General features: G+C 42.3%; 1 protein-coding gene across 6 annotated transcripts; it reads left to right on the plus strand.

Annotated features, from left to right (window-relative positions):
• Positions 1 to 18,669: 18,669 nt before the first annotated feature.
• Positions 18,670 to 97,293, plus strand: LOC115265604 (protein Wnt-6). Of its 6 annotated transcripts, none has more exons than XM_062849763.1 (5): positions 18,670 to 19,697; positions 26,158 to 26,842; positions 70,517 to 70,758; positions 95,668 to 96,245; positions 96,312 to 97,293. In XM_062849763.1, exons 2-5 carry the CDS (start codon positions 26,781 to 26,783, stop codon positions 96,771 to 96,773), a joined length of 1,344 nt encoding a protein of 447 aa, XP_062705747.1. In that variant the 5' UTR covers positions 18,670 to 19,697; positions 26,158 to 26,780; the 3' UTR covers positions 96,774 to 97,293. The 6 variants fall into 6 exon arrangements, with proteins under 6 accessions (XP_062705747.1, XP_062705746.1, XP_062705748.1 ...); XM_062849762.1 differs by having other exon boundaries at positions 26,179 to 26,842; XM_062849764.1 differs by having other exon boundaries at positions 26,183 to 26,842.
• Positions 97,294 to 144,179: the final 46,886 nt, after the last annotated feature.

Genomic DNA, 144,179 nt, shown 5'->3' on the forward strand with positions numbered 1-144,179 from the left:
GGCATATTGCGATGTGATATGTGATAACATTGAAGGAGGTGCTGTTGGTGTGCCAAAAGGCTACATACATACATACATACATACATACATACATACATACATACATACATACATACATACATACATACATACATACATACGTACATACGTACATATGTATGTATATATGTATGCCAAAAGGCTACAAGAAAGTGAAAAGTCATCATTATGGTTACAAAACAAGTTATAGTCATCTTTTTTGTTTTGTTGACCTGATAATTAACAATGGGTGGTGCTAGCAAGGGAAATCACGCTACGTCATTTTGAGTTCCAGATACTTGCCGAACACGTACAGCGCACGGAAACCAAATGCATTCCAACAAACACTGAGGTAAGTTAGAATGTCATGACAATTAATCAGTGTGTTTCATAAGTAATGTTTGGTGTTAACTGTGAAGTTTTATTAATATTATTAAGTCGCATAAGATGCTAGATTACGTCGCAACAGTGCATACCGTGCATCGCTTAAGATATCGCTTCAAGTCATAGAGCACTATTATTTTTCCGTCAATGCACGCATAACCGCATAAAAGTACGTACAACATGGACATTGGCCTGGGACACGGTTTATATTGGAAAATAGAAAAAATGCAAAAAACTTTAGCTCCTGTATACTTTTTAAGTTCCATTTTGGTCCCATATCATCTGTGCAAAATTTCAGATCGATCGAGAAAACTATATTTTAGCGCCAGCCATTCTTAGTTTTCCATACGATTTACAATGGGGAAACTTTACTTCTTCAAAGAAAAATCGCTTGGAGTCACCCCTTGATCCCTAAAAATAAGTCGATGGATGATTTCTGCAGACAAGTTCACTAGGAATCAGACCCCCAAAGACCGCAAAGCGATTCGACGTTCGTGGAAAAAGTTATTAAGCTTTACCCGATCGATGAAATGACGAGATTTTATTATTTATTGTTATTCCTTACATGTTAAACAGCGTTTCCGTGCTTTTCGCATTTCAGTGAATAACTTTTTCCACATGCCTGGTATCGTTTTGCGGTCTTCGAAGGGGTGGTTCCTCGTAATATTTCCAAATGATACCTATCGATTTATTTTTAGAGGTTAAGAAAGTGACCAGATGATCAGAGCTCCAACGCGGGACATTAATTTGGAAAGATGCATAGTAAGGTGAAATCATAATCTTTTTTTTTTTGATAACGAATACGTAACGATTTTTTTTTTGTTCGTAGAATACGAAGCACTCATTTCTTCTAACAAGCATATCTTTCTACGTTGTGAGCTTCGCAGAAGTGGGACAAACTCATAAACATTTTTTTACAGTCTTCAAAAGAAACCTGATAATTTAAATCTAGCTGCCAAAAAAGGTTTTAATATTTCAACTCTCAATTGCTTTCACCCTGGTTAACCCATATATGGCCGACAGGGTACCCGGGTACCCAAAACCCATTTAAAAAGCACGGTGTAGAAAAAAGCAAAAAAAAATGTCGGACACATAACGGTTAAGGTGGTTCAAACTTCGTACACAACTGAAACAAAAATCGTTTATTACAGCATTTTGCCTGACAAGCATTTTTTTGAGGTTATTATTACCCCCAAAGTTTCTGAAAGTTTTAACCAATCTAGCTTCTGCTTGTCCAATTTTGTCATTTGCGTACTATTTCCTTAAGTAGCTCGGATGCTTTTCTGTCAACATTGATTAACTTATTTATTGGATAAATTTAATTTACGAGCGTACTCGTTTGAACTGCCAGTAAATGAAGGTTTTAATATTCACCCATTTGAAAAAAAAAATAACACAGTCAAAATAAATTTCCAAAGAAAGTTTACTATACAGGGCTTGGAAACATTTTAACTTCAGGCAACGATTTCCCTCCAGATTTTTCATCTGACAGTGCATAGTGCGCACTTACATAGTAATAAAAGTAGTTTTCTACCCTGAAGTTTGAACTTGAGACGGTTTCGTCTACTACTTTTGTAATTGTACTCTTGCTACTTTCTATTTTCATCACCGAACTGACTGTGCATAAAAATCGACCAAATATTTGTTTTTATTTCTTCAAAAAATAAAAAAAAATGCTGGGACTGCTATCGCTCGATAAAAAAAAAAGCTTTCAACAGTTCAAACTTTACTGTAATCCAGAATCCTTATGTACTTTCTCGCAAAAATCTTTCAGTTTTTGAACTCTGATGTTGAAAGCTCCGTTAATATGTTTGATGTGATTTGTGCTTTGTACCAAACCGGTTTGACTATTTTGGCTTTGAAGTTACCACAATATTTTGAATGCTTGTTTATTTTTTTTCACACGCGGGACATTTTTACGATTTAAGACGAACGCGGGACATTTCGCGGGACATAATTTGCCGCGGGACATTTGGTCAAAATGCGGGACTGTCCCGCGAAACGCGGGACGTCTGGTCACTTTAGGTTAAGTGGCAATCTGTGGCGATTTTTCTTTGAATAAGTGATTTCCCCTATAGTAAATCGTATGAAAACTTAAAACGGCTGGCGCTAACATATAGTTTCTCTGATCGAGCTGAAATTTTGCACAGCTGATATGGGTCCCAAATGGAGTTCAAAAAGTGTACAGGAGTAAAATGTCTTTTTGTGTCCCACACTAATGGACATAAACTTCATTATACGTTCAAATAGGTTGTCTGGGTAGTGTCGCCCCCCTTGAATAAAATGTGTTTTGAGAATATACAAATGCTTGTCACAATAATAACAAAAATATCAATAAACTTCATTATTTTTCTAATTATTATTTCTTAAATTTTCACAATAGAATAATAGCATGGAACGAGCTCACCAATTTATTCGTATCTATCCTTCCAGTTGTTGTTGTACACAGCTTTTACTCGCGTAACGCTTTGACTTTGCATTCTATCCAAGATGTTTACATTTTCATTGTTCACTAGTGGCTGCTTTCGTAGAACACCGTTTGCGCGCGAACTAAAAAAAACACACTTACACTCCCGATCAAAAGCATGTCATTTTTTAGGCCCATATCTCCGCTAATTTGCGTCCGATTTCAAAACCCTAGGTCTCATTCAAAAGATAATAAGTCAAAGAAACTTTGAACATGATTTAAAAGAAACTTTTTCAAAAAAAAAATTGTATGTAAACCTAACCCAAAGTTGCCAAAATTTCTAAAAAAATAATATAAACTTACGGCAGTGTCGCTGGAAATTGGGTCGACCAAATTAAAAGATGAGAGCGGTAATATAACCCATTTTCTATTAGCTTTCAACTGCTTTTTACAGAACTTAGCTAAAAAATCTAAAAAAAACGTTATTAAGTAAATTAATCCTTGATGTCATCGGCCAAAAGTTTGGGGTCACTATCGTAAAACATGGAAAAGTAATTTGTTGATATCTTTGTCATCTCTCATTAAATTTTATTTCTTCTTGGCTTATTTGAAACAAAAAGAATGATACTTACTGCATAGACATTGAACCACACATATTTTTGAAATTTACATACTAAACTTTAACGTAAAGTTGTCTCATTTTTTGAAGTGTGGTGAAATGTGTTAACTTTAAATAACATTTTTATATACAAAAATCGTTAAATACGTTAAGTTTAAGACATCAAACGTAAATTTAGTTAATTATCTTTGAAATGAGCCAAAAAGAATAAAAATTGAACTAGAGATGACGAAGATATCACCAAATCACTTTTCCATGTTTTACGAAAGTGACCCCAAACTTTTGGCTGATACATCATACTGAGGGGTGACCCCAAACTTTTGGTCGATGACATGAAGAGTTAATTTACTTAATAACTTTTTTCTAGATTTTTTAGCTAAGTTCTGTAAAAAGCAGTTGAATGCTAATAGAAAATGGGTCATATTACCGCTCTCATCTTAAAATTTGGTCGGCCCAATTTCCAGCGACACTGGTAAGTTCATATTAATTTTTAAGAAAATTTGGCAACTTTGGGTTAAGTCTACACACATTTTTTTTTGAAAAAGTTTCTTTTAAATCATGTCAATTTCTTGATTTTGCTTTGGCTAACCAAGCCATGTGGGAAATTACACTGTTGAAGTTGCTTTGACATCCATGTGCACAACAGAACATGTGCTCGATGAACAATTTGAGATTTGAATTATGAAATTGTAGAGACGAATGCCCCTTCAGGGTAAAGTCTCTATAAACAAAAAAAAATTATGAAAAGAAATCCACGTACTTCGATGAGACTCGAACTCATGACTCCCAATTCGCTAGACGGATGCTTCTATTCCTTCAAGCTACGAAGTCACACGACTATCTCCGTCGCCAGCAGGCCTAGAACTGAACTCGATTCCACAGTCGCACATGGTTATCTTCTTTTCACAATCCAAACCTCCTTCGGATGGGATTAGATGAATATCTAACACATACACTGTTGTGCACATGTATGTCAAAGCGGGAGAGGAAGTTATTTTTAATTGTCGAGAGCTTCGGGCACTGCCTCCCAATCACTTATTGGTATGACAATTGGGTTTTTAAATTAAGAAAAATGTATTGATATTTTGATTTTATACGAAAGAGCACCTTTTTCTGAACCACTATGATTTTTTTTTCAGATTTTTAGAACTTTATTTTGGTACCTAAAATCGATTTCGAAGAGATTTTCCGAAATCACCTTTTGACAGCTGGGCAACTGCTTGACAGCTCCGCCCAGTACAAAATGCGACGAGGGGTGATTCGATAAATCGCTCCCATACAAACTTCAAATTGATTTTTAAATAGGTTCCCGGGCACCAAAATTCATGAAAATTTGGATTTCGGCTCAGTTTTGCATGCAGATTCAGAATATGGAATTATCTCAACTGCCGTGTGCAGCATAGTTGTCCCATGTTCTATGGGAATCCCTATTAACATGGGACAACTATGCTGCACACGGCAGTCAACACCGCTAAAGAAGCCAATTAGTGTGCAGTCGGACTCTCGACGGGTCGGTCCTCGGCCGACCGATTACGGTAAGGTTGACCGTAGCACCTTACAAATGTCAATTTCTTGATCTTGCTTTGGCTAACCAAGCCATGTAGGAAATTAAACTGTTGAAGTTGGATTGAACATAAAATCTCTTTTCATGTGAAAAATCTCAAAAACCGCTTCCTTTTTCTTGATTTGAAAAGCGATGAAAAACATTAAAAAAGAAAAATTGAAAAGGAACACACCTAGAGAAAAGCACCGACTTCGGTATTGTTTTACCGAAATCTAAATCGTTAAATTTGCTTTACAGGAAAAATCGATAAGGTTAGCAACATTTACCAAACTGTGTTAATAGATAAACGATAACATTTTACCGAAATTTGGTATTTTTTTACAGAATTGTATTAAAAACCCGTTACCGAACGCTCAGCTGTTGAGATTTTGGTAAAAAAATACCGAATGCGACTAGCTGTGAAGCAAAAAAAGAAAAATAAATTTAAAAGCATTTGATCATCCTAGGCTACTTGGCAAATTTTAAGGCTGGAAGTCATATTTCTAAAAACGAAAATATTGCGCATTTACCACCCCACTGGAACCCATTCGCAGTTAGTATAAGTGCGGAATCGTGAATAAAACTGTGATTTTGCATCAAATCGTGTCGGTGTCGTCTGCGCACTTATGCATTACAAGGTGCTGAATAAGTGCGCAGAAGACACCGAAACGATTTGATGCAAAATCGCAGTTTTGTTCACGATCGCGCACTTATACTAACTGCGAAAGGGGTCCAGTGGGGTGGGAAATGCGTAATATTCACTTCAAAAGTGTCCTAAAGCTAGTCCGAAATAGGACACTGGTTGAATACGGATTAACATAATTGATGGCAGTTAAGCGGAGTAGCCTCCCACACTAGATGAGACCTTTGGGAAGCTGAAAGACAGAATGTACCAGGTACCGGTCGAACTTCTTAAGCTCTTAAGTGATCAGCTACATAAACTAATCTACCAGATTTTTATAAAAATACTAACTGTCCCGGCAAACGCCGTACTGCCTGCCTACTGTATTTTTGACAGACAGCTCCAAAGGAACGCCCCCCACAAAGTATGTGACTATGGGATACCCCCCTTTCCAAAGATCGGAGGAGTCTCACACTATGCTAAGAACCTTCCCTGGTCCTAAAAGTACCCACATGCAAAGTTTCACGCCGATCGGTTCAGTAGTTACCCAATCCATAAGAAAGGGCATAAACTAGAGAGTTCCTATTAAAATGGAATTCCTCTCTAAACCTTTATACATCACGTTGGGAACAGCTCGCTGACGTAGTGTACGGTTTGGGTCAAAAAATGACCCTGTTCATCAGACTCTTGACCCTGTTCATCAGACTCTTGACTATTCACTCGATGGCGAATACTAGGCCGGTTTTTGTAAGGGCTGATCAATAATGTTTGACCTGTGCATGATCCTAGACAAATTTCTGGAGTATAACTTGCAGACTCACCATCTATTCGTTGATTTTAGCGGAGCATACGATCAGTCAAAAGAACATTCAACATTGCACTCAAAGTCGTGATTAGGAGATCTGACGTGACACTTTGGCATTATCAGCACTAGGTTGTACTTGCTCCTTGGCATTGCAGACGACCTCATTGTCACCGATCGTAGGGCAGTGGAGGAAGCTTGTACTCCTTTGAAGAGGGAGACATAGGGAGGAGGATAGGCTTAAAGATTAGCTCGAACAAGATGAAGTACATGAAAGCGGGTAGAGAAAGAGAACAGCCTAGTCGTGTTAGTACTGATGTAGTGATTAATGGGGATGTGTTTGAAACTGATGAAGAATTTGTTTGTCTTGGAACACTTATGACATGTTATGCTGATTTCATGTATTTTGCTCTTGAAGAAGTCATGAGGAGAGCGGCGTGCAAAGAAGAGTTGGATCGATAGTGATATCTAATAGAAGTTCACAGACGAAGACAAAAATCGCGTTGTAAAAGATATGTACCGATTTTTTGGTAGCTTTATGTGGTCCCGACCGTAGAGCGTTTGGTGTTTTTAACGTAGGGTAACCAGAGGTAGTTCGCATCCCCGGGGCAAAACGCCTTCACGCTATTTCTTTATACATTATAAGTGAACTTCCATCCGATGCAAGCAAACTAAACGAAAAATTGAGTCGAACAAGCCCAAGAATGCAAAGAATATTCGAATGAAAATCGTGGAAAACTATGATTTTCCACATTTGGAAAGATTGTCTAATTTGAAGCTCAAGCAATTCAGGAAATTGCGCGCTGATTATATGGAATCAACCTATTAACTACAATCCGCCTCCTACACCTTCCATTTGCTGCCCTAAATAGTAAGATGGAGCCGCCTGGTATTTCAATAGAATTCAAAGCGGAAAATGGCAGAGGTCGTATTGCCCCACCTCAAGGTGCGTTTTGCCCCCAACAGTTTTTCAGCACCCAAAACGTAACACATTTTTGATTGTTAATTTGATACGGTAAAATTGATACCTCGCGAACCAAAAGTTGTCGTCTCTTACTCGAATAAGTGAACTAAGATTCAAAACGCAAAACACCCATAAAATCATCTTAATCTTAGTTATAGGACCACTTTTGCTTAGGATGTGCATATTACCCCACCTTCCCCTAAGGTGCTGCGAACAATATTTGGCGATAGAGAAAAACGACATCAGGTGGTATCCCATGAATCATGATTAAGATCAAGTGTATAAAAAGATAGATATTATGAAACTAATTCAATACGTGAGGCGAAGATAATTTTCTGTTGAAAAAAGTCTTCTTTGTGGCGTAACGTCCCCAGTGGGACAAAGCCTGCTCCTCAGTGTTCTATTCCACCGTTTAAAAACTAAGAACTTCCTCAGCCAACGACCATTTTGCATGTTTATATCGTGTGGTAGGCAAACTGATACTCTATGCCCAACTATGTCAATTTATATATATATTTATTTCACCGCCTTGAAATAAAAGTCAATTCTACAGACTGGCTTATATTATATTTTTTAACACACTTTTTGAAACACTAAAGTCGAACAGATCACTCACACCATTAAACAAACATGTAAATAATGCGTTATTTAATCCATAAATAGTACGGTAATGGGTTCGAGGAAATTTATTTTACGAAAAGTTCCTAGACCGACCGGAAATCAAACCCGTCACCCTCAGCATGGTCATACTGGATACCCACACCTTTATATCTGTTGATATGTGGGCCCAAATTAGTAAGTATGAAGTTCTAATATCGTGGTGTAGAAATCCGTTAAATGTGTCATTTAATTATGAAACTCATTTATTACTTTTATGTTTGCTTTTCTTTGTGATTTAGCTTGAATAAAATCTACGCTGTCTACCTATTTACTTATTTACGTATGAGCTCGCCCACGTCAGAATCCCAATTCATTTTCACACAGGGCTTAAAGTGGATCACCTCCCATATGGCCGTATACCGCACATAAAAAACGGCCATTTGCCAAAAAAGCTGCCCATTCTCGTGCAAATTCGCATGCGCTTAGCTCCGTTTGCGGGGGATGCCCAACCTCATCATCACCATAATAATAATCATCGCAGCGCACCGTCATTGTGCCATCATTACCATCATTCGCACTCGCCGTATAGCAGAGCAACAGTAACAACAACAACAACAGCATCAATGGTAGAAGTAGCAAAGCCCCCAAAAAAGGGAGCATGGCAATAAAGTTGCTTAGTGGTGCGGGCAGATGCGCGAAGAACTGCGCTGCTGCTGTTGCAACCCGAATCGAGACCGGGCCACTCTAGTAGTGTTTGAAGATTCGCCGCCGCCGCCACCGCCAGTGTTGCGCGTTGCTTACAGTAGTGATCAGAAATAAACTGACAAGCAAGCCGTTAGGCCGTTGTGTAATAAATTTAAATGCATTCTCCGGACTAGTACCATGAGAGAGGATAGTAATGTCATGTGTAGTGTACATACTTACCTTACCGGTCAGATTGAGGTCTGAGTGTCATCTGCTGTACGTATGAGTCGTCTCTACTTTGTTCATGGCTGTGTGTCTATAGTTCCGCACACTGCGAAGGGTCCGCAATTCGTCCTCCACCTGATCGACACATCTGGCTTGCTGCGCACCACGTCATCTTGTACCGGTCGAATGACTCTCGAGAACCATTTTAATCGGGTTGCTATCCGACATCTTGATGACGTGACCCGCCCACCGTAGCCTCCCGATTGTCGCGGTGTGGACGATGGTTGGTTCTCTCAGCAGCTGAAGCAGCTCGTGGTTCATTCGCCATCTCCAAGTCCTGTCTTCCATCTGCACTCCGCCGTAGATGGTACGCAACACCTTCCGTTCGAATACTCCAAGGGCACGTTGGTCCTCTGCACGTAGAGTCTATATTTCGGGCCCATAGAGGACTACCGAGCGTTTTGAAGAGAGTTAACTTCGTGTGACGGCGAACTTCCTTTGATCGTAGAGTTCAAAGTAAGCTGGATTTCCTGCCACAATAATGCGTCTCTGAATTTATCTGCTGGTTTCGTTGTCACCTGTGCATAATCTGCCATAACTGGTCTCGATCGCCTGTGTCATACGCCGATTTAAAATCGATGAACAAGTGATGTGTGCGCATGTTGTATTCGCGGCATTTCTGCAACACCTGGCGGATGGTGAACATCTGGTCCGTTGTAGCGTGCTCACCCATGAATCCAAGTTGATATTGCCCCACGAACTCTCTTGCGCAATTGGTGTTAGACGGCGGCATAATATTTGAGAGAGTATCTTGAAGGTAGCGTTAAGTAGTGTGATCGCGCGATAGTTCCCGCAATCCAACTTGTCGCCCTTTTTGTAGATGGGACTCACGATACCTTCCATCCATTCCTCCGGTAATACTTCCTCCTCCCAAATCTTGGTAATGACCTAGTGTAGTGCTCTCACCAGTACTTTTCCACCGTATTTAAAAGCTCGCTTGGTAGTTGAATCTGCTCCAGCTGCCTTGTGGTTTTTCAACCGGCCAACCTCCACCTCCATCTCTTGGAGGTTAGGGGCTGGAAATCTTTCGTCCCGCGCACGTATTCCTAGATCTGTTACCACGTCACCTTCGGTGCTTGCAACATCACCATTGAGGTGTTTATGGTAATGCTGCAGCCACCTCTCGACCACCTCACGCTCGCTCGTGAGAAGGTTCCCGCGATTGTCTCGGCACATGTCGGCTTGTGGCACAAAGCCTCTGCGCGAGCGGTTCAGCTTCTCGTAGAGCTTCTGTGTGTCTTTGACACGGTATAGCTTTTTCATCGCTTTACGATCACGTTCTTCCTGCTGGCGCTTCTTCCTCCGGAAGACTGAGCTATGTCTATTCTGCGCCTGTGTGTAACTTGCCTTATTCGCCATCGTACGGTGTTGCAGCATTCTCGCCCATGCTGCATTCTTCTCGTTTTTCAACTGTTCACACTCGCCATCGTACCAGTCGTTTCTGTGATTCGGAGTCGCGAAGCCTAGTGCTGTAGCCAAGGTACCACCTATGGCTGATCGAATGTCCCTCCAGCCATCTTCAAGTGCAGCTGCACCAAGCTGCTCTTCCGTTGGTAGGGCCACTGCTAACTGCTGCGCGTAGTCTTGAGCCACTTCTACGTTACGCAGCTGCTCGATGTTGAGTCGCGGCGTTCGACCTCGATGCGTGGTGATAAGTAATGATCCGAATCTATATTCGCACTGCGGTATGTGCGGACATTGGTTATATCCGAGAATTATATTCCGTCGATTAGAACGTGGTCGATTTGATCTCGGGTGGCTTTGTGGATATCTTTGCGGGGAAGAAGGTGCTTCGGATTTCTATACCACGGGAGGCTGCAAAGTTTACGTATCGCTGGCCGTTATCATTCGATACGGCGTGCAGGCTGTTTCACCCGATTATCGGTCTGTACATTTCCTCCCTTCCTACCTGCGCGTTCATGTCGCCGACAACGTTTCACGTCACGCGGCGAGCAACCATCGTATGTTTGCTCTTACTACGCGTAGAACGCTTCTTTCTCGTCATCAGGTCTCCCTTCTTGTGGGCAGTGCACGTTGATGATGCTGTAGTTGAAGAAACGGCCCATAACTCTCAACATGCACATCCTTGCGTTGATCGGTTGCCACCCGCATCTTGCCCAACACTATACTGCCCATATTCGCATAACAGTCCCATGTTTGCTGGGTTTCCTATTCACATGGGACTGTTGTGCGAATGGGGGCAGTATAAATCCTGTTACCAGTTCATTGGTGGTGCCACAGCTTTGGTAGAAGGTAGCCGCTCGATGTCCGCTTCTCCACACTTTCTGTCCAGTCCAACAAAGTTCCTGCAACGCCACGATGTAGAAGTTGCGGGGATGTAGTTCGTCGTAGATTATCCTGTCACATCCTGCGGAACCTAGTGACTTGCAATGCCATGTTCCAAGTTTCCAATCGTAGTCCTTATTTCGTAGCGTGGGTCTTTGCCGATTGCATCGAGTTTATTTTCTCCTATGCTATTCGCAATGGGGATTTTTACGGGTGGCTTATTGGGCCTACGCCAACACTCCTGTCTCGCAGGAGGGCCATCGTGTCAGTTCTGTTTAACGTCCCAACCAACACTAGGACGACCACGCTGATGGGGCTACCACCTTGGATCTAGCTGGGCGTGATACAGCATTTCTTACTCAGCCGCTGGATGCCAGAATAGACGCTGTTTGAGCCGCACATCCTTGGTGAAGAGACGCTCGGGTCGTACCTCCTGAATCAAGCTGAAGTCAGAAGGACAACAGTGCCCAGGCTGCACTACCAGCTAAGCACACTACTCTTAGCTGGCGGTCTTTGTCATCGTTTGACCTACAACGAACTATAACGAAGAAGACCCCGTTTACTTTGGTGACCACGAAGCCCTCGTAAGTAGTAGACACCAACTCCTGGACGGGGTACTTACCCGTTATTCATAACGCCGCTATTTTTCCGGACCCATTCGCGACCCACTTGCCGACGGTTACTCGATATAAATTCGCTATGATGGCGATATTCGTCCCTCGCTCAGACACTGCCCGACAAAGCAGTTGCTAGGCTGTGTCACAGTGATTCTCAGGTTCAGCTGCGTTACTTGCACTGTGATTCATCAGCTGTGACGCTTCTGAAGGCCAGGCAGTATGGACCTTCCGTTGGGGGCTTGCTGTTCGTGGATTTCCTGAAACAAATGAAACACATCAAACACGGCTTGCTCCTGTAAGGGCCTTTGCCGTTCCATGACTTGTGTCCTGGTTCCAGAAACCTGAAGCAAACCTCTGGTGGCTTGCGCAAGGTCACTTTTCATACTGACCAGGCCACCGTGAGCTTCCCTACTTCAATGGACTTGTTAGCGTCCGCCTTGCATCTCGAACAGATCACCGTGTTGTAATAGCCTCTTCCGCCAAACTTTTGTAGACGGCGCCCTTGAGCTCGAGGGTCATTTCATCTGTACGAGTACGTCTAATACTGTGCACGGACTAGTGAAGAATTAACTCATGTTAAAATACACGATAATAAAAAAATGTGCACGTCGGCTCCCAGATCCACGGGCTTGGCGTCGCTTTTTATCGCTTTCGAGTACTTAGGGCCTTAAGTCTTAGGCTGTTTACTGTTCAGTCTTGTTGGCAAGTGTGTCGCCCTTGTTGCCGAGGACCAAACAGTGGTTGCAATCCCCTGTTTCCTTAGATTCACTTTTCAGGCCCACCCTTCCCGTATTTTCGGGACGCCTGGCTGGGGCTTGACTTTCCGGTTTTATTATTGAGCTTCTGGGTTAACAGCCGCCTAGCCATTCGTGTGTCGTCTGGTTACTGCGTTCTGGTTCTGCAATTGCTTGTCATTAGCATCCGCCACACTTTAATTTTCCTTGTGCATTAGGGTCATTTTTTACCCAAACCGTACACTGCATTAGCGACTGTTCCCAACGTGATGCATTAGGTAGGTTAATGGCTGCCCGTGTCTCCTCTATAATGGCTCACATCGCTTTAGTGGGACTAAGAAGAACGCTACGATGCCCGTGAAAGAAACGTCTGGACAGCTTTTGTCCAAACCGGCTGGTCAGTTCAAGCGCTAGTTCGAGCACTATGCAAACCTTTTCCAAGAGGTCAACGCATTACACGTGTCAACACCGAAGCTCCATCATTGCAGGAGATAGTTAAACAGCCAATCATAGCATGATATCGAACAGGGACCCGGGGGTCGATCGCATATCAGCCGATATGCTCAAAGCAGACCCCGTAGTATCTGCACGAATGCTGCATCAAATATTCTGCAACATATAGGATACCGCTACAAAGTCCTTTGCAAAATGATCCTTAACCGGATATTGGAGAAGATTGATGCAACTCTTCGGCGGCAGTAAGCAGAATTCCGTACTGGACTATCATGTGTGGAGCATATTGTCATGCTCCGTATAATCTTGCAGCAAATCAATGAATTCTACCGAAGAGCCTCTCTTCCTGGTGTTCAATGATTACGAAAAAGCTTTTGACCGCCTCAATCACGAAACTATGTGGATAGCCCTTAGGGTGTCCCTGAGAAAATCATCGGACGCATTGAAACACAGTAATAGGGCCTTTCCGTGCATAACTGTATACTGCACAACGGTGTCTTGTTCGATCCCACCCTGGACGTTGCTGGTGTGAGGCAAGCTGCTACTGTTCCTCATCGTATTCGATGAATTCTGGTAGGTGCGATTATTCGTCAACCAAATCGTGGGTTGCTGTGGCCAGCCCATTACCATGGAGCACCTAAATGGCTTCGAACTGGCTGCAGAAATTGTTCTCCTTGCTCAACGGCGCTCTGATTTGAAGAGTAAGCTCGATGATTTTGCCGATAGCTCTTCGGCGGCAGGTCTTACCATCAACGTCAACAAGACCAAATCATTGGATGTGAACACGGTCAACTGTTCACACGGTAGCTGGGCAAGCAGTGGAGAATGTTGAAAGCTTCCAATATCTTGCAGCCAAATGGCGGCTGATAGTGGCACCAAGATCGACATAGGTGCACGGATCAAGAAAGCGAGGGCTGCTTTTGTGAGTTCAAGAAATGTATGGAAAATCAATCAGATTAGTCGACGCACCGAAGTTCGAATTTTCAACCCGAACGTGAAATTTGTGCTGCTGTACGCCAATTAAACTTGGTGTGTATCAGTGGAGAACACTCAACGCCAGGTCTTCATCAATAGATGCGTGCTGTATATAATTGAAACCGACTCGTGAGAGGTTTCATAGACATCCCTAGTTTATTTGTAATGTGCGCCTACAAAGTAGGCAACCGTTAAGTAAGTGCTCGAATCAGGGGTGTTATTAGTTAAATGAGGAGAATGTGATATGTGTAAAAAGGAGGAGCTAGTAAATCGATCTGGTAAGCAAAGGAAAATTTTGGAAAGAGAAATATTTTCAAGATAATAGAAACCGGAAATTAAAAGAAAATTAGGAAAGTATAGGGGTCTAGGGTCTGACGGAGCGATAGCTCGATCTTTCCCATACAGACTGCCGAACAGTAAAGTTGGAAGAAATTTTAAAGTGAAAGATTACCAGTGAGTTTGAATCCTAATTAAAAGTAGTAAAAAGTAATATAAAAGTAAAGTAAATACAAGTGAAATGAAATTAATTCCTATTTTAAAGCTATTTTCACAGTGGATTTGGTCCTAAAAGTAAATTAAAAGCCGTGAGTTGCGCGGTTTGAAGCTAGTAGAAAAAGTAAGAAATCATCATAGAAAATGTGTATCGTAATTTAATGAGGTTTTTTTTAAAGCTAGGAAAGTGAATGTGAGTCAAGCAAAACGGAAAAAGATTATAAAGAAACCGAAGAAAATCACGTGAGGTAAATTTTGGGAAAATGTGTTTGTGGTGCTATTGGGTGCTAATTGGTTTTTATTCCAGTCACCGACAGTGACCGCGTGCCCAGTTTGGGGCTATAGGGCTACATCGCCGTAGTGCTAGATTCGTATAGTGGTGGTTTAGTGGAGGTCCGAGAATCGCGACACAGAAGCCAATCAGTGTACGTGTGCTACCGATCAGACTGCGGGCGATCCCCTGGATAGGTTCTTCGCCTAGTGGCTGCGCGCCACTAAGAGCCTGTTCAGAGTGCGTGGTCATCGAATGAAGGATTCGGCCTCGTTGGCACCACCCGTCCCACATGTGGTTGCAGAATTCAGCGAGTGATCTGTAGGGGGAAAGTTTCCCACTGCCAGTGCGTATCGCCCAGACTCACGCCCCGGGAGGAAAATCCATGGTACTCGAGTAGTCCTGATTGCACCCCACTCCCACCCCACCGAAGCGTCGGTCGCAGAAGACGAGTATCACATCGGAGCACGTGGAGGGCGCCCCGCACGAATCGTAACCTCGATTCGCCGTCGTCCTCTCTCCGGCGCACAGCACGACGCCCAAACGTCGTCCGATCGTGCCAGAAGTTTTAGCGAACACCTTCAGGATTGCGTCGCCGCCGGCGCAGCCGGCTCTCCGTCGTCGTCTCTGTCGTCTACCATTGTTGAGCAACGCCCGACGTCGGCATCCGACCGGCGACCCTGTGCTGGTGTTGAAGGTAACCACGAACCAATAGCTGAAACTGTAAGTACCCACCACTGTTTTACCGCACCAACACCAACAGGCACTACCACCACCAGAAGAAGAAAGAAGAATGTACGTGAACAAACAATATTAGCATGCAAATTACTCACAAAAAGTACATATAACACAGATAAACAGAGTGACGTCACACTTAGGGAAGATCTTTACTAGAAAGTTAGTTTGCAGTCAGACTGCCATGATGAAGGGTGGATGAAGGAGATTTTGGCCAAGAATTACAAAATTCCATGAAAATAGCTTTTTAAGCGAAAATATAAATAGTTCTTTTTATCAAATTTTAATCAATAAAGATTGTTACTTTTAACAGGTTTCTAAACACTGCTAAAATTATCATTTTCTTTTGGAATAAACTTTAAGAATAAAATCTAAACTTTTTTTGAATTTGGTCATTTTGGGAGACGAATACCTGCTTGGGAAGGAAATTTGGGAAGTTGTTAGGGATGTTATTTGAAGGTGGATTTTCGTGAAGGGTTGGGGACACGAGCTAGCAGGGCAAACCGATCTGGAATTCTGGCAGACGACAACGGTCGTCTGGCGCAAAAGTCAGAATTTTGAGGCCCTTCCAGGATCCCCCTTACATAATTCGTGCATGGTGGCCTCACAATTGGATCTCCAATGTGGAGCTCTATCGCCGATGTCATCAAAAGCCGATAGCTACAGAAATTCTGGAGCGATAGTGGAGGTGGGTCGGCCACATTCTACGCAGGGGCAGGAACGGAATCTGCAAACAAGCGTTCGATTGGATTCCAGAAGGGCATCACAGCAGAGGCAGACCCAAAGGCCCATGGCGGCGCAGCCTTAACAACGAAATCAAGCAAGTCGACAGAAATTTGGCCTGGCCACAGGTCAAGGCGATGGTGCGCAATAGCCCAGAATGGAGCTCTTTCAATTCGGTCCTCTGCTCCACCATGGGTGCTCAGGACTGGAACAACACACAACACCGCGAAAGCAAAAGCCTCCGCCTTGGTAGACTTCGGAACCTTTGACTTCACAGATTCTGCCGCTGCCACAGTTACCACTAATTACTCATGCTCTTGCCTAGCCACCATCATTGACTTACAAAGTCTAATAAGTCTATATTAAGAAATCAGACAATTATGGGCTCTCGGCTTCCAGAAGGATCGATCGACGGTGGACGCTATTGGAGCTGTAACCAAAACGGGTAAGATCAAGGTAAGATAGTGTTTCAAAAGAAGCGCGCTGTTGCGCGATCGTCACGTTGGACGTGAAGAACGCGTTCAACAGCATCAGATAGGCGTCATTCACCGCCTAGAACTCTAAGAGTCCCGAATAGCCTAAGCCGGATACTGGAGAGCTTTTACCAGAACAGGGTGCTAATCTATGACACCGAGGAGGGCGACAGAAGCTACATCACTGAGGGGGTACCTCAAAGGTGGTTTATTGAGGCTCACACTTCCACCGGGTGTAAAGCTGCTTGACAAATAGCTCGGAAATAGTCTCGTATGAGCGTCTCAAAAGACGCGGTATGTTTGATAGCAGGCAAGATGACCATGACACTAGTGGATCTCGAGAAAATCAGCCGCTGACGAACTATTTCTGAAGTAGTCTCAATGGGTTAAACAGAATGTGCGACAGTAGCTTGTAAGCCGAGTTAGAAAGAGTACCCGAGCAGAGGAGAATAGCAAATTGATAACAACAGAATCATATAGCCTGTTTTTATATCTTAATTTGTTATTGTTAACTTATCAAAATATATCTTTTTAATAACATGTTTTGTTGGGCAATCTTATTTTGTTATATTCAAATTTTTGGGATATATCCACAAGATAACATTTCAATAATATATTTTGTTGTAGAACATGTTTAGTTATTATTCTTCTATACACGCTAAGAAAAAGTTACCCTAAATTGAGTAAGATTCACACAAAACTGAGCTAAACTGGAACAGCTCAAAAAATGAGTAATTTAATTTCCAGCGATAGCACTGGCCCAAGTGCAAAAATCCAAACAGTTTAAACCGTATAATATTCTTCACATCGGCAAGAATATTATACAACCTAAACTGATGAGATTTTCGCACTTGGGCCAGCGCTATCGCTGGAAATAAAATTTACTCATTTTTGAGTTGTCCCACTTTAGCTCCAAAATGAGTGAATTTTCTGACCGTGTAGAGAATGTACAAATATGTGATGAAGAATAACACAACAGTAACAAGTTCACAAATTTCCTGTTATTAAGTTGTAATTGATCTAACAAAACATGCTATTGAATTATTCTTCTAGGAACATTTTTTTGTTATGATATTTGTTATTTTGCCGCTTATGACAGACAAGTTTTTAACATAATATGTTATGCTTATAACATAAAAATTACTTTTTTGTAATTGCGTTGCGTTTTCCCCTACTTTTCACTCGCGGTTACTATGATAAAACGGCTTACGTTTCTACACTAAAACAAAAGTGCCGAAAAGTACTACTTTTCGGCACTCTTAAGAATGCTGAAAAGTAGCACTTTTCGGCACCTTTGCCAGAACCCACTTTTCGATAATTGCCGCGGCTACCGTAGATACAGCTGCTGCTTCTACATCCTCTTAGCTGGTCGGATCCGATTTAGGACTATTCACTATTCAGATTCTAATTAGGACTGCAGCAGATCGGGCGTAGAAACAGCAGCAGAAACTACTTTTGCTCTTGCCCATGCTGTGGTATGAGGGCGACGACGGGAGCTTGCAAATTTCTGACACCAACCCACTAACCCTATCATAGCCTACCTGATCGAACAAAAGCACCACGTTGACGCGTATGAGTGCTGACACGTGGTTCCTCTTGTTACATGTTCGTGTAGCCAGAAAAAGTGATACTTATTCGGTATTTATTGCAATTACAAAAAACTTTGTATGCAACTCGTTGCAAAACTCGATTTTTTCAGCACTCGTCGTATCTATCCAACTCGGCAAGCCTCGTTGTACGACTCGTGCTGAAAAAATCATCATTTGCAACTTGTTGCATAAATAACTAATTCCATTATACAGTTATTAGGCCAAAATAACATATTTTATTATGCTGTTGATATTTTCTTCTGCTCGGGTAAACCTCCTGTGATTGGCCCATTTTAAGCTTAGGAGGAACTGAAACGACTTAAGCAAGAAAAAATTTCAATCAAAAATCCGATTTGTCAAAAATAGCATGGTCACTACTGTAACGCCACCATCCGCCGCACATCACTGCCAATGAAGACTCCTCGCAACCGCAGCCGTCGGTCGGTCGGTCGGTCGGTCGATCTACCAGAAGGAAAAACCTCCGCGCACATGCGGCGGGGTCTGTTTTGGTGGATTCTCCTGCTGCCGTGGCTGGCTGGATTCATCAGTGCGGAGGCAGTATGTGAGAGTGTTTGCCGTTCGTTTCCTGAGAGCGCAGTTTTTAACTCCACCGCGCAGGCCCCGGTTGCGCGCCCGAATGAAAATAAGCCGCGCAGTCAGATAAAATCCGAAAGATAATTAGTATTTAGTTCGGGAAGTGTGCTTGGCCCGGCCAAATGTACTACCGCGGTATTGCTCGGGAAACGGCGCGTGCAGTGTGGCTCGGTTAGTGTAGTGGTGGTGATCTTGGCGCGTCCCCGGTGGAGCTCTAAGTAGGCGCGCCGCGTGAAAGTTTTTCCGCCGCGCCCCGTTTCGGGGTCAAGTGAAATCCTCCCGTGTGTGTCGATCAGTCGATCGGGTTGCCCAGGTGGTCCCTCTTTTTCCGTTTGTGCAAATGGTGGTGGTCCACCGTGGTTGGTGCTGCGTGGTGAACTGGTTGTGCTGCTGCTGAGAACCTCGGTGGGCTGTGGGCTCGAGGGGGGAACCGACGGCGGAGGCGAAGGCGACGGAAACTCCCCCCTGGTTCGGTGGTTTCACACGCAAGTGTCCGGGTCAACCCTTTTCGAAAGCTACTCGTCGTCGTCCCGCACGGCCAGGCCAGCCAGCGCTGGAAATTAATGTCTTCCTTTTCACCGAAAATGACTTCCAAAGTGAATAATTACTCATTGACACAGAGGAGCGATTGGTGCTGCTGGTGGGCTGCAATCATAATTAAGGCCAACAGCAACGACGACGACGACGTCAACTACGACATCAACGGTGGCCAAGTCCGGGATCTGTTGAGATTGTGGGTGCAGGAGCAAGAAGAAGTGCGTAACGTTGACAACGAGAGCGGGGACAGTTAGTCCTGAACACGAACAGAGCAGTTCCACGCGAAATAGGTAAGCTGGCAATAGTGGTTCAAAAGCGCTTCTTAAGTTGGATGAAAGTTTGCACAGAAATGTTAAACAGTGAGTTTATACGTCTTCGGTAATGCGCTGATTTGTCTCTTGCATTTATGATTGTCTCACATAAGCTCACAGTTATGAGTACTGACAACACTGGGTAATTCTCGCTGAGACCGGCCCACTATTTACACCTTATCTTCAAAAATGTTTAAGGTGCCGATTTTCTGAAAGAACTCGCCTAAAAAGTAGGAAAAATGCATTTGGTTACTCAAATTGATGGACCCCCCGTTAGTTAGAGCCACAACAATTTTTGCAGACCCCTCGATTTGTGTCAAATTGTGGCTCACTTAAACCGTTATAACTCGAAAGTTTCTCCAACAACCACCTCAAAACGAATTGTTATTGAAAAGAGAAAAGATAGAACTACTATTAACAATAATAAAAAGTTGGGTCGGCCATATTGATTTTGGCCGCCATCTTGGATTTTTATACCAAAACATTTTTTTCACCATGAGGGCAACCACCGATTTTCAAAATTTTGCATCAATTCAAAGCTGGGACATCTATACATAACATATCAAAAAATTAGAGATGTCTTTTTCTTCTTTCAAAAGTTATCTGCAGTTTTGTAAATTAAGCCACGTTTTCTCCATACATTTCCATGCGCACCGGCAACGACATGCAACAGCATCCGAGTTTACGCCTGCATGTATACACAAAGGCGCGTGCCGCAAAATTTGGCCCAATTGGAGGTTCGTTTCCATTTTGACTGTTTCTCAATAATGCGGGCATTGGTTTTATAACTTTTTTAGTGTTTTGAAAAGCTTAAACCTTCAGCTTTCCATTAGCTGGTTCAGAATTCAAATTCGTGTTCGTAAACACTGTGAAATAACGCTGCATTTATGTAAACGGCCGGCACCGGGCCCAGTACAACGGGTTTAATCAGTGCCCTGAAAAGGATACTGTAAAACGCATAAGCGTAAAGAGAGCCTCCCAAGCAGCACCTGCAACATCATCCAAAATGTGGTTTTCTATGCTTTGGTCTAAAAGAGTTGCAATAAAAGCGCACGCAACTTCCATCTTGTCAGTTGAGTTGCATTTAAACTCCGAATATCGTTAAGTTGCAGCTTTGATTCATGGGAATTACAAATAACATCGTATTTAACATCTATTTATGGAGGCGGAGCTTACATATTCCTCACAAGTGGCAATACAGTCAGCTTGCATTAAATGTGCTATGTAACACACATGAAACATCTTACTCTGGTTTGTTTGTTCAGATTAGGTTCCAAATGTGTTGCGGAGAACTTGCGCGTCTTTTCATTTTAATTGACAGCTTTCTAGCTTGTGGCAAAGACAGTACAATGAAGTAACGCGTAGCTTCAGTAGCTTTTATGGTGCATTGAGCAGCAAATCTTATACAGAGCTTCTGGTGTAGAATGTAAGGTGAGTGGTTAATACTCCTGGTGTCCATGGTTCGAGTCTGAATATATTTTTTTTCATTTTTTATCATTCCCCCTAGCTCAAGTTGCATAACGATTTAAAATTTGCGCTTTTTGCGTTTCAAAGAAGAAGCAATTGTGTTATGTTGTCCTTAATTTGAACAGTGAATAAATTGCACTGATGTTGCTGGTACTGGCTTTGAAACAAGTCGTGTTGCTTGGGCTATAGCTCATTGGAGGTAGCTTGTGACGTCATTTGATTTTCAATATGACATTGAAAGGTACGTCATGGAAAGCATCCTCAATATTCAAGAAATCACCAGAGCAAAACCTACGTTGAAGCGAGTCTTTTCTTGAAAACGTATACAACTTTGTGTAAAAGAGTCACAGTAGAAACATCCCAAATTAGGAGGCATGTGAGTTCACATAAATAGACATGTTAGCCAGACGAACATCACAGATGTAGTAATCGACAATGCGTTTCAAGCATTTCAGAAAGAACGAGGTAACCAGATGAATCTGGAACTCATTCCTTCTTTATACAACGCACGCACCCTTTAGATATAAAACTATGGAGTAATTTCACGCCATTAAAATACCCAATAGAAAAGAACATGTGTTCAAAACATGTTTGAAATACTCAAATCCCTCTGGAGAAAAATAGGTCAAAACCCCATTTGAGATTTGAAGTAAGCAGAGCTTTTTAGTGCCCACTACTTAAATCGAATCGGTTCTATAGCTACAACCCAATTAACCAAACGTTCAGATAAAAGGGTACTATTTATATAAACTGAGCAGCTTGTTGGAGATTGCTCATTAGCAGGGCCGGATTAAGGATTGTGGGGGCCCGGGGCCAGAGCGTATGTGGAGGCCCCTCGGAGATACAAATGCCATGAACAAACAAGTTTTTTTTTTGTTTTTGTTAATGTTTGGCATGCAAAAAGGTTTTTGTGGGGGCCCCTAAAATGTGGGGACCCGAGGCCCACCGCCTTAGATCCGGCCCTGCTCATTAGCCTTCTAAGCAGCTTCATTTTTAAGTAATTTTGGAACTTGAAAGTTCACATAAGCACGCTGGATAGCCTTCTAAGCAGCTTCTGACAGAACTTTGACAAAATTCATGAAGAAACAAAAATGTGTTTTTCAGAATCACAACCCTGTTGGTGGGTTTGTGATTCAACGTCTAGAAATTGCTTCTGAAAATAATATTTTCACATATGTCGCTGCCATGTAGATTTGAACTGGATCCTCCTACGTGAAAGCCTGCCGACTTACCGCTGCGCTGCTGAAAACACTTGACAAAGTCAAGCTAACTTCACTTCTGTACAAATGTGCAAAACTAGTTGCCGACAGAAAATCGATTCAAGTCAGACTTTACCTGCTGTCCACTCAATCGCAGTCGTAGTACTGTGGTAGCGCATAGGGTGTTCACGCATCGACGATCGGTTCGGCTTTTTTTTTTGCTCAAGCCTAGTTCATTGATTTGATAAATTCATATTTGTCTTTTATTCGTGAAAACAGTTGTTTTCTATAAAAGAAAGAAATTTCATCTTCATTGAAACACAATGCTACTGAACTGAACTTCTATGAACTTGAAAATTCCGACAAAGTTCTGAGTAGCATCTTAAGCAGCTTTAAAGTTCCGCGAAGTTCAGATTAAGTTCCGAATGGAACTTTCTGGCTGCTTAAGAGGCTAACAATGAGCCTTGCCGGAACTTGTGACCGAAGTTCCAGCAAGGCTCATCGTTAGCCTCTTGAGCAGCCAGAAAGTTCCATGTGGAACTTTATTTGAAATTCGCGGAACATAAAAGTGCATTTTGTCATGGGAAGTGGACTTTTGGTTACTTGGGAATCCTCGAGACAGAAACTAGAGATTTGTAGACTGGTTTATCCGAAGATATTTTGAACTTGAACAAATCAGAGTTCCATTCCTCTAGTATCCCGCACAGACCGCAGAGGACAAGCTTCTTTCAAAGCAATAGTTATGGTACACTACAATGTAGTAACAGAACCATAATAAAACTCTCTTGGAGTAGCTATGGAAGTGAGTGATTCATAAAACGTGGTCGCAATCAATTAGTACAGGTTCTCTAGTTTGTTGAGCAAGGACGCCTGAATACGCAAAGTTTGCAAAGGAACAGTAAAAAGTGAAAAGAAGGCAAATGAAGACTCCTTATCTGACACATGCCAATCAGTCAACTCTTGACAAATTCTGTTCATGCAGAGGTGGGTTAGGTGCAATGCAATGTTAAGTTATCTATAAACTGTACTACCTAAGTATTCCATCAAACTGAAGCATCTCAGATTATGTTTGAGCTACTTAAGATTATATATATTCGTAGCAATACTGCCAAATATCAGTGAAAATATGCTGAAAACTGCTGCTGCAATTCATTTATAATGAAAGATGCAAAACTGGATTCACAAGGTAACCTATACAGAAATTACCCTACGAAAATGAACTTTTGGAAGTAGAACCACTTGGGCTACCCACGCTTTTTACGCTGAAAATTGATCTAAGGTTTCCTAGCCGTAGCCACTACCCAAACTAGACAGGATTATACTCTTCATAATCACAACACAAAAAGGAAACATCAACGAGAAACCAAATCGGTGTCAATTGAAGAACTTCAATGGAGAAAACGCATTAGGCCAACCCATAAACACTCCCGATCAAAAGTTTGGGGTCACCCCCTCAAAAACATGTCATTTTTTTAGGTCAATATCTTCGCCAATTTGCGTCTGACTTCAAAACCCTACACAGATAAAAATAATGAGAATTACACGTCATGTAAACTTCATTTAGTCATGTAAACTTAGTGTTATGATGGTTTACATGATATATCATGTAAATTTGTGTAATATGTCATGTAAAAACTCAGAGTCATGAAGAATTACATGACATATAATGGAAGTTTATATGATATTTTAAGACTTTTACATGATATCATGTAAACTTCTGTGATGTCCCACGCTCCAAACATGTGCATCATATATCTCAGAATTTAACACTCTTTTTTCGATCTGTGTAGGTCTCTTTCAAAAGATAATAAGTCAAAGAAACTTTAAACACGATTTAAAAGAAACTTTTTCAAAAAAAATTATATGTAAACATAACCCAAAGTTGCCAAATTTTCTTAAAAATGAATATAAACTTACGGCAGTGTCGCTGGAAATATGGTCGACCAAATTTTAAGATGAGAGCGGTAATATAACCCATTTTCTATTAGCTTTCAACTGCTTTTTGCAGAACTTAGCTAAAAAATCTAGGAAAAAAGTTATTAAGTAAATTAACTCTTCATGTCATCGGCCAAAAGTTTGGGGTCACTATCGTAAAACATGGAAAAGTGATTTGTTGATATCTTTGACATCTTTTATTCAATTTTGATTCTTCTTGGCTTATTTGAAACAAAATGAATGATACTTACTGCATAGACATTGAACCACACATATTTGTTGAAATTTACATACTATAACCACAGACAAGAAGACGTAACACCTTGAACGATTTTCATGGAAATCCATCGCCCAGTTCACACTACCATCACCTGGTGGAAAAGTTGCACGAATCACTGTGTTGTGCAATATCGTCAACAGAAGGCGCTAGTGTGAAACGTCAACGGCATAGAAAAACTAGCAGCTAGTTTTCACATATCTCAGATGCCAATCTTCGTTCCTGTATTCTTTGCAAAAACTGGAATACTGGTTGGATCAGATGTTTTTTGTTTACCAAAATAAATGACAGTTCGACGCCTTTTATAAAAGATATAACAGTTTTGCGTGCTGGAAAAAGGATACAACTTTTTTCTTCGCTCTGACTATGAAGTTCCACTTATGTTATGTGAGGATGGTTCACATGAAGAGTCACGTTGGCCAGATGAACATTGCGGATGTGATGATCCACAATGCATTCTAAGCATTTCAGAAAAAACGAGTCCAAACTGATAGGTCTGAAACTCTTTGCTTCTTTATACGACTCCGCGTCGAAGCCAGAGAATCCAAAGCACAGGAAAATATATCAGGTCCATCCGAAGATGTAATATTCACAAATCCGGGGGAGTGTGTGCTGAATAAACATTCCAGAGCTTCTTTATCAGAGGAAGTGAAATCGCCGATCACTTGGAATGTCAATAGATGGTGAGTATCCATGAAATTTGACCGCAACCAAATCAGTAAAGGGATTCCAGTTTGTTTACCGGGGTTTCTCTCAACGCAATGTTTGCGAAGTATCATTTATGTGTTCAAAAAAGATGTAGCGATGGTCAGATAAGGATTCTTCATCTGACACATGCCAATTGGTCAGCTCGTGGCTAATTCTACTAAAGCAAAGCGTTATATCTGACACTTCCTCTCTAGCAGATACAATGAAGGTTGGGCGAATTCCTATGTGAAGTAATCCAAGATCTGTACTACTTAAATATTCCATCAAACTGGAGCCTCTCAAGTTAATGTCTGAGCTGCCCCAGATGATATGATGAGCATGATCATCACTGCCAACATCTACCGGAAGGCTTTTGAAAGGCCGTATGCGATGACTTGTTTGAAAACATCCGTAGGGGATGGTTCATGATGCGATAAATGAAACGAACAATAGACGTATTTCCTGTTGAGGTTTCCAACGGATACATCAATTGTGACAGCTCGTACATCTGTGGTGGTTAGTTCAGAGATGAGTGTAGCAACAATTGCGCTGTTGACAAGCGCACATACTCGAGGCATGACACGCGAGTTTGCCATTTAATTTTTGCTAAAAATAGCAAACACCGGATGCACAATTAGGTTTCCTAGATAGAAATCCTCCGTGATAGAAAGGTTTCCTACAAAGAAATTACTGGTTTTACGGCTCAACAGATGATAAAAACTTCTTTGAATTTAAGTTTTGTTTAAAAACATTGGAATAGTTATCTACCATATTTTTTATTTTTATATTAAAGATGTAACAATTTACGTTACAATTAAAAAAAATATAGAAACTGTGCAATCTTTCATCCAAACTAAGAAACTATCAATGTCAGTGCCTTTAAAATGTTTCCCAGCCAGATTTCACCTGGAACTGCTCGACGTGCTTCGAAAAAATTAACCCTACCACCATCAGAAGCAGTGCGTGTGATATTAGCCCGAGGGCGCGAATTAACCGAAGAGCAAGAAAAGCAGCGTGGTTGGTCGTGTTTTTTTTTTGGTTTTCTGTGTCCGAACCCGGCACTTGCCATAATTGATGACTTGAACGGAGAGTGACGCTTTTGAACAAAACGAAACGCGAGTCCGCCGCATATTACAAGGCAAGCAGGAGGAAAAAAAGTTCTTGAAAAAAACGCAGACCCTCGATTGGATCACGACTTAATTAAAATTCAATAAAAATCTGTGTACAGGAAAGAAAAAGTGCCCGTTGCCGGTGAAAATCGCAGGTGCCCCAGTGAAGCAGTGTAGTGGAAGGGACTGTGTAGCGCGGTGAGAGGAACTCTCGAGGTATAATCGCTTTTAACGGGCTGTGATAGTTTGTTGCGTTTATGACGACGAGGGGTGACCAGAGAGGGTGAGGATCAATAAGTGACAGCCTCAGCCCAGCCAGCAGCGTCTACCTACAGCAGCGGATTGGTCGTCGAGAAGCGGAACTGCCGTGCACCTAGCAAGTGGCAACATGCGTTTTGTGCTGATTGCAATTTATTTGATATTAATTATGCCCATCACTGGATCTTGGTGGTAAGTACTGTCGATTTACCTATATATTATGCGGGAAAGGCTGTTTTATGGGCTTTCAAGAAAGTTGGTTTCGTTGGAGGTCGAAATTTGCAAAGTATGTGATAAATTAATTATTATGTTCTCTTCTCGTTGTTCCGGGTAAGAAATTGAACCAATGAGTTTTCCTGTTTTGGCAACATTACTTTATTGGCTAGAAGTTTCCTAATATTTGGGTCCGTGCGTTTTAGATAATATCTACAGTGGTGTCATCGAGGTAACTCCAAGTTACTCACTGAGTAACCACCTCTTGCCCGTATAGTTGCCGGCTTAGAATAGCACTACGGACCCCCTGTTCCGGGGGTAAAAGTCCACCAAACAGGGGACCCCAATCCAAGGTGTCAGGCGACCCGTGCTGAGGTTGAGGGGGTTTAGAACATGCTCGATTTTTAACGGAGGCCGTAACGTGCACAGATCGAAAAAAGAGTGTAAAATTCTGTGACATATGATGCACATAATTGGAGCGTGAGATATCACAGAAGTTTACATGACATATCATGTAAAAGTCATAAAATTACATGATACTTCCATTATATGTCATGTAATTCGGCATGACTCTGAGAGTTTACATAACATATAACACAAATTTACATGATGTATCATGTAAACCATCATAACAAAAAGTTTACATGACTAAAATGAAGTTTACATGACGTGTAAATATCATTATTTTTATCTGTGTGGGTACCGTATGCGTGATAGTGTTTGCACCATCGTACAAATATGGTACCCATATCACCTGTACACACAATGTCTTGGTTTTAATTGCATGCACGTAAACTCTAACTCATATCACAGTAGGTTGCGAGTAAAAAAAATCCGATTTTTTAAGTTTAAAATTTGCACCATGAAGGGGTAGCAGCGGTAGTCGGGACTTGTCCACGCGCAAATGTTAAAAAAGACGTTTCAGGAGTGTTCAGGAGAACCGTAAAACAGTCTTAGACCGAAAAAAAGCAAGGGCAACTATTTCCGAAGGTGTCCACTGGTCATCCAAGGTTAACATGGATTAAGAAAGCTATGGCTGCCACCAAAAATAAGATTTGGGTGAACTATATGCGCTCAATGAGAAAAATGGCAAAGAAACGCGAAATCAGCGACTTAACAGCATGGCATATCGAAAAGAAAAATTACGGTGGCCTTTATGATCCTTCGATCATAGAAATAGTAGTTTACGCAACAAGGTGCAGAATGACGATTTTTACAGCACGAGTCGTACATTTATCCAACGAGGCTTGCCGAGTTGGATAATTACGACGAGTGCTGGAAAAATCGAGTTCTGCACCGAGTTGCGTACAACGTTTTTTGCAATTCCATAAATTATCCTTGAGGATAATTTTTAACAAACCTTTTTATCAAATTGCACACCGATGTTCATAGCCATGTTTAAGAAATTCTGAACATAACAGGTTATACGGGATGCTAACATAAGGCTGAATTTCAGAAGGCTGAATGCACAAAAGGCTGAACACAAAAGGCTGAAAGTAACATAAGGCTGAATTTCAAAAGGCTGAATGAACAAAAGGCTGAATTTGCGAAAATGCTGAAGAGGAGTTATAGAACTTCTTCTTTTTAATGGCGTAACGTCCCATCTGAGACAAAGCCTGTTTCTTAGCTTCAATACGCATTTCTACAGTTATTGATTGAGAGCCTTCTCTGCCAATGACCACTTTGCATTTGTATATCGTGTGACAGGCAAGAAGATACTTTATGCCCGCGGTAGTCAAGCAATTTTCCATTACAACAAGTTCCTGGTCCGAGCGAGAATCGAACCGGTTACTCTCAGCATGACTACCCGTTCGCTTGCCACATCGGCTACATATATGGGCCCTAGTCATAGGCTGTGCTTAGTGAAGAGGCTAATGATGTATACCAACGAACATAAAAAATGACTGATGATATTTCAATCGGAGATTTTTCCTTCTTTGAATATGAGCTATTCTTTCGAGTCATGCTGTTGAGATTGGTTGCCATGACATCTGCCAAAAATGTCATCAGAGATTTTCCCTTCTTTTAAACATATGCTATTCTTTGGAGAAATACTATCATAAGTCCTGTTCAACGACGCAGGTTGAACTTGCTCGAAGTTGCTGCATCTCGCTTTTATCCATTTGTCGTTGAACAGGACTATAGTTACGTAGGCGATCACTAATGTATAGCATGGGATTGTTGGCGTGGACAAACAGTCCTAACGCTTCCCGTTGTAAAACATAGTAACGGAAGCATGTTCACCTAATGACAAAAAAAAATGAGTTTGGCCAACCATTAACCAATGAGCGGTAGTGTGCGTCAAATGTCAAGCTCAAGCAAACCAATACAAGTGCCAGGGCTGGTCGGCCAACTAGCAAATTTTCAAAAAGACAGTGTACGATATGAATAATAGCGTGGGACACAAAAAGACATTTTACTCCTGTACACTTTTTGAGTTCCATTTTGGCCCCATATTGTATAATTGTGCAAAATTTCAGATCGATCGGAGAAACTATATTTTAGCGCCAGCCATTTTAAATTTTCATACGATTTAGTATGAGGAAAATCACTTTTTCAAAGAAAAATCGCCACAGGTTGCCCCTTAACCCCTAAAAATAAATCGATGAATGATTTCTGTTGGAAATTTTACGAGGAACCAACCCTTCGAAAACCGCAAAGCGATCTAAGGCATGTGGAAAAAGATATTGACTGAAAACCGAATGGCATGCAAACGCTGTTTAACATGTAAGGAATAACAATAAATGATAAAATCTCGTTATTTTATCGATCGGGGGGAGCCTAATAACTTTTTCCACGAATGTCGCATCGGTTTGCGGTCTTCGGAGGTCTGATTCCTAGTGAAGTTTTCTACAGAAATCATTCATCGACTTATTTTTAGGAATCTAGGGGTGACTTCCAGCGATTTTTCCTTGCAGGAGTAAAATTACCCCATAATAAATCGTATGAAAAACTAAGAATGGCGGGCGCTAAAACATAGTTTTTCCGATCGATCTGAAATTTTGTACAGTTGATATGGGACCAAACTGGAACTCAAAAAGTATACAGGAGCATGAGTTTTTCCATTTTTTGAATTTTCCCATATAAACCGTGTACCAGGCTAATGAATCATAAGAGTGTTATGTCTGTTTTTCTGTGATGTTAGTGTTGGGCTGGTCTTCAGCATGACTGCTTATGGGCTCGGCGCTTGAGAACTAGTCGAATTATTATTTCAGCCTTTTGTTTTTTCAGCCTTTTGATATTTTCAGCCTTTCTTTATTCAGCCTTTTGTAATTCAGCCTTTTGTGCGTAACCCGGTTATACTGTGCAGTTGTCACAATTCTTCAAAACTGCGCCCAGAAAGCATCAAGAAGTGTGTGTGTGTGTGATCCAACTAACCCCCACTGTCCGGCAGTGGTATTATGGAAGAAAGTTTTCTGCAATATCATTTTGATGTTATTGCAAAAAGCTTTAGTTCGGGAGTTAGAAGGTGATAGCTCTATTGCAGATTCAGAGACCCATTTCAGAATGGCTGGAGAGACACGTCCATTCAGAAGTCACTTTCACTTACAATAAGCCCCGCATGTGTACATTACCGTTATCATTTGGATAATGATAATGCAAACACACTTCCTGATTCAAAGAAAATCTTTGAAACTGGCACGTATTTAGTTCATTTTGTTGTAGTAAAAGTAATCAGAACATTCTCACCGGAATCAATGCAATCCAAGGTAGCGCTGCCATCACCATGGCAACGTCTTCATTGTGCAGTCAGGCCTCCTCCTCCTCGTCTCGCCGCCGTTGCGCTTGCAGTCAGTCATCATTTGAACACACGTCACTTTAGCTCCCACGAAATTATGAATGTTAAGCCACACGGGATGATTCTGTAATCCCTCGCGAATCACTGATGGTATGGCGGTAGCTTAATATTTAATAAGCACATGTTCTGTTGTGCACATGGATGTCAAAGCATTTTTCAACAGTGTAATTTCCCACATGGCTTGGTCAGCCAAAGCAAAATCAAGAAATTGACATCGGTAGCTTAATAGCCTCATCACGTAAAAAAACACGAAACAAAACTGCATTCATAGTGGCTTCACAAAAACTTTACAATGGAAAGCTACTGGAAGGCATAGCGCCATTGCACCGTAGCGCCGTGAAAACGCGAAATAAACAGCACATTCTCTCGAAACGCGAAATAAACAGCACTCTCTCGAAACGAATTTTAGCACCGTTTCCTAACCCGAACTAGCGGCATCGTGAGCGGCATTCAAACACACACAATCTTTAAAAACCCCCGCTATCGCACAATTCATTTGGTAATTATTATTTTTTTTCGAATTCCATCAATTCATTCCTCACTATTTTTTTTTTTTTTTTTTTTTTTTTTTTTTTTTTTTTTTTTTTTTTTTTTTTCTTTAAGAGGTTTTACCGCAATGCGGCATTCGCCTCTATGGCTTTATTTGAAATAATAGTAGTTCTTAAATCTTATTATACAATCCTATGTTTTTGAGGTATTTCAAGACTTGCACTTCAGTTTTTCTATCATTTTTTAACAATTCTTCTAGTGTATTGGGCATATTCAGTTCTTGCCGGTGCATTTTAAAGAGATGGCATCCGATGAGAATGTGGTGAACTGTCTGGTTTCGTCCGCAGTGGTGGCAGAACTCTGGTGATTTTTTCTCGAAGATGTGGTGTTTTGTGAACCAAGTGTGTCCCAAACGCAGTCTGGTCAAAATAATTTGGTCCTTTCTTTTCGGCTGGTCATACCATTTTCCAACTTCCGGTTTCGCTATTCTCGTAGTTTTTCGTTCCGATGCTTCCCATGTTGCTTGATGGGTTTTCCACATTTCCCCCCGGCTCCACCGTGCAATATCCTGGGCTGGGACAAACTTTGTGGCTCTTTCTGCATGTCTGTTGCTATTCGCCAAGCGGTCTGCTAACTCGTTCCCAGGTATTCCCGAGTGCCCCGGGATCCAACAAAAACTTACTTCTTTTCCTTCTGCTTCCCTTTCAATAGCTTGAATATAAGGATGTGCCGAATTACCTGCTTCTAGCGCTTGAAGACAGCTGGCAGAATCGCTGAATATTACGGATTTGCTAGTAATTTCTCTCGTAGCTTGGGCTAAGGCTGCAGCTTCCGCTGAAAACACTGAACACTGTATGGGAAGGCTCGCTCCACTTCTTGAAGCAGGCCCGACAACCCCAAATCCAACTTGTCCACTTGCAAAGGATCCATCGGTAAACCATTTTTGATGTTTCTTATACTTGTCCTGAACGTGTTCGCGGAAGGTGTTAATTACAAGCTGAGGACACTGTCCAGCTTTAACCTTAGCTTTAATTGTCCAATCGATTTTTGGGCTTTTCTTGAACCATGGTCTTTTGTCATTTGTAATTCGTTTGCAGACCTGTGGCAAAGTTCTACCTGTCAAACTTTCGAAAAATCTATTTGCTTTTACCCAAAGGAAAATCGGTTCTTGCCGCGTTTTTTCTAGAACCGAACACGCTTTCTTCACTAGTGTTAAGGACAAGGTATTTGGAGTACATAGCTCAAAATTTCTAGAGCACCGTTTTTTAGAACCTTTGATCGGATTTGGATGAAAATGCATCACGCGAATTGTTCAGTGGTTGTCAACAGCGTGATGCATTTTCATCCAAATCCGTTCAACGTTTCTAAAAAACGGTGCTCTAGAAATTTTGAGCTATGTACTCCAAATACCTTGTCCTTAAAACGGCGATATATTCGAAAGGTAAACACCCAGACTCAACAACTAGGGACAAAACCGGACTAGTTTTTAGTGCACCTGAGGCAGTCCTGATGATTTGATTGTAGATTGGAGCTAGCACTTCAATGTTTTCCTTTCTTAATATTTCTATACCATACATAAGTTTTGATGTAATAGTGGCATTCCCTATGTATAGCAAGGTTTTCCTATCCGCCATCCTCGAAATGGCTTTCAGTAGGTTCAGTCGACTCCTACAATCGTCCTTCAATTGCTTCACGTGTTGATTGAATTTGCACTTTCTGTCGAAGACAATTCCCAATATTCTAGTTGTTTTAACTTGAGGTATTTCGACGCCATCCAATATAATCTTCCCTCCTTCCAAGTGCCAGTTTTTATGTCGTTGAACTTTACAGCAGTGCATTGTTGTAGATTTTGTGGGTGACATTTGGAAACCTCTATTTTTGGACCAATCCTCGATTGCTGTTACCGTTTTCTGCAGTCTTTTTCGAAGAAATCCGACTCGTTTCCCTGTTGCAAGTATTACAATGTCGTCGGCATACACGAAGACTTTCACATTTTTTGGTATGACCTCAAATAGGGAATTCATGGCCAGTAGAAATAGGGTGACTGAAATAACTGAGCCCTGAGGAACACCGTTTTCTTGTTCAAAACTTTGGGATAACTGCCCGCCGAAGCTGACTCTGGCTGAACGCTGCTGCAGAAAGCTTGCAATGAATTTGTTCATTTGGGTGCCTAGTTTATTGTCTATAACTGCCTCCATTATGTTTCTGTGCCACACTCTGTCGTACGCCTTCTTGATGTCCAGTGTCACAATTTCACAATGCTCTCCGTTCACAGCGGCCTTTGAAATTATATCATCGAATTCTGCTAAGTAATTGGTAATCCCTCTCCCCTTTCGAAATGCGAACTGTCGAGGATGCAGGCTTCCTTGCTTTTCCAATTCAGTTATGAGGCGGTGATTGACCATTCTCTCCATAGTTTTGCATATGCAGCTTGTGAGGGATATTGGCCGAAAACTGCTGGCTTCATTAGGCTGGCCTCCTCCTTTTTGGATAGGTATAATGATGCTTTCCTTCCAGTTTTTGGGAATGACACCGCTGTGCCAAACACGATTGAACGCTGATAACATTTTTTCCTTGCAGTAGAAAGGAAGCCTTTTGAGCATAGGATATCCTATTTGATCTGGCCCTTCTGATGTTCCATTTGAGTGATCTAATGCTTGAAACAGTTCATGGATGGTAAAGTCCTGGTTTAGAATAGAGTCCTCTGTAGTTTCCAGATTCAGTTCGGTTTCCTCGTAATGCTCCTTGTTCGCCAGAAAGCTTTCAGGATAACCTGCTGTCGCTGATGATTTCGCAAAGAAATCCGCAAGATGATTCGCTATGGTCATGGGATCACTGCTATGTACGTTATCAATGATAAGTCCACGTCCTTTGGCTTTCCTTCTCCCACTCAGTCTATTGTAGTTCTGCCATAGTTCATAGGTGGAAGAGCTGTTTGTAAACAGTTGTTGAAATTTTTCCCAGGATTCTGCTTTGGCTGCATCTACAGCTTTTCTTGCTTCGTGCTTTAATGTGTTGAATTCCTGCTTAGCTGCCTGCTTATTAGGATTATCGTCTTTCATTTTTCGCAACTTCCGTAGAGCTTTTCTTCGTTGTTTTATTTTAACACTGACACTTTGGTTCCACCACAGTTGTTTCTTTCTTCCGGTTATGCCTTTTGTTCATGGAATTGATTCCAAGGCAGCATCAAATATACCTTTGGTTATGTCTTCGATGGAAATCTCGGAGTCAACTGGAATCTTTTGGGCTACAACTTCCTCAAATTTGGCCCAGTCAGCATCCTTATACAGCCATCTTTTTCTTGAGAGGATGGTTGGGAGCACGTTCTGGGACCTTATGTGTATTGGGAAATGATCGCTTCCGTGAAGATCATCCTCGCAGACCCAATTGAACTTGGAAGCGAGAGAGAGTGAGGCGAAGGAGATATCTATAGCAGTGAACGAGCCTGATGTGCTGTGGTAATGAGTAGGAGATCCATCGTTCAGCGCGACTATGTTGTTATTGACTGCCCATTCCAGTAGTAGCTGACCTCGTAGATTTGATTTACTGCTTCCCCAAGCCTCATGCGAAGCGTTGAAGTCGCCACAAAGTAAATATGGCGGTTGAAGGGTTAGTACTAGATCGTTTAACTTACCAATGAGTTCCCGATTGCTAAGTGAGTGTGGGACGTATATGGAGATTACTGTAACGTTCCATGGCATACCAACTCGGATAATGCAGGCGTGTAAACCAGAGTTGTTCGGTAGCGCTTGAAACGGGACGTCTTTGCGAACACCTATACCAGCGATGCCATTGCCTAAACTTTCTGGGCGGCTAGTTATGAACCACTTATAGTTGTTGAGGAGCTTTTCCGTTCTGCATGTCATCATCTCTTGCAGGCATATTACAATAGGTTGTCTGTCATCCACAATTTTTCGAAACTCACTGTAGTTTTGCCAAACGCTACGGACATTCCATTGGATAGCGAATGTTTCATTGTTGTTCAGAGATGAAGCTTCAGACGCCGAGCTTTCAGAATCTGATTGTTGGATGTGATCTGGGGAGAAATTTGACGAGGCGGAAGTGGGATGTTCATTTTGATAATGGTTTCTACTTGCCTTAGAGGCAAGCTTTCCCGCACCAGCTGCCGCTATAGGAATGGGTTCGTCTATAGTCAGGGCTGGTGCGAGAGCTTGCGAGGGGTTTACGGACCCCACTCCGTTTCGCTGACAATTTGCTGCGGGATGTGGGTACAGATGGCTAGATGATGGTTGATCGGTCTGTGAAGGTCGTGCCTGGTTCATAGCGGTGTTTTCTTCGTTGGAATCAATTCTTCGAGTTGAGGTGCAATTAACCGTGGTAGATACAGTGATTGTACCGTCTTCTGACGATTGAGAGTTGCTAGTGTTGGGATATATACTGGGTAAAGGATTTTGTTGGGGTTTTTGTAGGATAGGGGAGGGATAGCGTATATTCGAGGGTAAATTCGGATTGTTCTGTGATGGCAGACCGGCCGCAGAGATGGGTACACCGTCAACAGGTTGGGGTAGTGCGTCCTGGATAGCTTCCCCAATCAGCTGCGCTTCTCTTAGAAGTGAGGGTGGTACTTCACTTTCCCACTCCTCAAACCGGTCTTGAATGTTGCTTTGGTGCGAGGTGTGCTTGGTCGTGGAATTGCGAGTAAAGTTGGACATGCTATTGTTGTCATTGTGATCCAGGATTGTGGTTGCGAAATCGTTTATCGTTCCCTATTTCAGAGTCTGATAAAACCACAACCTGAGCCGTAGCTTGGCTTGTCATTTTTCTCGTTTGAATCGGACTTCTTTTGCTCGTTGTTGCTTTTTTGGGTGGTGGTGACATCCTGGTCTGTTGCTGTTGTTGATTGGTGGTTCTTTTCGATTTTCTTCGGCTTTCTTCTGCTCCTGGTTCGCTATGCAACGATTCGGATCGTTTTCGATCACTATCGAACAGTTTTTTCAGGTTTTCAACTTGGGTCTCCAGCTTTGCAATTGTTTCGTCTCTTTCTCGAATCCGTCCTAACAATTCGTTGATCGTTTCTTCCTTGCGATTGTTCTGCTCGATGATCCTGCTTAGTTGGTCCTCAATTGACTCCTTCTTTGAAAGTTCCTTCTCTAATCTTTCGATTTGATCCTGTTTCGCTTGCATTTGGTTTGCCAGCGCATTGAATCTTGCTTGGTCGAGTCTGGGTTGGGCTGCTACCTGTGCGTAGCTTCCGTTACCGGCTGCAACCCTTTTTCGTGCATCATCGTATGAGAGGTTGAAATCAATTCTGGTGCGAATCACGTCAGCTTCCGTTTTGTAAACCTCGCACTGCCGACTGGTGGGTCGATGTGGTCCTTCACAGTTGCGACAAAACGGTTCATCATTGCATTCTTGCATGTCTTCGTGGGTTTTTGAGCAGATGTAACACAGTTTCGGGTTTGGACAGTTTGTTCGCGAATGACCGTATTGGAAGCATTGGAAGCATAACAAGGGGTTGGGGTAGTAGGGTCGTGTTTCTACTCTTAGCAATCCAACTTTGACTGTTTCGGGGAAAATCGGACGGTTGAAGGTAAGAATTATTGCTCGAGTAGGTTCCTTGTTCGTCTTCAGTATTCGTCGTGCCGCAGTAACACCTTGAGGATGTAGTTGTTCTACGATGTGCTCCTCGCTTTTCTTCATCAGATCTAGAGATATGATAACACAACGACTCGAATTAAGGGTTGGATGAAGCTTGATCTCTATTTCCGTACCATCACAGAGTTTGGACATCTTCAGCAGTTTTTCCACCTGAAGCGGTTTTCTCGTACGTAGCACATAACGACTACATTGCGCTTCGCTTTTAGCTGACTCGATTGGTCCAACAAGGTCTTCGATGCTCTTGCCGATAATGAAAGGCTCGGTTGGTAGGCTTACTCCATTCTTTCCTGTCAAGAGCAGCGTGGTAATAGCTCCGAATTCATTTCGTGGGTCAAGATACGCGGGAAACGTTCTACCGATTGACCCTCCTGGGTCTCCCCCACTTGTGGAGGCCATATGCCGCTGTGCTATCTCAGTGCACTTTGGTCATGTGGCTGGTCACCCTAAACGCTATTGATAACCGCGTGTTGTGGCAGCAGTCACCTGCTGCCTACCCCGGGTGCGGTGGGAGAGGGGGTTAGGAATGGATACTGGCTTGATTTAATTTCTGGATTATTTCACTGAGTGAATGGAGACGCACGGTTTTTCACTTCACCACTGAACTTATCACTGTTTTTTCAAAATACAGGGTTCGTCACTTGCGCACTGAAGTCTTTTTACTTTTACACCGTCAGATGGGGACGCACTATTACGCACCACGTACGGAATCGCAATTCTTCAGTATGTTACCCTGGTATCGGGCTCACTTCGAGACGCGATAATTTCGTAACTTCACGGTAACGTCACACGTGTAACACGGGTTCTGCCGCCGCGGGGCGTAGCGCTAGAGAGACTCTTGCCGGAAGGCGTAGCTCTACTTTTACTAGAGAAATTCAAAAAACTTCCAGACACAGAGAGGTACAACAGTACGACCGTTATCTTCGGCTGCTCAACGTGAACTGACTCACTATTAAAATTCTCACAAAATAAGCACTCTTTCACACGCGGAAGCTATCCGGATGGCGTAGCACCGGCCAAACCGTCAGCAGAATCACAAAAAAAAATAAAATTGGCGAACGCGAAAGAAACGCGACGAGCAAAACAAAACACGTCTGCACGCGGCTACGCCTACTGCGATCTCTCGCGCCCAGAAAGCATCAAGAAGTTGACCAAAACTGAAAACAATGCTGTAATGGTTCATTACGTAACGCAAATTAGTGCTGTAATGTACCATTACAGCACTGTTAATTTGGTGTGGGAAAGTAGGCCTTTTCCTGTCAGATTTGCGTGAGGTAAAACAGCCTATTACGATGAGAAATTGCAAAAAAAAAAACTTACATTGTTACCAATGGCATCCAGGAGCTACGAGTAGCGCCATATAAGAAAGTCTTGAATTTGCCCGAACGCAACCTCCGTTTTTTTCGATTTCCGAAAAACTATCGATCCGTACCAAATTCCAGAATCAATAGTTATTATAACTTTTTTTTTGTGTGTCAATGTCTACACCATTAGGTAATGTCAAAATAAAAAAATAAATTCAAAAATTGTTAATCTTGACTTTGACACTACCACGGATACTTTTCGACATTTGCGCGTGGACAAATCACGAGCTAGGTTGCCACTTAGTCATTATGCAAGTGTTAAACTAAGAAAATCAACACTTTTTATTCACAACCAACTATAATATGAGTTATAGCTTAAATGCCTGCAAATAAAACCAATAATTGTCTTCACAAGTAAAACTGGAATTTTATTTAACGATGGTGCAAACATTATCACGCATACGGTAGATCTGCCTTTTGGGTTGCGTTACGGAGTAAGATCTACCAAACTGAACCCTGGTGACATTCAACTTGTTAAGCTAGGGTAATGCGTTTTGGTAAAAAGGATTCATGGTAGAAAGCCGTTGTTACTAGTGACAGTTTCTAAAATTGCATTTATTCTGCCTTATGGATAGTTAAAGACTCGGTTTGTCCTCGCCAAGACTACACTTGATGTAAGGAAAACAAATATGCTTTGTGCACAGACAAACAGACGTAACTTTTAGAGGAAATTCATCGAAATGTTTTGACCGGTGTCTTGTTTATGAGCACACTGCCACCTGCTGGTATAACCGCGCGAGACACTGTCGGCCATGATGGATTTCGATTTGACGTTTGCTAACACGCACACTACTAAACTAATCGCCTGTAATTTTCGTTTGCATCGTTCAGCAACGTGTACACTAGCAAACGTCAAAGCTAGTTCAGAGATTCCTGCACGAGATCATACACAAGATCTCCTCCATATGATCCTCAATGTATTTCGCCAGCAATTTATCCGGCATTTCCTCTAACGGTAACTCTAACAAATAGACACGGAAACGTTTAATGGTTCCAGTGAGCTATTCGCTCGTTGAAGGAAGCACGACACTAGACAACGGACTAGCATGCAACGCCCAGTGGCACAGCCGAAAACTTTTCCTGACAGCTGCGGTGGGAATCGAATCCACGCCCCTCAGCAATTTTCCTGAGATTTCTTCAGGTATTGCTTGAGACATTCATTTAAAAGTGCTTTCATAGATTTTTACAGAGATTCTACTGAAGACTTCTTCAGAAATAGGGGGTCGGTCATGCATTCCCTTTAGGATTCCTTCTGAAATTCCTTTAAAAAGTTTTTTTTATCTTCTTATGAGTTTCAGTAATGGATTTCTCTAAAAGTTCTTCCATGAGGTTTTTAAGAAATACACCCAAAAAATTATTTACAAATTCCGCTATAATTTCTTCGGAAGAAATCTTTAAGAAATTCCTTTAGCGACTCCTGCAGAAATTCTTACACTTTTTGTTTTTTTTTTAGAAATTGCTCCTGCGGTTCCATCAGAAATATTTCCTGAAATGTGTTTATTGATTCCTGCAGAATTTTTCAGATATTCTATCAGGGAAGTTTCAGAAGTTCTTCGAGAAATTACACAAAAATTGCTGTAGAATTCTTTCAGGACTACATGTCAGAATACTAAACAATTTTCTAGAGAATTGTCTCAAGAAATTCCTTGAAAAACTCCTGGATTGGCTTTTGAGTAATCCAAGAAAAAATTCTTGAAAAAAATCAGGAGGAATTCGTTGAAAAAGAAAACCAAAAACAACTTCTAAAGTTATCTTCGGAGCACTTCCTGGATGAATGTCTAGGATAGTATCTAAGAAAATACCAGAAGAAACATTTTGAGGTACCCATTTTCATTCTCAGCGAGACTTCTGGAGGAACAATGCAATAAGTTCCAAGGAGAACATGTTTGAGAAATTTATGAAGGAAATACTGCAGAAACAAAAAAATCATGGAGGAATTCTATGGAAATTCACTGGAAAAAATAGAAAAAAATAACAAAAGTAAAGAAATCTTTCAACAACTGGAAAACACTCAGTACGAATCCAATGAATAGATTCTGGAGCAAATTCTGTAGGAATTGTCAAGAGAATCTTTGGAAAAAAATCTGGAAAAATATCTGAGGGAAGATCTGAAGAAATTCAAAGCAATGTCTGGAGAAGAAATTCGTGCAACTAAAAGAAAAGCCCCTGGAGAAATTCTTGAGAATTTTCTAGAGGAATTTTCAAGTAATTGTCCAAAAAATATCTCTGAATAAATAGAGTAATATCTGAAGGAACCTCTGGCAAAAATCAAGCAAGATTTTTTTTTTTTAAATGCATATGAAAAATTTCTGAATTTTTGAGAATCTCCGAATATGTGTGAACAAAATCTTTTGAAAATGCATCTTCTGAAGAAACGTTCGAAGGAATTCATAAAAAGGCTATGTAGTAAAGCCTAGAAAATAAAATCTGAGAAATTTCTAGAGCAATTTTTGGAGAATTTTCTGAAGAACTTCTTGAGAAGAATCTTAGAATAATTCTGGAGGAATTCCAGAAATGATTAAAAAAAATTACCAAAGGAGAAAAAGCATAAACTTATGTACTGCCCATAACTGCATATTTGTAACATTTGCAATTTTTGTCAAAATTGAGTTAATACCGGGGTTCATCTCTAAATCATCAGTACTTTCATCTATCCAAATGAACTTTACAAGTTTGTTCCAAAAAATGTGAAAAAAATACCAAGTCGTTTTGTCTCATTAACAAATATTAACGAATGTAACCGCATAACAGTCCCACTGGAAAAACATAACGCCGCATAATGTACAACCAATCATATTCTGCTCTAATATTTTTTTGAACTATTCGCCCAGCATACAAGAAGAGCTGTTGAAGATTTCATTGCAAAGTAATTAACTTTGAATTATTGCCAAATTTTTGAAATTTAGATCCTTTTCCATACTAGTGCAAGTTGCAAACTTTGAGCTCAATTTTCTCCAATGCCTACTTTTGTCGAATGTGACTGTTATGCAGTTATGGGCAGTGTAGCAATCTTGAAGGAATTCCATATATAAACACTTATGAAATCCCAGGGTTAATTCCAGAAGGAATTTTTAAGGAAACCCGTGGACCAATTTCAAGATGAATCTTATGAGAAATTTCTTGAGAAACTCCTGAAAAAATCCCAACAAAAATTTCTGAGGGAATTCTTGAAACAATCTGTTAAGGATTTCCTGGATAAATATTCAAAAAAATAGGATGGACTGGAAGTGATACTAAAAGGGATCAACAGAAAAAAAAAATGTGAAAAATTAAACTTAAAAACCCTGCGAAAATGTTTTCTCTGGAAACATTCAAGTATTTTTTTGATAAATCTTTTAAGAATCCCCAAAGGAATCAGTGTCCCTGGAGATAATCATTAGGAATTTTTTTAGATATTTAAGAAGAAATACATATTGCTAAACATATTAAAGGAAACAGAATAACTTTTATTGATAAAAACCTTAATAATCAAAACAATTGTATTCATATCTCAAATCGAAAAGCAAGCTGTTCACTACCTACAGTTTACGACACTACTGGATGATAGAGCTGTTATCGTAATGCACCATTATCATTATTGTAACAGTACTTCATTGGCTGCGACATTCTTCGCTACCGTCGTCGTATTCATCTCCATCCCAAGTCATATTGTAATTACATACTGTATAATGATGATGTGTTGATAAACGTCTATCACCTGGGACTGCACAGCATCTACCTACGGAGGCTCCCTCTCTCGAGAATTAAGTAAACAAGACCGACTTTTCCCCTTATCACTTGTAGTACGTCACAACTCAACGACGACAGCGCAACATTCAGGGCATCACCACGCAGCAGCCATCAGCTAATGATATAACCATCTCTCTCGAGATTGTGATCCACCCGTCTTTGGTTGTTTTTGCTGAGTAGCTAGCTGGTAAGCAGTTTGTAATACTTATAATCGCGTTTAAAAGCGTAAATGCAATTAAGGATGCCTATTAATGACTGCCACCAGCACCACCATCTCCACCCAGATTACCATGCTGCTGGCTGGTTTTGCACATGTGCTGATGAGATGAGCTGGTCCACTCAAGGAACATCTCAGTGGCAACAGCAAGTCGTATGTCTTTTTATCACACCAGCTACAGAGCTTACTCGAGTGTGACTTAGAGTAGGGTGGGGCAGCATTAGCTTACCAGTTCAACTAAACGTGTCTGCGTGACCTTGACCAGATATTCTTGCACATATGTTATTTTTAATAATTTCAATGAATTCTCGAACCCTCTGAGAATTTATCTAGAATTTCTCCAGCGATAATCCCAGTTGAATTGTGTCCTGTGAAACAGGAATTCCTTCACATAAACAATCTCTGACCCCACAACAACTTTTACTTTCGCTCCACCATACACTACGGTACAGCACAAGCAAGGTGCATGTGCAACACTGTATGTCCGAACATCTCAAACTAGACTCAAGCTGAATGGTCGCGCGAGATGAGATAGACTAATGATTGGCTTCTGATGCTGCAGTCGGTCAGTCAGTGGCAATGCAATTTCACAGCCATAAAGCGGTTAATTATGAAATTATTAAGATAAAGTGTTGGATTTATTAGTCCTCGGTGAGCACTGCCGAAGCACTGAGTATCTTCGAGTGAGTCTGGTCGGAGAAGGTACCTCTCTCGCGGGAAGTTGGTGAGTTTTAATGAATCATAAGCGAGCGCGAGAAGGAGGCAGTCCCCGTGATGAACGGTGGCCCGGACGTTATCAATGGGGCTGGTTGCTGCTGAAGGGGGATGCGATTCGCGCGCAAAGACCACTGCGAGTGTACAGATTGCTGATGACGAAAAGCTAAAAGCATTTTGCTGTTTTATAACTGATTTACTTCGCTTGCGAGCAGGTACTGGCTGCCTGGGAAAGTGGTTGACTCATTTGCGGAGACGTTGGACTCATTAGCCATGGGAAAAACTGCGTCATAGGGTATCCGTTCCCGTTTTTATCCTACTCAATTCAAATGATTTGAATGCTTCTTCTTCTTCTTGACAAAAAGTATCAACTGGAACAGAGCCTGTTTCTCAGGTTGGTTTTCTATGAGCTTAATTACCTTAGAGGTCAGACTAAGGCCTTAGTGACCTCTGCTGTACATAGTAGCCGTCTCCATTCTACTTGGTCCATGGTTGTGTGTCTCCAGTTCCGTACTCTGCGAAGGGTCCGCAGATCGTCCTCCACTTGATCGACCCACCGAACTCGCTGAGCATCACGTCTTCTTGTATCGGTTGGATGGCTCTCGAGAACCATTTAAATCGGGTTGTTTTCCGACATCCTGATGATGTGACCCGCCCGTCGTAGGCTCCCAATGTTTGCGGGGGTGGACAATGATAGTTGATTCTCTCAGCAGCTGATGCAGTTCATGGTTCATTCGCCTTCTCCAATTCCTGTCTTCCGTCCTGACTCCGCTGTAGATAGGACTCAGCACCTTCCGTTCGAAAATTCCAATGGCGCTTTAGTCCGCTGCACGTAGAGTCCATGCTTGGTACCCATAGAAGACTACCGGTCTAATCAGTGTTTTGTAGATAATTAGCTTCGTGTGACGGCGATCGTAGAGTTCTTCGGTGTCCAAAGTAAGCTTGATTTCCTGCCACAATGCGTCTCTGAATTTATCTGCTGGAGTCGTTGTCGGTGGTCACCAGTGAGCCTAAGTACACGAATTTTTCAACCGCCTCGATTTCATCACCGTCGATAAAAAATTGGGGGTGGCGGGCGCGGTGATTCTACCCTGAAGTTTTTGCCATCAAGAACCTTGTCTTCAACACATTAATGACTAATCGATTCGTCTGGCTTTAATCTTCAGACGGATGATCGTTTTCGCTATCGTCTCGAATTTGCGAGCTATAATCTCATTATCATCAGCGAATCAAAGCAGCAGTGCGGACTTCGTGAAAATTGTTCCACTCGTGTTAGTCCCTCTTGAAAGTAGAAACTAACACCGTGCTTGAACTAAGAACAACTTATATTTAGGTCTTCACAGAACGGAGGATGAACAGAGAATGAACAGAAATTTTCACTCGTCAGCAACCAGGTTTTTAGGGTAATGTGTTGATCGGGTAACTAGGATAGCGTACGGGGTACTTGATTTCTTCGATCTTCAACACCCCCTCTCAATCAGTCGATCCCTTGCTACGTCAGTTTCCGATGCTTTGGCCGGACCACTTGCTTCGACTGTCGTGGTTCGATATCAGGCGGGTGCATCTTCACCTTCCAAACGCCGTTCGAATTCGTCATCATTCATGGTGCTTAATCAGGGTGACCAGCAATCGTATCGAATGGTATTGGCACATCTCGCGGATGGAACTGCGATCCTGAACGTCTCGCAACAGTACTGTTTGCACCGATCAGCACGTGCTTGGTTCGTGGTATCCCCGAATATCGATCTACGGGGAATGTGTATGCTGTAAAAGAGTCCATATCGAGGTATTGACCACGTTCAAGTTGCGAAGGGGGCGCGTCCGGAATGTCTTGAGCATCGTCTAAAATTTCTCCATCGTCACAGAAGCTTTCTTGACCATTGCTGTCCTCATCTAGCCTCTCCCCCAGTTGCTCAAGTCTTCCAGTAGCAGGTTGATTCATCTTTTCCGAAGGTCCTTCAATGCCTTGAGCTTGATCGCACAAATTTGCAGTCGCCTGTTCCTGGTAGATATCCAGCTGGTAGAAATTGCCTCTCATAGGATACACACCAATGATATCACCGTCATATTTCATCTCAGCTGCCAATGCCCCGAACGAAACGTTCACTCCAGCTTCGGTCATCTTCTTCAAGGAAAGCAGATTTGCTCTTACATCAGGCACATACAGAACGTCGTCTATGAGGCATTCAACTCCTTGGCTATTGATTCCCACAATTTGTCCTTTGTGTCACCCGGTAATCGATTCGTCGTTCTTCGCCACAGCAATGTTGACTGGATGCTTCAGTTTCTTCAAGCGAACGAAATACTCCTTCCGATTCACAAGATGATTGCTAGCACCGGAGTCCGGCTTGAAGGTATTTTTTCTCCGGCTGCAGTTCTCCTTGAACTCTCCACTCATGAACACAACTACCTTTCTGCCGCTCGCTGTGTTCGCTTCTGCTCCATCTTCATCTGGATCGTTCCTGCAGTCCTTCGTCTTGTGCCCCGCTGATATCGATGACATTTCCCTTGGAACTTCCATGACTCCTTCCGTTGTTCATTCCACGGCTCCCGAATGTTCCCAGCAAACGCTAATGGATCATCTTTGTGCACATCGGTCATGCGGTCGCTCTTCTTCATATCTTCTGTCAACAGCCTTTCTCTTACGGCATCCAGAGTCAGTTTGTCTTCGTCCAGGTTTTCTAAAGCTGTCACTAACGGATCGTAGGATTCCGGAAGAGTGACGAACAGCTGCGAAACCAAATCGCCTTCTTCAAGTTTTGCTCCCGCTGACTTGAGTTTCCATATGAGCTCATCGAACGTCTTCAGATGGTCCCTGATCGACGAATCTTCCGCCATCTTGAGCTTCTCGAGCTGCTTGCGTATGAGCGTTTGCGACGAAACCGACTTCTTGACGTAGACACCTTCCAACGTCGCCCATATGTCCTTGGCCGTTTCCTTCTCCCGGATCAAATCCAACAAATCATCGTGAATGAAGGAAATGATCAGATTCACTGCTTTCCCATCCATCTCTTGAAATTTCGATAATTCGGCTGCAACGGTTGGCGCATCTCTCTTGACCGCGTCCAGCAATCCGGCCGACTTCAGCAGTTTCTCGACTCTAAACTTCCAGTTCTCGAATACAGCTTCGGTGAACTGCAAAATTCCATGCACCACTTGTGTCGCCCATAACCTCTTGAAAGTAGAAACTAACGCACTGGTTGAATTAAGTACAACTTATATTTAGGTCTTCACAGGACGGAGGTTGTATTGATCGGGTAACTAGGATAGCGTACGAAGTACTTGATTACTTCGATTTTCAACAGTCCCCGCTCTCCTAATTACACCCTTTAAAGCAATGTTGAACAGCAAGCACGAAAGACCATCAGCTTGCCGTAACCCTCAGCGAGACTCGAAGGGACTCGAGAGTATCCCTGATACTCGAACTACGCACATTACTCGATCCATCATCGCCTTGATCAATTGTATCAGTTTATCCGGGAATCCTCACTCGTGCATAATCTGCCAAAGCAGGTCTCGATCGATTGTATCGTACGCCGATCTGAAATCAATGTACAAGTGATCTGCCCATATTCGCATAGTCGATGTAACCACCACTGGCAATGCCATCGTACAAAAGCTAATATATATCGAGTGTGCATATTTGTGACCAGTTTTATTCAATAGATCACAACATCTAACCCTTAGTTAGATGTCAACGTGGTAAATATCTTGAAATTTATATTTATTCATTGTTAAAATTCCAAAAGCGAGTTGAAAAGTACAGTGGCGCTTACATCGACTATGCGAATATGGGCAGTGATGTATGGGCACGTTGTATTCGCGGCGTTTCTGCAACACCTGGCGGCTTGCAAACATCTGATCCGTTGTAGCGCGTTCACCCATGAATCCAACCTGATATAGTCCCACGAGCTCTTTTGCAATTGGTGGTAGACGGCAGTATAATATTTGAGAGAGTATCTTGTAGGCAGCGCGCAGTAGTTTGATCACGTGATAGTTCTCGCAATCCAACTTGTCACTTTTTTTGTAGATGGGACACACACGATAGCTTACATCCGTTCTTCCGATAATACTTCCTCCTTCCAAATCTTGGTAATGACCCAGTGTAGTGCTCTCACCAGTTCTTCTCCACCGTGTTTGAGTAACTCGCTTGGTAGTTGATCTGCTCCAGCGGCTTTGTTGTTTTTCAACCGACCAACCTCCTCCTCAATCTCTTGGAGGTAAGGGGCTGGAAATCTTTCGTCCTGCGCACGTACTCCTAGATCTGCTACTACGTGGTATGTGCGGATTTTTTTTTTTTTTTGAAAAAGACACGGACACGTTTAATGCTTCAAGTGAGCTATTTGCTCTTTGAAGGAAGCACGACACTAGACAACGGACTAGCATGCAACGCCCAGTGGCACAGCCGAAAACTTTTCCTGACAGCCACGGCGGGAATCGAATCCGCGCTCCTCAGCACGATGGGACTAAAGGCTTAGTGACCTTAGCCACACGACCACGAAGCCACAAATTGGTTATATCCGAGAAGAATTTGCCGTCGATTAGAACGTGGTCATTTTGGTTTTCCTTTTGATGGTCTGGTTATGTCTAGGTGCCTTTATGAATATCTTTGCGGGGGATGAAAGTGCTTTGGACTACCATATCACGGGAGGCTGCAAAGTTTACACATTGCTGGCCGTTTTTATTCGATACGGCGTGCAGGCTGTTTCGCCCGATTGCACATGCAAGAGAAGATTTTTCTAAAAACCGATGAGTTCTACTACCCTATGACTCCAGTAGACAAAATCTTCATTCTAATCATTCATCCGTAATTTCATCAATGAACGGATTATTCATCTCCCGAACACTAATCGGAACGTGTCACGCAACGCGGGTGTTCCAACCACAGCTTGCAACTGTTATGAAGCAAGCCACTCATCAACAACCGAGAGAGCTCCTTCATCGTTTGTAATTAACGTTTTAGTGCCAATAAATTATGACTACCTCCACCGTGTCGCCCTGATTCACCCCACAACGAGCTCCCAGTTTCCCGAGCTTGATATGCTATCACTATAAAATCAATCTTATCTCATCAAATTAATCGCTCGAAATAAATTTTCTAATCACCGTGTTTATTAGACTACCCTGCGCGCTGCGTGGCCTGATCACAGCCCAACAGGTAATCGCGATACGGGTCTACGATCAGGCCTAATCTTTCCGATCTACGCGCAGTGGGATGTCTTGCGATACCTTTCTGGGGTGAGGCGAGTGATGATGACGATGGTGGAGTAGAAATTAGAAATTTAAATACCCTTGCGCTGTTCGTTGTGGTCACCGTTGTACCAACCAACGAAACAGTGGCCCAACTAATAAAGACATAAATTAGTCACTTGAGTCGCGCGCTGGGCTCAAGAGTCTTCTGAAACCATAAACATGTTGATTTTATAGTTTATCGATCGTGTCTCCTATATCTTCGTGTGGCAAGCGAGTGAGATTTTTTCGATTTTAAATAAAGTTTAATTTGACCAATTAACACTCGATTCGGGTCAGAAGCACGGGTGAAACAGTTCGATCTGTGTGTGGCACGTTCCACATGGTTAATTGGTTGGGGGTACAAATTGGAGCGCGGACAATGCGATGATCATGATCTAGTTGTTAGTGCGAGGGCATTCTCCGGTGGCGGCGGCAGATCAGTAACTGGCACCTGTTGCCACTGGATTGTGTGATTTCCTCGGTATGATCGCTTGCAATAGTGGTTTTCAATGTACTTGGAGTGTTTGCTTAGCTTTGAAAGTTTTAGAACAAACATTAAATGCAATCAACGCAGGTCTCCTAGCGACTAAACAATTATTCCGGTTAAGATGGTGAAGTATTGATAGAGTTGTGCGTATAACACCCCAAAGTTCTTTACTACTTTCAGTCCTGAGCATCCATAGTGATGCCGAGGGCCGAAATGTAAGATCTGCATTCTGAGCGGCTGCTCACTTTAGCTTTGACCCGAGCCCAGGTCAGATTCCTATCGACTTTCTTGGCCTCATTTAAAGCATCGCCATAAGCCCCTGAGTCTGCCTCTGCTGCGATATCCTGCCGGATTTCACTCCAGCGCTTGCTTGCAGATTGCTGAATGTTAAGGACTAAGACTGCGTACGCGCCAACCCATAGAGTCAATTTTCAACAACATTAGTAGCAACAGCTAGTAATCATAAACAAAAGAAAATCAAAACTTTCATTAGAAAGTGTCATGGGCCTCTAGAGTAGAACCAATGACGAATGCCATTTTGTGAATGTAGCTCCAGTTGAGAAACCCTGACTTAAACGGGTCTGCTTGAATCAGAAGTATCCCGCAATGTTCGCAAACTAACTGCACGAAGCAGTGCGATGCGGTGGTTGATAAGATGTCCATCAAAGAGCAGCCGACCTGCGGGTGGTTTGAGATCTGTTTGATTTCTGCGAATATGCAGCGTTTGCAGCGCGAACATTAATGCAATTGTATGGAGTGGCGATGTGCAAATTTACCCTCCCCTCACTATGGGATAGGGCGAGTGAAACGTGAGAAAAGGAAACACTTTGCAGTTGGTTGTTGGATTGTGGTGGCCGCGTGCACTGTGGACAGTTTACAGCTGGTAATGCGTTGAGCAAACATTTTGCTGCAGCGTTCAGGCGTTATTTATGGACTTGACTTTCATGTGGTTAAGTCAATGTTTAGCCAGTGAAATTGTGTTACAAACTCTGACAGTTTGTGTATTCTGGTGATCATAGCACATACCTACGTAGAAACCAGGGTATGTTAGGAGTTCTGAAGTCCAAGGATAGCGGTCTTATATGGCCAAAACCAACGGGATAGGTGTTTCCAAACTGCTTCCGAAAATTTTACCCAATGTCTTTAAATATTAAAATAGCATAATATCTTTGCGACAGAAACTTATTAAGGCCAAGTCATCGAGTGGAACTTAAAACCAACTCTAATTGAAAAAAAAAATCATCATTTGTCATTTTCCCATAATACATACCAATCACTGTGCATTCGAACAACAGCCACTAAAACAAACCATGAACCCCGCGCACTCTGTCTGTGATCCCAAACAACATTGATCCGAATAGCCTCTGTAGCTTTTACGAGCAGCGAAAACCACCGCACTACAACAGCCCGGTCAGCAAACCGCAAAACGTTCGAATGGATCAATTAACGAAGCAAATTTGAATTAGTGGAAAACCACCTCGGCGCTTTTTATTGACACCAATAATATTTATTCGTTCGTTCCTCCTGGGCGCTCGCTCTGTTGATTCGTTCGTTCGTTCAACCATGCAGAAGACCATGCCACATCGCACCGGTGTGGTGCGGTGGCAAGCATGACTCAACGAGCGCTGCATACCGTGTGTCTGCTGTGCAGTGCACTCTGCCTTCTGGGTTCTCGCCGCAGATGAAGATGACCCTGTCGAACTCATTCAATACTAATTAAAATAAATTGAGGTTTTGTTCAACATATTAACACATCAGGATTGCCATAAAAGTTTGAGACCGAAAGTGGTGGTCGTTGTTCTTTATGCAAAAATGGCTTGCAGAATAAGTTCACAGCTTTGTATCAGTCGATTTTCACAAATTTCTGCAAGCTCGATTTGATTTCATGATGTCAAGTTTCTTTTTTAGCCACAACTCCCACTGACGATGCGTTTTTGTGTTTCACAGCCGTTATCAAGAAACTGAAGTAGATGAATCCCTCCATCACCTCGAAGGTATCCCGTCTATCGTAACATTGCTGATACGACTTATCAGATCTCGCTCACTTCGTTTTGAACGCATCTAAGTATTCTTACCTCCAATCAGACCTTTGCTGTTTCGCGTTTCAGATGATTGAAACAGTAGTTTGGAAATACATAAGCATAAGCATTGGTGATCGTACACTTCGTAGTTGCTATGCCGTGACAGACCACAGTTAGCGGAATTGCACAGAGAAGCACATCCTGAATGTACAGTACACGTTCCGAGAGCTCTAACTTTATTGGGTCAATAACGGCGCCGACCACTATTTTATATGCTGCGTTCAAAGTGTTATTCCAGGTCATCTTCCGTCGTCCGTCACCTGAAACGAATGAGTTCGTGGGAAGATATTAGGCCGGCTTCATCGACAGCCGGTCGACAACGGACCAGATCGTCACCGTACGGCAAATCCTCCAGAAATGCCGTGAATACCAGGTCTCAACGCATCACCTGTTCATCGACTTCAAATTGGCATACGACAGTATATACCGCGCAGATCTATGAAGAATTATGGGCGAAAACGGCTTTCCTGGGAAGCTGACAAGACTGATTAAAGCAAAACTGCGCGAGGGTTTCGGGTGAACTATCCAGTTCATTCGAATCTCGGGACTGCGACAAGCTGACGGACTCTCATGCCTACTCTTCAACATCGATCTGGAAGGTGTAATGCGACGAACCGGGCTCAACAGCCGGGGAATTATTTTCACGAAATCCGGTCAGTTTGCGTGCTTTGCGGACGACATGGACATTATCGCCAGATCATTTGGAACGGTGGCAGAGCTAAACACCCGCCTGACATGCGAAGCAGCAAAGGTCTGACTGGTGGTGAATGCCTCAAAAACAAAGTACATGCTGGTAGGCGGAACTGAGAACGATCGGGTCCGTTTAGGTAGTAATGTGACGATAGACGAGGATACCTTCGATGTGGTGGAGGAATTCGTCTACCTCGGATCCTTACTGACGGCTGACAACAACGTGAGTCGTGAAATTCAAAGGCGCATCATCGACGGGCGCACCTACGACGGGCTCCAGAAGAAGCTGCGGTCTAACAAGATTCACCCACGCACCAAACGTACCATGTACAAAACGCTGATAAGACCGGTGGTCCTCTACGGACACGAGACATGGACCATGCTCGAGGAGGACCTGCCAGCACTCGGAGTTCTCGAGCGACGCGTGCTAAGGACAATCTTCGGCGATGTGCATGAGAATGGTGTGTGGCGGAGAAGGATGAACCACGAGCTCGCTGCTCTTTACGGCGAACCCAGCATCCAGAAGGTGGCCAAAGCCGGGAGGATACGGTGGGCAGGGCATGTTGCAAGAATGCCGGAATGATTCGGTTGGCACAAGAAGGCGTGGAGCACAGAGAGCACGATGGGCGGACCAGGTGGAGCGTGAATTGGCGAGCATTGGGCACGACCGAGGATGGAGAGCGGCATCCACAAACCAAGTATTGTGGCGTGCTATTGTTGATTATGTCTTGTCTTAAATGTGATGTTGAACAAATAAATATATGTATGTAACGGCACCGGCCACGTCCTTACGGTCAGCTGGGAAAGGGAAGGAATGTTAGTTTGACAACCGTTGCTACTAGAGGATGTATATACTACTGTGCCTTTCGCAGTTGTCATGGGAAGGAACTGTGAACATAAACATTACACACATACGGTCAATTATGTCACCTCACAATTTAGAAGAATGATTCAGAATAAAATTTGGAGGATGTCTTATGTAACGAGATAGTTCTTGCACCACCGCACAATTAGGAGGACTGGTGAATCATTTTACAATAATACTTGCTTTCATTACCATGATATTAAGTTATTGAACCAAAACTTTGTTGTGATATTGATAACGACGGACCGTAAAAACTAAAGGAAACATACTGTAACATAACTGAGGAACAAAATACTATGGCCAGCACCTCATAGTGATAGACTATACAAATGGGTAGGTAAATATGAAAAACGCAAGAGAATACAAATTGATGGGAAATCAGAAAATACTGATTCGATCAAACAGAAATTAATTCGACACTCACACTGACGAACTAAACAAATTAGGTGAAAGATTGTTACATGCATACAAAAACAGATATTATAACAAACATCAACAGGAAAATCATAGATTAATTCTTTAAAATATGGTAAGAATTCAATCATGAATGTTTAACTATAATACGGAACGAGCTCACCCATTAGGATCCATCTTTGCGTCTACCGGAGATCATGCAATTACACCAGTCAATATGATAACACAGCGCAACATTTTTTTGTCTCAAAAGCAAACTTATGTGTCTCCGAAGGTTTTTGGGCCGCTGAATCCAAATCCGGGCTCAGATTTGCTCCAACACGTCACAATTTTGAGCTATACCTCAATTTATAGGGCAAAATATGCGATTTTGGGCTTTTTTGACTGCAAGCCATTAAGCATGGAAATATTTTTTTTGAGCAATCACAAGGTTAATTGGTCAATTAACATCTAAATTAACGACTCATGCAAAATATTTCGTTTTACCTAATCAAATTTGATAGATTTAAGCATTTTATGTTAGTATGAAAACTTGCATGCAACTTTCGGAGGGTGACTTGTATGGGAAATATCGTACCTAACATAAATCGCTTAAAACTATCAAAATCGATTTGGTAATACGAAGTATTTTGCATGAGTCGTTAATTTAGATGTTAATTGACCAATTAACCTTTTGATTGCTCAAAAAATATATTTCCATGCTTAATGGCTTGCAGTCAAAAAAGCCCAAAATTGCATATTTTACCCTATAAATTGAGGTATAGCTCAAAATTGTGACGTGTTAGAGCAAATCTGAGTCCGGATTCGGATTCAGCGGCCCAAAAACCTTCGGAGACACATAAGTTTGCTCTTGAGACAGACCAAAAGTTAATTTTTGTTACGCTGTGTAACCATTCGATGCCTTGGAAATATCTACACGACCGAGCATCACAAACGGAAATAGAGACGAACCAGCCAAGGGCTGAAAGTCTCTTTAATAAAGACAAATCAATCAATCAATCAACAAACGGAACTCAATTCTTCCATTTAGCAGCGCGCACACACATCGTCTGACGACATTTTTCGCGGGACTACACTACCGAGTAACATTCTTCGTTGCTGACGACCGAGCCAACCAAATAGAAGTCCTTCCACAATAAAATAATAACACGAAACTGTATCCCTGCGTTCACCTAATCTAATCTAAGAGAAGTACTCGTCGTTGTCGCTAGCACATCGCCCAGAACTGAAACATGCGGCAATCAAGAAAAAAACCATCACACCGGCGAACACGAGGGAAACCTCCTGAAACAGTAGTTAGGGAAATTCAAGTGAGAAAAACAATTCGCTCTCACTTGTAGTTATTGGGCACAAACGCAAGTGTGTTGTTGGGTCTCCAGTTAGCCTAATGGTTATGGCTATGGATCGCCAATCCGGAGACGGGCGGGTTCGATTCCCGTTCCGGTCGGGAAAATTTTCTCCACTCCCTGGGCATAGTGTATCATTGTACAGTACTTGCCTCACAATATATAAATTCATGCAATGGCAGGCAAAGAAAGCCCTTCAATTAATAACTGTGGAAGTGCTCAAAGAACACTAAGTTGAAGCGAGGCAGGCCATGTCTCTCAGTGGGGACGTAGAGCCATAACAAAGAAGGAGTGTTCATGATGTGGTTTCGGAATCAATTTGGATTTCTATTCCGCATAAACGTTACATGTTCTGTGGCTTAGTTAGTTGAAGCGCCATCTCTCAATTGGTCAATTAGCAACATTTCGTGCCTTCTAATAACAAGTTTTTACAGTAAATATAGAACAGCTCTACAGTGTATGCCAATCCGAAGCTAAGATTAGCAGATTATTACACCTACTTCTTTGTATTTATAACGTTGCCCAAAGCTGAGTTTCTAAGATGACGTCGACGACGTCCACCACTCGGAAGACTCCAACCATATGCGAACCCTGAAGAAAACACTGCGGTCCCTACTGAACAGGTTTCTAAATATTTGTGGGTTTGTTGATAAGTCGAATAAAGTCACAAGTGTAAATCAGGTGACGGATGAACTTTAGAAGCTCAATGGAGTATGAGAGAAGGTGAACGATGTTATCCTGGAGATCGAGACCCACGATAATTTCACGGAAGAGGATGAGATCTGCATCAAGCAGCGGTTCTACGGCCCATACAAATTTCCAAAACTTTGTATCAACGAAAATCTACGATGGGTGAGGGAAGGTTCTGAGATGGCCAAAATTAAATCAAGGTAGTTTATGGACAACACCTAAGAAGTCGATGTTGTTGGACAAGGTGAAGGATTTCGAATAACCGCAGTATTTAAACCAATCCACCCGTAGCCTGGATAGAACGCAACAACTTCCACTGATTAAGCTGCAGACGTTCGATGGTAACATAGGCGACTGATTGAGCATCCGCGATCTGTATACGTCGCTCATACACTGGAAAACGGACTCACCCGATGTGGAAAAGTTCCATTATCTTGAAGGATGCCTCGCAGGTGAAGCGAGGCTCTAGTGGACCCATTGGCAAACAATCAGGTCGCATGGGATATCTTCACGAAGCGGTATAACGACAGCAAACAGTTGTAGCAGTTCAAGCTACCAAAACTGACAAATGAATCGGTTTACGAGTTGCAATCCTTGTTGAAGGAATTTGAATTCACCATTCAAAAACTAGATCAACTAGTTCAGCTCGCTGAGTACAAAGACTTACTGCTTCTAGATGTTTTGTGCGTTCGTCTAGATCCAGTTGCGAGAAGGAGTTGAGGGAAGCTTTCATCAACATAGGAGCAGTACGCAATTAAGGAGCTAACCGAATTTCTCCAACGCAAAGTCAAGGTTCTGAGATGTCTACCAAAGAAATCTCCTAATTTGAAGCAAGAAGGTCGTACGAATTCTAGCTATAGTACAGCTCAGGCATAGAGATAGATGCTGCATGACATGCTCCGAGGATCATTTTCTGTACCAGTGACCGGTTTTCCAACAACTGTGTATATCCGATCGAGACAAGACTTGACTCATACACACTCAGACTCAACTTTGCAGTTCAGGAATTATTTTATTAGAAAAAATCGGTTAAGTTCAGAAACCACCGATTTCCGATGATTAATGTTCGTTTTACAAGTGTTCGGTGAGTTTCTTATCCATCGATTTGTGATTTAGTCGTCATCTGTCAAATGCAGTGTATTCAAAAATTGACCGTTAGTTACATATATATTGTTAGTGATTTGTTGAAAATTTCAGTAAAATCAGATAGAATTTCAAAAAGTTATAGAGCGTTACTACTTTTACAACTTCGGAGATTTTTGAACAAATTTTCAAAACATTTTTGGTTGCTACATATGACATATAAAATATTGCTCAAGTACTGCTCAAAATCAACGGAAATCTTTATTACTCATCGTACTTTGTACTTCCGAGGGGCCACCATATCCGCTCGGGCCCCCACAATCCCTATTCCAGGCCTGGGTGCATGAAAAACTTGTGTGGCTAAACGAGCTCTACAAGAAAGTCACGTAAAACCCGCTCTGTTTCGAATATTTTAGGTAAATGTCATCGACTATCTTTCAAATTGGCTTTTTTCGACGGTAGTCCATGACATTTACCTGGTGATTGTCTACATCGTGATGCTTTTTCACCCAAGAAACGGTGCTCTAGGAAATTTGATTTATGTACTCCAAATACCTTGTCCTTAAGTTAAAAAGTATGCGTTGCAGCACTCGACTTATTAAATATCGCAAATAGGTCAACATATTATCTACTAAATGCATTCTTGGATGACCATCTCCACAAGGTTCACAACTCAGGAAAACATAAAAGATCAATATTTCACATCGCCACACGGAAACAAACATTTCCACTGCACCACCGCCACCCACCCATCGGATTGGCATCCCATCCTGGTGATAGGTATTAACGAGGCGGAAAACCGTCACACTTTTCTTTGATCACGACGACAACAACGACGACGACCTGAGAGCGTTAAGCCGTGCAGTGCAGTGTGTGGTGTGTTTAATCGCGGTTACCTACAGACGACGACGTTGGTTGAGACCTGTTGCTGCTTCTCCTCTCGAGAGGATGAGCCAGAAACGCCAAACAACCCAGGAACACACATTGATCGTTGTTCCGCAGCGCACCCATGGGTCTTCTTCGATCGGGAAAGGGCATAAAATGCATCTGAAGATGCTTGCCTATTTATTCGCCGTCAAGCTGAAGGGCCCTTCGGAAAGTTTGTTGTTTTTTCTCCTTTCTCGCCCCTCGAAAGTGCACCGAAACATCATCATCAAATATTTTAATGCTCATCCGAGGCCGCATCTTTTTCTTATTTGACAATGGAAAAAAGTGTACAAAAAATAAAAGCTGAACGAGGGATATACACTTGAGCCGTGGGGTGGACATCGGCCTGGATCATATACACACACGAAGGGACAGGTATAGCTTTTCAAATAAATTCACCGAAGCGAGTAATTTCGAGTAGTTGACCATGCAAATATTAACCGCGTCGTGCCATTCCGATGGGGGTAGGATGGGGGTCCCCGGTGAAATTATGTGGGGCAAAATCAATCACCTAAGCGTACCGGCTGGCTAGAGGTCCGTCAGCCTTTCGGGAGCTCGTCGCCGGTGTGGTAACGGACGGTGTCGAAGGAATGTCCTCCGTAAGTGATTTTGCAACCGACGACGATGACGACGGTGGATGATCGATCCTAAGACTAAGAAGATGGCTCGGCACGGCACGCATTCCACAGCGGCTCTGCGACGACGAAATCCGATACTTTTGCTCCTTTGGTTGCTGTTTGCTGATCGATACCTCGTCGTCAGCCAGCAGCGCAAAAGCAGAACGGAACTGATACTCTTGAGAAACATGACATGCTTCGGAGCCTTTGAAGAGCGCACCTTCTGCTACTCCTCACGGGGATATGGCTGGCGCTGGCTGCTCCTGAGTCAAACTGTCCTGTTGAAAGTCAATTAATGGACATGTCAGCAAGTTTATATAACAAGACATTCAGATATAGCGCGAAATGTGTTCGTCCGTTCGTTGGACCTGGCGCAATGAACGAGCAGAAATTATTTGCTTTTTCAAGCGAGGGTTACCCTAAAGTTTATCCTTTCTTGCCATTGACCGAAGTGTGGTCACTGTGGGGCCACGCACCTTCACCTAAATAGCTCGCATTAATGCAATCGCTCACACTGCCCTGTACCTAAATCATTCCGCGATCGCAGAAAGACATAGTGTACCGTGGGGCAACAATACAATATAGAATTGTGATGTCACGCTCGAAAGAAGCACATTTTATTTGAACTCCGGTTCATTTTTTATTTATTATTATTTTTTACTATTGTTTTTAGCACATGTGTTTCCAATGGTAGTTCAGCCCCACCTTCCGCTACAAACTTAAGTAGGGCTGCGTGTGAACGCCGTCCCGCGCCGCGGCGCTTGATTACAGCCAGCTGGACTGCCACATCGAGAAGGAATCCAGCGCCTTGCAACTCTGAGCATTGCACTGCCGCACATTTTCCCACACAATTGAAAGTGCATATCGTCGTTGTTGTGTGATTGGAGGTCGATTCGTTGCCACTGATTTATTTCACATTTCGCATTATTTTCAATTTAATGAATTCGGAAAAAAATGATACCATATCATCGACAAGGATCTCTCATTAAGATGTGACTATCGATCGATTGTATTGAAGCTGGCAAGTGTTGATTTCTGGGTTCACATCATTGGCGGTTGCTTGGGGTGAGACATATAGTCATATTTAAGCATGCAATAAATCAGGAGTTGTATCTTTTAGGTGTTATCACAAAAAAAAAACCCAGATTAATCCACCTAGTGGTGATAGTGCCTTTCTCGTTGAATATGTACTCATGATCTTTATGTCGACATAAGCCTGAGAACACTTATACGCTTAATACGATTCATGTAAAATTTGACCTCCTTATGAACCAAATTGCGCACAGTAATTTTAGACGCAAAAAGAAAAACTTTATTCAGTGTTGATGCGATCAAATTATAATTATCCCATAACACGTTGATACATCCTACTTTATATTAACACCACAGGAATTTGAAATGGTGTAGTTTGATGAGATTGCTTTGGTAACGATATTGTTCTCTTCCATATATGAAGACTTTTACTATTTCTTCACTTTTAACCTCACTCAAACCCAACGTTTACCAGGCTATCAAAAAAGCCACGATTTGATTTATCGCTAACATTGGTTTTGTTCTCTTTCATAATTCCACTATTTGATGTGCCGCATGCATGGGTTTGGTTCAATTTAACGTTTGACCATTTCCGGCGGGCACCTGGAACTGATTCTATGACACTACTGGTTGTCCAAAATATTGTCTGTGGCTATTTTCTTGTCAACTGGTTATCAGGCTGCCTAAAAAACCGCGAATTGATGTGTTACATGGGGAGCATCCATTAAGTATTTCACGCTGAAGTTGGGAATTTTCGAAGCTCTCCCTTCCCTCTTCGTACGGATTTTCCTATACTTAATACTTTGCTTGTCACACTTAAACAACCCTCTCTTCCCCTAGGATCGTTACGTACTTAATAGATGGCCTCATGCATGATTTTGGTTTACTTCTATATATTACCATTTCCGGCGGGGTACTCGTTACCTGTTCTTCAACACTACCGGTTCTCCCAAATGTGTGTCTGAGACTTTTTGCTTAAAAACTGTTAATTAGGTTATTGAAAAAGCCGCGATTTAGAGTGTCGCATGCATAGGTTCGGTTCACTTTTATATTTTACCACTTATGACGAGACACGCAAAATCGGTTCCCGGACAGGACTTGCTTTCCCAAATTTGGTCTGCGACTATTTTCTTGCTAACCGTTCATCAGGTTATCGAAAAAGCCGCTATTTGATGTGTGGCATGCATGGGTTTGGTTCACTATTATATTTGGACACTCCCGGAGGGACATCCGGAACCGGTTCAGGAACACTACCAGTTCAGATATGGTCGGAGACTAGTTTCTTACTAACCTTTCATTAAGTTATCAAAAAATCCGTTTATCCGGTTATCTGATGTGTCGTATACATGGGTTTGGTTCACTTTTATATGAGGCCATTTCCAGCGAGACACCCGGAACTGGTTCCGGAATACAACCGGCAGGTTCCAATGTGGTCTGAGCCAACTTCCTTAATAACCGGGCATCAGGTTATTGAAAAAGCCGTGATTTGATGTGTCGCATGCATGGGTTTGGTTCTCTTTTATATTTGGCCACTTCCGGCGGGACATCCGGAACCGGTTCCGGAACACTACCGGTTCAGATATGGTCTGATATTATTATCCTGCTAACCGTTCATCAGATTACCGAAAATGCCACTGTTTGATGTGTCGCATGAATGAGTTATGTTCAATTTTATATTTGGCCAGTGGCCACTTCCGGCGGGACACCCAGAACCGGTTCCGGAACACTACCGGTTCTGATATGGTCTGAGACTATCTTCCTGCTTACCGTTTATCAGATGATCGAAAATGCCGTGGTTTGATGTGCCGCATGGATGGGTTTGCTGCATTTTCATGTCTAGCCCCTCCCAAGGGTACCGGTCCGGAACACCTAAATGGCCATAACTTCGGAACGGCTGGACCGATCCGAACCATTTTCAATAGGAAACAATGGGACCAGATTCCGCGTCGAATGAATCGTCGGTCGTTAAAATCGGTTGATGTTTACTATCTAAAAGTTAGGTGACTTTTTTTGTACACACACACACACACATACGCACACACATACATACACACACACACATACACACACACAGACATCATCTCAACTCGTCGAGCTGAGTCGATTGGTATATAACACTTGACCTCTCCGGAGGCTCTATCAAATTTTCGTTTTTGGAGTGAACATATAGCCTTTCGGTACATCTTGGTGTACGAGAAAGGCAAAAATTAAACTTTCACCAAATTCAAATTTGATTGTCCATATTCTCTGTGACGATCAGGTGCTCACCAAGGTGCTGCTCCCACCTTTCAATCCATTTAGCAAAAGACTCTCGTCCTCCGTTTTCAGTATACATTTCAGTTTGTGACGCAATGGATTTTATACAAAATATGCTCCAGATTTACATCGTTTATTGAATGACCATAAACGAGATCCCCGGTATGAATTTACAGGGATTATTTCAGAATCTTGAAGTCAGCGATGTCGTTGGAATCAGTCAAAGTTACTCACTAAGTTACAAGCTTCCATGTCAAAATTTGTTAACTTCCACAATGATGCAACTTCAGATGTTCATCGAAAATAATGAGACTCATATTTTATTTATTTTGTCTTAAGCATGATCAATTTTAGTTAGAATGGTCCAAAAAATCAAAGTTTTTCATAACTTGGTGTTTCTTGTTTTCATAGTTTCATAAAGATTAAAAATGTAATCTTTAAAAAAAATGTCCTGTATGGGAAAACTATTTACCTTAGAAACTTCATATCTCAAAACCTGAAAAGCATACATCTTGGATTTCTTCAGGAATTCCACAAGGATTTTTTTTTAGAAATTTTACAAGGAATTACTCTGGGAATTTGAAAAGGACTTCCTTTAGAAAATCCTGCGCTTATTGTTTCATAAATTGCTCCATAAATTTCTGCAGAAATTTATTGCTCTTCAGATTCTTTCAGAAATTCGTCCAGGTATTTGAGGGCTAATAATTGGAGATCGAGTAATAAGTAAGACGGGTAAGGGGCTGTCCATAAACTGCGTGATCTTTTTTCTGTTTTTTTTCAAAACCAACTCCCACTCCTCTGCGTGGTCTTTGGTTCATACAATAAAATTTAATGTTGTATGGACTATGGTCTTTGCCCTCCTTCTTCTTTTCTGATCGCGGCCAACAGCTGTCAACCGCTGTGTATAGGGTTAGTTGCGTTGACTATATGCCATAACTGACCCCCCCCCCCCATTACCACTCCTAATTAAACAACAATCCTAACACATCATTTGTCTGAGTCATTGCCTACATTATTTTAGATTCATTCACCATAATCTTTTACAGAATTGTGTCAACAATTCCTTCATGTATTTATTTGAAAATATCTCCAGGTATTTCTTTTAATGATTGCTCCGAGATTCTTGGAGGGGTTTTCAGAAAATTTCCAGTTTTTATGAGAATCTTGCAAAATTTGTAAAAAAAATCCTCCTTGAATTATTTTTCAATTTTTTCAAATGCTTCATTTTGGAATTTTTCTAAAGATTCCCGCAGAAGTTATTTTTTCATAATCATTCAATGAACTTCGTTGGAAGTTTCTCCAGTTGGATTCTTCCAGTAATCCCTCTAGAGATTATTTTAGAAATTCTGTCACAGATTCGTTCAAAAAGTCCTCCAACGATTCCTTCTGAAAATCCGAAATTTATATTTCTGTCAGTTTGTTTTTCAAAGTTCTCTGTATAAGTTCTGCCTGGGGATATCCCCTTTATATTTCCTTCGGAAAATCACAAAGGAATGCCTCTGAAATTCCTCCAGAAATTTCTCCAAGAATCTTCCATGAATTTCTTACAAAAATGACTAACTGATTCCTATTGAATTTCTTTTGGGAATTATATTTTAAAATCTTCCAATAATCGTCTAGGAATTGCATCAACCCGGGAGCGGTCACGCCATGTTCTGAAGACACGCATCTCAAAGAAAAAATGCACGCTTGTTAGACACAGCGTGAGCTAAAGGAAGTCGGAGACAAAAATGCTCGAAAGCTAAGGTATTCTTCCAAAAATATGTTAATAAATTCTATTAAAAATTTCAACAAGGGTTGTTCCAGAAGTTTCTTCAGTTATGCGACTGTTAATTTCTTCAAAAAGTTTTCTTAGATTCCTTCAAATATTCATCCAAGGGATTTTAAAAGAAATCTTATGATAATTCTACAGTGATAGCCATTTGTTTAGCCGAGGCCCAAAAATCTTCAAAAAAGTGTCAGGAAACTCATACAAAAGATTATGAGATAAAACTTGTTTATGGCAGTAAGTACTGTTTTATGAAAAGGTGATACATCCAACTTACATATACACTGAAACAAAAACGAGGGTGAAAACCCTTCAAATGTCATTTTTTGGTGAATGAAAAATGTGTTTTCAATCATTTATTTTTTTGTAATTTCGTGAGTGTATTTTAAGGATATACCCCAAGGCATTTGGTTTATGGCGTGTTAGCAAGATAATTGACCTTAAAAGTTTATTTATTTGTGAAATTCCAACAAATATTACAACAAATTGTCCCGATAAGGAGAAACGATGATAAATTAATTTATGTAAATAAAATGCTAGCTGTAAACACTCTAATGTAAGCTAGATTAGTTGTTTTTATATTATGGCACATACACATTGTTGGAAATGTTTAAATTATTGCATAAAATGTCGTGAGAAAATAAGGTTTTCGGTAGGTTAAACATCAAAATGGGATTGATAAAATCAGAAATAAGTAATACTGTGTAGTAATAAACACGTATCCTAATGCCTCTGAAGTATAACCGTATAATACTAGCATTACTAAATAAATTCTAAGACTGCCAAGCAAAAGAGCTGCAAGAAGAGTCGGAATTTTTGATCCCTGCAGATGCTCAAACAAACATGCATGACATGGTCAAAACATTGGCTTATTTAATGCAATCTGATGAAATATATTATAAATGAGTCTGAGATTTGAACCACATTCATTTGTAACATGACTTATTTAAAAAGAATGCTAAATTATGAAACAAGTAGTTCATGCTAGAAATTTGAATACTTTGGTTGCAATTTCTCAAAATGTCAGGCGTCCAATGTCTGTAATTTCAGCCAGAATACAGTCTAGCTGATATTGGGAGTTATAAGTAGACGTAATAGTACTAAACGCTGTGATTTATGCAAGTTAAACTAACATATTTCATGAAAACAAACCACAACAAATCTCAATTTGGAAACATTGTGTACATGTAAAATAAATATGGCAACACTTCTGAAAACGATGAAATTCATGATTTACAAGTCGATCTATATTGCACGTCACCATACAAAATGATTGTGTTGGATAGGGTAACGGTCGAATTTTGGACCCCTAGAGCCACAGTAGGAGTTCCTGGAGGAACACCATGAGAAATTTATGGGAAAATCTTTGGACAAAAAATTCTGGAGAAATCACCGGATGAACTTCTGGAAGAATCTTTGGAAAAATCTCCTTAGGAAACCTTAGAAGGATTCTGGAATGTATCAATGTAGAAATTTCAACAGAAATCCTATGGATTACTGGAGGAAACCATTCTGAAATTTCTAAAGAAACCCCATCAGGAATGTCTGGGAAATCAAAAGGCAAATTTCTTGAAGAAAAAACCTGCAGAAATACCTCGAGAAGTCCCTGAAAGAACTGGTAGAGGTATTCTGAAGGTATCCACAGAGAAGGCCTAAGGCCCTGATGGAATCACAGGAGCAGTTTCTGAAAAAATCTCAGGAAGATTTCCCGGGAATTCCAGCAAGAATGCCAGGATAAATGCCTAAAGTAATCACTAAAATCATTCCTAGAGGTACGGTAATAAATAAATTAATAAATTCCTGGCAGAACAACCGAAGCAATTTTTAAGAAGATTTCCCGGAAGGATCGCAGCAAGAAAGCCAGGAGAGAGCTCTAGAGGAACCCCTAGCAGAGTTTCTGAAGAACCACAGTTAGAATTTCTGGAGGAGTCTTAGCAAGAATAGTTGGAAGAACCACAGGAATAGTACGTGAGGAATCCCTGCTGGAATTTCTGGATTAAGGCCAAGGAGAGCTCCTGGAGGAATCCCATGGTAAATAACTGGAGGAATCCCTGGATAATATCTCTGAAGGAATTCCTAGACAATTCACCGGAGGAACTTCTATAGGAATGCCCGGAATATTGCCATCCTTAATCCTAGAAAAAAATCCTGAAGAAATCCTACGAGAAATCTGTTGGAGAACTCCTGGAGGTATTACAGTAAGAATTTCTGGAGGAGTTCTAGGAGGAATTGCTGGTAGAACCACAGTTGCAGTTGCTTGACGGATTATAGCTGAAATGTCTGGATAAAATCTATGAAGATGTTCCTGGAGAAATCACTGGAGGAACTTCTGGAATAATCAATGGAATTTTGCCTTGAATGATCCCACCAAAAGTTCTTGATGAAATTTATGGAAGAATTCCTAGAACATCGGGAGATTTCATGGAAGGTGTTTCTAGAGAAATCCTGGAAGAAATTTAAAGATTTTTTTAAAAGGTTTTTTATATTTTAAACTTTTTTTTTTATTGTTTATGTCTTCCGTAGGAGTAATTGATTTAAGCGGATGCTCCTTATTACTAGTTTCCAAACTTCGCTAATTTGTGTGTTTTTCCAATGTTTTTGTTTACCAAAAGGCTATTTGCAGTTCAGTAGGAATACACGGGCCTATCCTGATGCATAGAAAATAAATTGCCTGTATTTCCTACGAAACCGTTTTTCTTGGATCGCAGTTGTTAAGAAATGATTCAAATGATATTCTCTGTTGGTAGTTTCTATCAGTATCTATCGAGAAATATCTTGAGCGATTCCTGTTGAACACGAAATTGGGCTTAAGGATTTGTGGAAGAAATGAAAAGGTTTGGGAGACAACTAAAACTAGCTCCCCATCCCATTTTCAAACTAAAAACTAGCTCCCAGATCATTTTCAAATTGGTAATTGAAAAATAAATTGTGAATGTTTGTAGACTGATTCTAAAATTAAATGGTCCTTATGAACCCATGTTACTGGCTACGACTATGTGTGATATTTTTTACCAATAAAGAAAGATTCCTAACACTCTATTTGTGAAGTAAAATGAGAATTTGTTGAGCTATTGCTTTCTAAAATTTGTGTATATTTTTCTAGAAGCTGTCCCTCATTACTATTTCCCTGGCTTCGCCTAATTATTGTATTATTTTTCTTATAAAGTTCATCGTCTCAAGGTGCTTATCGTGGAAGAAAGACATTATTTCCCTGCAACGCGGTAAGAAAAATATTTGATGTTACCTTTCTACCACTCCACCACCCCCCCCCCCCTTAACTATTTTCTTGCTACGACTATGCCTAATTCTTCCAAGGTGGGTTCTGGTGGCTTACTGGGATAAAACAGAAAGAATAAATTTGGATTTAATGACTGAGAAATTAGTATGGAATATTGATTATGTGTACTGATTTGAGAACTCAATTTCTCTGCCCCTAGCGAGCCCATATCACTGGCTACGCCTATGTGTGATATTTTTCTCGATATTGCAAGATACTTAGCTTGGCGCAAGAAAATTGATTATTTGTTACTATATGGTCAAGTTATAATTTTTTTAAATTTTTGGACGGTTTTGGAAAATTGCCCCTTATTACTGTTTTTCCTAGCTCCACCCATGATTTGCATTTTTCTTGGAAGTACTTCACCTGAAGATTCTAACCGTGACAGAAAATCATGATTCGCTTGCAAAACGGGGCTGATATGAATTTTTATATGTTTGGCGAACACATAAATGGGGTGCCCCCCATTTGCCATTATCCTTGCTACGACTATGTTCGATATTTTTTCTAGCAAGGTGAGTGTTGGCGGTTTACACTGATGGAAGAAAATTGTAATTATATGGATTAACAGCAAAGATATAAGCATTTGAATTAGTGTAACGCTGTTTTTAAGGAGGTGCCCCTCTTTGAAGAGCCCCTTTTTATCGTTTTTCCTCGCTACGACTATGTATGAAAAATTATTATAAAAGAGCAACCAAAGCAATGGTGATCGTTTTTGAAGGAGGTTCTAAATTCCGGAGTGCTAATTTTCGGAACGAGTTTCCCCCGATAGGGCATTTAATTTGGCTGCGATTGTGCGGGAAAATTCGAACCAAATCGGCAGTTACAGGTTCTATCGAATCACACTGGACGAGAACACTGTAACTATTGAGTCCCTGAAGAAGGTCCCAAACGGACCGAAACGTCTTACAAATTAACATAAATAGTGTTTTATTTTTGTCAAGATTGACAAGCCACCACGAAACAGTTCATCAGGTAATCAAAAACCCACAATTTTATGTGTTGCATCCATTTACTTGGTTCACTTTTTAGCACCTTAGCACGGGATACCTAGAACTGATTCTGGAACACTATCGGTAGTCTCAAATGCGGTCTGAAATAATTTTCGATAACCGTTCAACAGGTTATCAGACGCTGTTCATGAGCTGCATGCAAGGGTTTTGTTTATTTTTACTTTGAACCACTTCCGGCGGGACACCCGGAATCGATTCCATGACACTATCGGTTATCCTTAATATGGTCTGAGACTATATACTTGTTAATTATTCATCAGGCTATCCAAAAAGCCGCGAAATGGTGAGTCGTGACAGTCGGAACCAGTTTCGGAACACGACCGGTTAGTTCTAATATGATCTAAGGCTATTTTCTTACAAACCGTTTGGCAAATTGTTGAAAAAAAAAGAAGCTTTTCGATGGGTCGAATGCATAAGTTTATTTACTTTTAGATGTGAACACTTCCCTGAGACTATTTTCTTGCTAACCGTTCATAATATTATAAAAAAAAGCTGCTATTTAAAGTTTAATGGCGCATGGTATGGTTCTCTTCTACATTTTACCACTTCCGAAGGGACACCATAACCCGTCCTGGAACACTATGAGTTCTCCCAAATATGGCCTGAGGCTTTTTCCTGACAAACTGTTCATCAGAAAACATAAAAGCCGCGATTTCATGTGTTGGTTCATGTTGCTTGCATGGGATTGGTTCACATGTATATTTTTTCACTTCCGGCGGGACCCCTGGAATCGGTTCCAGATCACTGCCGGTTGTTCCAAATATGCTCTGAGACTATTTTCTTGCTAAATGTTCATCACGTTACTTAAAAAGCCGCGATTTGCGGGTTTGGGTCACTGAGATTCGACCACTTCCATCAGGATACCCGGAACCGGTTCCGGAAAACTACCGGTGGTTTCAAATGTAGTCTGAGCCAATTTTCGTAAATCGTAAAATAGTATAATCGTAATCGTAAAACCCACGATTTGATGTGTCGCATGCCTAAGTATGTTATATTTAGCCATTACCGGCTAGCAACCCGGAACTAGTTCCGGAACATCACTGGTTCAGATACGGTCTGAGACTATTTCCCTGCTTATCGTTCATCAGGTTATCGAAAAACGTACCATTCGATGTGTCTCATTCATGGGATTGGCCACTTCCGGCGGGACACCCGAAACCGGTTGTGGAACACTACCGGTTCAGATATAGACTGAGACTATTTTCCTGCTAACCGTTCATCGGGTTATCGAAAATGCCGTGGTTTGATGTGTCGCATGAATGAGTTTGTATCATTTTTATATCTGGCCCCTACCTGGGGTACCGGTCCGAAACACCTAAATGACAATAACTCCGGAACGGCTGGACCGATCCGAACCATTTTCAATAGGAAACAATGGGACCAGATTCCGCGTCGAATGAACCATCGGTCATTAAAATCAGTTGAGGTTTACTACCAAAAAGGGACGTGAGTTTTTTTGTACACACACACACATACACACACATACATCACCTCAATTTGTCGAGATGAGTTGATTGGTATATATGTGACTCGACCCTCCGAGCCTTCTATCAATAAGCCATTTTTGGAGTGAACATAAAGAATTTCCAGTACACTTAATGTACGAGAAAGGCAAAAACCGGTGTACATTAAAGTTTGATAATTTCGATTAAATTGCTGGAAATGTAGCAGAATGTCTTCGAGCTACAATATGGTTAATAATAAGCACAATTCAAAAAATTTGCAGTAACTGAAATAAATTGCTTGTAGGAAACAAAAATTGTTAACCATAGTATTACTAATATTTTGTTTGCAGTTGCGTGGGTGTACCGAAAATGGGGTACGGGACCATTTGAGCAGGGGGTTCTATTTTGCGCAATTTCCGCTATAGCTCAGTCGATTTCATATCAATTGACTTGAAATTTTGCACGCGGGTAGATACTTCACATATCTCGTGTACCATACATTAACTTATTTAGTATAAAATTTACTGAGTTATTGTGAAAAATACCCCAAGAGGAGCCCATAGCCCAAATGGTCCCACACTCTACAATGTGACGATATAGCAACCCATCGTTCTTAATCATAAAAATGGAATTCCCCATAAGATAGTTCATTTAGCAAGAATGCAATATTTTTTTGATTATCTAAATCTTTATTAGTTTTATTACGAAATAAAACGAATAAGACCATCGCATCGCATCACATCACTGCAACAGTGATGCTATCAAAATATGAATAACCGCCGCAGCATAAATGCTGAAAGCTTCATCTTCGTTCCTTCATGCATGCTCTGCTCAGCATGATGGGAACCACGTTTAGCTGCAGATTCCGTTTGGACTTTTGATCCGAACTCGGTCGGTATCAACCGGTGATTCCATGCCTCATGATCGTGGCACAGTGAATCTGCTGTTCCTACGCCGACGCCGCTGCCAGTGCGTATGTGAGAGCCACCAAGGGTCAAGTGCGAGAACCAGAGCCATTCGCTCGGTCGCGACTTGTTTTGCATATCTAATTTTGTTGCCGTAAAAATGTTTATAAATTATTCATCTTAAACGCTTTATCTTTTTAATACATTCCAGCAAGCGATGGTTGTTGGGTTTGTGTTGAGGGCCGATTGCGGTACGACTTTATTTCTGTGTCAATTAATTCCGAATTATTCTTTGCAAATGCACTAAATCCATAATATATGTTCCCTGAAAAAAAAACGCAAAAAATAATCATCAATTTTGGGAACAACCGATATCAAAAGCCTTGCCCTCCAAGAAACCATTCGGAACCGCTCGCTGTGGTCTGGAAAATCTACAAATTCCACTTAAACCGAGATTATTTATTGTAAACAACGAAAAAATAGATTTTATTACCGTTCACTCACCGCGCGCCGGCCGATCCCGAGAAGCCATGGCAAGTTCAATTTCACTTTCCATGCACCTGATAGCGCCCCCGTATCGAGTCGAGTCGAGAGCATCGCATCGCCAGGAATAAACGAGCAAACTGCCGGGTAATGATCAATAATTACACCACATCTCGTAATAATCTACTTCTCTCGCAATCGCATCCGCAGCACTCAATAGCGCAGTTCCTCTCCAGAGTATGAGGAGCAAATAATTTAAATTTTATTACAACAATTTAACGATTACGGCCGCTACTCGACGATATTTATAAACTTCCAGATCACACAACGCGGAGGTAGGGGAACTTGGGGAAATATGGACCAGAATTTGAATAATATCGCATTTAAGGACAGACTTGTTAGAATCCCAAAATGACCGCCACAATGGCCGACTTTGGCATCTACTCACGATTTTGAGTGCACATATCTCTTTGTAAACAAAACCAGCGCACTTGATCTTTTTATTTTAAGCCTATTACAAGTGAGCCAGAACAGAATAATAAAATGCATTGTTGTTTGAAACTTGTTTCTTGAGATTTGTGCGTCTGAAGTTCTGATGCACTGTTGAAGCGGGATTTCAAGACGTTTGTTCTTAATGAAAACATATTGTTTTTTTTAATATGAGAAATCTCAAGCAAAATCGCAAAATTACCATTTTGGATATATCTAGTGTATTGAGACTTAGGCATCCCATCCTCGTAAACATGATCGTATTACAGATGTGTTCAGCACAAGAAAGTGGTATGCCATTGTGACTTAGTGTTATAAAAAAAACTATTGTATTACCCGTTTCTGACTCATAAGGTTGCCATGAAAATAGTTCATGCAGGAGAATGATTAATATAGTTTGTAATTTTCGACATAGTTTGTAATTTCGGGAAAATTTTACAATTTGGAATGAAATTATTTAGTTAATAATAAACCAGACCTCCAAGCTACCATGAATCACTTGAACAATTTTCTTCAAGGTATATTTGTATTACTCCGAAATGCTGTAGACTATTTCGTTCAAAACAGTTGATTAATTCCCGTTTACCCCACTTTCTTTCGTTCTCGTTTTTCCCCCACCGTACAGGGCCGAAGGCAGCAACATTCTGCTGGATCCCTCGCAGGTCTGCGAGAACCGGAACAACAAACAAAAGACCAAACGGCTGACCGGGAAGCTGGCGGACATCTGCAAGAATGACACCTCGCTGATGAAGGAGATCAAACGGGGCATCAGCTTGGGCTTCCGGGAGTGCGAGAACCAGTTCCGGAACAACATGTGGAACTGCTCGTGGACGATCAAGCGCAGCATGCGCCGGATACTGACCAGGGGTGAGTGGATGCAATTGTATTATTGCTAAGAAGGTTGACTGACAAAAGTATACGACGAGACCGAGTGAAAGAAAGGTAAAAGGAAAATGAGAGTCCCTATCAAAATTTCTTATCCAATTTCTTGAAACAATTAAAAAATGTCACATCCCATCACCATCAAAACCCCAACTAACTCAGTAGACCGAATCACCTAAAGCCCAATTCAATTTCAAGAATTTTCTTATTGATTAGTTAAAAGATTCCGTTCATAGTTAGAAATAAGCGTTAAAGTTTATCAAAGAAGCAACAAATTGTGTTCTAGCAATTTGGGGAAAAATCGCAACTACTTTCTAGGCTGCATTACGAGAACAAAATTTATTATAAAAAAATTAATTTATTCCAAGGGCGTTTCATTTCCAATTTGTTCTTAACAGGCCTATGAGCGGTACCCTGAGAACGTTTAAAATGATCTTGGATCTTTGGCCCTACTGTGACGTCACTCCTGCCTGATAGTGTGTAACCTGAAGTCTTGTTGAGTCGAGTTTAAAATCAGTGAGAGGGTAATACAAGCATGGTTGGGTATAATACTACTTGTTCGAAGAGTGGTGTATCCATACAAGGCAATGCGATAGGAGTACTTACAGGTTCAGTAGTGGTTACCTATGCCACTCGGGGATAGTCGCGAGCTCTCAGGTAGCGATCCGATGGCATGCGATAGCTCCAGGTTGTTGTGAAGGCCGGGCACGGCCGATCTAGCACCAGCAAACTTCTAGGACGTCGGTATACGAGCACCACCGTGCAGTCCTTCGGGTCGAAGCACAGCACGTATAGGGTGTTCGGCGACGACGATGGTTACGAGCCGTGGGGACGCTTCTCCAATGGCGAGGAAGGCTCGTCGTTGCTCTCGGAGAGATCGTTGGATGCTGTACGACTAGGCTTGGTGGTAGTAGGTGGACTCACTGAACGTCCTGGGAGGAGTGTGAGAATGCGAGGCCGAGATTTTTACCGTTGGCCTACGCTCTCCAGGTGGACTATCGTGGCGCGGAGCCACAAGGCTATACTGCGTACCTGGGCAGGTTCCCAATGCTTCCGTCACTAGCCCTCAAATGTTTCGGATTCGACGAACGAGCGATGCCGATCCGATGCCTATCCGACACCAACCCAAAGGCTTCGGCACTCTGCCGGCACGTAGGCACTGTGCATAAATTCCAATTAAAGTACTCTCATCGCAAATATTTTAACCCAAAATATACCTCTCTTCTTGCTCGATATTTGCACACTGATTACGCGATATAATTTCTTGAATTACTTCTCCGACATCTGTTATAAAGGAATTACTTAAGATTTTGCTTCTTCATTTTTAAGGTTATTAACTTACTCGGATCGCTCTAATTTCGCTACACGGGTCGACTCACTAATTGCGATCCAGAAATTTGAAATAAAATCACCTCTGGGAATAATTAAATTTGGTTTTGGAATCACTTTGCATTTGAGTATTTTTTCTTAAAACTTTTTTTAAACCTTACCACTCGGCTGTCTAAAAGGAAAGGACCGAGAGTGCTATTTCTTCACTTCACGAAACCTAGCTTTTCTTTTTAGTACTGATTCCATTTACGTCATATTTCCGGATGCCTTAATTTTAGTACTAATATTTCAGGTTGGCATTACTCTACGAATTAATCACCCACATCATTACATTATACACGATCAACGAGATTGCTCGAATCGAACACTTCACCTACAGAAACTTATCGTTCTCTTTTGAAACGAACGTTGCTCGTTTCAAGTTAGCTCAGATATATATTTATTAAACAATCTTAGTTATTGTCAATCTTTGAAAATTGATCGTGCTTGTCAGGAAAAATCATAAGATTAACTTATAAAAAGAGCATAAAATCTTAAAATGATGTAAACTGGATTCGCTCCATGAACGTCGGGATAACTGAGCTTGTGTTCTATCCACACGACTACCGACGCTTGAGAATACTGTGTTGCTAAACAAATATAAAAGCCGAGCTGTGAGGCGATTCTACGTCATAAAGCGACCTTGTGCAATTCATCCGTATGATTATGAATTGATTAAAGGCCGTTTCATAAGTTGGGCCTTATGGAAATCTTAAGTTTATTTGGCTGAATGTATGTTCATCCTATTTCAAAGCCAGGCGATTGAAGCACCGATTGTTTAAGTTCTTTTTGTTAATACATGTTCACTCCTAGCAGAAAATACAAAAATTAAAAAAAAAAACAAACAGCGTTTATAAGCTTTGATTTCGATAGGATGAAAATGGCAGCACTATGCTGAAGATGGATTCCGTTACCCTTGTGAGCTCGATCAATGCTGGTTTTAGTATAAATGAAATAACCAGCTCACGTGTCATGCCTCGAGCATGTGATCTTGTCAGCAACGCAATAGTCGTCCCATACATACACGCATACATAACACTCGGTTCAAGGCGAACTACATATGTAATCACAAGTTGTTCAATTGGCATGTGAAGGATGCATTATCGTTATCTGACTACACGCATTCATAATGGTTGGTGATTTAGAAAGATTTTCAGAAGCAAATGTCAATTTTGGGGGAATGATTGATTGATTGATTGATTTAGCTTTATTATAGAGACTTTAATGGGGAATGATTGGAATTATTTATGAAAATATGAAAATTGTGAATTTCTAATGAAGCTGGAGATTCTGGCCGGAAGCCGGAACTGCGCAGGCAAATTTAACTTCGAAAAGGACGAAGAATACTTTGTTATCCAGGGAAGTTTTTCGGCTTCGCAGTCATCCTGTCATGACTGCGAAGCCGAAAAACTTCCCTGGTTATACAGAGTTTTCAGTCGATAGCGCTCTACGATTCTACTTTGTTATCTTAAAGCAACTCAGACGATCTTACAGGAATTCTTCCAAAGGCTCTCCAAGGAATTCTGAAATTTTCTGCGGAAATTTCATGCAAAATTTCTTTTTTGGAATTTTTTTTTTGAAAATTCTTTCACTGCTGCATAGTTTCTCCAACTTGTTTCGCATTTTGTTTCAATATTTTTCCGGAAGTTCCATCATCTTCTAGCATTTTCTTTCATATTTTTTTCCAGAAGTGTCCCTAAGATTTTTTCAACATTCTTCCAGTGATTCCTCCAAACGTTCTACCACATATTCTACCGATATCTTTTCTAGAAATTCCTCCGAAATATCTTTCAAATTAATCTTCAGGTATTTTAGAAATTATTTAGGGAACTCTTTAAGAATTGTGCAAGTTTCTTCACAAATATATCGGATTTTTTTTCCGAAAATTACTCCTAAATTTTCTTTTGATGTTTTTCAAAAAGTTTCTAAGAAAACTCTTCCAAGAACTCCTCCTATAAAATTGCCACATGAATTATTCCGACGGTTCCCAAACAATTTTTATATTTTCCTCCGAAAAATCTCTCTAAAAAATTTTCGGAAATTTCACCGAAAGTTTGTCCAGAAACTGCTCAAGGAATTCTTCCAAATTTTTTCTTGGAAATTCTTTTTCTCGGAAGAACGATTTTTTATAGAGGTTCTACCGAGAACTCTTCCGAAAAAGGTGGTGGCGGACTTTTTCCAGAAGTTCCTCGAATTTTGTTAATTAAAAAAGAGTTGCAAGAATTCTCCCCGGAGCTAGACCCGAAGTATCTTTGAAAACTCTTAAGAACACTGCTGTGGGCTCGAAAAATCATTAGACGGATTCTAAGAGGATGACCGGCATATATCCTGAGCACCTCAAAGAGAAACCGTGAAAGAGTTCCAGGAATGAATAATGAAAAAAAACAGCTGAAGGAAGCCTTGAAGGTGTTCCAGAAGGAATCTTTGGAAGATGTGTTGGATTTAGCCTAAGAATTCTCGGGTGACCCGACGGTTCTTTTTAATAACAAAAAAATCCTTTTGAAAATTTGGGATGAAATTTTTGGAAGAATATTCGGAGAAATGTTTGAAATAATTTGTTGAAAAGTCTTTAAAAGCCTTCCCGGAGGAAAGCTTGGAGGAGTTCCAAGAATAGCCTTTAAAAGCTCCGCCTACCGGAAACTTGACCTATTTCGGACCTTATCGGATTCGGAGCACTTGGTTATGCTGAAGCTTTTCACCAGCTCCCTTATAAACCTTTTCTTGATCCTTCGGATTCTTCTGGACTCCTCAGCTTGCTTCCTGAATTTTCTATAGCTCTCATAGGTGTGTTGGTAATACAGCTTCTTCCCAGAGTCATAAACCTACTAAGAAATGTTTTTCTTAACGGATCTTAACGGAATCATGATAGTTATTTATGTAACGAGTTGCAAAAAGTTGATTTTTTCAGCACGGGTCGTACATTTATCCAACGAGGCTTGCCGAGTTTGATAAATACGAAGAGTGCTGAAAAAATAGAGTTTTGCAACGAGTTCCTTACAAAATTGTATGCAATTTTTTTTTTCATAATACAACTCATTTGAGTTGCATAATTTTCATATTGCAATTCAAATGAGTTGAATAAGAACCATTATGCAACTATTTTTCATTATGCAACTCATTTCAGTTGCAGTATGCCGGGGCTCGTGGCGCAGTGGCTACACGTTCGCTTCATAAGCGGATGGTCATGGGTTCGATCCCAGCCCCGGCACTTCATCAGTTGCTCTTCCCCCCGAGAGCGGCTGGCACTTGACCCTCTTCTGAGCTCTCATAGCTCAAACGGACCCGGATAATTGGATATCGGCGAACGGCAACCCATGATGGACGACCCCCAATCGGACTGGAAAAGGAACAACAGCCACTCATAATTTCATCATCGTGCTCATCATTCAACCAAGTGCAAGGTAGAAAAGTGAAAGCAGCACAAAGGCAAACCAGTTCGATATAGTAGAATAATAATATAATAGACTACATTTAGGCGCTGTACAAAGTGTTAGTGCAGCCGCCAATTGGAATCGCTCACGTAGTGCCCTAGTGGACAAAAGAGCTGTAAAATAGGTTAAGTGGTTAGGAAAAAAAATCAGTTGCATGATGAACAAGTACGGAAAAGTAGGTCATTATGATACTGAAATGAGTAGTATAAAATAGAAATTATGATACTCGTTACAAAACTCGATTTTTTCAGCACTCGTGCTGAAAAAATCAACTTTTTGTAATTCGTTACATAAATAACTATAACATAATTAAAGCTAAGAACTGTTCCTTTGAATTCCACTAAGAATTTGCATCCATTGACAGATACGTAATTCGACCTCAACTGTAAGTCAATTTTTGCGTGACGTAATTAATGGACGTTCCCTAAGTTATAAAGTAGGTCCTGTTATAGCTCGATTTCCAAAGTCTCAGAAAATCATATAAATCAAGCTGAACGTGAGAAAATAACTCAGGAAATAAGTCCCGAAGATATATTGCATAATTTCCCTCCCGTATATTTTTCCTTCGGAAGACAATCGTGGAAAATGTCCAAATGTTTCATGTTAAATTACCGATAATTGACGGCCCGAGGGCACTCGGCCGAATAAAACCATCCCGATCCAGATTTCCTCTGCCAAATGTCAATGTGCCTGTCGACGGGCTGTCGAGTTACCTCCGACGAGCTCTCTCTCTCTCTCACGTGAATCGAAAAATTTAAATCGAATGTAACGATATTGTCATCGCAATAAATAACATTTGCCCCGAAACGGTAGAGATTGGAGTCCCATTGATCCTCCAGCTTCAGTGACTGGGGGGAGTATGTGGCTGTGGTTCCATCTCAGTTAAAGTCCGGAGAATGCGGTTACTTTTTGACGAAACATAAAGAGCTGCACTCAGTTTACTTCCACACACCAATTCAATGATCGAATCGTGCCCTTCGTCGATCAGTTCCTCTCCGAAATAACTAAAAAAGAAACGGACTACCGTCATGCACTTGCCCTTTATTAGCGAGCGAGCGACAACGACAGTCATCTGGATCAATGCGGGGATAGAGAGGACCAACCGACGTGGACGTGACATCCCAAACGACAAGCGGGTGGAGCGGGGACCGTGCGGTGGAGCACACTGTGAAATGCCTGTGACTGGGCCTGTCGGAGATTTGTTAGCGATCGGATCAATAAAACAAACAAACAACCTACCTTGTCTCAGGTTCAGGGAGCTGATGGCTGTTATTGTTTCTGTGCGGCACAACCACCACCCCTGGAAATGTCCTGGACCGATCGTGTCACCAAGCTGTAGTAGTGCTTGTGGTAATTATGGGATCACTTCAGAATAGATATGCCATATATATAGGTTTATTTTTATTATAGATTATAGATTGCGTTTTTCTTTTTAATACTGTTTTTTGGGCTAGTGTAGTCATTATGTATGGAATACAGATTTTCTATTTTTTTTTATCTGTATTAACGAGATTTTTAGCCCTGGGCTAGTTCATCTCGGGACCCACGCTTTACTTCCCTTCCGAAGGAAGAACTCACATTTTGCGATTTTGTCGGGAGTGGAATTCGATCCCAGGTCCTCGGCGTGATAGTCAAGTGTTCTAACCATCCAACCAGATCCGCACCACAGATTTTCTAAAATGGATACAGATTTTTTTTTCCAACTCATGCTATAGATTCTAATCATCATTTAATACAGGGATGACAGATGCGAAGGCATAATTTTATCTTCCATTTAAAGTTATTTGAACTTCCGTTAAAGACATTCATTTAAGGAGAAACTTCAAAGAATACAAACATGGCTGCCACAATGGCCGACTTGGTCCCCTACTCACGTTTTCAGGAGCACCAATCTTGAATATTCGTAAACAAATGCTCTCGATTTGTTAAAGCTGCCTCTTTTTGCAAGTGAACAAATCCAGGAAAAACAAATGCGCCTTGGCTCGATGTTTTGTTCGTCAGATTAGTGCCTCTAAAGTTTGTATGAAAAATTGCAATGGGATTTCTTGATGTTTCACCTTAAGTGAAGACGTATTGAAAACAATTCGAAGCTAAAGATATTATTGTTGTTTGTCAAACAATTCAAATCTGATAACAGTTATTTATGTAACGAGTTGTAAAAAGTTATTTTTTTTTCAGCACAAGTCGTACATTTACACAATGAGGGTTGCCGAGTTGGATAAATACGAAAAGTGCTGAAAAAATCGAGTTTTACACCAAGTAACATACACTATTTTATGCAATTCAGTATCATAATTTATATATTATATTACACATTTCAGTATCATAATGGTCTACTTTTCCGTACCGGTTTATTATGCAACTGACATGAGTTGCATAATGAAAAATTGTTGAATAATGTTCATTATGCAACTTATTTGAGTTGCGTTATGAACATTATCCAACTCAAATGAACTGTATGATGCAAAAATCATTGCATAAAATTTGGTATTTTGAACATCCAGAATCCAGAAACCATGACTGAAAGCCGAAATCCCCGAGAATTAAGTCAACTTCCCAGTCGAACCTCTTCATAAATTATTCCTCTGAATAGCCAAGACTTTTTTTCGAGAAATCCTATTGAAGCTAGTCCAAGAAATTTTCCAGATACTATCCAGAAGAGTCCTCCTAAAATTTCTTCAAAGACTTCTCGTGTAATTAGTGTGTTGATTCTTCTGAAATTATTAAAAGATTCCTTGTTTGAATTTCTAAAAGCACCTCCTCAGAGGAAATTTCTCCAAAAATTTCTTCAATTTTTGTCATTAAATTTCAATGAAAAATCCTCCACACATAATCCCGGGGATTCCATCAGAAATTTCTCCACAAATTACTTTGGGGGTTGCTGCAGCAAGTTTTCTGAGAAAATTTCCCAAAAATACTTCCAAATATGCCTTAGGGAGCGTCCATAAAAGACGTAGCATGTTTGGCCGATTTTTTACTCCCCCTCCCCCCTCGTAGCACATTTTTCCATACCGTATACATGGCTCGTCACACAATCCCAGACTCCTCCTCCCCCCCTAAAAGGCTACGTCTTTTATGGACGCTCCCTTACGAACTCCTCCGAAAATTTGGGACATTTCTTCTAGAATCGATCACAATAATAATATAATGTCATCAAAAAAAAAAGAAAATTACCTAGATTAAGTTACCTATTATTTTTACCTAAGATGTATAAAACGTGTAGAATGCAATGGATCTCTTCAGTCGCGTCAAGTACAAGACACTGAAGACGACCTTACAGTTGAGGTCGAAATACGTATCTGTCAAAGGATGCAAATTCTTAGTGGAATTCAAAGGAACAGTACTTAACGCGATTTTCTTTTTATTTACAGATATTCCCCTAACAAGCCCAGGTTAATCATCATAATATCATCAATTTTTATTTTGTAGTAATTTCTCGAAATCACTTTATATGCCATGAAGGAACCTAAGAATTTACAAAGAAATACCAATAGGAAACCCCATGGTAGTCACAAAACTTTAACAATTCTTAGACGTTCTTGCTGTACCTAGTCGAAGACTTCAAATTAAATAATTTCATAATCAAATCGCATCTGATGTGCTGATCAATATAACAGCACTGATCAGCACTGAGATCAGAATTTTAGAATTTTAAAAGGGTTATGGGCTCTAGAGTGCTCAGCTTTTTCTTTCTTCTCGCTCATTCTTTTTGATAAACACGGGAAAGAGCGAGATAAAAGAGGGGGCAAGTGTCTTGCTTTTACGCGTATTTGTTCACAAGAGCGAATGAGAAGCAAGAAAAGGCTGCACACGCTAGAGGTTATGGGGGTTTCAGGGGAAACTTTGTGAAGTCGTATCACGGAGTTTCAAAGTGTTTAAAAATGTTTCAAAGAATCTCAGGAGCTTTTCAAGGGATTTCAGTAGCGTTTCAATAGTATGCAGCGCCCTAGAAACCCCCTGTAATCTCCCTGGATCTCCCTGTGGTCCCCCAAAACCACTTGGTACACCCTGGAGCCCTTTCGGGGCCCCAAAACGGCCCTGGGACCGGCTGGGTTGATCTGTGATCTCCTGAAGCGCGCATGGAATCGCTTTGGACTCCTAAAGCGCCCCAGAGACTCGCTGAAACGCCCCTTAGACCTCCGGAAACTCCCCTGAAACTCATAGTTATTCCCTGAGACCTCCAGATAGCCCTTGAATCGCTATGAAACCCTCCTGAAGCCTTTGTGTTTCCCTGAAGTGCCCCTAGAAACTCCCTGGGAGCCTCTTAAACGCCCTTGAGACCTCCGGGTAACGTCTGATATTTCTAGGTAACCCCTGAGACTTCCAGGTACCCCTTGAAACGCCTCGGCAGCCCCCTGAAACACTTCTGGAACCCCCTGAAGCCATTGGGACCCGTAAAAAGCCCCTAGAAGCCCCCTGGGAGCCACTGATTTTTTGAAGCAGTCCTGTATCCCCTAGAACCCCAATTAGACCCCCAGAAACCCCCCATAAGACCCCCTGAAACTAGAAAGTATTAATAATGAATTTTTCCACTCCAAGACGAAGCACATTGCTCCTGGGAGCATGCTTGCAATGCGATACTCGTACATGATATTTACTACAGCACGTGCACTTCGGCTCTTTCCATGAGACCTCTTCCGACTTCCTTAATCCTTCTTGCATTAGGGTAATTTTTGACCCAAACCGTGCACTACCTCTGCGAGCTGTTCCCAACGTGCTTCATTAGGAAGGTTAAATGACTCTGAAACTTCGTAGTATTATCCTTGAGATCTCCTGGTACCCCTTGAAACTCCCAAAAACGCCACTGAAATCCCTTGCAGCGCCCTATGAGACGTTCTGGAGCACCTTTGGAGCCTCCTGGGACCCATTGAAGTGTATCCGCTCTGAGACCTCTTGAAATATTCCTGAAATCCTCTGGAGTCTGCTGAAGCCTCCTAAAACTTCATGAGACCTTCCTAAACGCCCCTGAGACTTCCTAATGCCCCTTGAAACCTTCTAGGATCCTTCATAAACTCCCTAAAAGCACCTGAAATCCCATGAAACTCCTTGAAATTCCATGATAAGACCCTGGAATCTTCCTTTTGCTCTCTCCTATAGGGTACTGCATGAATTTCACATTTTCCCTTTTACTTTTACAGAGAATTTCGTAAACAACAAGGCCAAGAAACGTCAAAATTCCACATAAAATCATAACAATGTCGTGCCCTATAAAGGCCCCCTAGCCGCCGTTGCCATAGTTAACGCCATTGTTATATTTTGTTATGCACAAAATTAATGCTGAATAGCTTTACTGAATGCAGAACCCGTAGCTTCCGGGATGGTAAGCCCAGTACCCTTGGTTAGTGGGTTGGTGTCAGGCCCTGCGAACCAGCCGTAAAAAGACTAGCACCGAAAAATCAACAAGAGAAGAATGTGAACCGATGCCAATGGCGACGGCCAAAGCGACGAAAAGGGACTTGCGATTGAAAGCTTGGCACGTGGAACTGTAGATCTCTCAGCTTCATCGGGAGCACCCGCATACTCGCCGATATACTGAAGGACCGCGGGTTCGGCATCGTAGCGCTGCAGGAGGTGTGTTGGACAGGATCCATGGTGCGAACGTTTAGAGGTAATCATACCATGTACCAGAGTTGCGGCAACACTCGTGAGCTGGGAACAGCTTATATAGTTATGGGCGACATACAGTGGCACGTGATCGGTTGGTGGCTGATCGACGAAAGAATGTGCAGGTTGAGGATCAAGGGCCGATTCTTCAACATCAGCATAATAAACGTGCACAGCCCTCACTCCAGAAGCACTGATGATGACAAGAACGCATTTTACGCGCAGCTCGAACGCGAGTACGACCGCTGCCCAAACCACGACGTCAAGATCATCATAGGAGACCTAAACGCTCAGGTAGGCCAGGAGGAGGAATTCAGACCGACGATTGGAAAGTTCAGCGCCCACCTGCTGACGAACGAAAATGGCCTACGCCTCATCGATTTCGCCGCCTCCAAGAACATGGCCATTCATGGCACCTTCTTCCAGCACAGCCTCCCGTATCGTTACACCTGGAGATCACCACAACAAACGGAATCGCAAATCGACCACGTTCTGATTGATGGACGGCACTTCTCCGACATTATCGACGTCAGGACCTATAGTGGCGCTAATATCGACTCTGATCACTACCTGGTGATGGTTAAACTGCGCCCAAAACTCTCCGTCATTAACAATGTAAAGTACCGGCGGCCGCCCCGGTACGATCTAGAGCGACTGAAGCAACCGGATGTCGCCATCGCATACGCGCAGAATCTCGAGGCAACGTTGCCAGACGAGGGTGTTCTCGATGTGGCCCCTCTAGAGGACTGCTGGAGTACAGTCAAAGCAGCCATCAACAACGCAGCCGAGAGCACCATCGGGTACGTGCAATGGAGTCAACGAAACGATTGGTTCGACGAGGAGTGCACAGTGGTTCTGGTGGAGAAGGACGCAGCGTGGGCGGTAATGCTGCAGCATGGAACCCGACAGTATGTGGAGCGATACAGACAGAAGCGGAAACAGCAGACCCATCTCTTCCGGGAGAAAAAGCGCCGCCTGGAAGAAGCGGAGTGTGAGGAAATGGAACTGCTGTGCCATTCACAAGAAACACGTAAGTTGTACCAGAAGCTCAACGCATCCCGTAAAGGCTACGTGCCGCAAGCCGAAATCTGTAGGGATAAGGACGGGAGCCTCCTGACGGACAAACGTGAAGTGATAGAAAGGTGGAAGCAGCACTTCGACGAGTACCTGAATGGCGAAGAGAATGTAGGCACGGGGGATCAGGCAGTCCCATCCACAAGTTAATGTGTGAGAACAAAGTGCTATCCCAGATCATCTTCCGTCGTCTCTCACTTAAAGTAAATGATTTCGTGGGAAGTTATCAAGCCGGTTTCATCGACGGCCGGACGACAACGGACCAGATCTTCACCGTACGACAGAGCGTTCATGATTAACAAAAATTTTAATCATGATTAATCATTGACGATTAAAATTTTTATTTCAGTGATTATTGATTATGATTAATGATTAATTTGGTTTTAAGGATGATTAATGATTATGATTAATGATTAAATTTGGATTTATCTGTGATTATTGATTATGATTAATGATTAAAAATGGCTCATTGATTAAAAATCATGATTAATCATGATTAATCAATCACAAAAACTGTAAGTGATTAAAATATATTTGTTGTTAAAAATATTTTTGTAGTTTCAAAAGTAAAAGGTAGCTCTGTCTGGGAGATTTTTGAAGGAGAATCATAAATTATAATATTTAGAACTGCATTTAAACCAACTTTAATTGAATAATATATTTTATATGATGAATCATTTTTTGGTGATGAATGATTAATGATTGATTAACTTTTTTTCTTATGATTATGATTACTGATTAATGATTAAATTGCGAAATCAGTGTGATTAAGATTAATGATTAATGATTAAATGAGAAATTTTTGTGATTATGATTAATGATTTTTGATTAATCTTAATCATTAATCATTAATCATGATTAAACTTATGATTAATCATTAACGCTCTGGACAAATCCTTCAGAAATGCCGTGAATACCAGGTCCCAACGCACCACCTGTTCATCGACTTCAAGGCGGCATACGACAGTATCGACCGCACAGAGCTATGGAAAATCATGGACGAGAACAGCTTTCCCGGGAAGCTTACCAGACTGATAAGAGCAACGATGGACGGTGTGCAGAACAGCGATTCCGGGTGAACTATACAGTTCATTCAAATCTCGACGAGGACTACGACAAGGTGATGGACTTTCCTGCCTACTATTCAACGTCGCCCTGGAAGGTGTTATGCGACGAGCCAGGCTCAACAGCCGGGGTACGATCTTCACGAAATCCGGCCAATTTGTCTATATTGCGGATGACATGGATATTATTGCCAGAACATTTGGAACGGTGGCAGAACTGTACACCCGCCTGAAACGGGAAGCAGCAAAGATCGGAGTGGTGGTGAATGCGGCTAAGACAAAGTACATGCTGGTAGGTGGGACTGAGCGAGACAGGGCAAACCTTGGCAGCGATGTTACGATAGACGGGAATGTTTTTGAGGTGGTAGAAGAATCGTCTACCTCGATTCCTTGCAAACGTCTGACAATAACGTGAGCCGTGAAATACGAAGGCGCATCATCAGTGGAAGTCGGGCCTACTACGGGCTCCAGAAGAAACTGCGGTCGAAAAAGATTCACCCACGCACCAAATGCACCATGTACAAGACGCTAATAAGACCGGTGGTTCTCTACGGACACGAGACATGGACGATGCTCGAGGAGGACCTGCAAGCATTCGGAGTTTTCGAGCGACGCGTGCTAAGAACGATCTTCGCCGGCGTGCAGCAGAACGGTGTGTGGCGGAGAAGGATGAACCACGAGCTCGCTGCACTCTACGGTGAACCCAACATCCTGAAAGTGGCTAAAGCTGGACGGATACGGTGGGCAGGGCATGTTGCAAGAACGTCGGATAACAACCCTGCAAAGTGGGCGTGGGGCGCAGAGAGCACGATGGGCGTACCAGGTGGAGCGTCATCTGGCGAGCGTTGGGCGTGACCGACGTTGGAGGGCTGCAGCTGCAAATCATGTATTACGGCGGCAAATTGTTGATTCAGTGTTATCATGAATTTGATGTTGAACTAAATAAATGAAATGTAATAAAAGCCTTATTGATTAGCAGGGCATAAAAAGGTTCATAAATTAAACTGCATGAAAAGAGCCTGTATAAAAAGAGGTTTTAGTGTACGCAGATCAATTGGATGGCATATTGTGGTAGTTTCCATTTCAAAAGTTGGTCATCTTATTCTAAAAAGCAGTGGACATTGACAATTGCATGGTAAATCAGTGAGAAGGTGGTCATCCTCAGCTGGGCAGAACAATTTTCTGCTTCAGTTACATTCGCCCTTGACGCGATGAATGTTAGCCGTTTGTAAGTGGTCCACACGTAATACACAGCAAGCAAATCTGCAGGCATGGGGACACGACGTCACGCTGCTCCCAGCGAACCTTTTTTGGCGGAACTTGACGTAGATCTCCGAGCGAGGTCGAAAAGAGGCCGCTCATGATCATTATAATAAACGAATGTATGTAGATTGAGTGGCGGTGGTGGGGATTACCAGCGCATTCTCACCCATCCTTCTGGAGAACCCGCGGGATGGAATGCCAGCAGGACTGGATTTGGGAATCAATCTGAAGAGTTTAACTGCACCGTTTGCAATGGCGTCCAGCTGCATCCCACTACGTCCGACCCTGGTTGATTTTCGTCCTGTAACGAGCCTCAACCGTACATGCCAAGTATTTGGATCAGCTTTCGCCGTTGTCGTCGTCGTCGTCGTGAAGACACACTACCTGAAAGGGGATGTAAATCACATTCCCTCCCTTCTGCCGACCGAGAAGATGTCGCATATCGTTGCTGGACGGATATCAATTGAAGTCAGATTTGCCTTTCAGATTCCATCTCCCGGTCGGTTGTCCTTTCTTGTCGATCTTCCGCCCAGTAGCGCAGACCGCACTCAACTCACTATATTTGAAGATAAACAATCTCATTGAAATTGTCAAGATTACATCACTTAAATTCAATAAACATTAACCATGATTCGATCGCATAAAGTTTATTTAAGGTATTCACAAATTGACAGGTAAATTGTGTCCCTGCTCGAGATGAAGCTCTCCGTCGCATGGGACCCTGCGCCGGTGGGGCCAGCTGGTTGCTTGATCCTATTTCGAATTGGACACGACACGCCAATCACCGGGCGCACAAACTAGTGACTCCCCAGACAAGCTCCTAACTACCGCTACTAGCCCCTGGTGGTGGTACCTGATTATGGCAAAGGCTAAATGGTAAACGCGTTTCGATTACACAGAAGGCCCAGGGATCACCTCGCGCGTGATCGGTTTACAATCAATTTGGTTCGACGACGACGAAACGAAACACAAATGGTCCGGACGCAGAGACGACTGCGGACGGATTACTGACGGGTGAATTGACTGGTTGACACGAGGCTGAAACTTGATCAATTTTGTTGCGTTTTGCGTTCGCCAAGTTGACATTGCCCAATGGTTGACTAGATAGATTGTGTGTTGGGGAATGTTCGTTATGTTCGATGTGGCTGAATCGCGACGAGAGAACGAATTAGTGAATTAACGTCTCGATGCCATTCCCGATTTGAAGCTGGATTGATGGTGATAGAAGCTGGCAGCTTTGACAGTGTGGTACAAATTGACTGCGTAAACAACGGTACTGTTTTGCATTGTGTAGCAACGGTGATTATAATTTGAGTTAGTGTAAGTTCAGTTAGGTATGGATTAGAACAATATGTGCAAAATTCATGCAACTATCAATGGTATGTTGCGTTAGACTGCGCCAGTAATCACTGAAGCTCGGCTAGTTGTCGTGACTCTCTTACCTCTATCTGGCGCTCTGGGTAATTTCAACTCATGAAAAGGAGGTTCAAAAAACGCTTTACCCAATCTTCTTTGGCTTCCAGTGTATGATTATTCACAAATCATTTCTCGCTAAAATGTAACCAACATTCAATTGCCAGTAACACCCACCTTTTCGGTGTGTGGCGCCCTCCACAAACCGCACGCAGCACCATAATTGTTTGTTGATTTTCCGCGAGTGAAGTAATTCATGTGTCGTCTTTGGCTTGAACCGTGCGTCGTTCGACGAGCTCCAATGACGATCGTTGGCGCCTCCACCTACGCAGCAACACACCCCCACCCGCGTCGCATTGCAAACAAACGACATCGCGTCGTCTGTCGGAACACCGAAAATGACTTAATCAGATTCAGGCGAAGCCACGTTTTCTCATAATTTACCAGTCAGTGGAGGAACAAACAAAACCCCAATCTGTTTGACGAGAAATTGTTAAATGGTTTGTCGCTTTGGGGTGCGTCTTTGCCGGAGGCCCCCATAGCCGAAAAATCAAGTCATCAAATACCCATCGATACCCCAGAGTCAAATATTGACTGCGTGAAAAGTCAACTCTGCGATCGGCGGCTCAGACGAAGACGGGGCGATCCAGTGGCAACATCGTTTAGCAAATGCAAATGATGTTAGCGCTATCATCGTCGTCGTCGGTTGCGTATTTTGAAATCAATTAGCGCCACCCGCGAGACCCGCGCGATGCAAACAGGGACCCTGGCTGTAGGAACCTACGTAATCGACCGACCGACGTATTTATTTATGCAAATTCGGAGATTTCTCCCACAGACCGTACCGAGAACACTGTGGGTTGGGTGTTGAAATGTCGCGATGAAATTATGAACATTCTTACTTACCTTGATACTCTGATGGCAGCAGCGTAGCTTTTAGCCAGCGTCGAGCGTAAAGTAGAGCTACATCGATCGTGGGTGATGGTCTTCTAGCTTCTTCTAGGTTCCCAAGTTTTCCATAATTGTGTGCATTCAGCGTATTCGCGGCCGTCCAGGAGGTCGCCAACCTTCATCTAGTTTCCTGCTGAATATTGTTTTCGCAATAATTTCTTCCGAAATTCGAACTTTCTTCCAGACCAGCTCAATGGAGTTTACCACAGTTTATTTCATTGTACACATTCCTCAGCTTGTGGTTCATGTGTTTGTACTATACACAGGTATAAAGTTTCTCATCAAGAATTGGTTGACTCAATTTGTACTTGACAAACCCCTAATTTATCCACTCCGGTGATGGCGCTTTTCTCGTGCTTTTGAAAACACATTTCAACAAAACTATAGTTGATATATATCGCAATTTCATACGTTAAACAAAAAAGCATTTCATGATACCAGAAATAATATCGTTTGATGTTTGAGCCTTAAACTTTTAAGAGAAGCCGTTATCTTGAATTTTGAGCCGCCATTATGGATTTAAGTCCGCCATCTTGGATATTCTGGTCACCATTTTTCGACTGCGGACATCTTCCTCATACCAAACTTCTTCCCTATATCAAATAAACCCATATTGCATGGTTTTAGAGCCTAAACCACCTTTTAACAGCCCCCACCCTAAATTTTCAGACGCCATCTTGTATTTTAGACCGCCGTCTTGGATATTGTGGTTGTAATTCTTGAACTCCGGACATTTCCCTCTAAATATACCCATATTGCATGGTTTAAGAGCCCAAAACACCATTAATCAACCACCATCTTAAATTAGGAGCTACCATCTTAGATTTAGATCACCATCTTGGATACTCTGGTCGCCATTTTAAAACTCCAGACATCTTCCTCATACAAAATATACCCATATTGCATGGTATTAAAGCCTAAAACTCCATTAAACAGCCGCCATCTTGAATTAGGAGCCGCCATCTTGGATTTAAGATCGTTATTTTGGATATTCTGGTTGCCACTTTTGCGGTACTCGGGTTCATTCGTCGAAATGCTTCACAATTCCATGACGTGTACGCTCTTAAAACTGTTTATTGCTCGCTTGTCCGAAGTATACTCGAGTATGCAGTTCAGATCTGGGCTCCATTTCACGAAACTCAAATTGGACGTATCGAACGAGTTCAACGGTGCTTCGTTCGTTATGCCTTACGTCGACTACCATGGTCTAACCCGCTACAGCTGCCTCCGTACAACGAACGATGCCAACTGATAAGGCTGGAGTCACTGCGCAAGCGTCGAGTGTATCTTCAACTGATGTTTGCGTTCGATCTTTTGAGCAACCGAATTGACTGTCCTGAGCTGCTTCAGCAAGCTCAATTTTTCGTACCGGCACGACGAACGCGTCAGCGATCTCTCTTCAGGGCTGCTCGACATCGCACCGTGTTTGGACAAAACCATCCGCTTGAACGGTGCTTCAATGCACTCAACGAAGTCGATGTTTTTGATTTTAATGTAAGTAGGGATCGATTTAGAAATTTTATTAGAATTAATTTAGTATAAGCAATAATCAGTCTGTACAGTATTTCTGAAGACGGTGACAAATAAATATAAATATAATATAGACTCCAGACATCTTCCCCATACCAAATCAGGCCAAACATGTCTAAAGGTCCTATCTTCAGAAGAGAGGCTCTCTTTGGTTTCCCTCTCTTTCGTTAATATCTTAGCTGTTTATTTGTATTATGATTGTCTCCTTGCATTGAACGATTGTCAAAACAACCATCCCTTGAACTGTACTTCAAAAGTAGTTGAAAAGTGTACCATTACATTGCAATAATTGAAAGAGAAAGTGAACAAAGAGAGCCTCTCAAATGCAGATAGGACCTATTGAAATGTTTGGCCTGAAATATATCCATATTGCGTGGTTTTAGAGCCTGAAACACTGTTTATCAACCGTCATCTTTAATTTGGAGTCGCCATCTTGGATTTTACATCACCATCTTGGATACTCTGGTCGCCATTTTAAAACTCCAGACATCTTCCCCATACAAAATATACCCATATTGCATGGTATTAGCGCCTAAAACTCTATTAAACAGCTACCATCTTGAATTTGGAGCCATCTTGGATTTTAGATCGCCATCTTGGATATTCTGATTGCTATTTTTGGACTCCGGGCATCTTCCTCATATCAAATATACCCATATTGCATAGTTTTAGGGCACAAAATTCATCAACCATGCTAAAGATTGATTTTTGTCTGAAGTGTCGCATGATGGGGCTTGGTTAAGTTTTATATACTGCCAGTTCTACCGGTGCTGGTCCGGATCACTGAAATAGCCATAATTCTGGAACGCCTTGACCGATCTGAACCACATTATATAGCAAACAATGCGGTAAAATTTCGGTTCGATTCGAGCTATAGTCCGAAAAATTGACCAATGGGAAGTGCTTTAAAACTGAGTGAACTTTTTTTGCGCACAGACATACATACATACACACAAACAGACATCATCTCAATTCATCGAACTGACTTGACCCTCCAAGCCTTCTATCGAAAATTCGTTTTTTGAGTGAACATATAGCCTTTCAGTACACTTTGGTGTACGAGAAAGGTAAAAACTATAAAACATTTTGGTGGGCTTTCTTTAACGTCCACAGTTTGTGATCGAAGAGGGCTTCCTGAAGAAACACCGATATAAATAGAGCAATTTTCGCTTGTATTTGCAACTTACGGGTCCTAAACGGGTAAGTAACGCAATCCGTAAAAGGTCCTTATTCACATCTGAAATACGCCTTCTCACTTCACGGGAAACGATATTGTCACATGTCACAAGTATTCCAAAATAAGCAAATTCTTCGAAAACTTCAAACAAATAATCATCAATCACTTATTAGGAACTAACGCCACTTGGCCTGTCTCTGTCTCTATCCGCAATCATGCACTTTGTCTTGGTCGAGTTAATCGTCAAGCCTAGCCTCGTTGTCTCCCTCTTTAGAGGAGCAAAATCTTCTTAGCCCTGCTCAAAGATCGATGCCGATGAGAATAATATCGTCTACGAAGCAAAATGAACACACGATTTCCCAAATTAATGTAAACGCACCTCTGGAGACGACCTACTGATTCTGTTGCAATCATTTTAAGATCACATACTAGATCGACTTGAAACTTGATTTCGATCCATCCAGCAATGCACGTTTCAGCAGCTGTCCGATCATTTGGCAAAGAGCCGTTTGGTCGAACGCCACTTACCCGAATGTCATTTGACCGATTGAGTCATTTAGCCGAATGCCGTTTGGCCGAATTGTGATCAGAAAAGTTCTGTTTGTCAAAGTTTATAGCTAGCTACAAATATAACCATTGGAAATATTTCCTTCTTTTAAGCATAAGCAAATCTTTCTAGTTTAACCATTCAGGGAGTGGCGCTAAAAGTACTATTTTATCAAAGAAATTTTCTTGTTTAAATCATAGGCTGCTCGTTCGAGATACACTGATGTGCAACCGGCGTTCGGCCAAATGATTCTTTCGATCAATTGTCGTTCGGCCAAAAGGCTATCGGCCAATTGAAATGGAACATTGTAGCCTATTTGATTTCACCGGGAAACCGTGTTCTGGCATATTAGACGGTGGTGCTGTAATGTGAATAAATACAGTAAAACCGCTTTCTATGCCAGTAAACTTCATGTAACTTTTTTGGGCCATTTTTAAACAACGGCCATAGGAGATATCAGGAAGGAGGTCAAAGGTGTTACGGAATAGGGTGTCTCTGTGAAGATTTCTTTTTTTATCTAGTTCATTTATTTGGGGCTCAATCGCGTATAACGCTTTACTTAGTAGTATACATTATACAGAGTAATAACTCTTTAATGATATCTGTTAGCTCATCCGGGGGTGAATCGCATCTTGCTAGCGTATTCGGTGCCTTGTGGTGTTGGTACCAACTTGTTGTGGGACTTGGTCTTCCGGATGGCCAGGAGCAGCTTGGTAACACAAAGAGGACAAAACAGAGAAAAAAAAACTGGAGAAGAAAACACAAGCGAATTAAACTTTTAGACCAGCAGAGTGAAGGAAGTCAAAAATACAACCCATGTATGTGACATTGCGGGTCCCCAACACATCTCTCACAAGAACAAAGGGTTGTCTACCTCGGGCCTCAAGGGTATCCAATAGTAGCGCTCTGGAGGCGTCATTATCCGGGCATTGCCAAACTACGTGGTCGATGTCATCATAACCGGAACCACACTTAGTAAAAACATTGCTCAACGCGAGGTTAATCCTGTGTAAATGCGCATCTACAGGGGATGGCCAAAATGTTTGGGATAGGCAACTTTTTTTTCTCTCACTAAAAAGTTCAACATGCTATAATTTTCCATAGAGTGCATCAAAAAATCTAAAATTTTGACTGTTTGTCAACCTATTATATGTGCATCATTGGTACAAATTTGGGCTCGATTGATTAATATTTTGCAAAAATAGAACCGTTCGGGTAAAACACCTTTTTTTAGACAACTCATTTTTGAGATGTCATATCTCGGGACCCAGTGAACCCAATTGAATAAAATTTTGAACGTACACTAACAATGTGTAAATGCTTCACAAACCATTAAAACATATGTACTTTTTAAACGTTGAAAAAAGTTATCATGCATTGACACTTTTTGGATTTTTCTCGAAAAAATGTATTTTTTTTTTTACATCAATGTCAATAAATTTTAGTGTTGATATCCAAAGATTTTCCACTTCTGTTCTCAAATTATCTCTAATAAGATATATTAGAGCCTATTTAGATTGAAGGAAGAACACATTCAATGATTTTTGTGTGGTATTGTTAATTTTACTTATTTTTCTCTATATGGGTAAAAAATTGAACCCGGTAACTTAATTCGCCGTGAGAAAATATTACTTTCTATAACGTTGTATTAAGTATCAATATATTGTTGATAAACGTTAAAAAATTCATTCAATTCGGTCCACTGGTTTCCGAGATATGACAGTTCAAAAAATAGTTGTCTAAAAAATAGTGTTTTTCCCGAACGGTTCTAACTTCGCGAAAAATTAATCAATCGAGTCCAAATTTTTACCAATGATGCACATATAATAGGTTGACAAACAGTCAAAATTTGAGATTTTTTTATGCACTCTATAAAAAGTTACAGCATGTTAAATTTTTTTGTGAGAGAAAAAAAGTTGCCTATCCCAAACATTTTGGCCATCCCCTGTATCTGTGAAGATTTCAAATGGATCTCGAGTGTGTTTCATGGGGATTCAGAGATTTTTAAAAAGATTTCTGGTTTTATTGAACTAACAGAGGTGTTTCAATGTTTTTTGGAAGAACTACACGAGACTCAGAAGGTTCCAAGGATTTTCAAAGTGGTTTGAAGCACCTGTAGGGTTTTCAATCGGTTTCCAAGGAAGATCCAGAGGATATCATAGACATTTCAGCGGTATACAGTGGTATTTTGGAGCGTTTTGAAGGTTTTAAGGAGTTTTAAAAATATGTTAGATGCGTTTTAGGGGAAATTGGGGGCGTTTCAAAGGTATTTTAAGGGATTTCAAAGAATTCAAGAGATTTTCTGGGGCATTTTGTGGATTTTCAATGGGTTTTGTAGCGACCATTATAGCCGTGTCTGAGCATTTCAGGGGGCTTCAGAAGCATTTCATGGGGTCCCAGGAGGGTTCAAGTTGTTTTCTGGGGCGCTCAGGAGGATTAAAGAGGGATCAGGGGTGTTTACGGGGCCCTTTTTTAAACGTGTTGAGGGATCTGAAGGTGTCAAGGCGTTTCAACTAGTTCCATGGGATTTCATAGGGGTCTATAAAAGCTTTTTAGGGCGTTTAGGGGTCTAAGAGATATTCAAAGAATTTTCAAAGGCATTCCATGGGAGTTTCGGGTGTTTTCAGGAGGTTTCAGGAGTGCTTCAGGGAGTCTAAGGGGACATGAGGGAGTTTTCAAGAGAATTTCATAGGCTTCAGTAGCGTTTGACACTCTGAAACAACTTTGAAACCCCCTAATTAGTTTCGAATTTCAAACTACACGTGTAGCCATATTAAATCATTTAACAACGGCCTAAAAACTCCTGAAAGCCTCCTTGACTCTAGCCTTGGTCCCATCTTAAACCCTCAGGTATAAGAAGGCTCCATAACGTGTCTCAGGAGCCGACCTTCTCAAATTATCATCAGCAAATCTTGTTTTCGCCAGCTTAATTCCCTACTTTCAAACACTGACATTGCACAATATTTCCCCTTTTTATATATTGCTTTGATTTGGGTACGTTTACAATTTATAAACTTCCAGTTTATGCAAAGCAAAGCAAAGCAAAGCAAGCAAAGCAAAGATAACCGTACACATCGTAGTTGCTACTCAGTGATTGACCAGAACAATGCAACGCGACCAAAATACGATTTTAAAACCTTCAGTTTATGGCATAAACGAGAACCTATTAACGGTTCGGTTAGGGTCACCAAGCTTGTGCGGGTTTGATTCCCGATCTTAAAGTGATTTATTATTTCTGCGAGAAATTTTCCTTACCCGAAGCCAGTGGTAGAATCCACCAGTAGTACATGCTCTGTGTGTCTAATGTCTACCCAGACAATCAATATAATGAAGGTTTTTTCCATGTTATACGTACTATTGCACTATTGCGACATAATATAGCATTAATAATATTCGAAAAAAAATCTTGTCGCCTCAGTATTGAACTATATAATAATCCAATAACTTCTGGCTTATGCGCACTTTAACGAGTTAATTCATACTTTCAATGCGAGTTAAACTGACATAATTAGAAAAGCACCAAGCGAAGTCGTATAATCATCGCAGTACACAGTTATGCGAATTCATTTGACACATGACGAGTTTGCTCGCACGCTTTTGCGAATAAGTAAATTTTTTGTCGCAATAAAACATTAGAATATCGTCAACTACGTTGTAGTTATACAAGAAGTAGTCGAAATACGCGTATCTGTCGAAGGGTAAGCAAAATAGGGCGGAATTAAAAGGTACGAAACTGCACTCATTGGAAGAGGGTATTCTGCTAAGAGGACTCGAAAAGTCGGTACAAAGGTTAATTTACAAGATAAAAACTTCAAAAAAAAATTGCACTATAGGAGTATTGTGTATCTCACCGGAATAATCCGTTCCCAACCATCTTAGCAAACTGCAGTAGAATCACTTGGCATTGTACGAGATTCACGATTAATGCGACTTATTCCACCAAAACTCCACTCCTCAATGAGGCAGTCTCACAATGACACCCTTGGCATGAAGCTTGCTGTCACTGATGTCTGCTAGGGAAAGGGCAGACAAGGGGAATGACACTAACGTTGTTCACACCCACACACTAGACCGTCCGACAGTTTATTGCGTGCTTAGCCGAAAACTAAGGGGGAAAGTCCTATTTTCTTTTATTCTCCAACCACTTAACGACGCGTAGTGCGTCATCAGCATCATTGAAATCTCGCTCGAAAATTCAAAGTGATAAAACTCAGTTACCAAAGCGCAAATTCGGATGAAAATGTATCATCCCATATGCTCACTCGTGGTGAGTGTGATGATACTTTTTCTACTGCGTGACTGCAAAATTACCCGTTTTTTATCACTTCAAAAACGCGAGGCAAACAATCATTGAAAATTAAAAAGTCAATGATTCCTATGAAAATTCTGTGATGCACCAAGTCACCTTAACCTAATTTATAGATTTTCTGTCCACTAGGGCACTGCGTGAGCGATTCCAACTGGCAGCTGCACTTACACTTTTTGTACAGCGTCTAAATGTATTCTATTCTAATTATACTATATTGAACTGGTTGCCTTTGCGCTGCTGTCACTTTTTTACCCTGTCCATGGTAGAATGATGAGCACGAGGATGTTGATGTGTGACTCTTGTTATTTTTCCAGTCCGATTGGGGTCCATTATGAGTTGCCGTTAGCTGATATCCATGTTTCCGGATCCGTTAGAGCATATGCTCAGAAGAGGGTCACGTGTCAGCCGCTCTCGGGGGGATGAGCAACTGACAAAAAATTGCAAGTGCCGGGCTGGGATCGGACCCATGACCATCCACTTATGAAGCGAACGTGTAGCCACTATGCCACGGGCCCGGAATAAAAGTCTAAACTTGCTTCTGATCAATTTTGAGACATGCCGATTTTTTTATAAAGCTATATAAAAAATACACCGAGAATGAACCTGATGATGTACAATGCATATAGTGTGTGATATCACTTGGACAAGGGGTCCTAATTAGGGCGCATTCCGCTTATAACTCAGTCAGTGTTATACCAATTGATTTTATTTGTTGGACACGGCTAGATATATTATATGAAACTCTATGTATACAAACATTCAAGCCAATTCTTATAAAATTAATTTGACTGGGTTATAAACAAGACTAAAAATGAAAAGTGCCCAAAATAGGACCCCCCCCCCCTGCTTAAATGGTCCCGCAGCCTATCGCATCACTCATCAGAATGAATTCAGATCATGAAACAATGTAGCTTTCTGTAGGTTTTAGTCACTAAACAATAAATCCTTGTCCACAGTGCATCGGACCAAAGTGGTACCAGCACATAATTTAATTAAACGATATTTATTTTATCAATACCCTTCAACAGAAAATTTATATTGACTTTCAATTTTCGTCTTATCGCCTGTTTTTTTTTCGGTCGGGAGCCTCCGAATTCACACGCCATACGTTTGTATTAACGATTTGGGTTTGGTTTCTTCTTCTTGTTCTGGATTGTTCGCAGATACCCGCGAGACGGCGTTCGTACACGCGATCACAGCCGCCGGAATCACGTACGCCGTTACCAAGGCCTGCACGATGGGCGACCTGGTGGAATGCTCCTGCCAGAACCACGTCAAGAAGAGCGTCCAGAACTATCCGCAAGGTGTTGGTGCGGGGGTTGGCGATGTCGCTGGTCTCGGCGCCGGCGGAATCGATGGACCCGGGCCGGGTCCTGGCGGCGGCGGTGGCGGTCAGAAAAATGGTGGACGCAAGGGAGGCAAGAATGGAGCTGGCCCGGGAGGGCGGAAGGTGAACACTCGCAACACGATGCTGATTACTTCGTATCGAAATGTCAATAGCAATTTCAACTATAATAGTCTGGCCGCACCAGGTGCCAACAAGAAGGACGTTTTGAAAACGTTGCAAGGTCAGAAGGCGGCTGCCGTTGGGGGGAAGGAGGGCAGCTGGGAGTGGGGTGGATGTGATGACAATGTGGTTTTTGGGTTTAGGAAATCGAAGGATTTCTTGGATGCTCGGTTGCGGAAGAAAAGCGATATTCGGACGCTGGTCAAGCTGCACAACAACAATGCCGGGCGATTGGTGAGTTTTATATGAATGTGAATGACTTTTTTAAAGTTTCTATCTTGGTTTCTACTACTCCACCAGGCGGTCAAACAATTCATGCGAATGGAGTGCAAATGTCACGGCCTGTCCGGTTCCTGTACCATGCGAACCTGCTGGATGAAGATGCCCCCATTTTCGGAAGTTGGAGCCCGGCTAAAGGAGCACTTTGACGGTGCAACCAAGGTGATAGCGCGTAACGATGGCCACAGCTTCATGCCTGATGACCCATCGATCAAGCTTCCAACCAAACGGGATCTGGTGTACACCGAGGATTCGGATGATTTCTGTGAACCTAATTCGAAGACGGGCTCCTTGGGGACACATGGACGGGAGTGTAACATTACGTCGAATGGCGTGGACGGATGCAATTTGATGTGCTGCGAACGTGGTCAGACCAGGAAGCAGGTCGAGGTCAAGAAGAATTGCAAGTGTAGCTTCAAGTGGTGTTGCGAGGTGACGTGTAGTACTTGTATAGATATAAAAGAAGTCTACACCTGTAAATAGACAAGGTGGACATGATATGGCAGACTAGGAATGGAAACTCTTCAGGCGAAAACCCGGCAAGACTGATCCAAGTGACAACAGTGAGGAAACGAGTATTGTTCTAGAAGTGATTTTGGCTGTAATGTTATGTTAGAAAAGTATGCAAGTTAGAATTTGAAATTTGAAAACCCTTTTGAAGCAAACCCAAGAAATTGTTGTTTGACGGCGCAGTGTGACTTACCAGATCTTTGAATAAGCTTTAAACATTATGTTAGGATTGATCATTACTAAAAAGCATTTGACTAATAAGTAGACTAGGATGGCAATATTTATTGTTAAGTGTGGTTAAACCAATGCTTTGAACAAAATTTCCAATGTTGATCCTATTCATTCGAAAGAAACACCCAACTGGCGTGCCACTCGGACCCACACAAACAACCAATCAACGCCTAAGAAAGCCAAATTTATAATATCGCGTGATAAGACCAACGCTAGAGTGTAATCAAACCATTAATATCGTTTTTATGCGGTCCTGTCTTCACTCGTTTGTGCAAAATACCTCCCAGACGACGACGGCAGCGATCGATGCGGAAAAGTTGTTCCAATTTCGCCCCTCGCCAGACCCCTTTATAGCGCCCCCTTCAGAGTCAGTATCGTCACAACATTAATTTAGTTGTAAGTGTGTTCGACCAGCCGCAAAGAGCAGTTTTGTTCTTAGTCTTGTACCCATTTGGTCGGTTGGCGTCGTTCTCGTGATCGCAATTTATGGTCGTAATATTTTGCCAACGGGGGAAATGATCTTTGATTTCGAGTGTTTGCTTCTGAAGGTGACCAGATGTATTTATTCATGAAGGGTGTATTCACCAGAATACAATGACGCATAAAAAATCGTTACGAACAGAAAGGCACAAACGTTTGAAAAATATGTCACTGGTTTTGAGAATACACTCCGACCTTAATTTACGTCCACTTTCGGAGGGCGTAAACTAGATTGGACGTACAAAACCCAGTCAACCAGTGATCGTATTAGGTGTTGAATAAGATGTTAAAGTGGAGGCGATATGCGCACATTTCACATGCGCTTAAATGGAGACATGCACTCATATGGTCTCCACTTTATCATCAAGCGATTACTTCTTGTCTGGAAAAATCAGAGCGCTTACCAACTTCTATTGACATACACATACTAGATGCTTGTTTACCTTCTCCATGTGTTAGGCAAAGTTTAAGTACTGACCAAGGGCTATCATGCGTGGCCATTCACTATTTGGAATTATCACGTCAGATGGCAACACTGATCGATCTACGTAAGACCGTACGTTAAGGACAGACTTGTTAAAACCCCAAAATGGCCGCCACAATGGCCGACTTTGGCACCTACTCACGATTTCGAGCGCACAAATCTCTTCGTAAACATAACCAGCGCACCTGATTTTTTTTTTATTCGAAGCTTATTACAAGTGAGCAAGAACAGAATAATAACATGTACTGTTGTTTGAAGCTTGCTTCTGGAGATTTGTGCGTCTGAAGTTCTGATACACTGTTGAAGCGGGATTTCAAGATGTTTGTCCTTAGTTGGGGGTGTTGCTAGTTAATAAGTAAAGTTTCAGCTTCTCTATCTCGGGATCGAAAGCAGATAGTAATGTGTCATCTTCGGCAAAGTTGTTCAGAAGAACAGGAACATGGAGGTGATTCTTCAATTGCGTGGTGATCTCTCCGCTAGGTGGTGCTGGTGATCAGAGTTGGTTATTTCTCACATTTTGGCCTAAAAAGTGCAGATTTTGGTGCAGTCCAGAGAAGTGTGCCTTGCCGCTCTTTTGTGCGAAGAGAAGAATCACACGCACCTCTAAGCGAAATATTGACTGAGTGCGTAGTGCACCATGATTTTTCTTTTGAGTGGAGCAGTTACCGTTCACACACAGTATTTAAATACCTCGCTTTATCTACAGAGTGTCGCGCTGGAAAAGCTGTAGGTTGTCATGGCATCAAGGTAACATAAACTCGTCGACAAACGGAGCACCGAAAAGAAATTGACTTTCGAAGCTAACAGACATTCGACGGATTCGCTTTGTGTGCTAGTGTTTTCATCAATTTACCAGATTTACATGAGACCATAGAGCACAGTACCGCATGATGCACTTCATTAGAAATGGGACCATATTTTGCTGCTCCTAGCACGGAGTACGGCACGACCATTTCTACATTAGCTGACTCCCATAAACTTTCCTTTACTACCAGCGGACGACAAATGTTTTCATCGGGGTTAGTTAGCCGATTGATGAACCGGGTAAACCTGAACGTAGATCAGTTTTAGGGTATCACTCCATCTCTTGTAAACTTTTCCATACCACCTAGAATGTTCTATACATTCAGATACACGTAGATCTAGACGATTTTCATACGCCCAAAAAGCTTACGTTCATGGACGGAATGGCACGGACAAGTATTGCTGGGTAAAACCCCTGAAGTCTGAAAACTTCATATCTAGTGTATCCTGCAATACTAGGTCGGAACGATCGTAATCAGACTGTATTTTTGATCATATTTCGGTGCCTTAAAATTGCTCTTTGTTTGCCGGATGTACGAGAAAACAATTCTCTTTCACTCCGGCGAGATTGCACAAAAGTGCGGGGCAAGAGAAGAGTGAAAATCAGAAGAGAAATCCTGATCAAGCAAACCGTATGTGGTAAGTGAGAAAAATGCACTTATCTTTCGTTTCTCCTCAGTGATGACCAACCCTGCTGGTGATAAAGTAAAATTTTAGACTTATCTATCTCGGTAACGAAAGTAGAAAAACATGTGTCATTTTCGGCAAAGTTAGAAGGACAAGAACATTCTGATGATTCACAAATTAGTTGGTAATTTCCCCGTTAGGTGGCGCTAAGTTTAAAGTAAAATTTAGGACTTCTCTATCTCGGGATCGAAAGCAGACATACATTTATCGTTTTTGACGAAGTTCTTCAAAAGCTCTTGAATATTCTGGGGGTTCGCCAATTAGTTGGTGATTTGACTGCTAGGTGGCGCTAGTTATCAAGTAAAGTTTGAAACTTCTTTATCTTGGTAACGAGAAAGAGAATTCATGTAGGGATTTTCTCAGTGATTTCTCCATGGATTCCTTCCGGGATTCTTCTGGATGTTCTTTTTCTGCTTCTTGGCGTAACATATCCACTTGTACAAATCCTGCTCTTCGTTTAGTGTTTTATGAGAACTTCCACTGTATTGAACTGAGAGGATTTTTCCAGGGAACCGCGATTTTTTTATTTTTTTTTCCATTGTTCCTAAAGGTTTTTAAATATTATTTTATATATTCCTTCCAAGAATTCATCAATGATTCTTTTAGGGGCCTTTTGGAATTACCTCAGGAATTCTCTCTGGAATGTTTCTCTACGGATTTCCGCCTACGATTCTTCCAGAGATTCTTTCAGGATCTTCTCCAAATATTCTCGATTATATTTCTTCTCAATCCATGCCCATGATTTTTTTTATTATTCAAGGATTCCTCGGATAACCCTCCAGGGATTGTTTTCAGAATTCTTTCCTGGGATAGATCGGGATATTTTCAGAGCATTATCGAGAACTCTCTCAGCATAATGCAAGGGAATTTCCGGATATCATCCATTTTTTCAGGATAGATTATTTTTATCCCTTAAGAATTATTGAAAGATTTTCTCGGAAATCCACCAGGAATGTTTTTTCAGGGTTCCTTCAAGGATTGCTTCTTTTGTGCCTCCAAAGAAATTTCGTGGTTCAAGCAGAAATATATTTCCAAGGATTATTTCCGAAATTTGTCCAAACATTCATCCCCAAACATTCTCCGGGAGTTCCTTTCAGGATTCCTGCGAAGGTTACTCAGGGATTTTTTTTTATTATTCTCCTAGCAATTCTCCTAGCAGAGTCCTGATTCTTTAAAAAGAAATCCTTTATCCTGAAACTTTCCGGTAAACCTTTAGGTTCATCCATTATGATTTTTTTTACTAATTAGTCCAGTTTTTTTCCGGCATTCCATCAGGGGCTTTCAGGATGTCTTTCCGGGATGTCTTTCGATTTTTTTCTGGGGAATCTGGGATTCCCTCCAGAAATGCTTTAATATTATCTGCAATAACATAATTTTTGTGACACAATGTCAAACAATGTACAATAACGTTGTTGAACATTCGATTTGCCTATCTCATATCGGATCTGAGAAACAGGTTGGACTCGAATACACAGCGCAACATTTTTTTGTCTCAAGAGAAAACTTATGTGTCTCTGACAGATTTTGGGCTGCTGAATCTGAATCCGGGCTCAGATTTGCTCCAACACGTCACAATTTTGAGCTATACCCTAATTTATAGGGTAAAATATGCGATTTTGGGCTTTTTTGACTGCCAGCTATTAAGCACGGAAATATTTTTTAGCAATCAGAAGGTAAATTGGTCAATTAACATCTAAATTAACGACTCATGCAAAATATTTCATTTTACCAAATCAAATTTGATAGATTTAAGCATTTTATGTTAGTATCGAAACTTGCATGGAACTTTTGGAGGGTGACTTGTATGGGAAATATCGTACCTAACATGAATCGTTTAAAACTATCAAATTTGATTTGGAAAAACAAAATATTTTGCATGAGTCGTTAGTTTAGATGTTAATTGAGCAATTTACCTTTTGATTGTTTAAAAAAAATATTTCCATGCTTAATGGCTGGCAGTCAAAAAAGCCCAAAATCGCATATTTTACCCTATAAATTAGTGTATAGCTTAAAATTGTGACGTGCAAGAGCAAATCTGAGCCTGGATTCGGATTCAGTGGCCCAAAATCTGTCAGAGACACATAAGTTTGCTCTAGAGACAGACCAAAAGTTATTTTTTGTTTCGCTGTGTTATCCGTGATTCGATTCTCCGGCAAAAATAGCTCGATTATCGGGGCATCAAATAATTGTTTGCTTTGTTTGCAAAAATATAGGAAATTTCGAAAATATCAAGAATTATTTTTAGTATGCGGGTTTTTCTCCTTAATCTCCATTCTCAAAATATATGATAGCAATATTGTCGGCCGTTGAATTCAAGTACCAGAACATCACACAACTTATCTTCCATGTTTTTGATTGAAGACCATCCACAATAACAGAAAAAAGTATGGCTCGATTATCCGTGAATTTCGATTATCCGGGGTGATTGTTTTTGGAATCACCTGGATAATCGAGTCGGACCTGTATTGAGCTTCATTTAAATCTGCATGGGCGGTGTTGCCTGCCATAACCTTTTTTTTGTGTCGCAATGTGAAACCATGTACTGCACTTGAGGTGCACTACAGCATTATCGAACATTGGAATTGCCTGTCTCACACCATATTAGATATATTGAGCCAAATTTAAATCTGAATGATCAGTGTTGCCAGCAATAATATAATTTTTGTGTCCCAACGTGGAACAATGTACTGCACTTGAGGTGCACTTTAACATTGTCGAACATTCAAATTGCGTATCTCACATCATATCAGAGATAAGGAGCTATGTTTGAATCTGTATCAGCAATAATTTCTTTTTTCTGTCGCAATGTGAAATAGTGAACTGCACTTGAGGCTCATTATGACATTGTCGAATATTAGAATTGCTTATCTCACACCGGATCTGTGACATTGAATTTGAATTTGAATCTGCATGACCAGTGTTGCCAGCTGCTACAAAAATCATGTGTTATTAAATGAAGTCAAATATGACGCTAAAGATTGACTTCTACATAATCTTAACTGAACAATCGTGTTGATCGATGTTTAACATTTTGTAGTGTTGCCAGTTGCAGAGATTATTATTAAGAAACAAATTGTATAGACAAGTACTCAAGGTAAATGTAGATAACTTGCTGATATTGTGGTATAGATTGCTTCAGAAATTATAAATACACTAACGATTGACTGTCATTTTAATTTTAGAGTTATATGCAGGAACGTTCCTAATAGGTCATGTAGTTAACACTCTAAGGATACAAATAATACCAACTTTGTTACCATTTCGTGCAAAAGATCAAGATCTGTAAACCAAAAGTTCAAAAATGGAAGTTGCACAAAACGGTCATGAAATATAAGACAGTGGAATATAAAAACTCTCATAAATGAAACATTTCTGTAAACAAACATTATGGAAATTACTGTATCGATAAGAAAAGAAATTTTTCTGTTAGCCGAAGTTATTTTGGCTGGAAAGGGCCCATATAGCTGAGGCGGTAAACGCACGGGTATTCAGCATGACCATGCTGAGGGTGACGGGTTCGATTCCCGGTCGGTCCAGGATCTTTTCGTAAAGGAAATTTCTTTGACTTCCTTGGGCATAGAGCAGGGGTTCCCAACCTTTTTGAGGTGGCGACCCCCTTTGAGAATTGTCAAAACATCTGGGGCCCAATGGAAATTTTTAGAAAAAAAAAAAAAGATTTATATGAACGAAACCAAGTTTTTTGGGTACAGTGACGTAGCCAGAAATTTACTGTGGGAGGGATTTTCGACGATCAATGATACGTTTTTTTTATTGGACACTCACATTTCGTGAACAATGATGTTATGTTCAATCAATTTCAGCCGTAACTGAAAAATAGCGGCGCAGCCGAAATTTTTTTTCATCTGCAGGCGTTTTATATTGAAAATTTAGTCCTCAAATTGTGGCTTTTGTGGATAGCGGTATAAAAAATTGTTTTTTTTTTTTTATAATTTGCACAAAATAGTATAAAAATATTACAATGTTTTTAGTAACATCGCGGCCCCCCTGAACTGGCTTCACGGCCCCCCAGGGGGCCGCGGACCACCGGTTGGGAACCCGTGGCATAGAGTATCTTCGTGCCTGCCACACGATATACACATGCAAAATGGTCATTGGCAGAGGAACTGAGAGCTAATAACGGTGGAAGTGCTCATAGAACACTAAGCTGAGAAGCAGGCTTTGTCCCAATGAGGACGTTACGCCAAGAAGAGAGAGAGAGATTTTGGCTGGAAAAAAATGCCAAGAATCATCATTAAAAGCCTCCATAATGCAAGAAAAAAGTAGCAAAATTTTTAACAACACTAGCTGAAACAAACGTAAAGCAATCTAATACCTCAACAACTGTTTATTATATTCACTTTGATAGTAAGACAAGCTTTGCCATCTGAAGGATAGGATGACCTGCAAATAAAAACTTAGTTGTAATGAAATGTGTTCATAAACGCTAATAAACTGTATTGAAGTCATTACGTTGCATAGAAAAACCTTGAAAAAATAAGAAAGTTGATCTCATAAAAATGCTATGGAAATGACCTCATGAATTTTTCCCAGGTTTTGATGACGGCATTTCTTAGACAAGCTATTGAGGCAGCGAATGTGATAAAAAGTTAGATAATTTTTGGAATTTAGTAAGAAATAATGTTGAAAAAACCTTTGTGCAAATGAAAATTTTAGGGATGAAATAAATAATTGAAGAACTCGATTGTTTTTCAAAATATCATGACAGTTCACATGAAATGTAAAAATGTTGAATGCAATATACTGTATTGTGAAAACAATTGGTTAAAATCATCAAAACATCTTTTTATTAGAAAAAAAAGTGTTTTTTTTTTAATTTCTGAAACAATCTATATGTTACTCCAAACATGCCCTTTGTAAATAGTGAATTAAAATTTTTATTTACAGTTCAGCGGTGTTGCCAGCTTTCAAAAAAACTTCGTTTTATTCTATGCAATATGAAACAGCGTTTGAAGTCTACTAAAATTATGCGGAAGATTGTTTTTATATTGCAAACATTCATATGTATATACACCCAAACCTCCATTTAGGTAACGAGTCGGGACTGCCTAAATAGAATTTTTACCTAAATGGATTCATTACCTAAATGGATTCAGTTCATTACCTAAATGGAGTACAAGATAGCAAAGAAGTTTAAGAAGGTGAGTTACTAGGAGATTTAAAGGAGGTCATGTGGAGGGAGTTTCAGATGGCTTTCAAGAAGTTTCAGGAGGGGATGTGTTACAGGAGGGGAGGGGCTTCAAGGGCGTTTTCGGGGGTTTGGGAGGGTCTTAGATCAGAATTGTCATTCAAATGACTAGCTGTGCACGAAACACGAAAAACCCAGCAAAATTCCGCCAGACTGAAAAAATATTGAATGTCGGGTCAAAGTCGGGTCAATTTTTATCGTATGTTGAGCCATTGTTGGATCAACGTCGAACATCTGTTGAGTCTATGTTGGGTTTGGTGGCCAAAATAAAAACAGGTGAATGATAGGTTGATGTCGGGTTTGACGTCATCAATGCTGGAGCTGATATGAATTGAATGATGGAAGGATGATTGCTTATCTCCATTTCAGCTGGAAATGAAGCTGGATACTGACACTTTTCAACACATCAACCGTGCAGTAGGGGGGGGGGGGCTAGGGGGGCTCAACATTACATCACCCCTCCCTCCCCCCATATCCCCTTAACACCACTCACTACTTCTTTCCCGTAAATGAACCTTATACATAATCTAAAGTACTCCAACTGATCTGAACACAATCAAATTCTATTTAGGTAACGTTACCTAAATGGAGGGACCTAAATAGAGTTTACCTAAATGGATCCTACCTAAATGGAGGTTTGAGTGTACAGGGGATAGACAAAACGATCGGGACAGGCAAAATTTTCAGTTTTCAAAAAATGGTGAAATTGCTGTAACTTTTTGAAAAGTGCATCAAAAAATTTTTACTGTAAGTTGATCAGTTAGTTGTGAATCAATGGTCCAATTTTGGGAAAGATCGGGTTATTCTACATGAAGTTAGTAAGACTCTAGAAAAAATCATAATTATACGATAGTTAACTTTGAGCTGTTATATCTCCGGATTCAATGAACCGAATGCAATGAAATTTTGACCGTTCATGACTCATATAAGTTGCTTTGAAAAACTTTTGACATAACCTAAAATTATTCACACGGACAATACACATAACACCCAGTGGCCCAGTGGAGAATTTTCCGTTTGATGAAAAGTTTTCCCCGACTTGAGTGGGAATCGAACCCACACTCCGAGGCTTACGAAACGCCTAGATTACTGACGCCTCTAGCCGTACGGCCGAGAAGCCTATATTATAGCATATAAATGCAAAAAATATCGTTCTAGAATAACGGAGCGTGATCACTAGCTTGCATAGCATTTTCGCTCATTCAGAAAGAGCGGCTTGCCCCTCTTTTATCTTTCTCTTTCTTGTGTTTGTTAACGAGAGTGAATGAGAAAAAATAAAAATCTACGCACGCTGGAGAGCGTCTCCAGTTACCCTAGTGGTTAAGGCTATGGATCGCCAATCCGGAGACGGCGGGTTCGATTCCCGTTCCGGTCGGTAAAATTTTCTCGATTCCCTGGGCATGGTGTATCATTGTACTTGCCTCACAATATACAAATTCATGCAATGGCAGACAAAGGAAGCCCATCAATTAATAACTGTCGAAGTGCTCAAAGAACACTAAGTTGAAGAGAGGCATTCCAAGTCCCAGTGGGGACGTATAGCCATAAAGAAGAAGAAGACGCTAGAGAGCGTGATTAAATAGAATCGTGATAAAATCGAAAAACCCACTGTATTTGCTATATAGCAAATATTTCTACATGTGAAATGATACCTAAAAGCTTATTCTGGAAAACTGGTCACTTTATACTGCCAGCCACCCGCACTTTAAAACTGCGTGGCACCATCATTGCCATCGTCTAGGAGGTGAATCCTATCTAAAAATCATATTTCAACTCTTAAAAGCCTCTGTGGTTGCACTCTGTCTGTCGCACGCCATACTACTTACACTAACCTGAGGGCAAGGTTTCCTTCATCTCCCCCAATCGGGCACTAAATGTCCACCGGGCAAGCAGCCTCCGGAGTTGGCTGGCGCGGCGGTTATTAATTAAAATTCCACGTTACGATACGGACGGACCTCGGCTCGGCTGGACAGTTTGTGTGTGGCGCACCAAAAGCTGGCTTATTGTGGTGGAGAAGGCCACCGCGAGAAGTCGCGCACTCACTCTGTCATTAGCATCAAAATCCAATTAATCAATGCCAAATAAAAGTGCTTTCAATGTTTAATTTTCATCATTAATAATTTCCCACCACCGCACTACATCGCCATGACTTCCAACCAGGGCTAACTGATATCTCAGCACCATTGGTACAATGTGAACGATGGTTCGTACAACAAACAGTAGCGTAAGGAAGTTGTCGCGACACACCCGGAAAAGGACATGAGCATTCCTTGTTTACACCATTTGGTTGGTGCCACATTGCTGTGCTGTTTCGATTACTGAACAGTACTGGATGTACCTTCGCAGATGGGCCAATGAACTTGACGACGAGTAAGCCTGATAGATTTGTGAAAAACAGCCACACATCACCATCCTTGTGCTTATTATTATTCCAGGGAAAAACTTGAATAGTAAAGTAGAAAAATTAAAAAAAAATAAACAAAAAAGTTGGTAAGTAAAATATGATCCGTCACAAAGTGTTCTAGTTGTCGACTTGATAAAATAGATAAAAAAAAGGATGTGCCCAACTTCTCCTTTGCTTCATCCAAATAGAGCAATTTCCAAAAGAGGCTCACCAGAATTCCCTCACGGCGCAAATTACTTCAAATAACTTTATTTACCAATCGCTTGTTTTGCCGCATTTTTTCCCAACCCGCTGAGTTAAATATATGCACACACCGGTAATAGCTCCATTTTCGGCACATCGAAGCGCCCAACTCTGAATGCCTCCAATAACACGTGATGAGCCTTATTTCCTCACGGGTTTCGATCCGTCCATCCGTGCGGTGTCTGGTGTAGGTAGCATCCCGAAGGTGATGCTGGGCAGTGTGCTGATTATAGACCCCGGAGGAACCGAAATTACATCTTTGTTTTGTCTTTCAGCTCCACACATACACACCCAGGCAGACCGCGGCACGGTATTTCGCCTCACGCGGGGCAATCATCTCCGGGGTGCTGCTGCTTGACCAACCGCGCGCGCTTGCGATCCCGGACCGTGGCGATCGGGAAGACCTTTTGAAGCCTTCTGCACGCCGCCCCGGCTGCTGCGAACCCCGACTCGACAAACATTTGCACTCGCAGATCGACCCCAAGGCTAGATTTGCCGACACTGAACGGTGTGTGTGGTATGGATCGGGAACAATTTTGAGCTTTCCATTTAGAAGTGCAAGGATGCCAGATGAGCGTTTAAAAACGTCGGAAAATCAGATCCAAGTCACGGTGTGTCTGGTATAAGAAATTTATTACAAAAAAATAGGCATCGCTAATTTTTACGTTACGTGAAAGTTGACGCTACTAGCTTTCATTCAAGCCCAACATCGAAATATTCCATCGGGGGAACTTTTTCATACAAAAATTGGGTATGTTTGTTAAGTAGAAATAGGGATTAATTTGGAACCGTTCATTTTGTATGGGGAAAAACAGTATTCTGAAAAAGTTGTTCGAGATCCCTCGGTGGATTTTTTTGAGGGACCGTGCAAATGAAAGCTGGAAGTCTCTATTTTTGAATAGCGAAAAATTTGGCGATGCCCAATTTTTTGTTATAAACCTTTCCCATACACACGCCGTGAAGTATTTAGCTTATTAGTGGATAACTCAGACTGTGGAAGATTACAACATACATACATTTTTTTGTTCAACGTTGTATTTAAGACAAGACATAATCAAAATTAGTACGCCACAATACTCGGTTTGTGACAGCCGCTCTCCATCCTCGGTCGCGCCCAATGCTCGCCAGATCACGCTCCACCTGGTCCGCCCATCGTGCTCTCTGCGCTCCACGCCTTCTTGTGCCAACCGGATCAGTTGAAAACACCAGCTTTGCAGGGTTGTTGTCCGGCATTCTTGCAACATGCCCTGTCCACCGTATCCTTCCGGCTTTGGCCACCTTCCGGATGCTGGATTCGCCGTAAAGTGCAGCAAGCACACACTGTTCTCCTGCACACCGCCGAAGATCGTCCTTAGCACGCATCGCTCGGAAACTCTTAGTGCTTGCTGCAGGTCCTCCTCGAGCATGGTCCATGTCTCGTGTCCGTAGAGGACCACCGGTCTTATCAGCGTTTTGTGCATTTGATGCGTGGCTGATTTTTTTTTAGACCGCAGCTTCTTCTGGAGCCCGTAGTAAGCCCGAATTCCGCTGGCTGATGATGCGCCTTCGTGTTTCACTGCTAGCATTGTTGTCAACCGTCAGTAAGGATCCAATGTAGACGAATTCCTCCACCACCTCGAAGGTATCCCCGTCTATCGTAAAATTACTACCCAGACGGATCCGGTCGTGTTCGGTTCCCCCTACCAGCATTTACTTTGTTTTTGAGGCATTCACCAATAGTCCAACCTTTGCTGCTTCGCGTTTCAGGCGGGTGTATAGCTCTGCCACCGTTCCAAATGTTCATGACGTCCGCAAAGCACACAAATTGACCGGATTTTGTGAAAATCGTTTCCCGGCTGTTGAGCCCGGCTCGTCGCATCTCACCTTCCAGAGCGATGTTAAAGAGTAGGCATGAGAGTCCGTCACCTTCTCGCAGATTCGGCGAGATTCAAATGAACTGGATAGTTCACCCGAAACCCTTACGCAGTTTTGCACACCATCCATCGTTGCTTTAATCAGTCTAGTCAGCTTCCCAGGAAAGCCGTTTTCGTCCATTATTTTCCTTAGCTCTGCGCAGTCGATACTGTCGTATGCCGCTTTGAAGTCGATGATCAGGTGATGCGTTGGGACCTGGTATTCACGGCATTTCTGGAGGATTTGTCGTACGGCGAAGATCTAGTCCGTTGTCGACCGGCCGTCGATGATGCCGGCTGGATAACTTCCCACGAACTCATTCGATTTAGGTGACAGATGACGGAAGATGATCTGAGATAGCAGTTTGTAGGCAGCATTCAAAATAGTGATCGCCCTGAAGTTCTCACATTCCAAATGGTCGTCTTTCTTGTGAATGGGGCAGATTACCCCTTCCTTCCACTCCTCCGGTAGCTGTTCGGTTTCCCAGATCCTGACTATCAGCCGACGCAGACAGGTGGCCAACTTTTCTGGGCCCATCTTGATGAGTTCAGCTACGATACCATCCTTACCAGCTGCTTTGTTGGTTTTGAGCTGGTGAATGGCATCCTTAACTTCCCTCAGCGTGGGAGTTGGTTCATTTCCGTCCTCAGCTGCACTGGCGTCGTTTCCTCCGTTGCCGTGGTTTCCCGTGCCTACGTTCCCCACGCCATTCAAGTGCTGATCGAAGTGCTGCTTCCACCTTTTAATCACCTCACGTCGGTTCGTCAAGAGGCCTCCGTCTTTATCCCTGCATATTTCGGCTAGTGTCACGAAGCAGTTGCGGGATGCGTTGAGCTTTTGATAGAACTTCCGTGTTTCTTGGGAACGGCACAGCATTTCCATTTCTTCGCACTCCGCTTCTTCCAGGCGGCACTTTTTGTCCCGAAAGTGGCAGGTCTGCTGTTTCCGCTTCTGTTTGTAATGTTCCACGTTCTGTCGGGTCCGTTGCTGCAGCATTACCGCCCTCGCTGCGTTCTTCTAGACAAAAATCGTTCTGCACTCTTCGTCGAACCATTCATTCCGTTGATTCTGTTCCACGTATCCGATGGTGCTCACGGCAGCGTTGTTGAAGGCTGCTTTCACAGTACTCCAGCAGTTCTCTATAGGGGCTTCATCGAGCTCGCCCTCGTCTGCCAACGCAACTTCGAGATTCTACGCGTATGCTGAGGCGACATCCGGTTGTTTCAGTCATTCTAGGATGTACCGTGGCGGTCGCCGGTACCGCACATTGGTTGATGACGGAGAGTTTTGGGCTCAGTTTGACCATCACCAGATGCACACTAAGATGAGCTCGGCAAACGCCGGCACCGCCGTGGCTCAGCAAATATTTACACTGATTCTCGGTAAAATATCACGTTTATTAGCTGAATTTCGGCAAAACATTTCTTAAATCTCAGCTAACAAACAATACGATTGCTGAGATATCGTAGAAAAACAAGTTTTCTGAGCGCTCGGCGGTGCCAATCTTGGTAAAAAGCAAGAAAAACTGCCGAAATTCAGCGAAAAAAAAAATAAGTGTGTAGTGGTCGGAGTCAATGTTGGCGCCATGATAGGTCCTGACGTCGATAATGTCAAAGAAGTGTTGTCCGTGAATCAGTACGTGGTCGATTTGAGATTCCGTCTGCTGAGGTGATCTCGAGGTGTAACGATAAGGAAAGCTGTGTTGGGAAAAGGTGCTACATATGGTCATGTTTTTGGAGGCGGCGAAATCAATGTGTCGTAGGCCGTTTTCGTTCATCTGCTGGTGGGCGCTGAACTTACCAATCGTTGGTCTGAACTCCTGCTCCTAGCCTACCTAAGCGTTTGAATCTCCTAATGATCTTGACGTCGTGGCTTGGGTAGGGGTCGTACTCGGGTTCGAGCTACGCGTAAAATGCGTCCTTGTCATCATCAGTGCTTCCGGCTGTGCACGTTTATTATGCTGAAGTTGAAGTACCTTTGATCCTCAACCTGCACATTCTTTCGTCGATCGGCAACCAACCGATCAACGCGCCTCTGCATATCTCCCATCACAATGAAAGCTGTTCCCAGCTCGCGTGTGTTGCCGCAGCTCTAGAAGATGGTACCCAAGCAACACACATGTCATATAAGAGTTACGACAGCGCAAGTTTTGGTTGTATAGAAGTTGATTTGACGTTATTCTAACATAGTGTTAAAATTACGGCAAATTTACTACTATACAACCAAAAGTTGCGCTGCCGTAACTCTTATATAACATGCGTGTTGCTTGAGTATGATTACCTCTAAACGTACGCATCATGGTTCCTGTCCAACACACCTCCTGCAGCGTTACGATGCCGAATCCCCGGCCCTTCAGTAGATCGGCGAGTATGCGGGTGCTCCCAATGAATTTGTGAGATCGGCAGATCCACGTACCGAGTTTCCAATCGCAAGTCCTATTTGTTCACTGAGGTCGACCAATGCCGTTGGTCTCGGTTCGTTTAATGCCTCCAGTGAGCTATTTGAAGGAAGACGACACTAGACAACGGACGAGCATGCAACGCCCAGTGGCACAGCCTAAAGGCTTTGTGACCTCAGCCGCACGACCACGAAGCCACACGTATTATTCTGTTGCTGATTTTCCGTTACAATGGGTTTTCAACGGCTGGCTCGTACACCAACCCCCTACTTTTCGGAAGACCATAGTGCACAGTTAAGCTTAGATTCCTTCCCTGGCACTCGGACGTTGATCAGCCGCCCCTAACATGGGGATCAGACGCTGTTGTGAGCCGCTCCTCCTGGAGAACAGACGCTCACGTTTGCCGAAGCAAACCCCCCCCTTCCCTGTCAGCCTACGACCAAAGTTCCCACCGAGGTTGGTTATCCGATCTTTCTTAAGGTTGCTCGTAGTTTCCAGCCGGTACCACGCAAAGGTAGGGATAGGAGTTGCTGGGCACTGGCTGACATGCGTTGGATATCGAAACTCATCGTTCTGTTGTTTCTTGAACTCGTGATGCTGAAATATCGCGCCCGGATCCTAGCTGCTACAAGGTACATCCGAGTCAATATTGGCTCCTCTGTAGTACCTCACATCTATGACGTCCGAAAAATGTCTCCCGTCGACCAGCAAGTGAACTATCTGGGAGCAAGTGTCACCACTCGGGCGTCGCCAGGTATGTTTTCGGATGTTCTTAGGTGCATAGTAGATACTGCTGATATCCCTCCCTCTAGCAGTAGCATATGTCACAAGGCACAGACCATTATTGTTGGTAACGAAATGAAAGCTTTCCGTTCCAATAACAGGTTGAAAGAAACTTTCTCTGTCGATCTTCACATTTGCATCTCCGATCACTATTTTGACATCTTGTTTTGGGTAGATATTTCAGTCGCCAGTCAATTTTTGGGTAGGGCTTATCCCATCTGCGATCCGTTATCCGGACCAATGGCAGTGTTTTTGGAATTTGAGTTCTTGTTACGGTGTCGGTGTGGTACAGGTTGTTAGCTATTGTTGTAAGAAGACTTTGGGGAGATGTATTTCTCGATATTTCGGCGGAGGTTATTGTCCGCTTGGCAACAACGAGGGCTAATACATGTTCAAAAGGAAGAACTCCGGCCTCAGTGCACAATTATTTTAATGGCGATGACGGGAGTAGTCCCGAACCATTTTATTGTAAAATGGCAAAACGCTTTTTTGAGCTGATCGGAATTGCGACTTGTTATTTCTACCCCATAGAAAATGTTTGACAAAATTAAACTATTTCCAACGTTCATAATTGTGTTGCGATTGCTAGTGGATTGATACCGGCTAACCGTTGGTATTAGACAGTTTTTTGCAATTCATTTCTGACTTGCTCAAAGTGGTAGTTGAACGAAAGGTGTCGGTCAAAAAATACTCCAAGTATCGGACATTTTTCGGCAAATATTTGAAATCCAACGGAGTTTGCCCACTTTGCAACTGATCTAATGGCTGCTTGCCCGAGCAGAGGGGAATACCTTCCAAATACCATGCAAAGAGCAACCTGTGCTCTAATACCAAACATTGTAATTGCTTTGTTATTCTACGAAATTTTATGAGAACATCATAATAACAATTGGAGGTATTTGAGCAGAGTGCGGTATTTATTTATTTAGCAATGAAAGTGACCGAAGAACAAGTTTTACTATTACATCTTAGAGCTATCTAAAAATGTCCAATTTAATAGCAAGAAATGTTATTACTTTGTTATTCAATACCTATTGAATAACAAAAACTGGACTTGAAATTTGAGGTATGCATTCATTATCGAAATAACAAGACTTGTTATCTTCTAGGTGTTAATTATACATACTAAATTATGGTATTCATTTCATTTATTTAGTGAACATCAAATTCATGATAATACTGAATCAACAATTTGCCGCCATAATACTCGATTTGCAGCTGCAGCTCTCCAACGTCGGTCACGCCCAACACTCGCCAGATCACGCTCCACCTGGTCCGCCCATCGTGCTCTCTGCGCTCCACGCCTTCTTGTACCTACCGGATGGTTAGCAAACACCAACTTTGCAGGGTTGTTGTCCGGCATTCTTGCAACATGCCCTGCCCATCGTATCCTTCCGGCTTTATCCACCTTCTGGATGCTGGGTTCGCCGTAAAGTGCAGCGAGCTCGTGGTTCATCCTTCTCCGCCACGCACCGTTCTCCTGCACGCCGCCGAAGATCGTCCTTAGCACCCGTCGCTCGAAAACTCCGAGTGCTTGCAGGTCCTCCTCGAGCATCGTCCATGTCTCGAGTCCGTAGAGAACCACCGGTCTTATTAACGTCTTGTACATGGTACATTTGGTGCGGGGGTGAATCTTTTTTGACCGCAGTTTCTTCTGGAGCCCATAGTAGGCACGACTTCCACTGATGATGCGCCTTCGTATTTCACGGCTCACGTTATTGTCAGCCGTTAGCAAGGAACCGAGGTAGACGAATTCTTCTACCACCTCGAAAGTATCCCCGTCTATCGTAACATTGCTGCCAAGGCTTGTCCTGTCTCGCTCAGTCCCACCTACCAGCATGTACTTTGTCTTTGCCGCATTCACCACCAGTCCGACCTTTGCTGCTTCACGTTTCAGGCGGGTGTACTGTTCTGCCACCGTTCCAAATGTTCGGGCAATAATATCCATGTCATCCGCAAAACAGACAAATTGGCTGGATTTCGTGAAGATCGTACCCCGGCTGTTGAGCCCGGCTCGTCGCATAACACCTTCCAGGGCGATGTTGAATAGTAGGCAGGAAAGTCCATCACCTTGTCGTAGTCCCCGTCGAGATTCAAATGAACTGGATAGTTCACCCGAAATCCTTACGCTGTTCTGCACACCGTCCATCGTTGCTCTTATCAGTCTAGTCAGCTTCCCGGGAAAGCTGTTCTCGTCCATAATTTTCCATAGCTCTGTGCGGTCGATACTGTCGTATGCCGCTTTGAAGTCGATGAACAGGTGATGCGTTTGGACCTGGTATTCACGGCATTTCTGGAGGATTTGCCGTACGGTGAAGATCTGGTCCGTCGTCGACCGGCCGTCGATGAAACCGGCTTGGTAACTTCCCACGAACTCATTTACTTTAGGTGAAAGACGACGGAAGATGATCTGGGATAGCACTTTGTAGGCGGCATTCAGAATGGTGATCGCTCGAAAGTTCTCACACATTAACTTGTCGCCTTTCTTGTGGATGGGACAGATTATCCCTTCCTTCCACTCCTCCGGTAGCTGTTCGGTTTCCCAGATCTTGACTACTAACTGGTGCAGACAGGTGGCCAACTTTTCCGGGCCCATCTTGATGAGTTCTGCTGCGATACCGTCCTTACCAGCCGCTTTGTTGTTTTTTAGCTGGTGGATGGCATCCTTAACTTCCCTCAGCGTGGGAGTTGGTTCTTTCCCGTCCTCTGCTGCACCAACATAGTCATTTCCTCCGCTGCCTTGGTCCTCCGTGCCTACATTCTCTTCGCCATTCAGGTGCTCGTCGAAGTGCTGCTTCCACCTTTCGATCACCTCACGTTTGTCCGTCAGGAGGCTCCCGTCCTTATCCCTGCAGATTTCGGCTTGCGGCACGTAGCATGTACGTAAATTATGGTATTCGTTTTTGTTATTTTGCCTCTTATTACAGCCTAATGAAGGGCATATCGAGGTAGAATGGTATTTAAAATTATTACCATGCTATGTTATTCTTTTCTGCTCGGGTGAAGTTTGATACAGACTCTACTAGCATTTTTTCCGACAACAACCAACACTATTTCATCTGCATATACAAATATTTACACATCTTTGGGAATACATTTGAAGAGAGACTCCATAGCGATCAAGAACAGTGATACTGCCAGAACAGATCCTTGAGGAACTCCGTTTTCTTCCGTGTAGGTGCGTGATAACAGATGGCCGATAGATACTTGGAAACTACGATGCGATAGAAAGGATTGGATGAAGTCGGCGGAGAGCTCTTTCATGCCACACCCGATCAATCACAATGTAAGCTTTGGAGAGATCCAGAGTAGCTATGTCGATGTACAAGTTTTCGTTCATCGCTCGATCCAGTGTGTTACCAAGATCTGTCATGTATGTTGCTGTACCACGACCTTGACAAAAGGCATGTTGCCGACTCCTCGCTGAACGTTCAAGCACAATTTCAGGCAATAGTAGAGAGAAATCACAAGTTTCACGTGAAGGTTTTCACTGATGGTTGGAAGACCGAAAACCGTGTGGAATCCGGTGTATGCGGCCCAGATATCAACGCATCGTATCGGATACACAATCACTGTTCCGTACTTTCAGCCAAGGCAACCGCCATAAAACTAGCCGTAGAATCATTGCAGCAACTTGATGCTCCTGTGGTTGTTTTCACTGACTCAGCCAGTGTTCTAAAATCACTCGAAAGTGGACAATCACGTCATCCTTGGATACAATCAATAGAAGAGAAGTATAACCCCAATCATCGGTGGAGCCAGCTTTTTCTTCTTTCTAACTCACTCTCCTAAACATACACGAGAAATAGCGTGATGAAAGAGGAGGCAAGCTGCCCCCTCTTCTATCTTTCCCTTTCTCGTGTATGTTTAGGAGAGTGAGCAAGAAAAAAGAAAATGCTGGCTCCGCTAATGACCCCAATATCACATTCTGCTGGATTCTCGGATTTAAAGGAATCGTCGGGAATGAAAAGGCCGATCGACTTGCAGCTTCCGGTAGGACCAGCCAGCGGCTCAATACAAGACTACCAGGGGAAGATATTTACCCGAAAACACATCAAATCATCGGTAGTATATGCATGGCGCATAACGTGGTCAAATGAAGCAGAACTGTTTTTGAGCAATGTGAAATGAACAACAACCAAATGGAACGGTAGAAAAAAAACGAAAGGAGCAGAGGATTCTATCTCGACTTAGGATCGGTCATACGAAGCCGACACACGCCCATTATATAGGAAGTTCTCGTGACGTCCCCGAATGCGATGTATGTCATTGTCGCCTTACAGTGGACGTATCCTGTCCAGTCTACGAAAACAATAGAAATATGGTGACCCTACCAAAACGGTACGAGATATTTTGTGTAATGAAGAGCAACTCTTGTTATTTCTAAAAAAAAGCCAACTTATAGGTTAGATATTATTGTGTAGAATATTAGTTACTAAGTTAGTAACAAGCCTTTCTCTACTATTGGAGGCGAATGAATTTATAAAATTTAAAACCTCTTAGGCTGATACAAATTCAATTTTGACTTTTAGTCTACCCCCCTCAAAAAAAATTTGGCTGGATTTTGCATTTTGAGGGGGCAGACAAACAATTATAAAAATATTGGGATTTTCTAAAAATTCTTTAACAAATCCGATTAGTATTCAATATTTTTTAGATTAAAAGCTTTATTATTTTTATCCTCCCCTCGACCACCAGCACTGGTTACGGAAAACGAGATGTATGAAGGGAGTAACGTTGCCAAAAAATAGAACAAATCAAATCACGATTTCAAATCCTGAGTCTTGTATGGAAAGTCTAAAAATTTTCGTTCTACTGTATTTTTTTCCTTCTCGTTTTCAGAACTCAGGGCATAATTTTACACTAAAATGAACATCAGCTTACCGAGTTCAAAAATGCTGTAACACTAGCTTACTAGTTTGGTTCTGGAAGACGATTGGTAATCCAAATAGTGCGTATGCGTTCAATTTCTTTTGAGGCTCCATTTCGGTTTTTCTTCCTCCGGGAATAAATAGTAAAACTGACACTTTTGTCTATAAACTTATATTCAAATATAGTCGCAGCATTAAAAATACACTTAATTTATTCTGATTTCACTTAAACTAGATAAACAATTACGTAAAACGATACACTGAGTTCGAACGACAACGGTGGCGTGCGGCGATAGAGTTTGGTGATGTGAATAATGGTTAAGCGTTCGGCTTCGAGTAATCGGGACAGACCGGTAATCGGGCGAGACAGCCTGCACGCCGTATCGAATGATAACGGCCAGCGATGCGTAAACTTTGCAGCCTCCCGTGGTATGGTAGTCCGAAGCACCTTCTTCCCCCGCAAAGATATCCACAAAGCCACCTGGAGATCACCCGACCATCAAACAGAAAACCAAATCGACCACGTTCTAATCGACGGTAATTTTTTCTCGGATATAACCAATGTCCACACATACCACAGTGCGAATACAGATTCGGATCACTACTTAGTCGCTGTATGCATGCGCTCAAAACTTTCGACAGTTATCATCACGCGTCGAAGCCGAACGCCGCGGCTCAACATCGAGCAGCTGCGTAACGTAGAAGTGGCTCAAGACTACGCGCAGCAGTTAGCAGTGGCCCTACCAACGGAAGAGCAGCTTGGCGCAGCTACACATGACATTACATCCGATCCGCCATAGGTAGTATCTCGGCTAAAGCACTAGGCTTCGCGACTCCGAGTTACAGAAACGACTGCTATGACGGCGAATGTAAACGGTTGAACAACGAGATGAAGGGGCGAGAATGCTGCAACTGCAAGACCGTAAGAGAGCGAATGAGGTATGATATAGACAGGCGCGGAACAGGCAGAACTCAGTCTTCCAGATGAAGAAGCGCCAGCAGGAAGAACGAGATCGCGAAGCGATGGAAGAGCTGTACCGCGGTAAGGACACACGAAAGTTCTACGAGAAGCTGAACCGCTCGTGCAGAGGCTTTGTGCCACAAGCCGACATGTGCCGAGATAATCACGGGAATATTCGCACGAGCGAGCGTGAGGTGGTCGAGAGGTGGCGGCAGCATTACGATGAGCACCTCAATGGCGACGTTGCAAGTACCGAAGGTGGCGTGGTAACAGATCTAGGAGTATGTGCACATGACGAAAGACTTGGCCGGTTGAAAAACAACAAAGCCGCTGGGGCAGATTAACTACCAAGCGAGCTTCTAAAATACGGTGGAGAATCACTGGTAAGAGCGCTACACTGGGTCATTACCAAGATCTATCACTGATTGCAAGAGAGTTTGTGGGGCAATATCAGGCTGGATTCATAGGTGAACACGCAGAAATGCCGCGAATACAACGTGCCCACACATCACTTGTTCATCGATTTCAAACCGGCGTGTGATACAATCGATCGAGAACTGTTATGGCAGATTATGCACGAATACGGATTCCCGGATAATCTGATACGATTAATTAAAAAGACGATGGATCGAGTGATGTGCGTAGTTCGAGTATCAGGGAAACTCTCGAGTCCCTTCGAATCTCGCAGAGGGCTACGGCAAGTTGATGGTCTTTCGTGCTTGCTGTTCAACGTTGCTTTCGAGGGTGTAATTAGGAGAGCGGGGATAAACACGAGTGGAACGATTTTCACGAAGTTCGTTCAGCTGCTTGGTTTCGCTGATAATATCGATATTATTGCTCGTAAATTTGAGACGATGGCGGAAACGTACATCCAACTAAAGAGTGAAGCCAGGCGAATCGGATTAGTCATTGATGTGTCGAAGACAAAGTACATGATTGAAAGGGCTCCAGGGAGGAATCACCGTGCCCGTCACCCCGGCTTTACAGTCAGGTTTTTTTACGTAGTTTTGATTTACGCGGCCGCGTAAATGAAAACTCCATACAAAAAAAAATCATCGTCTTATTTTAGCATGATTCGTCGAGAAATGGTGAGACTTTTTTACTCAGTTTTTTTTTTAATTTTGAACTGAGTTTTTTTTACGCGGTACGTATCCCCCGCGTAAAAAAAATCTGAGTGCATATCGACGGTGATGAAATCGAGGCAGTTGAAGAATTCGTGTACTTGGGCTCACTGGTGACCGCCGACAACGACACCAGCAGAGAAATTCAGAGGCGCATTGTGGCAGGAAATCGTGCTTACTTTGGACTCCGCAGAACTCTACGATCTGCGATCTGCTGAATTGGAATTTTCGAACGGAAGGTGTTGCGTACCATCTACGGTGGAGTGCAGATGGAAGACGGGACTTTGAGAAGGCGAATGAACCACGAGCTGCATCAGCTGCTGAGAGAAGCAACCATCGTCCATACCGCGAAAATCGGGAGGCTACGGTGGGCGGGTCACGTCATCAGGATGTCGGATAGCAACCCGACTAAAATGGTTCTCGAGAGTCATCCGACCGGTACAAGAAGACGTGGAGCGCAGCGAGCTAGATGGGTCGACCAAGTGGAGGACGATATGCGGACCCCACGCAGAGTGCGGAACCGGAGACAAACAGCCATGGACCGAGTGGAATGGAGACGGCTACTATGTACAGCAGAGGCCACCCCGGTCTTAGCCTGATCGGTAAGTAAATAAGCCAGTTACAGTAAAAAATGCAGCTCAATCGGAGTATTGGTTACGGAAAACGAGATGTATGAAGGGAGTAATATTGCTAAAAAATAGAACAAACCAAATCACGATTTCAAAATCTGAGCCTTATATGAAAAGTTTAAAAATTTTCGCTCTACTGTATTTTCTTTCTTTCACGTTTTCAGAATTTAGGGCATAATTCTACAGTTAAAATGATCATCAGCTATCCGAATTCAAAAATGCTGTTATCTAGTGTAAATTATCTGTTGCCATCCCTTGAAGAAAGTCGACCAAACCATCGGAACATCATCGTGTGTAGAAAACCGTTTCTCATTCTGTTTATTATGAATACTGATAGTTGACAAAAATCCAGATAGTTCCTGTAATCCAGTGTAATCTGGCATCCCTGATTCAGGAAACCTGGACTCGGCAAAGATCGTGCGTGGTCCTTGTGGTTCCCGGGAATAATTTCAGAAGAGAACACACAGAGGAGCAATTGGGCCAGGGCCGGGGAATGAGCAGAACCAAAGCAGGAACAAAGCACATGCGATTCTTCACTCGCCACGACACGGCCAAAGCAGTGAGTCCAAACTCCAGAGCCACGTTGCAGTGGATGTCCGCCGGAGGTCCCCGGCTAAATAAAGACGTTTCGTGACCATTAAACGTATCTAAATAAGGGTTATTAGTCTTGCTTTCGCACCGATTCTGGCGTATTATGTTATTATTGTTTTATATTTTGCCCTTTATATTTCATGTTCCTCGTGCACCAATCGGTTTTATGGCCTTCGGTGGGGCGCGTTCCTGCCTACTGCTGGACCTTCCTCAATTTTCGTGTGGTAGGGATTTTTCTTTATGATACCACAAATTTTGTGCATCCCTTCCTTCGCTGCAGACAGCAAAACCTGTTCTGTGGGTCTGAATGTTTATTAAAAATTTATAAAATTTATGACCAAAACACTGAATCGTTCTTAATTATTCAAAACGCAATGGCTCGGTGGATCTTGCAGGGCACGGCGGTAAGAAGGTGCACTTACCTCCCGGAGCAGCACTTCCTCCTGACCGAATTCCAGAGGGTATCAGTTCTTCACTTTTATTCACGCTTTCAACTTGCGCATCATAATTTTGAGGCGTGAGGAACACCAACGACGATAATTACGAAAATGACGCTGAAGGATGAGATGACTTTGGTGGACTTGGAATCAATCTAGAAGGAGCAGAACCGGCCATTCATTGATTCATAAATGTGGAGGAAAACTGAACCGGAGGTTGAGTAATGAACCCATCGAGTAAATCGGGCACCTTGACGCATCGGAATGAATCACCAAAATTGTGAACTCATTACGGCGGAATGTGATGAAACTGTATCACGGATAGACACGAACGTTGATTCGTGAGCATTTAGTTTGCAAGCATTCTACGGAAATTGTATCACGTCATTTCCTTCGGTTTACTCACTCATCGGTATTTCCACCACACTCACCCTTCAAACGGCTGCACGTCTTTTGCCACCCCTCTTCTTACACATTCTCGCAGAAAATGAGCCGCATCGAGTTAATCGTTGCCTGATGAAGTGATTAAGCCCTGAAGCCTCACCGCACGAGCCTAGATGTCCAACCAGTCAGTCCACTGGCAGAATCACCCCATGATTCGCGATAATAGACTGTCCGCGTGCTGAACTTCGCGAGCTCCAACTGCTAGCCAGGCGCACATTGCACAATAGGACACTGTCGATCCCGATCAGCTTCAAATGGAAAATGAAAACATTTTGACTTTATTGTATTATCGAGACGGAGAATGCCTTTCCGGAGTGGAATCTTGATGGTGGTGTGCTGACTGAGACGGGGATCGTTGATCGGATTCAAAGGCATTCAGCATTCTTGATAGGGATCCCGGTCCGTCTGAGTGCCTATGGCTGGCTACCCGTCATCGTTGCGTTGTCGTGCCGAGTTCCTGTGTGTGTCCATTGCTGTGGCGCGTTGATAATGGTCCGTATCATTTATCATCATCAGCTCGCATCACAATCAGCATGTGCCAGTAGGTGGATGGTCTATTTTTTTCTGCGCTCCTACTGAGGTTTAGTGGTTGGTACTTCAGCGTGAAGATCGACAAATATTTTCTCTGAGCTTTTAATTTGTTGCAACGGTGTGTGTTGTTTGGATGAAATTTGAATATCTGTTTGAAACATTTGGTACTTATGCACAATTTAAGTACTGAGCGCCCATGGTGGTACAGAGGGCCGAATTGCTAGAACTAAATCATGATTGGTTCATGTGATCGATAGAAATTTGACCTGGCCACGCCAAATTTCTGTCGACTTCATTTATTTCTTTGTTGAGGGTGCACCGCCATGAGCCTCTAGACCTGGATCTGGTGTGATGTTCTGCTGGATTCCAATCTAACATTTGCTTGCAGATTTCGTTCCGCCCCTGCTTAGAGTGTGGCCGACCCACCTCCATTTTTGCTCTCGAATTACTGTCGCTATCGGCATTCGATGATGTCGATGGTGGAGATCCACGAACCAATTGTAACTACCATGCACGACCTGCAGCCATTGAGTGTTCTTCACTGATACACATCAAATTTCACTGGCGTACAACCGCGCAGATTTCACGTTCGAGATGAAAATTCGGATTTTGGTGCCTCGACTAATCTGATTGGTTTTCCATACATTTCTTTTTTTTTTTTTTTATCTAGTTCATTTATTTGGGGCTCAATCGCGTATAACGCTTTACGGAGCCGAGGATCTTTCTTTGTACTTAATAGTATACATTATACAGAGTAATAACTTTTTAATGATATCTGTTAGTAATGGGTGGAAGCCAGGGTACTCGTGGCAGCTCGAGGTTAGAAGGTCACATTTTGAGGGATGGACAGGGTAAGGATTGGGTCAAAGGTTTCACTGCTGCTCATCCGGTGGTGAATCGCATCTTGCTAGCGTATTCGGTGCCTTGTGGTGTTGGTACCAACTTGTTGTGGGACTTGGTTTTCCGAATGACCAGGAGCAGCTTGATAACACAAAGAGGACAAAACAGAGAAAAAAAAAACTGGAGAAGAAAACACAAGCAAATTAAACTTTTATACCAGCAGAGCGAAGAAAGTCGAAAATACATCCCATGTATGTGACATCGCGGGTCCCCAACACATCTCTCACAAGAACAAAGGGTTGTCTACCTCGGGCCTCAAGGGTATCCAAAAGTAGCGCTCTGGAGGCGTCATTATCCGGGCATTGCCAAACTACGTGGTCGATGTCATCATAACCGGAACCGCACTTAGTACAAACATTGCTCAACGCGAGGTTAATCCTGTGTAAATGCGCGTCTAGCGAGTAATGGTTGGACATAAGTCTTGACATCACGCGAATGAAATTGCGACTTACATCCAGACCATACCACCACACTCGCAAAGAAACATTAGGAATAATGGAATGTAACCACCGTCCCAGCTGGCCATCTCGCCAATCATTTTGCCAACTTTGAAGAGAACTCTGGCGAACAAAACGGAAAAATTCATCATGTGAAATTCTTCTATCATAGATCTCACCTTCCTGTGCGCCCACCTTTGCGAGAGAGTCCGCCTTCTCATTGCCATAAATTGAGCAATGTGAGGGGACCCATACAAAGGTAATCTTGTATGATCTTTCGACCAGTGCACCCATCTGCTCCCTTATTTTTGTAAGAAAGTAAGATGAATGTTTTACAGGTTTCATCGACCGGAGTGCCTCAATCGAACTAAGGCTATCCGAGAAGATGAAGAAATGGTCTACGGGCATGTTGGAAATCATCCCCAAAGCGAAGTTGATTGCTGCCAGCTCAGCAACATAAACCGAACAAGGTTCCTGAAGTTTGCGGAAGGCGGTAAAATTTTCATTGAAGACACCGAAACCAGTGGATCCATTTATGCGAGACCCATCAGTGAAGAATCTCTTACAGGAATTGACATGTTGGTACTTTTCGTTAAAAATGCGAGGAATAGATATACATCGAAGTTGATCTGGTATTCCATGAATAGCTTGTTTCATGGACAGATCGTATTTAACAGAGGAACTGTCATTAGTGAAGTGTACACGGGGAGGATTATAACTTGGTAGGCTTATGTCAGATGACATGTAGAACAGATAAATTCTCATGAATTTTGATTGAGTGTTCAGACTGAGCATTTCTTCGAAGTTTTCAATGACAAGTGTGTTGCTCACTCCACACTTGATAAGTAACCTTAGCGAGAGCTCCCAGAATCGGTTCTGGAGAGGTTTCACCCCTGCCAGGACCTCTAGGCTCGCATTATGCGTTGAGTGCATACAGCCGAGAGCAATACGCAAACAACGGTATTGAATTCGTTCCAACTTTATTAGGTGGCAGTTTGCTGCTGAGTGGAAGCAGAAAGAGCCATACTCAATAACAGAGAGAATAGTCGTTTTGTAAAGTTTTATGAGATCTTCCGGGTGAGCACCCCACCATGTTCCGGTAATTGTGCGTAGAAAATTGATCCTTTGTTGACATTTTTGCACCAAATACTTGATTTGGGTACCCCAAGTGCCTTTTGAATCAAACCAGACCCCAAGGTATTTTGAAGTCAAAGACTGGTCGATTTCTATTCCCAAACCATACATTTCTTAAACTCGCAAAAAAGCAGCCCTCACCTTCTTGATCTTGGTTCCGACATCGGCCGCCATTTGACTACCAAGACATTGGAAGCTCTAGTTGACGATGGTAAGACCTGCCACAGAGAAGCGATTGGCTAGATCATCAGGCTTGCTCTGCATATCAGTACGCCGTTCAGCTAGAAGAGCAACGTCATCAGCTAATTCGAAGTCATTTAGGTGCTTCATGGTAATGGGCTGCAACAGCAACCCACGATTTGGTTCACGATCATTCGCACCTACCTACCAGGATCTCATCGATAACGCATCAATTTCCGGCACCCCACAGCAAAACAAATCAAAATATCACTTGCCGCATATTTTACAAACACAGCTCCGTAGGAAATCAACATTTCTGCAACGGGATCCACAGTCAACGAGCTACACGTTCACTCTGAAGCCGTACAAGTACTCAAAACAATTATTACACGCAGACGAGAGCATTTTGTCAGCACAAAGATTGGGCTTCGTGGCCGTGCGGTTAGCGGCGTCAGTCGTTTAGGCGTATTGTGAGTGCCACGGAGTGAGGGTTCGATTCCCGCTCCAGTCGGAGGAAACTTTTCGTCAAACGAAAAATCCTTCATTGGTCCACTGGGTGTTCCGTGTTGTCCGTTGCCTCATGTTAGTGATTGGTTCAGTCTGTGCAACCTCTGGTTGAAGACGGTGTAGTGTCTTTTCAAAGATGTGTGCCGGAGTGATTTTACATTTCATTTTGCCGGAAGTTCGGCAGTGGTGCCGGGAATTGGCGCTGGACTAGGTGCAGTAAACTCGTTCAAAATCAACTTTCCGGCAAAAAATCTTCACAACAATCATTGTTAACAACAATTTCACGCAATAAAGTATCTGATTTAGATGGAAGAAGTGGACGAAAACGGTTGTTTTGTTGTGAATTTAGATAATGCTCAATTTTGTTTACCAGTAGTACCGAGAATGGGGTCATACACCCTATACATCCTGACCTCACTCCAGCGACGACCCGGATGAGGTCGGACTCGGCTCTAAAATGCCTCGTACTGTGCTTCAATGAGGCCGATGATTTTCTTAGGGACCTGAGGGTTCCCCACGTATATTCGTGATTGAGACGGTCGAAAGCTTTTTCGTCATCAATGAACTGAACACCAGGACTCTTGGAATTCATTGATTTGCTCCAAGATGATACGAAGCGTGACAATATGGTCCACACAGGGTCGCACAGCACGGAATCCAGCATGCTGCAATGAAAGAGTTGCGACAATCATCTTCTATATTCGGTTAAAGATCACTTTGCAGAGGACTTTCAGAACGATACATAGTAACACGATGCCCCGCCAATTTTCGCATACGGTCAGGTTAGGTCATCCAGTCTTGCATCCAGTCGGACGTAAATGTCCGACTGAATGCAAATGTTGGTCCGGTTTCCCATATGTTGCAGAATAATTGATGCAGCTATTGTGCAGATACTACGGACCATCGGTGATATGCGATCGATTCACGGGGCCCTTTTCGATTTCATGCTACGGATGGCTATTTCTATCTCCTGCAACGATGGAGCTTCGGTGTTGTCACGGGTCCCAAGAAATAGAACTAGCTGAACAACAGTTCCTTAAGCTAAACTTTGTTTAGGAGCGGTTTATTCCACTCTTGTACAGCAAAAACGTTTGTTGGGGTTATGTGTCGAACCCTTGGCGGATCATGCTAAGGTATTGGTGGCGTGGCCGATACTTGAAAAACGTTTCCAAAGTGCTCGGACCAGCGTTTCAGCTGGTCAGCTGGGTCGGTCAATAGCTGTTCAAACGTGTCCTTCACGAGCATCGTGGCTTTTGTCTTCGCCCAACTCAGTCGATGTGAGACATCGTAGAGGTTAGACGAATGTCTCCACCATTTGCAGCTTTGTCGCCTTGGTCGGGTAGGCAGTCCGCCCACGCTCTTCTGTACCATCTGAATGTGCCTCTGGAGTCGACCTACTGACCCGTGTACAGGAGCGTTCCACTTCCTTCTCGAGAGCCATATAACGCTGGCAGGCAACAGCTTTGGCTCCTCATATTTTCGCTAGCTCTATCGCGGCTTTGCGGACCTCCAGGGACACCACCAGACATTCCTTTAGGGATTGTTTGAGGATTTATCAATAATCTGGAATTTTAATAGAAAGAAAATTCCCACTGATTTTCTCAAGGCTCTTCTAAGTATCCCTTTAAAATACATACCTGTCGGTCTATGGATTTCTTTATAAAGTTCTCTAAAGATTCCTCCAGATGTTCTTTCAGAAATCTTCAAAAGAGTTTTCTCTGGCACTTCTTCAGAACTTTCTCAAAAAAATTCTTAAAATATTAATCGAAAAAGATCTTTTGAAATTCCTTCTAGGGTTTCTTAAAGGATTCTATGGGATACTAATTCAAGAAGTGCTACGTAAGTACATGCTCCATTTTTTCATATATTTCTTCGAACATTTCTAAAACAAATCCTTCCGATTTTTTTTCAAATGTTTCTTTAACAGTTGTTTGTTTGGGATTTCATCACAAATTCTCCAAAAAACTTTTTAGAAATTTCTCCATCAGTTTCTGATGGAAACGTTTTTTTTTTTTCAAAAAACGGAATTCCAGAAGATATTTTTTACAAAGATTTGGAGATATTTTCATGGATTCCTCCAGGGGTTTTCCATAGAAATTCCGATTTTTTTCCAAAAAATTTTTCAGATTATCTCGAAAATTCCTTCAGAAATTACTCCGGATCCGTTTCTCAACATTTTCCGTGAAACTTTTCAAGATTTTTTTTATAAATACCTGCAGAGAGAAACATCCAGTTCTTTTAGGTATTTATTCAAAATACATTTTTTATGTCTTCAGTGGTTCACTGAAGAATTCCTCCAGGCAGTTGACAGCCTACTCTCGTAGCCTTCGGACGTTATTAACAGATCTCGCGTGCTACATATCGTTTAAATGACTGGTGTTCGGGAGAATACATTAGTAGTCGATTTTAGTGTTGTTCCTGGGCGACCCGACGTCCGAAAAATCGAACAGTTTCTGGAGAAGGAGATGCAGTTGAATCTCTCGGATGTAAAAAGCCTGCAATTGCATAATACACGCAATTGCGTTTACATCGAGATGATGAATAAAGACATTGCGATGCGCTACGAAAAGGCGCACAACATCAAGCGCGTCTTTGTGTGGAAAGAGAAGCCTTTCAAAATCCCGGTGTATGTGGACAGCGAAGCAATAGCTGTCCGAGTGCACGATCTACCTCCTACCGTTCCTCATTCTACGGTCGCGAACTATATGATGCAGTTCGGGAACGTTTACTCCATACAAACCGAACGCTGGAAGCATTATTTTGCCGGCATACCCAACGGGGTTCGGGTGCTGTTGATGCGAATCAAACACCCGATTCCATCCTATCTCAGTATTGCAAATGAGATTTGCTATGTGGAGCACACAAACCAGACCAAAACCTGCAGGCGGTGCACAAAACCAGCACACCCAAAGCAGAGTTGCTTGGAGACCACCGTACCCGAAAACAAAACAACTGCGACCACAACAGCGACCACTTCGATCAGCGAACCGATATTTACCGAAGCTGATTTCCCACCGATGAGCAGTACCCAGTCGCTTCAATCATCCCCTGATGCGAGTGATACGTTCATCACAATAGTGGCAAGAAGCAGGCGCGCGCTTGCCGAAGCCGAACGCGCAACCAACACAACTTTCATACCAGACCAAGAGGAACAACAGACCACGAGCGAAGATGATGACGCCGATGACGGGAGCAGTTCGATTTCTCCGTACGAGACCTACGATGGCAGTAACAAGCGACGGCTGTCAACAAAGCGCAGGAAGGAGAAAAAAAAGTTGTGTGCTATACAGGGATCACAGGGCTGTGATACCATTTCGCCTAACGAAAAATGTAAATAGTATTTCGACCTCGTTAAGCCTTTGGGCGTATTGGCCTATTAAATAAGGTTTGAAAAAAAAAAAAATTCCTCCAGGATTTTTTTCTGCTGCGTCTGCAGGATTTCCTTCAAAAATTCATCTGGGTTGCTTGGAGATTTTTGTGTACAAATCCTTTCAGAAATTATATACAAGTTCCTTCAGAGTTATCACCAGGTGTTCTTCCTGGGATTCTTTCATATAATCCTCCAGAGATCCCTCAGAAATTTTTTAAAAGAGTTCTTCTAGAACTCCACTATTACCTTGGTCTGCGATTCCTGCAATTATTTTTTAGAGATTCCTGCAGAATTTCCTCTATGGTTTTTTCATGAATCTCTCCAGTGCAGTTGTTTTTTCAAGCATAATTTTCCTTGGAATTACTTGCAGAGTTCCTCTATAAATCTCTAAAGAGAACAACGGGAATATCTAAAGGTGTTTTTTCCAGGTATTTTTCTAGGGTTCTATAACATTTACCCGAAAACCATTTACCCGAAAGACATTTACCCGAATGACATTTACCCGAACGTCATTTACCCGAATGCGACAAATACCCGAATGCGACATTTACTCGAATGCGACATTTAGCCGAAAACGACATTTACCCGAATACGACATTTACCCGAATGCGACACTTACCCGAAAAATAAAAAAAATGTGTACTTGATCCCAATATGATTTGTCAATAATAAATATGTTATGGCCCGGTATCATATAGCAGGCATTGGTAAGACCTAATAATCATCAGACTGAGTGACCATCAAGCACTCTGGTACAGGACTAACTGGCTGTCACGATGCTATTTTAATCAAAGGATTTTTGTTGATATTCTGTTCTTCTACGGCTCCATCCAATCAGCCCGAACGTCAAACCGAATCAATCAGGAGGTCGCCCAAAAAATGCAAAATTAACTACTTATATACACGATCACAAACTGGCAGCCATACCGCAAGTATTATCCACTTCTTCTAAGATTTGCCTTCTTTTTAAAATAGGCTGTTCTTTCGAATTTACATTGTCCACCCGTAAACTGTTGATGAGTTGGTCGGCTGGTACTGGCTAAACTGGTAATTTCTCCATATAATGTATTCATTCTTTCCATAAGAGGTTACTTTTGCGAGTTGGAGTTGAAATGTTATTTAGTTTGTTGCGGACGAACTACTAACTCTATAGGAGACCCGTGAATCCATCTTTCTATCTATATCCTTTAGGGAACTATTATACATATCTATCGGGGTGATGACCCATTCGGAGAAATGGCTTTTGGAATAATGTCCTATTCGAGGTTATGATGGCATTCAGGGTAAGGGGGTAGAGTTTCTTTAACAGACATAGTATCACTGTGTTGTTTGGTGGCCAAACTATTACCTATCCTTCGGAGATTTTCCCTTCTTTCTTCAAAGGCTGTTCTTTCGAGTTGCACTGCTGCATATTTTGTAGGCGTTCGAACTACTAACTGCACAACAAACATTGTTGCTGTACAATAGAAGAATAAGTCAATCATAAGCTTAATTTTTGAAATTTTGATTGAATAAACTTGTTATTCAGCTACCATTATTGTTAGTTGGGATGCATATAAGTTTTGTCCTTGTTTCGATTATATGATGTTCTTTTAAATTACACTTTTACATGATTGAGTGATGGATTCCAAGTCTACATCTAAGATTTTTTCCTTTTTTTAATAATGGGATGTTCTGTTTGGTGAACAATCTGCAAACTTTTCTGTCAAATATTATTTTCTAATGATATGTTGATTTTCCTAGGGCTGTTTCTAATCGTTTCGAACTAATAACACCTTGGCCTACAAACAGAGATTTCCCCTTCTTTAAATCATAAACTGTTCTTTGCTTATCAAAAGAACAGCATATGAATCAAAGGAGGGTAGATATCTAGAGCAGGGGTTCTCAAACTTTTCAAGCTTGCGACCCACTTAAGATTTCAATAGAATTTGGCGACCCATCATCATACAGTTTAGGTATTGCCATAAAATAATCATTTCTGAAAATTTTGAAAATTCTTTGCAAAACCAGAACCTATGTAACATTTTTAAGTCAAACATAAACATCATCATAAAGCCAAAATAAATTCTAAATTGTCCCACCTTTTTATGACGGTTCTCAAACTTTGTACAAGTAAATATGTTATTGAATTGTTGCTTAAGAAAAATGTATGCATCTGCTAAAATATGAATAGGTTTGACGCGTTACAATCATGCTTTACCTTCTTCGTGCATTAGTTAAAGTTCACCCCGCTGACGCAGGGTACACTCAGCATGCCTGTCTGGGTCATAATGACCCCAATGCACAACTAGGGTTAAAAGCTTTCAATCTATCAAAATTAAATATAAATGTTCCATAAGATAGCAGTTTTTATGTGAGGATCAGAAAGTTAAAAAATAAGAATTTTTAATAAACTAACATAAAATATGAAGGCAATTTAAAAATAATAAAAAGCCTTGAATTATCGGGCAGGAAACCCGTCCAGAAACCGTTTCAGAGCAAAAACAAAGGTTGTCTAATAATTTTAAAGTTTCGGTTGAAGCATCAATACATATCATCCCTTATGTCTTGAATCTTCAACAAAATAAAAAATCACTTGCAGAATTCGAGAAGCAAAATACTTTGAATACGACACATCGAATCATTTATTTCCCAATTGCTCAAACTTTCGCGACCCACCAAAAATCAGCCCGCGACCCACCTGTGGGTCGCGACCCATAGTTTGAGAAACGCTGATCTAGAGTGAACGCTAACAGCGTTAACATAACAAATGTAAGCTGCAGTTATGAGTTTTATTCAAGCATATGCCCTGTGAATTCCTATCGCGGATCATTTCAGGGAAAATTTGATAAAATTGGTTCTTGAGGAATATCAAAATGCTTTTCTGATCCACAATACAAAATAATACATGCACTTTTTAAATAGAACAAAATAAGTGAACTTTATGCACAAAATCATAATTTGTGCATAGTAATAAACTATTCGGGTAAGTGTCGCATTCGGGTAAATGTCGCGTTCGGGTAAATGTCGCATTCGGGTATTTGGCATTCGGGTATATGTTACATTCGGGTAAATGGTTTTCGGGTAAATGTCTTTCGGGTAAATGGTTTTCGGGTAAATGTTATAGAATCTTTTCTAGCTATTGTCCAAGAAATTCGTCCAAGAATAGCCCACAAGGTAAACAGAAATCACTTCAGGATTTTTTGTTCATGAATTCCTCAAAAAAATATTCAAATTTTCTTTTATATGTTTCCAAAGATATCCCAGGAGTTTTTTTAAGTTTCTTTGAAAAACCTTTAAGAATTCTTCAAAGAAACGGTTATTAAAATTTAAAGACGGCTGATATGCACGACGCATGACGCCTCAAAGATCCCCTAAAACCCTCTCCAACCCTATGTAACGCACCTGAGACGCCCCAAAAACTCCTTCGTAACACTTCCGTAACGCCTCTGGATCCCACCGGAAATGCTCTGCAACTTCCTGAAATGCCTCCGAAATCCCCCTTAAATACCCTCGGATCCGATGTAATGCACCTGCGACACTCCGAAACCCCCGAAAACTCCTCCGTAACGCTTCCGTAACGCCTCTGAATCCCGCCGGAAATGCTCTGAAACTTCCTGATATCCCTCAAAAATCCCCCTAAAATCCCCTCGGATACCATGGACGCACCTGAGATGCTCCGAAACCCCCGAAAACGCTTTCGTAACGCGCAACTGAATCCCACCGAAAATGCTCTGGAACTTCCTGAAATGCCTCCAAAATCCCCCTTAATCCCCCTCGGACCCCATGTAACGCACCTGAGACGCTCCGAACCGCCCGAAAACTCCTCCGTAACGCCTCTGAATCCCGCCGAAAATGCTCCGAAACGGCCTGAAATGCCTCTAAAATCCCCCTAAAACTCCCTCGGACCCCATGTAACATACTTGAGACCCTCCGAAACCCCCGAAAACGCCTCCGTTAGGCCTCTGAATCCCGCCAAAAATGCTCTGAAGCTTCCTGAAATGCCTCCAAAATCCCTCTAAAATCCCCTCGAACCCAATGTAACGCATTTAAACCCCCAAAAACGCCTGTCTAACACCTCCGAATCTCTCTAAGACTCACATCATGTAACTCACGTGAGACCCTCTAAAACCCCTGAAAACGTACCTGTATTGCCTCCAAAACCCGTCGAAAATCCTCTGTAATTCTCTGCAATGCTTTCGAAACCCCCTCAGACCCCCGAAAACTCCTCCTGAGATCTCATGGTATCCCGCGGAAATTTCTTGGGACCACCTGAAACTCCCCTGTGACTTCCATTTGCTTATCCCTATAAACATCCCCTGGCCGCCGTTGCAAAAATTACCATTATTATTAAATAATCTCATACACAATATTGGTTTTGAGTAGCTTTCCGTCTTTTTATGCAGGGCATGAAAAAGGTGCATAAATCAAAAGTGCATAAAAATAACATGTATAAATTGAGGTTTCAGTGTATATATTCGGCAAGCTTTGTTTAGGGGGACGGGTTAGATTCCTGGTCGGTTCCAGAACTTTCCGTAAAGCATCGAGCATTTTCGTGCCTGTCACACGATATACATATTCTAAATGATCATAGGCAGAGGAAGCTCCCAGTCAATAACTGTGGAAGTACTCTTTGAACACTATGCAGAGAAGCAGGCTTTGTCCCAGTTGGGATGTTACGCGAAGAAACATATAAGGAGAAATAGAAAAAGTCTCCAGTTAGCCTAGTGATCAAGGTTATAGATCGCCAATCTAGAGACGGCGGGTTCGAATCCCATTCCAGTCGGTAAAATTCTCACAATACATAAATTCATGCAATGGCAGGCAAAGAAAGCCCTTCAATCAATAACTGTGGAAGTGCTCAAAGAACACTAAGTTAACAAGAGCCAGGACAAGTTTCAGTGGGAACGTAGAGCCATACAAAAAAAGTAAAAGAAGTAGAAAAAGTTATACAAGAAAGCGAACATCAGCAGCGATCATTTGATCGTTTTTACAAATCCTTGTACTGGACAGGTTCCGCAGAAACTGAAAAAAAAAATCTACAACTGAACCAACGCCCCTCGCCCAGCATGAACTTCACGATCCTCTACTCACTAGCTTCTTAAAATATTTGTATTCATCGAATTGTGAAACTGTCATAAAGCAACAGTATCGATAAATAGAAATGTTCTGACGAGTCCATTAGTCTCACTCACGCTCTGGCCAGGCGACAGGCAACGTCCCGCCATGATCAGATGCAGATGCGAGACCGACGCGAGGCTGGCGTGTGAATTCCGGACCGACAGCCCAGCAAAAGGGTGACTTACATCTTTTTTTCCAAGATCGTGAACATCATAATACCTCCATCATGTGTAGCCAGCCAGCCTTCCGTGGTCCATCGTGCAACAATATAATAAGCCATCAAACACCACCCTTCGGGACACCCACCTGATCCCCCGCTGCTCTCGGCGATGGCGATGGGCTCGGACGGCTGAAGAAGTCAAATAAAATGGAAATTAAGATATCGATGATGATTTGTTAATTTTCGCCGTTTTCTCGATTCTCACAGCGGACATGATCCGCTTTGAGCTGTGTCGTCCACTTCTTGTGTGATTTTCTCCCGCGTGCCCTTGTCTTCCTGCCGTCTGGAGTGACCCACGAATAGAGTTGATCAGTCGAAAAACGAAACACAAGTATCAGCTGAGACAGCGGGAGCAGCATCATCAGCAGCAGTTTGTGATGTTGATGATGATGATTGTTCACTTTTTAATTTCGAACACGATTGCGGGAATCGATAAGCCGATCTCTCGCGCGACCAAGGCTCTTAGTCCGATTCACAGTGGTGTTGATCTGCACAAAGCTTCAGAAACTGCTGAAACAGCGATTTTTCAATATTTGACGTTTTGGTTCAATTCCATTCGAAACGAAGAAGTTGATAAAACAAAGAAAAATTATGAAACAAAACAAAACAAATGCCTAAATGCTTTATTTTTAGTAGAACGAACATGCCCAAGTAACCTAGAGCTCAAATAAGAGGGTATTTTATGAGCTAAGCAGCTTGTTAGAGGTTACCGTTCAATGCATATGGCTTAAAATGCACCACGCTGATTGTTCAGTGATTGTCAACATCGTGATGCTTTTTAATCCAAATCCGTTTAACGGTTTTAAAAAACGGAGCTCTAGAAAATTTGAGCTATGTACTCCAAATACCTTGTCCTTTTAACAGCTTCATTTTTCAGTGATTTCCGAACTTGAAAGTTGGCATAAGCAAGTCGGATAGCCTCGTATGCAGCTTCTGACGGAACTTTTTTTTAAAATTAATGTCGAAACAAAAGAGTACTTTTCCAGCTTTATTATGATTATAGTTCGGCTTTGCAGTCGAATACTCTCTAAAATGACCGTTTAGGATTCGTCCCTACGTTTCTGCAACTGTTGGTGCCTTTTTCAGGGAAACTGGAGGGAGGGATTTATTCTAAATGTGGTTTTGTACAATATTTTCAAATCTATACTAGACCAGCCCACATTTGTATGATGCGAAAAAGAATTAAAATAATGGTAATTGATACTCTAGAAAACCATATCAAGACAAAACTTAATTTAGTTACAGCTTCAGCTAACGAAAACAGTATGAGTACATTTTCCCCAGTTTATTCTCGGTTGTTACATGCAGCACGTATTTACCGTTAGAAACTTGCACACTACATCATATGCGAGACTAGGTTAGCTTCACTACTCTACAAGTGTACAAACCTAGCTGTACCGAATGAGAATTGATTCAAGTCAAATTCCACCTAGCGTCAACTTCTTTGCTATTGTGGTGATGTGGTAGAGCATATGATTATTATACAGCGGCTGTCGGTTCAAATACGGAGGGTCACATTTTTGTAATTTGAACTTAATAATCATCCCGCTTCCAGTCCCGTCACTGCCGCTTATGATGCTGAAAATGCATTATCATCTGACAATTGCTCGGCATCCGAGCCAACTCAGCCCTCGTCGATTCGACATGTTTCCTGCTCACCACCGGGATGCGCGCCTGCCAGTTTTATGGAAGCCCCTGAGCCCCTCGGTACAGTCGAGCCCCTCCCGCCAGCGACCTGCAGACATCCCGGTCCTGTGTCCGTGTGTGGTGAAGGGGTCTTCCAACCCGCTGATGCAGGCAAGTACTGTTGCATTACGAACAATACTCTCCCGTCACTGTCGATTGCTTCTAGTCGTAAATCATCTGGTGAGACAAACGATGCGATCTGGATGTATTATCAAAACGTCCGTGGCCTAAGGACGAAAATAGACGACCTGCTTCTTGTGACAACCGACTGCAATTTCGACGTAATCATCTTGACGGAGACCGGTTTGAACGATTGCATTACTTCGCAACAACTCTTCGGCACAGCCTTCAACGTTTACCGCTGTGATCGGAGCCCCGAAAACAGCGATAGAACTCGATTTGGAGGAGTTTTAATTGGCATTTCTCAGCAATATGTCAGTAGCGTTAGTGTTTCTCCCGCTTGGAGCACACCCTATTTACGAAAACTGAAGCGCGCACGCAATGCGTGTCAAAGAAAGCTACGTCGCCAACGAACGCCTATCAATAAACGCAACTTCCATCGTGCCAGCAATGCATACCGTTACAATAACGCCTCCCTATACAAATCGTACGTTCTGCGTGTTCAAATGGATCTAAGAAGAAATCCTCGTGGCTTTTGGCGCTTCGTTAATTCCAAAAGGAAAAATGATGCTATCCCATCAAACGTACATTTGAACGATGCATATGCGATGTCTGCACAAGGATCAAGTCATTTATTTGCTAAACACTTCGAATCCGTATTTTCCCTGAACGCCGCTTCTAAACGGGAGATTGCAGACGCTGTCCGTGATGTTCCCGTCGACGTCGTTGATCTAGGAATGTTCACTATAAACCCGGACATGGTCTCACTGGCGGCTAAAAAACTAAAACGATCATATGTTCCCGGTCCCGATGGATTACCTGCAGTTATCATCTGCCGTTGTGTTTCTGCATTGGCACAACCTTTGTGCGATATTTTCAATCGCTCACTCCAGCAGGCCAAATTCCCACGCATATGGAAACAATCGTATATGACACCTGTTTTCAAACGTGGTGATCGCCATAATGTCGCGAACTATCGGGGAATCACTAGCTTGTCAGCTGTCTCCAAACTGTTTGAGATAATAGTATGTGGAATCATCTTCGATGCCACAAAAAGCTATATCTCCACTGAACAACATGGGTTCATGCCTAATCGATCGGTCACTACCAACTTGCTGACTTTCACATCAAAGTGTTTGAGGGGAATGGAAGCAAATGCCCAGGTGGACGCTATTTACACCGACTTGAAGGCAGCGTTTGATAAAATTGACCACGGAATACTTCTACGAAAGTTATCTCGCCTTGGTGTCGCTTCGCATTTGGTGTCTTGGTTGGAGTCATACCTTACAGGACGAGAGCTTCGAGTGAAGATCGACGGCTGTGTATCATCATCATTTTCCAACAAGTCCGGAGTTCCGCAAGGAAGCAATCTTGGACCGTTGCTTTTCATTATTTTCTTCAATGATGCTGCTTTGGTTTTGGACGAAGGATTGAAGCTGATCTATGCGGATGACCTGAAGCTGTATATTGTGGTGCGTTGTATAAATGATTGCAGACATCTTCAGAACTCGCTGACACTTTTCGCAGATTGGTGCCGTAGAAATAAGCTGACTATAAGCGTGGAAAAATGTCAGGTGATTACTTTCCACCGCACAGTACAGCCGATTGATTTGCGATATCATATTGAAGGAGATCCCCTGAACAGAGTGACTAGTGTGACAGATCTAGGTGTTCGTTTGGATACTAAAATGACTTTCGATCTTCATCGCTCTGAAATAGTATCGAAGGCATCGCGTCAGTTAGGCTTCATTTCCAAAATAGCCAAGGATTTTTCTGACCCGCTTGGTTGGAAATCTCTTTACTGTGCACTAGTACGCCCAATTTTGGAAAATGCCTCCGTCGTATGGCATCCGTACCAAGTCACGTGGAGCCTAAGAATTGAACGAATTCAGAGACGGTTCATCCGCTTAGCCTTGAGAAGTTTGCCTTGGAGAGATCCTGATAACTTGCCACCCTATCCAGACAGATGCCAGCTACTAGGGTTGGAGACCTTGGAGCGACGGCGAAAAGTACAGCAGTCGCTACTTGTAGCTAAACTACTTAATAGTGAAATCGATACTCCAGCGTTGATTTCTTCATTAAACTTCCGTGTTCCGACCATACATCTTCGAAATTCGACGTTACTGCAACCAACTTTCCACCGGACCGTGTATGGCTACAACGAGCCCTTCTCAGCGTGTATTCGTGCTTTTACAGATGTGGAGGAATTCTTCGTTTTTAATGAACCGACAAGAATTTTCGCTAATCGTATAAAATCTGTGTTAAATGTCGTTTAAATGTATGTACGTAATATTAATTAATTTTATTCATTAAGACTAACATGTCAGATGAATTATTTTAAATACAAATACAAATACAAATACAAATACAAATACAAATTCCAAATTCCAATTTGTGTTCGCTTATAAAGTATTTTTTGCCAAAATGATAGAAAATCTTCCATAAGAACATCAAGCTGCTGAAATGAACTTCTAGGAACTTGAAAATTCTGGCAAAGTTGAGTTGCATCATAAGCAGCTTTCAAGCTGTTTGAGAGGCTAACAATGAGGCTTGGTTGAACTTCTGCGCAATGTTCCAGCAAGGCTCATTGTTAGCCTTTTACTTAGCTGGCATGAAATGAGATCAGGGAAAAAATGCATTTTTTGAAAATTTTGACAGTCGATCTTCAGGGAAAAAACAAGAAAAAAATCGACGAAACAGTTCGTTTAACAATAATCATATTTATTTATCAACAATCTACGCACTGATTTGTTTGGAACCACGACGATCAGCATAGGCAAGCTGGTCAACTTCACTGGAGCAGCTCATGGTGACTAGCTGGCATTTCCACCGGACAAACTGATTGTTTCCCGAGACAGGATGCGGTTTATTTTAAAAATATCGCACCGCTGGAAGAAAAATGTGCTATCCAGCTGACGACCGCCACGGACAACACACCAGTACCCTTGCCAACCACGGAACCAAGGTAGGATATTTGGGTGTTGCGCTATGATTGGAAATCTTTCAGGTATCTATTCTAGTATTCCGTCTGAATTCATCTATGGGCTCCAGCGGTCCCTCAAGAAATTCTTTTACACAGCTGCTGCCGGACTTCTTCAGAAGATTCATTTAAGGATTCCTCCAAGAACTCATTCTTGGATTCCTCAGGGGATTCTTTCCGGAATTCCTTCTGGTATTCTGGGAAATCCCTTCAAGGATTCCTCCAGAATATCTTGGATTCCTTCGGAATTTCTTCAGGGATTCATCGGAGATTGCTCCTGGAATTCCTCCGGGGATTCCTCCAGGAATTCCTCCGGGGATTCCTCCAGGAATTCCTCCGGGGATTCCTCCAGGAATTCCTCCGGGGATTCCTCCAGGAATTCCTCCGGGGATTCCTCCAGGAATTCCTCCGGGGATTCCTCCAGGAATTCCTCCGGGGATTCCTCCAGGAATTCCTCCGGGGATTCCTCCAGGAATTCCTCCGGGGATTCCTCCAGGTATTCCTCCGGGGATTCCTCCAGGTATTCCTCCGGGGATTCCTCCAGGAATTCCTCCGGGGATTCCTCCAGGAATTCCTCTAGCGATTCCTCCTGGAATTCCTCTAGGGATTCTTCCTGGAATTCCTCCGGGGATTCCTCCTGGAATTCCTCCGGGGATTCCTCCTGGAATTCCTCCGGGGATTCCTCCTGGAATTCCTCCGGGGATTCCTCCTGAATTTCCTCCGGGGATTCCTCCTGGAATTCCTCCGGGGATTCCTCCTGGAATTCCTCCGGGGATTCCTCCTGGAATTCCTCCGGGGATTCCTCCTGGAATTCCTCCGGGGATTCCTCCAGGAATTCCTCCGGGGATTCCTCCAGGAATTTTTCCGGGGATTCTTCCAGGAATTCCTCCGGGGATTCCTCCTGGAATTCCTCCGGGGATTCCTCCTGGAATTCCTCCGCGGATTCCTCCTGGAATTCCTCCGGGGATTCCTCCTGGAATGTCGCCGGGGACTCCTCCTGGAATTCCTTCGGGGATTCCTCCTGGAATTCCTTCGGGGATTCCTCCTGGAATTCCTCCGGGGATTCCTCCTGGAATTCCTCCGGGGATTCCTCCTGGAATTCCTCCGGGATTCCTTCTGGAATTCCTTCGGGGATTCCTCCTGGAATTCCTCCGGGGATTCCTCCTGGAATTCCTCCGGGGATTCCTCCTGGAATTCCTCCGGGGATTCCTCCTGGAATTCCTCCGGGGATTCCTCCTGGAATTCCTCCGGGGATTCCTCCTGGAATTCCTCCGGGGATTCCTCCTGGAATTCCTCCGGGGATTCCTCCTGGAATTCCTCCGGGGATTCCTCCTGGAATTCTTTCGGGGATTCCTCCTGGAATTCCTCCGAGGATTCCTCCTGGAATTCCTCCGGGGATTCCTCCTGGAATTCCTCCGGGGATTCGTCCTGGAATTCCTCCGGGGATTCCTCCTGGAATTCCTCCGGGGATTTCTCCTGGAATTCCTCCGGGGATTCCTCCTGGAATTCCTCCGGGGATTCCTCCTGGAATTCCTCCGGGGATTCCTCCTGGAATTCCTCCGGGGATTCCTCCTGGAATTCCTCCGGGGATTCCTCCTGGAATTCCTCCGGGGATTCCTCCTGGAATTCCTCCGGGGATTCCTCCTGGAATTCCTCCGGGGATTCCTCCTGGAATTCCTCCGGGGATTCCTCCTGGAATTCCTCCGGGGATTCCTCCTGGAATTCCTCCGGGGATTCCTCCTGGAATTCCTCCGGGGATTCCTCCTGGAATTCCTCCGGGGATTCCTCCTGGAATTCCTCCGGGGATTCCTCCTGGAATTCCTCCGGGGATTCCTCCTGGAATTCCTCCGGGGATTCCTCCTGGAATTCCTCCGGGGATTCCTCCTGGAATTCCTCCGGGGATTCCTCCTGGAATTCCTCCGGGGATTCCTCCTGGAATTCCTCCGGGGATTCCTCCTGGAATTCCTCCGGGGATTCCTCCTGGAATTCCTCCGGGGATTCCTCCTGGAATTCCTCCGGGGATTCCTCCTGGAATTCCTCCGGGGATTCCTCCTGGAATTCCTCCGGGGATTCCTCCTGGAATTCCTCCGGGGATTCCTCCTGGAATTCCTCCGGGGATTCCTCCTGGAATTCCTCCGGGGATTCCTCCTGGAATTCCTCCGGGGATTCCTCCTGGAATTCCTCCGGGGATTCCTCCTGGAATTCCTCCGGGGATTCCTCCTGGAATTCCTCCGGGGATTCCTCCTGGAATTCCTCCGGGGATTCCTCCTGGAATTCCTCCGGGGATTCCTCCTGGAATTCCTCCGGGGATTCCTCCTGGAATTCCTCCGGGGATTCCTCCTGGAATTCCTCCGGGGATTCCTCCTGGAATTCCTCCGGGGATTCCTCCTGGAGATCCTCCGAAGATTCCTCCGGAAATTCCTGTGGGGATTCCTCCAGGAATTCCTGTGGGGATTCCTCCAGGAATTCTCCGGTGATTCCTCCAGGCATTCTCCGGGGATTCCTCCAAGAATTCTCCGGGGATTCCTCCAAGAATTCCTGTGGGGATTCCTCCAGGAATTCCTCCGGGGATTTCTCCAGGAATTCTCCGGGGATTCCTCCGGAGATTCCTCCAGGAATTTCTTTGGGGGCAGCTTCAGGAATGTTTCCAAAGGTTTCTCCATGAATTCCTCCGAGGATTCCTTCAGGAATTCTTCCGGGGGTTTTTCCAGGAAATCCGCCGGGGACTCCTCCTGGAATTCATCCGGGTATTTCCTGGAGGAATCCCCGGAGGAATTCCTGGAGGAATGCTCGGAAGAATTCTAAGAGAAATTCCCGAACAAATTCCTGGAGGAATCTCCGGAGGAATTCATGAAGGATTATCCGGAGGAATTCCTGGAGGAATCCCGGGAGGAATTTCTGAAGGAATCCCTAGAGGAATTCCTGAAGGAACGCCCGGAGAAATTCCTGAAGAAATCCCCGGGGGAATTCCTGAAGAAATGAATGAAGAAAGAAGGAATCCCCAGAGGAATTCCTGCGGAAATCATTGGAGAAATCTCCGGAGGAATTTCTGAACTAATCCCCGGAAGAATGTTCGGATTCCTGGAGGAATCGTTGGAAGTATTCCTGGAGAAACCCTCGGAGGAATCCCCGGAGGAGTTCCTAAAGAAATCCCCGAAGAAATTGCGCAGGAATATTTAGAGGATTTTCCGAAGAAATCGCTGCATGATCCCATGGGGAATTCCTGGGGAAAACCCCGGAGGTATCCCCTTAGGAATTCCTGGAGGAATCCCCTTAGGAATTCGTGTGGAAATCGCTGAAGGAATTTCAGGAGGAGGATGTTTTTGAGGAATCCCTGAAAAACAAATTCCTGGAGGAATGCCTGAAGAAACCCTCAGTGAAATTACTGGAGAAAACACTGAACGAATTCCTGATAAAATTGCAGGAGGAACTCCTGATTGAATCTTGGAACGGGTTTCTAATGAAAATAAAGATTTTTTTGTAGGGAATGCCTGGAGGAATTCATAGGAAAATCGCAAAAGAATTTCTCTGAAGAAATCCCAGATGAAACTCCTACAGGAATCCAAGAAGGAATTTCTGGAGGATCACAGGCAATTACAAAAGGATCTCCTGAATGAACCACAGCAGGAACTTGTGCAAGAATATCCGAAGGAATCCCATAAAAAAATCTTGAGGAATCCCATATGAAAAGTTTTGCAGAAATCTTTAAAAAAAATCCCACAATACGAATCCGAGAAGAAATTCATGAAGGCACGCAGAAGGAATCCCCGTTAAAAATGCCGAAAGAAACTTCTGGAGAAGTACAAGTAAAAATTCTTGAATGGATCCTGGAAGAAACTCCTGGAGCAACATCAGAGGAGTTCCGCGAGGAACTTCTGGAGGAACTGCAGAAAGAGCTCCTGGAGGATTTAGAAAAGAAACCCCTGAAAAGAAACACTGATAAACTAAACTTTGAAAAACTCTTGAATTAATTGATGAGAATTTCCAAAAGCTTCTGGAGAAACCCCAGATAAAACTTCTAGAAGAATCCTAGGAAATCCCAGAGGCTCCCTTAGAGTTTACCAGAAAGAGCTCTTGGAGTAATTTTGAAAATAGTTGCTCTCCGCATTTATTTTGTATTTATTTTTTGATCCAGTCACAGACAAACAGACGTAATTCTTAGATGAATTTCATCAAAAACTTTTGCCCGGTGTCATTTTCATGAGCACACTGCCACCTGTTGGTAGAACCGCGCGCGACACTGTCGGCCATGATGGATTTCGATTTGACGTTTTGCTGACACGCACACTACTACACAAATTGCCTGTAATTTTCGTTTGCATCATTCAGCAACGTGTACACTGGCAAACGTCAAAGCGATCGAACACTAGCGCATCTGGTGGAACGATCGCGCAAATCAAATGAAATTTGAATTGATTGTTAAATGCATGTGCTAAGCCGTTTTGAAGAGTGTTACGTCTGTTTGTCTGTGATCCAGTGGTCCATTCCGGCAACAGCTGATTGCAGAGTTCCTGTGATGGTTCCATAGAAATGTTGGGATTAGAATCCGGGCTCGATTCCGGCAGGAACTTTACCTAAATTCACACAACATAATCACAGTTGCCGTTCTATGTTGTTTACATCTCGCACAGAACCCGAACAGCGCAAGAAATGTCACTTTTCCTTGCGAAATAATTGGTCAGGGTATTTTTCCCACAAGTAAAATTGACATCTGGCCTGATCGACACAATCATCACCACAATCATCATTCATCATCAAGTTCGTCAATTTTTCCGTTTCAGTTGAGTACCGCTCAAGAAATTTTTACTGAAAATCGTTGCTTGACCGTTTCTTGGCCTAACTTTTCCCACAGTATTTATCAGGTGAGTATCAACCCTTAAGCAGTAAAAAAGTTCTGTTTGAAACTTTGAACTTCACGGAACTTGAAAGTGTATTTTGTCATGGAAAATTGAACTTTTAGTTATTTAGGTGGGGGCACACTGCTCAAGATGATTACCGTCTTGTTAGTAAAAATGGTCATACCTTATCCCACCATTTTTATCTACAAAACAATGGATCACTTGAATAACTATAACGGCCGCTATGAATTTAACAGATAGCGCAACTCAATTTACATGTGATCGTTATCAAATTTCGCTATTCAATAGGAAGCAATCAGTGAAGTACTAGATTGAAAGTAGTGAGCTGGATTTTTGTATGGTGAGATGATCAATTCTCCATTTCTGCAATGAAATGGTGCAAACAGCGTGGGTTATATGATTTCTTGCCTAATTTGATGCTGTTTGAGCAAAAGTTTGGGTAACTGTGTTGTTGTATTATTTATTTATTGCAACTTCAACATCACAGTTACCCAAACTTTTGCTCAGACAGCATCAAATTAGGCAATAAATCATATAACCCACGCTGTTTGCACCATTTCATTGCAGAAATGGAGAATTGATCATCTCACCATACAAAAATCCAGCTCACTACTTTCAATCTAGTACTTCACTGATTGCTTCCTATTGCACGCCAGATTTTCCAAATGTAGCATCTAGTTCAATTGAA

This window comes from Aedes albopictus, chromosome 2, assembly GCF_035046485.1.
Source record: "Aedes albopictus strain Foshan chromosome 2, AalbF5, whole genome shotgun sequence".
NCBI lineage: Eukaryota > Metazoa > Arthropoda > Insecta > Diptera > Culicidae > Aedes > Aedes albopictus.

What these genes read in the sequence shown, in the direction of transcription:
- LOC115265604 (XM_062849763.1), top strand. Translation starts at nt 26,781, where the DNA reads ATGCGTTTTGTGCTGATTGCAATTTATTTGATATTAATTATGCCCATC. An exon ending in CCCATCACTGGATCTTGGTG is followed by an intron (nt 26,843 to 70,516) that starts GTAAGTACTGTC and finishes CCCACCGTACAG; the next exon opens with GGCCGAAGGCAGCAACATTC. An exon ending in GCGCCGGATACTGACCAGGG is followed by an intron (nt 70,759 to 95,667) that starts GTGAGTGGATGC and finishes GATTGTTCGCAG; the next exon opens with ATACCCGCGAGACGGCGTTC.